Raw genomic sequence first — 127,889 nt, 5'->3', positions numbered from 1 at the left:
GGCTGACCTCATTCACAGAAAGGCCTCTAACTTCTGGACCTGACTTACTTGCAGACGTGGGTGTTCCTTGAAAAAGTATCTGCTTTTCAATATATTTTTAAATATTTTTAAACATGTTTGATAACATATAGTCCAGAATACTGGGAAGGATTCTAAATTGCTTGGAAAGGGGTTGGCACGTAGCTGAAAACAAAATCTTCCTTTTTTGTTTGAGACAAGGGGTGGTAGTGAGGGGCAGCATGTTTCAAGAGCTCAGCAGGTACAGCTAGGAAACCTGGACGCTCTTGGAAACTCACAGATCTTTCCTCAAAGAACTTCATACAAAATTCATACCGCTTGTTCTTTAGTGAGGATAACTAAATTGTTGTGAGGTAAATACTCCCAAGGATGGTACTTCACAACAAAATAGAATAGATGACAGTATATTTTGGGTAGTTTGATATAGATGGGATATAAATAATACAAAAGAGAAGATGGCTCACCTTCAGGATGCCAAGGCTCGCAGGGGACTCCACGTAGAAGGGATCTCCGAGAAGAGAACCTTCCCTGGTGGTGGTCAGCCCTTCAATGGGGTTTGGGAGGGGTGCAGCCAGGCTCCACCCCTTCCACTCACACAGGTATATCACCTCCACCTGTGGCCCCATGGCTGACTCGGTGCTCACCTCAGGTGACCAATCAGTGGTTCAGGCCGTGATTCAGCAGTTCCCATACAGAGGTCAGGAGTAAGATGCTGCTATTCTGTAGGAACTGTAAAAATATCCTGACTCTTCCTTCTAAGAAAATAGGAGTGTACTGAAGTGTGCAGAGCTTCTTGCTGGGCTGGTATTGCCATTTACAGAGCACCTGCAAATCATGATTGCTGTGGGAGGGGGAACCAAAAGGACTCAGAATTTCCATCTCAGGCCATGTCTGATTGTGCTCTGTGTTATTCCATATCAGTGCAAAGCTTACACAAGAGGCAACACACTGTGCCCTTATTTTTACTGCTGCAGAAGAGGCAGAAATCTTCCTGCTCCGTGTGACTCCTCCTGGTCACTTCTCCTGTGTGATGCTGCAAGGACCTTTGTAAGCATCGCCCAGGAAAAATCAAAGTGACAAATCAGGAGAGAGCTCACAGCCATGGAATGGCAGAATGGCTCTTGCTGGGAAACGCAGTGTGTGTTTGTTATGGGAGCTGGTTGTTCATGGAAGGCTGGTCCCTTACTGATGTGTGCTTACACGCCCTGTCTGTCATCACAGCAGCAGCTCCTCACTCCTGTGCAGCATCCCTCGTGGCCCTGTGGCCCAGCACGGCTCCAACTGGTTTCTGTCTCCTCGTTCCTTCCCCAGGCACGCTGTGGGGCAGCATGTGGAGGCATTGGGGTCAAGGAAGCAACAGGGGCTCCGATCTCTCCAAGTTCACTCTGCTGACCTCCAGGCCGTACCCGTTACCGTGCATCAAATCTCCTGCACTAAGCCGTGTTCAGAGCTAATCCTGAGCTGACACCGAGCAGCAGAGAGCACCCACAGCACCCAGGGCTGATCTATCATGGCCAGATCTGGGCCACAGCACCCAGCAGGGGACTGACTGCCCAGAGGCTCTGCCACTGCTGGAGCTGGAAGCAGAGCCGGCCTTGCTGCGACCACCCCAAGAGCAGAGCCAGCAGCAGCCGAGGCCTGGTGGTGCCTGAGGTCCCTCCGAGCCGTGCTGACTGATCAGCGAGCACGAATAAAACTTGTTACCCTAATTGAAAGAAATACTTCAATAAAAATCAAGGCTTCGGCCATCAATGGATGTGCAGTGAGAGGGGGAGCAGCACATGGGTAACTCGGCTTCCTGTCCTTTTCGGCTTGGATAGCAATAACCTCACGACGATGACAGCTAAATTAGAGAAGATGGCTTTCCATAATTTCTCCAAACAATCACTTAATGGGAGCGGTATAATTCCATGAAATAGGTGAATGGAGTACTGATCCATTTTATGGAACCATCAATAAAGTAAACCTTGCCTGCTTTTAAGATTAAACCGGAAAAAAAAAATCCTACAGGCAGAGAAGGGAGAAAGAAAGAGTATTTATCTTTACACATAAAATTTGTGTGCTAGTAAAGTGCAGGCAGTGACAGGAATTTCAATTATTTAATCAAAAAGAAAATGAAAGTGGCTTTAAGTGTTGTGATTTGAGCCAGTGAAATCTAATGTGGGCTCACATTGAATATGAGGAAAATGGGAAGAAAATTAAAGCTGCTCCTACTTAAATCATGTGGTTACAAATGGTAAATTAGTTTCTCGATGTTTTCATTTAAGTGTTTAAGTGGAAGGTTTTATTCTTAATGTAGTGTTGTGACACAGAATAAAAACCTTATCCGTTTCTATAGCTTTTTTTCTTCCCCTCTCCGTGCTGCTGCCTTAGAAGGCAAAAGGGGAAAAAGCTGTAGCAATATTAGACTGCTTTTGTTAAAATTGGGAGGCAATATGCTTTCACCACAAGCTCATTAAGGTAATAGATGAATAATGTCTATTAAAAATGCACTAGGCTAAATGAATTTAATGTGTGTTGGGAGGGAAATTGCATTTGCCAGAGGATACAAACTGGAAAATTCTCCTTTTTGTACTTATTTTGAAACTCAAGTACTGATCTCAGTTGGACAGAAACACACAGAGGTGCTCACACGGGAGCACACACATCCCTTATTTGGGACCCTGTTAGAAGGACCCATGAGCTTATAACCTTCTGAAATGCCCCTTAGCTCTGAGGACGTTTTGTGTGATATGTTGTTTCCCATAATTGTACTGCTGTTTTCCTCCATTCAAGCTTATGGCTCTTGACCTGTCGGACTTTAAGGTTTAATTTTCCATGTGTAGTAACACATGGTGAACTAACCTGTGGGGATGGCTGTAGGAAGATGAAGGCCAGGCCTCGATTCCCCCTAAAGTCAACAGAAAACAAAAGCAGATTTGGGCAGAGAAGGAATACTTTCTTTGCATCTGTGATTGCACTGTGCTGAGAATTTCTATTGTTAGCTTCGATGAGTAGATGGTGCATTTATGATAGGAGACCCCATAGCTCATTATTAAAAATACCAAATGGGTGAAAGTTACATTGACAACAGCAAACCAAACTCATACATCCCAAATGTAAGCAGCCATAGCACGTTTTTAGGTTCCTGCAGTTTTCCATCACTTTCCTCCTAAAAAAAGGTACCGTGCAGCTATTAACTTACTGATGTACTATGAGACACCCATCTGCATCGTGTCTTGTTTCAGGCAGTCAAAAGTGATTTAGTATTTCCAGTTGAAAACAACACTGACAAACATGGAAAGCATTCTCAACATCAGGGAATGTGATATTCCATCTACCTCCATTTGAATACCTCATCCTTGGAAACGCAGAAAATGCCATTTCAAATGTAATTTTCAGTTTTAAAGCATTATTTGAAGATGCATTTGCTGGACGCTGGCTGGATTCTTTTTTTCCCCCCAGACCTGTCATCCACTTCTGGAGTGCTTAAAATAAAGTGCACAGATACAGAGTAAGCTGAAACAGTCAAGAAGCAATATAATACAGAAATGTTTTGAGTAAAGTGTGTTACTCAGATCTTTCTAAAGTACATTTCTCCCTTTATTCTGAAGGCCACAGCACGGACAGCTCTGACTAATGCAAGTAATGGAACCAATCTCTTCCTTTGAACATCAAAAAGGTTATCTTTTTTTGTAAACTAGGTCCAACTAGTTTTGCAGTCTGGTTGGAGCAAACATGAAAGAGAAAGGTTTAATTATCTTGCAATGCCAAACGATTTCTTGTCCTTTAGTGAAATGATCAGCTGAGGCAGCGTCAGTTTGTGGCTGTCAAATGTTGAGCTTTGTCCTGCGTGGTCCGTGAGATGTGCTATAGAAGAGCTTGATCTTGTAACTGAAGGCTGAATCACATCTACAAAAGCTTAGTGCTGTGTGTAAATAGAAGCATGTCTTCAATGGAGCTAGGCAAGGTGTAGACACAGAGGAGTGGAGGTGCTTGCTGGAGATGTAGAGAAGAAAGAAAAGTGCTCGTTCACTCTGCATGCAAGTATTTGCCACCTGCAGATCAGGATGGATCAGACACAGTTTTAAGAGTCTGTTTGTCCCACCCGTGGTGGTGCCGTGCGCTCCATGAGTTTGCTGCAGGCGTTCCTGGGTGAGTCAGGTGTGTGTGATTCAGGAGCTCCCTCTGACCTCGAAGTGCACTGTTTCTGTGCTTCTTCTTTGCAAGACTTCAGAATGAGACACTCTACAGTTGGTAATGAAAGAGTGGAATTGAGAAGGATCCAAGTATTTGCATCATTTCGCTTTCTGTGCTGTTCCTTACAGTTATTCCTGACTTACACCAGCCTGAGATCAGGCTCAGATTACATCTTCCAACAATTCCTTTGAGCAGAAAAAGCATCTGAGGTTTTTGTGTGGACCTCGGAGCTACAGAAACAGCACGACAAATAACCATAGGGGAAAACCACAAAGAACAGTAGGAATACAAAGGGAGTAAAACAAAGGTTGAATGGATAGGAAAGAGGAAAGGATTGGGGTACAAGCAAGGACCTGCAAGGTTCATACGCTGTGAAATGAGAGAAACAATGGAGGACCTGGATCGTTAGTGCAAAAAAGTGAATCAAAACGTTGAGTCGTGCCCATGATTGTTACACAGCTGGAATGAAAGCAAATGAATGAGCATTAATGTGCTAAAGGCAACAGCAAAGCAGTGGCAACAGCGTCGAGAATGGATTTTTTTGAGAGCGAAGGATTAGCTGAGATCCCAAAGTACAGATGGTCCTGGATGAAATAATCACCTCGGCCTCGAGGGAGCGAGCAATGCCCATAGGTCGGCCACACGATGAGGGGGAACTGCAGTGTATCCAAATGAAGAGAGCACTAATTGAAAGCAGGTCCCAGGGAAACTTGCAAGCCTCCCTCCCAATTTCTGATCCATTAAAGGAAAAGAGAAAGGGAAAAAAACCACTAGAAAACAAAAGGAAGAAAGAAAAGCATGTTCTTGCTGTGTTTTGGAGTAGTACAGATACACAGCTGAAGTTGCATACGATATTGGGATAATTAAACAGATCACACAGATTCTAGCACTTATTAAGAGTCATTATTGTGGGCAAAGCGTGCAGACCTCATCTCATATTAACACTTTCCTTCTTCTTGTGATAAGTGCTCTGTCTTCGGGACCATCAGGTGAGGCAGATTTTCAGCACAGAGACAACACTGGATCCCTGAGAGCGTGCATAAATATTTGGGTTTGGGAGCTGCGTGTGTGTGAGGTAAATACTCCCAAGGATGGTACTTCACAACAAAATAGAATAGATGATAGTATATTTTGGATAGCTCTATATAGATGGGATACAAATAATACAAAAGAGAAGATGGCTCACCTTCAGGATGTCAAGGCTCACAGGGAACTCCACATAGGAGGGATCTCTGAGAAGAGAACCTTCCCTGGTGGTGGTCAGCCCTTAAATGGGGTTTGGGAGAGGTGCAGCCAGGCTCCACCCCTTCCACTCACACAGGTATATCACCTCCACCTGTGCCCCCATGGCTGACTCGGTGCTCACCTCAGGTGACCAGTCAGTGGTTCAGGCCGTGATTCAGCAGTTCCCATACAGTGTGGAAGTCACAGCCTTCACTTTTGCTGTCTAAAACAATTTCTGCCCACGAGTGGTGTCATTTCCTTTCTCCTCCCTGCAGTTCTCATAGTTAGGAGTGATGGAAACCTCTGCTGCTTCTCACCACAGCCACCTTGCACCAGCAGCCCCGTGCTGCTTTCCTAGAGCTGCAGCCCTGAAATTACCGTGATGCTGGTTTGGAGAGGGGAGCAGGCTGGGAGGAAGGCAGGCCCTGCATGGCTGCAGCCACCTTGCCCCGGGGCCTGGGCAGAGGGTGGGGAGGCTCTGCCTGCAGCACGGCTCGCAGAACATTCTCCATTAAGCCACGCTTTGTGTTCAAAGCCCTCTGCACGTTGTGTGCGTGGCCGCTCCAACCGAGCTCTTCAGACCTCTTTCCTGCATCCAGGCTCCTGTTCTGAGCATATCAAGGCTGTCTGTTTTTAATTTAACCTTTTCTTTTTGAGTGGATTTGTCTTGAAAGGCATGAAAAGGCCGGGCTCCCAAGCTACCCTGCCTCTTCAAGAGCTACAGGCAGGTAAGTGTGTGTATTTTTAAGCTGCACCGAATTTATCCTTAATGCAACGCACCAAAATAAAGCTCACATCAGCTCTGCTAAGCCAACCTTTCAAATGACACCCTAGGTCAAACAAACCTATGCTTCCTGTGCAAAATTTCCCCACAACACCTTCAAATGGTCTTAAGAGTTCAAATAATGGCAACTGACATTTGTGTAGGCACAGCACTCAAGTATAACATATTAAATCACGTGTGTTTGTATACATATGTGAGGGGGTGGGGGGTATGTGCATCACTACTAGCAATGCATAAAACTCCTTAACCCTACAGAAATGATTTTATCTTACGTCAGAAACAACAAACCAACCCCACAGCAGCATGGCTGCCTGCTTTCATGGAGTTGTGCCTCTGGGGGAGAGGTGAATTATTTCGGGATGCAGGCTGGGATGTGAGGACATAACTGGTCCCCCACCCCCATGAAGAGAGAAGCAGGCAGTGAGTAAAGCAGGACTAACTGGGATTCTGGGGCTGGGGGTGTTGGTCTGGGAAAGCCTTGCTGTGGGGACCTGTAAAATTGGATTAAAAGGGGGAAAAACAGGAGCAAAGAGCCCACCCTGCCACCAGCACCCGCTGAGGGTGGGAGGTGCCCGGCACATGTATATGGCACAGAAAGTCACAGGAGAGTTAATGTGAAAATCCCGGGTGGTGGGGGACGTGGTGCAGAGAGGTTTCCCTTCGTGGGGTCACCCTCTCTGGGGGAGGTTTCTCACAGACAGAGCATTACTGCCTCTGCTTTTGGTTTTGCAGTAAGCCCCGGGGAGGGGAGTTGGGCTAAAGCTGCGATCCAATCTGGCCCGAGTAACACACCTTTAATCTTCCAAATCTTCTTTAACCACAATAACAACTCCACATGTGCATCACTGACGAGCGAAGCCCCAGCCCTTGCGGAGCAGCAATCCCAGCTGATGAAATGGGCAGGCAAGCGGCTTACCCACGCCGGCTGTGCTCCCCGCACTATAACAACTCGGGCACGTGGCCCTTTTCATCCCGCTAATCATTTCTTTCCTTACTCATTTGCCTCTCGGAGAAAGTTGTCCACCGGTCGTATTTTCAACCGTGCCGCTGAAATCCGGGCCCGACGCGGGGATGGGGATTTCTGGAAGGGATGCTGCAGCTCCGTGGTGGGAGGAGCGCAGCTTCCAGCTCAGCCCCCTCCCAGCACCGCTGCGGGCACCTGTAGATGTGGATATATACGTATGTGCGTGCTTAGAGCTCTCACAAGTGTGCGATGAGAGCACAGTGCCTTCCCGCACGTGGGCAGCACACGCGTGGCACGAGGTGCCTGTCTGCACAGATGGGAAACCAGAAATCCCACCTCTAGATGCCTGCAGACCCTCCGGCAGCCCCATTTATGAGCTGCGGCCAAGCTCGACCAACCGATGCCGCGCGTAGAAAGGGACCCATCTCAATTTTAACAGCTTTCACGCCGTCCTAAGTGCCGTTTTCATAAGAAAACCAAAGGGCCCGGGGGCTGCCCGCACCCCCGCACCAAAGCGGTTCCGTCCCTGTGCTCAGCCCCGCACCCGCGTACTTCCACCCGACGGCCGCGGAGCGGAGACGGCAGCGCTGGGAAAGTCGGGCGCTCGGAGTTGCAGCCTCGTTGACACCCCACGATCTGTCGTTTCTATTCTTTTAAAGCCCTTTCCCCAACCCCCCCCCCCACCCCCTTCTCATCTATTTACCATTTACCAGCTCATCCATATGGAAGACGTGGCTCACACTTCCTGGAGAACTGTACTTTTAGGACTAATTGATTCTGGTAATTAATTTGTTCTACCTGCTGGATCAGATGGAAACGCCGTCCGTGTGCCCAAGGATTAGCACTTGCCTTTCTAACATCTTTCTTAATTATCTAATAGCATGGGTTGTGCGAATTCTGGCTCTATTAGAACACTTTTACTATTAACGGTAGTGATTGGAATTGTGATGACAACTCGATTTCAACAAATTAGAGCTTAAAATCAGGAGATGAAGGAGAAGTGCCTTCTTTTAATTTCCCCGAGTTTAACATCAATAATTAGAGCAATTTTCTGAGATGCGAAGAGAAATTATCTCGGCTATGATGTGGTATATCACCCTCATTTTAGCAAATTGACTCCGGGGAAATGAATGTTACAGATTAGGGAGGGGGGGAAAAACACAAACAGAGGAAAGGGTTGGGGGGGGGGGGTGGATGTTGGCAGAACACGGAGTGAGGAATGGATGGGGACAAAACCCGCTGGGGTAACAAGGGGAACGGCACACGGGGTGTGCGCGGGGATCGGTTAGGAGCGGAGCAGGGCACGAGGGTCGGGAAAGCGCAACTCCTTTCTTTCTTTCTTCCCCCCCAACCCCACCCCCCACTCTAAGTTTTGGCGTTTAAAGAAATACGGAAAACAAAATAACGAAACCTTTCGGAAGCCGCTCCCAGCCCGGCGCTGGGGAAGGGGCTGTGGGTGGGGGAAGCGGAGCGGCTCCGGAGCGGCTCCGTGTCCCCTCCCTCCCCCCCCCTCCCGTCCGCTATTGGCTCTCGGAGCGTCCCCGGCCCCGCTCCTCAAAGCCGCGCATCGCCCCGAGCATCCCGCAGCCCCGCGTCCCCCGGCTCTCCCCGTTATCCTTCTGCCCGGGGAGGGAGGGGGGGAAGGGATCGTTTTTTTTTTTTTTTAATGACCCTTCTTATTGTTATTATTGCATAGATATATATATTAATTATTGTTATTTATTTATCGTTCCTCTTATTCTCCCTGCCATCTCTCGCCCGGGACGCGCAGCCGGACGCTCTCTCTCCTCCGGTCCCCAGCCCCGTTCTCTCCGTTCCCCACAACCCGACCCGGGACCCTCCGAGATGAACCTCAACTTCACCTCTCCGGTGCACCCGGTGCCCGCTCCCCGGCCCACGTCCTTCTTCATCGAGGACATCCTGCTGCACAAACCCAAGCCCCTGCGGGAGGTGCCCCCCGAGCACTTCGCCGGCTCCTTGGCCTCACGCGTCCCCCTCTTGGACTATGGGTACCCCCTGATGCCCGCCCCGACGCTGCTGGCTCCCCACCCGCACCCGGCCCTGCACAAACCGGAGCACCACCACCACCACCATCCCTATTTCCTCACCACCTCGGGTAAGTGCGGGGCAGCCCGCGGTTGGGGATGTGGGGTGGGGAAAAGGTCCTCAGCCCCACGCAGGGAGTGGGTTTGTGTTTTGGGGCTGCGGGGTCCGAGCCTCGCCGAGCTCTCGGCTCCGTCAGCGGCGAACGGCAACCTCAATCAGCCCGAGATCTTGAGCCCAGCGATCCCAGTGTTTCTCTCTCCCCCCTCCGCCCGTTTATTTCGTTTTGAACTCTTTATATTCGGACCGAGAGCATCGCCCTTTTCCACGTTTTGACCCCCTGGACTGGAACCGGGCTTCGCTTTTCCACGTCCAACAGCAGCGCCGGGGCCGTGCCGGACCCCCCCGAGGTTTGGGGAGACACTCCGTGCCCGCCCGTCCCCTCGGCCCCTTCCCAGGGCCGCTTCCTCCAAAGTTTCTCCTCGGGAGACCGAAGTTTCTCCCCCCGTGACCGCCTCCTCCTGCCCGCCCTTCCCTCGGCTTTTCTCCCGTCTCCCCCGTTTTTCCTGGGTTCACATTTCGTTGAGTTTTTAATGGCTCGGAGGGTGACCACACGCATCCTTTCCGACCGCGACTGAGCCGCACCTCAATAAACGAATTCGTTAATTTAAAAGAAAACAGAAATGCAGCGAAATAAAAATAATTTAAAAAGTAATAAAAAATAGGGGACGGTGATAAAAGGAAGTGAAATGGCTTCAAAAACGAAATAAACGAGGGGGAAAAAAAATAAAACACCAAAAACCAACCAACCCGTATATATCCAGGGGGGCAAAGGCACGGGGAAAGTCCACGCGGAGCCGCTGCTGCCCGGCTCCGGCTCGGCCGCAGCCCGGGTCCCCGCGTGTGTCCCCGCAGGAGTGCCGGTGCCGGCGTTGTTCCCGCACCACGCTCACGCAGAGCTGCCCGGGAAGCACTGCCGCCGCCGCAAAGCCCGCACCGTCTTCTCCGACTCTCAGCTCTCCGGCCTGGAGAAGCGTTTCGAGATCCAGCGCTATCTCTCCACGCCCGAGCGGGTGGAGCTGGCCACGGCGCTCAGCCTCTCCGAGACCCAGGTACGGTGCTGCAGACCTCGGTCAGGGCTCTGTGCAGCCTCTCCCCCCTTTTGCTAAATATATATATTTTCCTATTATTATTATTATTATTTTTGCCTGATGTTTCTTTCTTTGTCACATGTCATTTCTTTTTCTCCTCGTGCTCTCCCCCAGGTGAAAACCTGGTTTCAGAACCGGCGGATGAAACACAAAAAACAGTTGCGGAAAAGCCAGGACGACCCCAAACACGAAGAGAACCGCGAGCAGAGCTCCCCCGAGCCCGAGCTCACCGAGCCGGCCGCCGCCGAGCCCCGAAAGGGCCCCTTCCTGCTGCAGGACCCCGAGGACGAGGTGGACATCCTGGAGGAGGGGGACATCCTCGCCGCCCCCCACCGCCTTTAGGAGCGCGGGGGTTCCGCTCCCGCTTGGGGCACTGCCCCCTCGTGCTGCCGGGCCGCGGAGGGGACCGAGGTTCGGCGTCGGTCCGGGAGGAAATAAAACCCCAGGGCTCCCTTCGCCCCTTTGGCATCATCCCAGCGTCACCCCAAGCCCGAACTTTGCTTGGAAATCCAGTGGGGGAGAGCCAAAAAATAAAACCACACCAACCAACGACGTTTCCTGTAAGCTTCCCCCTTCCCTTCGAAATATCGGACTGTTCTCCGTTCCCCGACGTCCCTTCGGTTTGAAATAAAGGTGTGTCCGTGGCTGCGTGGTGTGGTTTCTGAGCGGTGTTGCGCTGTCGGGGAACGCGTGTGCTCAGATCGGGGAGGGGGGGAGGGGGGCACCGCTAATTCCCGTCCGGGGAAGGGAAAAAAGGAGAGCAGCGGGAGGAACCCCATCCCCGTAGGGCTGCCCGGAGTGAACCACCCCGGCTGTGAGATGCTGTTTGCAGCCGTGATCCCGTTTTCTCTCCTCCTGCATCAGCCGCTGAGCTCCGCGCTGCAGCCGCCATCCTCTCTCGCTTTGCCCTTCCCTTTCTGCCGGGGAAATGGGTTTAATTTCCAGGTAAACGACGATTTATTCTTTTATTTTCCTCGGGGTGAAGCGCGCTGGGGGCACCGCGCGGGCTCTGCGTGTGCCGGGCAGGGCTGGGGCTGCCCTCGGCACAGCCGTGGGGCAGAGGCTGCCTCCTTCTTCTTGCTTTCTAACTTTTTACTTCTTAGCGAGGTGTGGATGCTGTTTCCTGGTGCCGCTGGCACTTGGCACGCTATTTTGGACCACACGACGCGCGGGTTTGCGTAGGGAAACCGTGTCCCTGTTTAATTCCTAAAATACAGACGCCGCGGATTTCCCTCGATGTGAAATGATAAAGGAGGGGGGAAAAATACAGCACTCAGACAGCAGTACAGAAAATAGCTGGGTGTCTCACGCGTTGCGTTTAGAAATGCTTTCAGGACGGCCGTTTTCATTGAAATATATACATCTAAATGCACTGCGGAGCCGCGCGTCTGCGAACCGCAGCCCTCGGAGCTCCGGCTTTGTCCGGGTACGTTCGCCCACTGAGTGCCTGGAGACGTGCAAAGCAAATCCCCCCCGTTTACAGGGGAAGAATATTGGGAAAAAGGAAGCGCTTCAAAACTTGCACCTGAATGGGAAAGGAGAGAGGAAGAATTCCGTTTCCGTGCGGTTCCCGGTGCGAGGGAGTGTCCGTTTGCTGCTGGAGGCGCTCATAGCCGTGTTAAAGGCAGATAAAAGTATTCGGATGGGGCAAGAACGCAAAGAAAAAAGGCAGAGGGAGTGAAGGCAGCAGGAACTCGGGGGCAAAAGGCGGCTTTGTCCTTTGCGTATTCGCCGCGTGTCATGCGGTGCGGGCTGGGAGGACTGGTGTCAGCCCCAGTACGGTCCGGGTGTGTGATCGGACCAAAAACGAGCACCCCAAAATCGGTGCTCATCTCCTTTGCAGGGGCAAAGCAGCTCCAGGATCTCGCTTCTCAACGTGCTGACGTTGGTCAAAAGAAAAGGTACTAATCTCCAGCACTCTTGTCTTCCCCACTTGTGACTAACGTTATAATCACGCGTCGTAATCAAAGCACCGAAGTGGGTGCTTTGCTAATAATCTCAGTGACAAATCCACGTACAACAACGGACCGTCCGAGCCCGCGGACGCTGCACGGTGCACTCCGAGCCCTGCACGCAACGGGATGCGTGGGAACGGGCTGCTCAGCACCGAGGTTTGGGTACCAGCGAGGGCTGAGACTGAGGCAGAAGGATGGGGAGCCGTGCGGGGCAGCTCCCTGCAGGCAGAGCCGCGATGGGGAAGAGGTCACGGAGTGCTCAGAGGGGGGAGACGGTGCCGGGAGGGGGGCAGCGCTGAGAGCCGCTGCGTTTTCCTATTTCTGAGCTTCGCTCCTAGAATCGGTGTAACGACTCTGCTCCTGGTCCTGTCCTGTTCAGTGAGAGCTGCGGTTGTTGCCTGCCATGCCTCTGTGCCCTCCCTGAGCTGTAGGACTGAGGCTGTTCGGAGCTGGCTTTTTTTTTTATTATTTCTTTCCTTTAAATATGACATCCTTGCTCGGGAAATGCTCGGTGGAAAGGCTCACAAGAAATAATCGATCCTGGCAGATCTCACGTTTTTCAAGACTTGCACTTCAGTCCTGATTTTAATACAGGATTCTTCTGTGTGGTTTTGTTTTTAAATGAAATTGTTTCCCAGTGATCTAATTTACACTGAAGTGCTTAATGCTTGTGGTTGTTTTCATTAAATACAGTGCAGATTGATCTATAAAATCTTCCCATTAACATTTGCTTTATGTCGAGCGTTTCTCTGCTGCTCAAAACTTCTAAGGGAAGCATTCCCAGCCCAGGTTTTTCCTCCCGTGGCCACAACAATGCAAAGTAATCAGGTGTGTGGGTTGGACGGAGAATTACTTGCAAAATCTTGCTATGAAACACAGGTAGTGTCAGCTCTGAAAGTGCTATGAGCACTCACTTGGTGTAAAAAACCTCCAGTTTTGAAGCAGCAGTGCCAAGTAAGAGATCCAGGCACAGTGGGAGCAGTGTAAGTTTCTCTTTACAACTTCTCCTTGCTTCTCTCTGCTGGGAAATGGACGGTGTGATCTCCTTCCATTGGCAGCCTGAAGTTTCTGCAGGTGGTCCAGAGGAGGGCTGGGGGAGATGAGCAGGACTGACCACAGCACTGCATTTGTGCATTGTGACCTCCTGATGACTTCGTTCTTCCTCTCTCGTCGCAGCAGCAAACAGCATCACTCTAATTAACTGCAAACTCCTGCTTGGATGGTCTTACTCAGCTTAAAGGTGGCTTATTTCAGTCTTGGATTTGTCTTGTTTCTATACCATAATAAGCTTAGATGAAACACCTGCAGCTCCATTGCTGGAACTGCTATGGGATGACCACAGCTACTGATGAGGTCTGTGCTGCTGCAGCAGTAGCAATGTGTTGCACCTGGTGGTAAAGGCAGGCAGATACAGAGAGTATGGTTAAGAGAAGGAAGGGTGATCTCAGCGAGAACTACAGTGCTCTTCCAGCCTGTGCAGACTTTCAAGGCAGAAGTTGGTTTTAACTCTATGATAATGGTTTCTGAAATGCCAGGAGCAAAAGCAAGCTGTCTCAATTCTGTGCTTCCCTTCATTCAGCTTTGGTGAGACCTTGCTCTCCTGAAGACTTCATATTCCCCACCATTGTGCAGCACAGTGGCTTTGCTGCCACTGCTCCAACAAACTTTTAATTGCTTGTAGTGACACAGAACAGCAGCTCTGCAGTGCTACCTGCAGCTGCCCACTCACCACTATGCAAAGCTCTTGCTGAGCTGCTGGATGCTTCAGCATGTGCTCTATGCAGGTTTTTGGCCCAGCACCACTCCTGTTCAAAGCAGGCTCTGTGTAAGGGGGCTGCTTTGCCTCACCCTTGCCAGCCGTCAGCAGCAGAGATTCCCTGCATTCACCCATCACTGTGGCTTTGTGCCTCTAGAGCTGCTGAACACTGTAGAGGCAGCCACCAAAATCAGTCCTTTTTTTTCTCATACAAGAGAGCTTGTAGATTTGGACAACATAGAAAATAACACAAGGCCTAACTTGTGCTGTTACCATTTTCTATAGCATCAGTCCCTAAATGCAGATGATCAGTGATCAGCTTGTGACCAGTTGGGACATCAGAGCTGCTCATGCCTATTTGACACACAGTGACTGCAGAAGTTGGATGTGCTCTCTCCTTGTTTGACAATCCCCACCTGTAATAGTTGGTCTTTAGTGCCATAATGACAGGACGTGTCTTTTAAGCTTCATGTTTTCAGGTGATAAAACAGTATTATTTTTGGTCACAGCAGCCCATGAGCAGCTGTTCATACTCACTGAGGGGAAGGTGGTAGGAAGCTGACACTGATTATCTCTGATAACTGATTATCACTGATTAAATGCAATGGTGATGTTATTGCAGCACAATTGCTCTGAAGTGGAACTGTCCCCAGCTCTTTGACTCCTGAAGGTACCATAGGATCACTTCTACACAATGCCCGTCCTTGTAAAGCTTGGAGCCCCTCTGAGCTCTTTCAGAGCCTCCCATACTTTAGGGAAGATGGGGAATGAGGGAATTCAGAATCACCTTTTATTGCAACCTCCATCTCAGAGTGATATGCTTCAGAGAAAAGACCCCAAACCTCAAAAAGATCAGAGACTTTTGCTTTCAGAAGCTGCCAGGTGACAGTACCCAGGGGTCTCCTGGTAGGTATAGGTATCATGAAAACTCTGAATGCTTCCACCTGTCAGCAAAGACGAAGTACCCAGTGTGCCTTCCGGACTTGAAAACAATCATTTGACTCTACTTCTGCACTTCTCTAGTCTAAAACATTAAGGTGGCAAGTAGAAGAGGCTTGCCAAGAAAATGCTGAGAATTTCCATTGTATGGTGAACACAAACACTCCTCTGCCCCTATGAAGGCAGCCAGTGCTCGTGGTGAATAACACTGCTTTGCAAGTAGCTGTGCTACAGCCACGGGACTACAGCAGACAGGTTCTACTCCAACTAAATCTCTCTCTGAATACTTAATGCAAAATTCAAAGCCTATTTCTTATTTAAATTCCTCGCCTTCCTAATTTGAAAGACATTAAGTTTTGGCCTTTGCTTTTAAGCAGATGGATGCTCATCATTTACTTGTATGGTCCCTTTTTGTGCCACCATATCTGTTAGGTGCAGGAAGAATTTGCATTAGTATTGAGGTAGATCAAAAGATTTTCTTTGCACATATGCTGCAAATAATGTCTTTTTCTGGGGGAAAAAAAATACAGTGCTTTCCAAATGGTTTGTGAGATGATCATGATTGGACTTAAATATGTATATAAATATACACACATACTTATATATCCCCCCCAAAAAAAGCAGCATCATATAAATATGCACACTTAGTATTTAAATGTTTCTTCAAAGTTTGTTGTTTTGCTTAAGGAAACAAAACCAAAACCTACACCACCCCCCCACAAAGGTCATCCCAATTTCTGGGAGCTCTACAAGGTAGGGGGATGACAGATAGGGAGGAAGGTGATCAATTAAGACATTAAGCATTTTGCACCACATGGACGCATCTGCATGTCAGCCAAATAATAAGGCCATCAGCTCATTTTCAGGGAGCTGTTGCCTACTTCAACTCAATCCTCAGATCAAAGAGAAAATGTCTGCTTGCATTTTCTAATCAGAAAAGGGATGCTAATTTAGGTTCCTTAATGTGTGGTGGTAAGAGACTTCTTCAATTAACTGAATTCTATAGCTCAGAAAATAAAAAAAAGGGGGATACAAAGGGAGTCAGGCTGGAAAGGCAGAAGTTCTCATTAAACCAAAGGTCCAATATTCATTACCTCCAGCATCTGGGGCTAAACACTAAACATGGAGATCATCAAAGGGGGTTTAATGGGTTAAATTGAGAATATAATCTAATTAAAATATTAGATACGAGTAAATAGCTCTTTGATATTCATCTGAAGGTTTCATTAAAATAGGTACTTGAGGTTTGTATTAAGGGGGGATTATCACTTTTAAGCAGAAACAACAAATTGAGGTTCTCTAATCAGAAATGCTTCAAAGTGTTACTATTTAGCTTAAAAATAAAAGTAGAAAAGTAGCAACTGGCATAACATGGAAACAGCCAGCCTGGCTGGGGGGGGAGCATGCCCCTTCCACCAAGAGGGGCCAAGTGCTTAAGATCCCAGAGGAGAGAAGAAAGTAGGCCAGAGCAGAGGACAGCCCCACATTCAAGATACTTCTTCTGCCAAGTTTCCCTGAAAGATGATTGTTTGGCGACTGCTAGGTCACAGCCTGAACTACTGATTGAGCTCCTGGAGAAAAGACCCGCTCAGCCCTGAGCATGCAGGTGAAGGCAATTCACCTGTGTGACCAGAAGGGATGGAGCCAGGCTGCACCCCTCTTAGACCTCACTGAAGGGCTGACTGCCACTGAGTCATAATTTACTAACTTAAAGAAACAGAACTATAGTAATGAACCCATCTGTTTGTTGTTATTTTCATAGATCTAATCTGTTAAAAGCTGTTTCCTCTCAAACATATAGCTCTCAATTTTTTTTAGTTACTCAATAGTTTTCTGTCTGCTTTTTGCTACTAACAGATCATCTGCATCAACTTTTTGTGTCTCAAATAATCCTCCAGAATGTTGGTCTTGCTGTGACAGCAATTCACTAACAGGTAACACAGTGAGAGTTGAAAAATTACTATTGTATTGTTACCAACTGATCTATTTGGTGCATGTTTTGGTTCTCTTTCTTTCCAGTGATGGATTATTTTTGGCTTTATTTCTCAATAGTCTGCCAAAGTTTCCCCTCCACTTAAAAAAAAGAAATATTTCTGGCATCTCCAGATGAAACAGATGATATTTTTAACGATTTATAGATGTGGCTTTATGTTTGATGTGTATACAAATGACCTCTAACAAGCTGACAGCTGATTAGGCTGAAATATGCAACTGTTAGGTCAGTTAATATCAAGGAAGAAATTAGAAGAGCATGCTTAAAATGCTATATTACTATTTATTTTTTATAATATTTTACAATATTTAGTAGAACAGACTCTAAAACTTAAAACTGATTAAACTTAAGGTGCTTGATAACTGAATGGAATGGTAAATCGATATCTGAATGTTATGGCTCATAATTAAACAGTTCAGATATTCTTGCCTTGAAGATATCCTGATCATTTCAAGACACTTAAAAGATAGGAAGGGTTTTGAAAGCTTCTACAACTTGCTTCTCCTTCTCGTGTCTGCTTTGTAAAGCTTCCAAGAGTGTAATTGGAGGTAAAAAATTTCTTTTGAAAGCTGGTAGCAGAACTCCTCCGTTTTTCACCTCTTCATTTGAATGTCTTGCTGTGAAAACCTTCGGTTTAGGAATCTTCTTTGCATATTCCAGTGCCTAAGAACACGAAGATTGGGGGAAGTACAATTAAGAGTAAACCTGACCGACACTTCAAGAAAATGTGGTTGCTCCTTTGTTGAGTCAAATTCGTAGTTTTCCTAATTCCTGATCTTTTATTTCTGACAGTGTTCTGTATTAGATGCTTTAGTAGCAACAGCGAGAAGCCTCTGCTACAGGCAAAATAATCCAGCTCAAGGAGATCTGCTTCCTGATGCTTACCACTGGAGGTTATCTTACACTACTGATTTTCCTTTAAAAAACATAAAGCAACACTAGTCCAGTCACTAGACATCACTTCTTTCAACCTCATTAAGCTCTTGTTCTCAGTCATATATTGCTGGGTGTTCCACAGGGTAAGGTGACAAGGATGGAAATGGAGCACTCTAACAACAAATTCTAAGAAACTGACGTACTGAAAGGCTTCAAATGATGAAAGAAGTCTTGGAATAAAGTCTTCTGAAGGAATCCAAAGCTCTTTTAACATGTAGAGAACACAGTTTCATCTCTCTGTGGTTTACGTGCTGTCTGAAAATGAATGCATGCCACTGAGGAATTCAACTGATAGTAAAATGCAAAACTTTTTTCTCTGTGGCATGCAGTTCTCATTCATCACCTCAGAGAAATACCTGGTGTGCTCTCAGCATCACACCGGTGAGCTGCCACAGAACTATCTGGTTGAATATACACTATTTTCAGAGCTTTATTACTTCCTGCAAGAGGGAAAAGGGACTCCCTTTGTCTGTGTATGCTGTTGTCACGCAGTCAGTTGTTGCTCATTTAGGTTATTTCTGAAGGACAGTGAAAGCTAAAGTAATGTTGTATGGGCTTGAAAAATAAGGCCAATTACTGTAGCTATGCAACTGAAGTGCAAAGAGTTGTGACTGAGACTGACAGGCAGGTGGTAATAGACTAATAAGAGGATATCTGTGGTCCATCAGAGGAGTGCACTCTGCAGTAGCATGGCCTCTACCACTGATGTGAAGTAGAGAGTGTGCTGCACTGACAGCATTCCTGTAGGGGTCCTGCTCTCCCTAATTTCTCATTCCTGCTTTTCTTTTTCTGTGTGTAAAGTCCAGAATCATTCCCTGCAAACATTTGACAGGAAGTCTATCCTTACCTTCTGCCTTGACACTGAAGACGCAGGCTGGGGTTTTGTAGGTAACCTCTGAATCAAAGTAATGTTTTTCATGTTGTGCTCCTTAACTTGCTGCGAATATTCCTTTTGTTGCTTTAACCTCTCCTTCTAACAAATGGAAAAAAGTGCACAATTAAACGTGGATCTGTCAATGAAATACCTTTTTCCTTCCATTTGTACCTCTGTTGCTATTGATTGTTCCTCAGCAGAGCAAAACAGGAAACTCTGATGAATTGTATAGTTTTTAGTTATTGTTCATGTTTAAGAGCTTCTTCTGGGACCATACTGAGGAGACAGCTCAACTGAAATGCAACGTCTTTATTCTGAATGTTTGAATACATCGGTTCCATTCTAAAATGGCTGTGCTAATATCTGTCAGCTTTTGCAGTGACTTTTAAAATCTCCTTGCTGGCTTTTAAGGTCCTGAATGACATGCTTAGTTTACCTAACTGATACTGTCTCTTCATGTTCCCAGCAATTCATTATGCTCAAATTCAGCAGTGTGCTCCACCTTGCCCAGCTATCAGCCAATGCCAATGATTTTCTTTCAGTGCAATAATACCACATCAGCATGCCAGGCTCCACAAAAAGACACACCATGTCCCAGGCCCAATCCATTCTGATTCGAGATCTCTAATCTCTCTCATTTATGGAAATGCTGAGGAAATCATGGGAGATGACCCCACAAGGATGATTACTTTATCATACTTGCTACCTGCTGTCCTACAAGTTTTCTCTAGAGAAATAATAAATAAATACAGAAATATTTCTAGAGAAATAATAAACAAATAAAGCAATTGTGCTCAGATTAGTAGTCTCTGAGCATGGAAGGCAGAGCTTGGAGTACTCTAGAAGTATAGCTGCTACCAGCATAAAACCACGGTCTAATGATACCAACTGATACTTGCACCAAACCCTGTTTCCATTTCAACAGGGTAATAATATCTGGCACTAGCTTAACAGTAAGTAAAGCTCACCGAACTGTTTTCTTCTCATGTTTACACTACTTATATCTTCTTTTACTTCCACTTTAAAGGTTAGGAAACACTATCTTCTGCACTGTGAATGGCAATGCAACTCAGCCATGTGAGTATATGATGTCCAACTACCCCTGCTGAACTAATGTCTGTTTTTAGAGGGCTGAAACTATCCACGTTATAGCTGTCCTGCCTTCTACTTGAAATCTCTCCTTATGACCTCAAGCTAGACCTACAGTCAAGCACACAAGGACAAACGTGAGCTGCTTCTCAGTGATAACTTCTTTGCCATTCTCCCCTGCCAAAGTTCACTTTGCACAGCTGAGAAGCAGAGTGTAAGATGTGGATCACTTACTTTTTGCTTGATTGCTTCATAGTCAGGTCCCAGGCCTCCAAGCTTCACATCAATATTGATACAGATTTTTGAGCTACAAGGCTGAAAAACAAACCTCAGTGACAGATCTTCCTTTATATACACAATTTCATGGATATAAAGCATAATTAAAATCAGTCTTATAGTGGACACCAAACTTAAGAGTAGGATTCAACTTGCAATCTCAGTCTTATCTCTGCCATGCCTCATTTCAAGAATTCTACATGACCAAAATGATTGAGGTAATTGTGGAAATCAAATTATTCTCTATTTCCTTTGAATGTAGATGGGTAATTACCAATCATCCAAATGACAAAGCAACGATTTCTCAGTCAAAAATGACATTTTTTGAGCTTTAAACAGGTGGAAGTGACCCATTTGACAGATATCAGAATGAAAAGAAACGGATGTTACAGAAGTAGGTACAAATGCCTGACTTTGGTGGCAGAAAAAATTAGGCATGTGATATTTGTTATGGTAACCTTTCTTTGTTCTCAATCTGCAATGTAAAGCTGTCACCTGGCTGTTGAAAAATATGTCTTGCAGCACAGAAAGTTTTACAAATGCCCAGGGAAGACAAGTGATGCCATCTGAACCCTTTAAGACTCTACTACATTGAATTTTTTTGGCTCTCTTTTATGAAGACTGGGTTATTTTTTTTTTTAAATTGAATATATTTTAAGAAATTGCCACGGAGAACTCATTATGGTCAGTTCTGTGGCAATTCCAGTCACAAATCAATGCAGAAACATCAAGAAATTTCAGTATGTTAAAACAAACAAACAAAAAAAGTGTACACGTTCAAGTTAAATTCAACTGCAAAGAAACCAAACCCATGCAGTTACAGTTCTATTTGATATTTGCACCAGTTATTCCTTCTCTTCTGTGATATGCCTAACCTTTCACTTCAGGTGCTGGGAAGAGTGAGATATATGCAGTACTCGCTCACTTCTGCTATTTGCAAAGGCAAAATGTGCATGCAGTGAGCATGACTGCATTTCTTTATTACAACAAGCTCGAGCCCTCTGTGAGATGCTCTTTTCATGAGAAAGCTGCTGAAAATACAGGACAAAAATAATTTGCTGAACTTGGGAACAGAAAGGGAAGAAAATCTGCCCTTCAGTTATGAATGTAATCCAGCTAATTCTTCTTAGAGGCACTGAAGCAGCAGTACACAAACTGCCTCCTAGATGAAGCACATGAGTAATTACTCCAGCTTAGTCTGTCTGCCCTGAAATGTGGAGCTAAGTTCTTAACCATTTAATCTGTCATAGATGCACAGGGATACCTCTATGCTGTTCCACTGCATCTGTGTAACTGGTTACAGTATCAGAGCTGAACACTCAGAAAAAAGCAAAAGGAAGTGGGCTTTAATAAGGACCACAGTGGGATTGTCAGCAGACCTGCAATAATGTTTATGTTGTTAGCCTTACAAATCCTCTAAGTTTGGTCTTGTTCAGTTTTATTCCCTTGGAAACCGAGAAATTTGAGTTGGATAGCAAATAAGCATGACCAGGATAATGGTTTGTTCAGATCTGAAGCCTGGCTACCTGCTGCTTTACACAAACAGCTTTATTCTAAATCATTTTATCACTGGATACCCTAAAGGACAAACACTGTTCTGTGTGTTCTTAGAGATAATCAAGTCTCAAAGTGATGGGGGAGAGGTGGCGAACTACATCGCTCTCTAGATTAGAATGATCTGGTCAGAAAAAACACAAGCAAATGTCTTCATCTTCAGTGTCTGTTTCCACATTTGCTCCTTCATTTTTTAATGCTCTGGGCAAGTCATCGTGTGTTCACGTGCTTTCTCTCTATAAGAATGATAACAGTTCTCATTCAGCCTTACTTTTCTTATTTCTAGTGAAGATCTTTGGATTATCAAGAAAAAAAAAACAACCATTAACCAGAGGAGAAAATAGAGATGTACAGTTTTCTAACCTACATCTATTTGCTTACCTTCTTGTAGACTTTATGCTTTTTTTGCTTTTCCATTTGCATGACATAGCCTTCAGAATTGCTTTGATTTATTTTCACATAATTTCTTTCACCTTTCTTTGGATCTACCACTGAGTCACTTTCTACCTGTGGCATCAGAGGTAGAAGTGGGCTGACCAACTGCTGATTGTCACCAGCTTCTCTCAAACAAGACATTTCTTGGTGCTGTTGCTCCATGGTTAGTGTTTGCTGGGAGGCTATACAACAGTCTGCTGATGAGCTGTCAACAGAAGATTGGGAAAGCCTCAGAAAAGAAAGATCTTTATTCATATGCAGCAGATAGTTTAACAAGTGATCTGTACAAAGAATGATCCTTGCTCACCCAATCTAATGGGAACAAGAAAGTGGATGTGTGGGAATCTCACAGTGGCTGACTTTGCTTCCACCCAAGTTTATAGAAACTGAGTAATGTGAATGGAAAAAAAATAGATGGGGAAATGTTCAGCCTTATGTAAAGTTAGTTAAAGTCAACAGAAAAAGGGATCAGGCCTGCTGAGTATTGAAATAATGAATGCTTTGTCTATCTGAAATTCTACATAGCTGATTGTAGGTTTTCATAACCCTTTACCATGTCAACAGTGTCCAGTCTTTTTTTCCAGTACTTGTGCAGTAAAACAATTTACTCCCACAGCAACCAGCAAATTCCTACCAAATCAGCAAAAATGTGCCTGTCTATCCATTATGGCAAATAGGGACAACTTTGAAAACTCGTGTGGTATTCCAGAACTGGTGCTAGACTGACTCTGGATATTCACCCTGCAAAGCAAGCTTTGATACAACTCTGTGCAGATAGCACTAGGCTTAAGTTTACGCACAGTACTCTTTGCCATCTGTTTTTTAAGCTTCTACCTCTAGACTTTAGGGAAAACATTCAGTTGTGGAAGTGGTGTGTGCAAGAGAGCATGAAGTCTAGAACTGTCCTTTTCCAGTAACATATAAAATCAACAGTTACTGTGAATCTTAAGTTAGTAGTAAACTATAGAGGTAAGTTTGAACCAAAGAATTCTATCCTTTGGGCTTAAAAAACAAACAAACAAAAAAACATCACCATCTTGTTCTGAGAAATCTGAGTATCATAGTGTTATCACAATATAGTTACAGAACACATACTTACCATAAACTATTGCTAGCACAAATGTGCCTTTCGCAGGCCTGAAGTGACATTGGATCCTTTACTGTTTTGTGACAGTTAGCATTAAAAGTAGAGGAAATATTGCTTTGATTTGGATGTGCTTGACCACTGGTACTGTCATTTCTTGGAAAAAATGGCACAGTAGCATGGTTGTCTAAGTGCTGCTGGCCGCATTGAAGGTCATTTGGACAATCACGCTGGGAGTTCTTGCTCTTCTTTCTTGTACTTGCTCCAAGAGATTGCTCTTCCAGAATGAATTTATGTTGTGCTGAATGAAAAGGATATGCAGACACAGTAGATTTCTGACTGACATGATGCCTTGAATTTGGGAAATTATTTAAGCAAGTATCTGAATTTGCTGCTGTATCAGTATCAGGGCCAAGTGGGCACAGCCACTCCTGCAGTGCACTGCTGTTGTCTTGCTTCTCTGTGTGCATGGGAGCAGTCTGACATTCTGACATCTGGCAGTGCCTGTAGTGACAAGACTTTGGTTTTGCTGGTCTTCCTTCTGGCTGACGGTTATCACTCCTTGGAAAAGCTCTCCCTTTGGGATTCTGGTCAGATTTTACTGTCTTTCTTTGGGCTGATTTCCACTGGCAATTCTAAAACAAGTTATCAAAAGTAGAGTTGATTTCAGTGGTTGCTCTTTTATACGTTCATTAAGACCAACAATACACAAGCATGTAGGTAATTTCCCTGTTACAGTCCCCACAGACTCAACCTTAAAAGCAGTTATAGCAATGTTTTATGGGGATGAATGACTACATGGGTGAAAATTAACGTTAAAAGTGAACTTTAACATAGGCTGACAAGTTTAAGGGAAAGCATGTGTTTCCTAAAGTCCAGAATGGTAGGACAACAGTTTTACTTTGTGGTATTTGTAAAGTTTTGGATTAAGAAAACATATTCTGATGGAAGGGCCCTTAAAGAGACCTAGGCACTGTTATCTAACCCTGACTCAATCATTATGCTTGTGGCTGTAACAGGTGATGGCCTGGTTAGACTTAATCCAAAATTTTGGAAAAGTATGCACCTCTATTCGTGAACAGCACGACAAATGTCATTCAGGTGCTGAGGGATAATGCATAATGCCACTTCAAAGCACTGCTTAGTGTCCTGAGACAAATTCAGAAGGAAAGCACTAAAAAAAAATGGGTCCTTACAGATGCAGAGCACATCTGATTGACAATGCTCTGGTAAACACTGAGTGAGGGAGATTTATCTGAAGGAGGTGCAAAACCAGGTGCCCCTAAATAGACAGATTACTATTTTGAGCCTTGTAGACAAGAGGTAGCTCACTGTCAGCCTGGGGAAAATGTTTCAGAAGTCAAAGTTCTCGTCTTTTACAGTAAATTGTACCAAATTTTGTGAAAAGATGGCTATGTACACTCTATTAGATTGGCCCACAACAGGAACAAACTTATGTCAATTAATTAAATGATTTCACTTCTAAACCACGCACTCCTCCCTGTCCTTTCTTTTGAAAAACATTATCTAAATGATAAGAAAAAAATGAAGAATTTAAGCACACCGGGACTACTGTATTCAGCTAAACCAACATGCTCTAAAACGGGTTTATTCAGTGCTTTCCAATTATAGCATCCTGTGTTGCCCATTTGGAGGAAAGGCATGGCTTTCCTTCTAGGTAATACACAAATCCATTCTCAGTCCATTTAATCTCTGTCAGCACTACAATCCTCCATTTCATCCTCCTGTCTCTCTAGGGTTCTTTTGTTAGCAACACTTGCAACTACTGCATGGCATATGCACTCAGAATAACTACTTAATGGTAGGTATTAAATCCACATAGAGAGAAGCATGTTTTGGCGAAAGCTTTAGCGCTGGGGAATCCTGACTCCTGGTGCCAAGATGATGATTTGTTAACTCGACCTCTGCTGTAATGATTAGTGCTCTGGCATAGTCTGCCAACAGTGGAAAGCATGAGCTACTGCCAAAATGAGAACAGGCCAATGTTTTCTCACTCACATGGAATGAGGAGCCCTGTGAAATACCTCCTTTATTCTGAAAATTCAGATTTAAAGCACACCTCTTAATACAAACAGCAGCACAAAATCTTGTTTGCTCTTTTTATAAAAGTTCAGCTTCTACTCTTAAGTGAACAGTGAGGAATTTAAACAGTCTGCTGAATTACTTCAAATTTAATACAAGGACATTTACTAGGTTTGCTTAATAATAATTCCAGTTAGCTTGAACTTCTGGTTTTGAAATCCTTGTGTTTTTTTCACCAGCGATGACAACCTGGTCTCTTTGCTGTTCCAAAGCCTGTCCTATTGTGTTGGTTTGAAAGGCCAGCACGAAATAGATGTATACACTTAGGTGTATGCAGGAGGTTACTGCAACTACTTCTACTTGCATCACTTTCTTTTTATGGCCAACCCTTGATGTTTGCCGGGGGTTTATGGAACAAATAATGCAACAGCAGTTGAATTCTAGCTCTGAACCCTCACAACCGAGGAAATACAACAATGTGCTAGTTTGCATTTTAACATTATCAACCGAATGCTGTCCTGAACAGTTGTGATTCTTTGAGCTCTGAATTTATCAGGACTTGGAGACCTATTCTCATTTAAAATCATCTAGTATACAAACCAGAATAAGTTAAACTCTTGTCATGATGTGCAGATTTACACCTAAGAATTTAATATAATTAACTGGTACTCTCAAAGTAATGAGCTTACAGCTTGAAACAGCTTCAAACTAGCATTCAAATACATTTCAATTACTGTGTTCTATAAAAAAGGAACCTTGAGCTGCTGTGAATTCAGGTACCATCTGACTTCGGGATCCATCTTCGTGTTTGGGTCTGGCAAGGCACTCTGAACTGGTTCCCCTTCAACTGTTTTAGTACCTGCAACCTAAAAAATACCAGAATGTTTTTGGACACACACTAATGAAGCCAAGGAAAAAAGTTTTGGGGATAGATGAGAAATAATTGGACTCTTTGTAATGCTAAAATGGTAAAGTTTGTTACTGTATAATAGACAAGAAGAAAATGAAAGGCTGAAAGAACAAATGAAAAGCAAGGGAAAAAACCTGAACCAACAGTAGTAGGGTAGCAGGGAGTGTTGCATTTACTTGAGAGGAGAGAGGAAAATAAAATTGCACATTTTGGGAGGTGAGAGGTTGGGAGAACTAGAAAAAGGTAGGTAGGGCCTATTGCTGAGCTTTCAGGTGAACTTAATGCCCCAAATGATGATGCAGATTCTATTCGTTGTCATTAGAAAAGTTAACAAGTTGAAAGTTACCACCTAGGTTTCTTGAACTGGGGGCAGATGCAGCTTGGCAGTCAGCTGGATGTTTTTGGTGGAACCGACTGCCTCACTGTATTCATAGTTTACTGGGCAGGTAAAGCATACTTCTACATTATCTCTTTGAAAGAGGAACAGGACACAACCTCTGCCAGCATTTTTTGTGAACTATTCTATTAATACCAATCAAATTGAGAAAATGATCAAATGAAATTGCATTTTGAGCATCATAAGCTGTGTAATGCCTATTCTGTTAAATTGAGGCCCATAATTGCTTCTCTACTGAAAAGATACAACAAAGACAGCAATCATGGCATGTCATTATCCCAGACTAGAAAACCGGCCTTTGCAGTGAGGACTTCAAAGGCTTGTGGTTCTCGAATTGCATTTGGCTGCTATTGTTGTAGCGCAGGCAATCTTGATTAGGTGTTTACACTGAGGTAAGGCGCAGTGCACAGAGAGTCTGAGTGCCTTGGTCTAGAGCCATTAAAAAATTGTACATTATGTTCCTTGCTTTGAAGTAAGGGGCTTGTAGGTAGGAAAGCAACTCATATTGAGTACAGCTGAGCTAGATTTGGCTGCTACTTCTGTCTCTCTCTCTCTCCCTGAAATTCATCATCAGGTTCTTAAAGAAATCAGCAACACTGCAAAGAACTTGATGCTCTATAAAATGCTATATAAATTAGGAAATATACAGAGCAACAGCCATTTATGGCATGTTTCATTATATACAGCTTGCTGTCTGCATGCACAGAGGTAACATCTGTAAATCCTGCAAGAACAAGGCTGCAAATATTCTACCTGCTACTGTGTCAATTGAATAAACTTGTATGCAATGTACTTATTTCAGGTGTCCACAACCATTTCATTTTCACAGTGCCTCACACCTAACAGCAGTTACACCAATACAAACAACTTCCAAGTCTTTCAAAGCTGAAAATGATCCAGCACAGGAGAAAACTGCATTCAGAATGTTTCGTGTTTCCAGAAGGATGCACATGGTTTATCTGCTTCTCCTTGCAGAGAACAAAAATGCTGTTTTTGCACTTTTAACAGTTTTCCAGGTGAGGTGACAGGCCTCACTGAGAAGACTTAACTGCTGAGTTGAGAATCATGAGCCTTGAGATAACAGGCCAGCTTTGGTCAACAAGATGCTCCTACCTGGCCTTCATGCCAGGAATGGATGTCTTGATTAAGACCAAGAGAGGTAAGCACTCCTTCCTGTGCTCATTCCCAGCAAGCACAAGGCTAGCTGGCCAAAAACGGTGCTGCTGTTGCTGTTATATCAACTGGTTGAGAGTAGAAAAGCACCTTTCCATATGCTTGCAGCTTGCTTGGCTCCTGCCACATCTCTGCTTTCCTGATGGCTACCTCAGCAAGGTAATCTTGGCATACAGTTCTGATTGTAGCAGAGTTGGGGTTGTTATTTTTCCTACTACATGTCTTTCAAAAAACATCTACACCTCCAAGTCATGATCCCTGGCTCTGATACATAACATATGAACCATTTTAAGAATTCCCCATATAGTAAACATAATCATATCAACACCACTTTAATCAGCAGCCATCTACGCTAATTGTTTTTACCACCAACTAAATTATAACTGAAAAAAACAAGTGCTTTTTACAGCTCTGAGAGAGAAGAGCATGTCCACTGTTGCTTTCATTGTAATACAGTCAGCAGATGCCCTCTAGTGTTTTGCCAACCACTCGTTAGCCACAAAAGCATGTCACAAGTTTCCAGTTTTGCAAGTGAATAATTTTCTGCACTATAACTCATGGAGTGATTCAGTGACTTCCACATCGTCATTATGCACAATGTGCAGCAAGTAAAAGCAACAAACTCTTGTATAACTGTTCATTAGAAACTGTTATTACATTTCCACTTAATCCTTAATACAGTGTTTGACATTTCACTGTCGATCATAAGAAGGCCAAGCCCTCACAACCCAATTACAATATAGTACCAGTATTTGCTGATTGATTCCAAATACCAGGTTTGGTTTGGGTGAGAAAGCAAGCAGAGTAATGGATTGTCAGACCTCTCAAATTCAACATATCTTTCCTGGATACTCCTAAATGTGTGACACTAAATGACAGTGATAAGCCCTATAAAGCGGTGTATTACCAAATTCATGTCAGCTAAGCAGAGGAAAGTCTGATGCTCCAAAAAATAAGGCACAATGTAGAATCTATAGGAAAGAGGACAGTGTTTCTTTTGCATGAAGTTTAGGAACTACTGAGAGGTCACCTCCGTGATGATGCAAACATGCTTTGTGGCCAGGATTATATGTAGCACTAATAGGTGAACCAGATTCTCATAGGAAATCATGATTTATCAGTTGCATGCAAACCTGTAATATAACACAGATATTCTATTTCAACAGCAGACTTTGGTTTATAGCAGTTATAACTTGCCCAAGTTACCTACCCGCTCTTGACAAACTTCTTCCTTTTTGTCATGTAATTCAAGGTAGGAAATGTCCTTGTCTGTACGCAATCCTAAAGTCCGTCTGTTTTTTTCCACAAAGTTTATTTTTGCTCTTTGGGGTTGATCTTCTCGAATCTGAAGAGAAAAAGCACTGCTGCATGTACTTGGACTATCTTTGAAATAATAGCCATCTTGGGATTCATTCCCTCTGGTATGTAACCTAAAAGGTTTGCTGCAGACGAAGGCATTTGGCTCATGAAAGCTCAGTAATTTTGTGCCAAACTCAGAGAATGTCTCCTGAAATTTTACCTCCTGTTGATCTTTTTCTTCTGAAAAGACAACAGAATGGAGGTGAAATGAATCCTGTGAAAGGCTCACGCTGCCTTCTTCAGCAGCGTGGTGTGTTTTTCCTACTTCAGTAAATTGCAATGCCTCTTTTGTGTTCCTCCAGTTAGGATTGTACTTTAGGCTGAAATATTTGTCTACAGGCTGCTGTTCCCTATTGAAAACAAAAATAGAAAATTATTCATGTGTAAATTGCATATGTTTTATGTTTCTCAGTATACAATTTGAGTCTATAGGTGTTCTGCAAACACAACCAACTAAATTAGTTTGGTTCATACTGCGTGGCCACTAGTGGGATCAGAACAACTCTATAAAACATGTTAGAGTATAAGATTTAGGCCTGGCCTCCTTTTCATATTTAATTTTCATTATCAGTGAATGATAAATTGGCCTAACATTCAGATCACAGTGGTATACAACCTTAATCCTGAACTTAGCATAGATATTACAAGCACAAGTAGAATCAGCTAGAAGACAAAACAACTGTATCATACGGTTTCCATCCTGATGATGTCACAATGCACAGCCATACTGCTGTGTAAAATAAAAGTGATGCACTGCTAAGATTCCACTCTCAAATTTCAGTAGAATTAATGATGACTGTCTAAGCTGAATTCTCTAAACTGCAGCATAGTTACTCATTTCCATAAATCACTTATTCCTCCTTTATCAACTGGTTAAGTATATTCTAATCTTTCAAGATGCTCCTAAGTAAAATATATATATATATGTGTTTTTTTTAGCAATGCTTTTCATTTCAGGTAAGCATTGGTACCATGGTATCCTGTATACTAGAGATGATTTACACCAGTGAAAACATTATTCCTAGTTGTCCTATATTGCAGGTAAACAAAAATAGGTGACCTTATTTTGAAATGAGTATAGAAATATTTGATATAATTGTAATGATTCAAATAGCAGAGTATAATGCAGAGAGTTGTATTGTACTGAAATGTGTGCATAGCAGCTCAACAGGATTATGCAGGCCAGGTCACTGCACGGGAACAAAATGAGTGTGAAGAGCTCCTTCATCTCTAATCATCTGCACACAAGAAGTGCACCTTTTATTCCTCCCCCCAACTTGATATAAAGGTTAGATGGACTCTGTACTCATCAACAAAAGTGTTGTACGTAGACAACAGATGCAGCGTTTCCTCTTCAAATTCCGAGGTTAGTAATGGATGTAGAGAGGGGGGTTCATATGCATATGCTGTGATATTTGCTCTGGTTAATGGACTGTATTTGAGTACTTACTAGGCTAAGTTCAAACAAAATAAAATCAAATTTCCATTTAATGAAGAGCCTCACATTCAGCATAGTATTCAGTCAAAAAAATTACTAAAAATTAGAGCATGTTTCTAGGACAATTAACATCATTTGCACTCACAATAAAATGTTCAGTAACTGGCCATTTTGCCTGTTGAGGAGGTGAATAAAAGCATGCTATTAATCATTTAGTCTTCATTTGTTTGCCACTTTATTTTAAGTAGACAATTAAATTGAAACTGCACATTATTATTACTTCAGGTTTAATTTAATCCCTTTAAATTTGAGAATTATTCCCAATTTATAGTGTTAAACCCTTCATGCATAAGACAGCAAATTTGATTTTATTTATGTAGCAAGTTAATGCTTTTTAAAGAATGTTTAATGATGGTAACACTTAATTCTTAATTTTACATTTATGCAGTTTTAAGGACAAATCTGCATTTTTTCAACCTATCAGCTTTTTGCCTAAAGCTTTTTGCCTTACAGTGGCCTGGTTTGCTCAGCATAGGCCTTTCTGCAGAAAATGAGAGGAGGATGTGTTTTCTCTGTGTTTTCTTTCCTTTCTCCCCACTTCTAGCTCCAGAAATCTCCTTGCTCATCTTCTCAGAAATGCTACACTATTTGCCACTTCCTACCTTCCTGCTAGCCTGTTTTGGATGGAAACCAAAGGGCTTGTAGCATGAGCATCTGTATGCAGAGTCTAGAACCTGTAAAGTCAGTGAGGTATGTTTCCTGTCCATCTGAACCTCCTGCACTCATGTTTTAGCCAACATGACACCTACTTGGGGCTGCGCTGCAGAAAGAGGTATAATGATTATGAATGTGGATAAGACCCAACAGTAGCTTTGCACATAATTTGATCCTGGGGTGTTCTTAATAGCACTCTGGCAACCTAAATTGGTCTTGAAGAGGTAATGTGTATCTTGAGAAATATAAGGCTTTAAAATGTCAGAACAACTATGCTCATTTACTGAAAGCCTATGCCTTACCTGCTGTTACTCTCCTTTTGCACTATATATTGCACTGTGCCATGCTTAGCTTCTTCTTGCTCCTCTGAACTCCACTTCTCCAAGCTATCTTCCTCCTCTAAGCTGTCATTCTCCATCTCCTCAGCCTTCAGTCCCACCAGCTCCTCATCGACACAAGTCCATTCCTGGAGTTGTGAGTGCTTTTCCAGCACAAGGCTTTCAGTATCTGAATCCTGAGAGTCGTGCAGCTCTGAGTATACGATCCCTTTGCTTCCAGGCAGCCTTTTCCAGCTGGCAGAGTAAATGCGTGGCTGCGTGAGCTCTCCCTGAGGAATGCATTTGTTGCTCATGTGAAAAGTGTATGGAGAAGAAACTGCAGTATATTCCATATCTGAGACACTTATCCTTGAGCTGGACATCGCCAAGCCTGCGTTTGGAGAACAGGAAAGAGAACCAAACTGGTGATATGAAAATGTCTCTCAGTGAAATGTGCTCTCAGTGAAAACGTCTGTGTGCGTTAGGAGCCGTGGCAGTGCCCGTGGCTGAAGTTCAGGGTGTGATGTGCTACAGCCGAAACGTTTGTTCTCAGCCATGACATGGATGCTCCTGCAGGCAGTTAATAACAAGGTATGCACGGCTTCGTAACGACACCTGCCTTAACCCGATGTGTGAATGCTAACAAAGCTCGCCATGTGCAAAACAGCTCATGGAAAGGAAAAGAGAGCAAAAACAAAGCAACGAAAGGCACCTGAGTGCTGCGAAGTGCTACGCGCTCCTTTCGCCCAACTTCTGAGCCGCATGTGCTGTCAGACGAAACGGCAGCGAAAAGCACACCAACGCTTCTTGTTACTTAACAAACAGTTGTATTAAAACGCTCCTAAATCATCTCCATCCTCGGACCGGACACCCGAGGAAGGGGTGAGCCGGGAACCTCGCCGCAGTAGGCCGGGCCGCGCTGTTGCCATGGTTAGTCAACAGGTCGCGGCTCGTACCAAGAGCCGGGCGGAGGGGGGGGGGTGGTTATGTGGGACGTGGTTACGGGGTGCGGACCCCAGGAAGGAGCGAGAGGTTCCCTGCGATGTAATAAAAAACACGTGAATGCTGCGCTCATTTCAAGCTGGTTTATTAAAACCGGGTGCGGAGAAACGGGTAACGCGAGCGCGAGATTCGGTCGCCGCGGCGCGGACTGTGGGTGATAACGCCGTTGCCTCAGCGCCGTTCGGGCGCGCAGAGCGGCTGTGGACGCTGTGACGTCGCTGCTGGCCCCTAGGCTGAGCTGGGCCGCGCTCTGCCCTGTGAGCTGCCAAGTGTGTCCCTGTGGGCAGAGTGCTTACCCTCCCCAGGTCGAAAATGAAGTAATGTTTTCATTTTTCCGCATACAAGTGAAATATTTCTAGCGCTCATGTCAAGGGTGTTTGTTTAATTTGGTGCCCAACACCGGTTCTCAGCAGTAAGTCCTGTGAGGAATAATCGAGAAGAATAAATGCAGCTTTCTCCTGCAGAACGTTCCCTTTGTTTCAGGAGTCTGGTTGTGCCTTACAGAGCCACAGCACAAGGATCCTACAAAAGAAGAGAGAGATCCCCACTGACGGCAGCGTGGGACTCTGCAGAGGGAATGTCCTGCTGCTCACCTCAGGCAACTGCATTCACCCCTGGGCTGCAAAATGCCACCGTGTGGTTCCTCTTTGCCAACTCCGAGCGGACAGCCGTGTTGTTTTTAAACACTTTTGAGATCGGGATGTTTGGTTAAGTACTGCTGGGTGCCCAGGTTTGGTTGCCAGAATGAGATATTAGAAGTCCCGATTGGTTTCTGCCTCCTGAAGTTTCCCGGTCAGTCCTGTGCTTGCAGGGGAAGTGGTAGAAGTGATCATGAGTATCTGCATATCCTGTGGTCATTGGGACTAATTGCCAGGACCCTATAGCAATTAGGGTGGATTGAGGACCTTTACTTCTGGCAATGATTGATTATCATGGAATCAAAAAGATTGGAGAAGATCATTGAAATCATCCAGTCCAACCATGAGTTAAATCCTTTGAGGACTGCAGCCTTCATTTGTAGGAGCACTGTCCCCATCTACCAATCCTCAGAGGAAAGCGATCCAAATTGTCTTTGGGATTTCAGGCAACCCTTTCTACATCTGCTCTCTGAAATCATACTGATTTATGAATGCTGAAACATAAATATCAGAAAACAGTGGTGTTTCTGTACGTGTTGCAGGCTTGCCAGGAGGACCCCTTCACTATACGTCTGTTTCTTTTCCACATGCTAACTGTTCCTCAGGTATTACAGTCTTTTTCTCACTTGGATCCTTCTGTATTGATTCCATATATCCTTCTGTTACATACTGCGTGTTGGACTTCTGATTGACAACTGAAAGATAAATAGATATTTATTATTGATTTAATAAAGACAGAAGCTCCTACATGAAACATATATTAATTATAGTGCTATAGAATGATGAAACACCCAGGGTATTCAGGATTGTTTAACAACAGTTGATTTCACCACATGTACCACTTATGATGTTTTTAATAGCATTTCATCACATTAAATACAGAAACTTTTTAGATAGAACCATTGGGATTATCTAATTGAAAGTATTCAATAAAAAAACAATCATTTTAACTTTGTACAGCTCTGTTTCACCTTGCTGAAGCTGTGGTCTCTGTGGTAGACCTCAGGGTAGGAAAGGCTTAGTTTTGCAGTATTCCAGTTTACAATGTGCAATTTGGAAGTGTCTCTGTGCAGTAAGGTGGACAGCAATCTGTTTCTGCTGTGGTCAGTAGTGACACTTTATCTGGTAGACATTAACTGATTCTGGTTGAAGCTTTTTACCTTGTCCATTCTTCTCGTGGCCCTGGCTTTCTTCATTAGATTTGGATTTATAACTCTCCAGTGTCTGGTCTGAAGTTTCATTTTCTGTGCAAAAATCAAATATAATTATGATGATGAGATTTTTCCTTGACCCTTCCTCACTCTCTTCCTTGAATATCAAAGTCTTTTGAGAATGCAAAATAAGAGTGCCATAATTCTGGTCCTTCACAAGGGATATGCTTAGGAAAACAATGTAGTTGAGTTGTGTAGGCTGAAGCTTGATCTGAGGCCATTGGTTAGAGGGGAATCCTTGGCAGCAGTTTGCAACAAGTCACAGCTGCTGTCTGTAGAAGGATGTTTAAGCAGAGGACTGGAGAAGCTGTCTTATCTCCTCTTAACAAGTCCCTTTGCTGTTTGGCCCTTCAGGAGTAAAGCAGTTACTCAGACAGTGCTGTCACTCACCTCTCTTCCAAACTCCGCGAGCTTTTATCAGCTTCTTCGTGAAGAGCGCCACAATGATAAGCAGCAAGACAATGAGAACAGCCACCAAGAGTGGCAGCAGGAAATGCTTCTCCTTCTTACTCATGCCTTCAGATTTCACATCTTGCTCTGTTAAAGAGGCAGGTGCATGTTTGTGTTGTTAAAGAGCTTCCTGTGAGTTTCTGGTAATTAAAACAATAATGATGTATCCTGGACCAGGCTGGATGAGCATGGTGGGAAAGCAAAATACACCTTGCTGGGCTCAATTTTAAGTCATGAGCTCAACTGTTTTTCTAGTTGTATGAAAACCTAATTGAAGTCAACAGACTTAGCCCTCACACAACAGATGATAACATTTAGCTTTTTTCTAGATGGTAAAAATGGTTGCATTGCAAGTCAGCATTACCCTAGTGTACTGAAGCTAGCTTTGGAGATGTGTGCTTGATCAAGAGGGTGTTAGAAAGCTTGCTGCATATTTGCAGCAATATATTTATGAGAATATTTATTAGTTCTTACCAAAGGTGACGATGGAAATCAGAGTTACATTTTCACTTGGGAAAGAGGCTTCTGTCCTGAAAAGTTCCTCTGTGACTGTGCCATTGGGTGCTGTTTCAGTGTCTAGAGAGATGAAAAGGAGAATGGTATTTCTCAGGAGGGCTAAGGGATGCTTGAAGATTCCGTATTTTTTCAACAGGTTTGAAGTCAGAGCACCTGGTAATGTAGCAGAAAGAGAATTCTGGAGCTCTTAACTCTATGTTCACTTTCTTAGCACAGTATTTCTTTTTAATATAAATACTGCATAAGCTGTATGAACAGAAAATCCCCAGAGTATACTTCTCGTTTATAGATAAATTAAAAGGAGGGTGAGCTTTGACTTTTAATTATTTTTTTGGACTTTCCCTCAGTTTGCATTGCCTGCTTGCAAATACAAGAATGAGCAGCTATCTTTTTTCCTTAAAGCTGTTTTTTTTCTTTTTGTATTCCTATCTAAGATTAACTTTTGCTGTCTTTTAGGTTTCAGAAATGAAATCACCCAGCATGAAGGAATGGCTGTCCTGGGGACATCACCACAGCATGTCTGATGATGTAATGTACCATTAGGGATGTGGCGAGCTGACGTCCCAGATGGCTCTCCTGCTGCAGGTGATGTTGCTCCAGGCCCTGCAGAAATAGAGGTGAGTTCTGACTTCCTTACACACATAGGCAGTACACCTTGGTATAATTAACTTTGGTTGGTAGAACTGAAATGGTAACACATGCTGTGTCTGGCAAAATTTTACATTCATTTTCTTCCTTACCAGGTACATAAGCACGTTGTGCTGAAAGATTTATGCTCCCTCTTACTGTTCATAGAGTTGTTTACCAGCAGGATGTAGCCATGCTGTGAAGTTTGTAATCACTGATGTAGCACTTTTAAAGAAATATAAACAAAGAGTTCTCTCTAAAACAGTCAGTTGACTTTTCACTGCTTGCTCTGTAACACTAAGCAGATGTGTGTGCCTGCTTTGGTGGGTTTGGGTCAAGTGATTTGTGTGGTGCAGCTCTTCATTCTCCTATTGGAACCAGTTCTGTAGAATAGCTTCAATTTTCAGCCGTCTATATGCGCTGATAATCTTTGTTGCACAGTGCCACCTAGTGCAACCATGCTGAGAAATCCCAGCCTCAGCTCACACCATGCCTTTTTGACCCTCCAGGAGAGCAGCCAGTCTGGCTGCTGCCAATGTTGATGTAAGTGTGCTGCATCTGATGAGAGAGGGTTTGCCTGCTCTTATGGCTTCCCTCACAAGCAAGAAATGCTGCTTTTCTAAGTCATGTGTTTGTGTGTAAGATGACTTACAGTGCTGTTCCATGTAGTGTTTCTGCCCTGGTTTAATAAATGCCTGTCTAAACTTACAAGGAGATGTGACAGGTGGTTGGTGGTTTTACTAGACTGTCATCGATGCTGTGCTGCTAAATAATGCTAAATGGATTCTCTGGTACTGCAGAAGGGACAGTTGTTTTTTCTGATCCTGAAGGAAAACCCCTCAAACACATGATAAAAATCAGAAGTCACACTTTACCACTGAACCCAGTCCATGGAAATGAAACCTGCTGCGGTATTCTTTGTGTTCTGGGCTGCTTGAGTCCCCTATGTTGAGCTGTGGTTAGATTTATAGTCTTACCTTTCCACCTTTGGTTCCCCTGCCTTCATAGTATATTTAACACTGTAAAATGAGTAAAAAATGAAAGTGAAACTCATACCATTATGTTGTGGGTAGCTTGGAGAGAAGTCTGTATTGCTGTTCAGATCTGACTCCGCTGTGGTCACTGGGGGAAAAAACGAAGTTCTGAATGCTGTGCAAAATATTCCTCAGTGCTGACAGCAACTATTCATTTGCAGCCCAACCTCTACATAGAGACACTGTACAGTATTTCTTTGTGATAGATCTTATGGTTATCCGATCTGTGTATTAATTAACAAAAGGCCAAGCTGTTGGTGCCTACCTGTAGGCTGCACGTTCTCAGAGACATTTGTATCCACCTCTAGTGTAGTTTGTGCAGGAGTTGTGTTTGCCACTGAAAAACAGCAACAGTAGGTATTTAGGAACTCCAAAAAAAGCACATAAAATCTTAGTTTGGAGTTCCTCTTTTGCCCCAGTTGGCCCTCCCTTGGAAAAGTAAATTCCACACATGGAGTGGTAGACCATGTGTTTCAGTTTTGCATGTGCAACTGCATGACTTTCTCTGCTTGAGGGCTAAAATGTGCTAGCCACTGTTGAAAGAGTGCTGCAGCACCTGTCTCGGGGATGTCCTCAAAATGGAAAGGCACGGTCAGCTTCCCTCCTTGCAGTGCTTTGTGGTGGACGAGGCAGCTGGCTGTTGAGTTGGGCCCATATGCCAGGACTGTCAGCGTGCTGGTTGTGGTCCATTTCTTCCCGTCGGCTTCTAACTTGTGTCTGGTGTCACCTACACAGCCGTGGGAAGAAAACATTGAGGTGCTTTGTAGTCAGTTTAGTGGAAAACCTTCCAGGCACAGTCTGCATTACTTCGCTGTGTTAAAGCAGCACGTGATTACTCCGCACAAGCAGTCATTCTGTAAATGGATTGCATGGGAGCCCAAAGACTGCAAGGTCATGTTTTCTTCCTTGGTAGCTAAGTGCAGGCCTCACTGCCCCTCCTGCTCCCAACCCAAAGCCTCTGCTCATGTCGTGACTCACATGGGAAATTCCCTTGCTGCAGGGCTCGCACAGCCTGTAGGACTGCAGTGGGATGTCCCAACTCCCACTGGCACTTGTCCTTACTGAGTGGAATGAACTGCCTTGTTGTAGCTGGGGCCCTGATGAGCAAGGACTTGCTGGTTGGAAGCATGACTGAGGCCTAAAAGGGTTCGGATTCTGCTGCTGAGGACATTGAGTTTGTGTCTTAATAGCTCTGCATGTTACCCCCAAACATACAAAGAAGTTGTTAAATTTTTGTTGATGTGCAGTGTTTGTAATAAACACTGATCCAAATCTGTTAAATCTTGTATGAATCCTCCATCATCCCTATAATGCAGCTTCAACACCCACTTTTACTTCTGGGAGAGGTGAAGCAAAGTTAAATGGCCATGCTGTAATGAATTAGATAGAGGGCTATGTGATGTGTCTGACGTAGTTCTCAGGCCTCCAGGTGTACTGACTTCTACTCATTTATATTGTGTGGGACAAGAAAGATGAATTTCATGTGCCACAAGGAGACATGTCTGAATTGCTCTGGTGGACAGGGACTTTTTTTTTTTCAGATATTTACCTTACATGCCCATAGTGGCACAATAATATTGACTGTCTGCTTCTACAGTAGAGGTTCTCTGGAAACAAACTAGTGCTTTCTCTTTATCTGTTACCATGGTAACTTCTTTATTTCTTAAATGAAAGAAATTCCTTCTTTCCAAATTAGCTGGATAATTTGTTGTATCACATTGACTGGTATTTTTCAGCCCTCTTTTCTGTCCCCTATGGGGTCATGCAAGAACTCAGAAGGATTTCAAAGTGTTTTTGCTAGAAAGGAAATAATCTTTGATTGTCAGCAACAGCTCAGTAATTACAGCTGATTTGCCCCTGCTGAGCCCTGGTGGAACTGAGGTGCTGTCAGTAATTAAAATGTATTAGCTATTTTCTGATTAGTATAAATATTTGCAGCAAGTGTTTCAAGCTGAGAATGGGGCAGAGGTGGGTATGGGGAGAAGAGAGTTTTGCTCACAGAGAGTCACCTGCAAAAAGGGAAAAGCACGTGCAGAAAGCCTGGGAGACACCAAATTAGGACAGTTATTTTTCCATTCAAACATTAATTTGCATCTGCCACAAACAGGCTGGATGGTGAATCAGCACTTCTTCATGCAAATACCCCTTCATCTGAAACCACCTCTAAGTTAAACAGACAAACACAGTATAACCCCTCTGATGCTTAATTTCCCAGCTGCCTGTGGGACGTGAGGTTGAAGGCCAGGTAGTTCTCGTTAGCATGATAGGCCCCAAAGCCTTACTGGTGTTTGTGCTGCAGGCCTCAAGATACAAGCAGGATATGAAGGTAAGTGTAGGTTTTTATGCACTAAATGGAAAGATGCTTATTTGGCTGTGTATATTGTGGAGGGTATCTAGTGTCTGTGTGGTATGCTGGGCTGTTATAAGTAGTAGGTTTCAACAGTTTTTCTTTCTCTCTTTTCTTTTTTTTTACCTCTCTAGTCTTCATTTCTAGCTTCTGTGTCCACCTAGATGTGTGCAGGCCTGTAGCCACTGCAGGGGGGTGCAGGCTGTGTTTCTTGAGCTTTGTTCTTGCAGTCACAAAATTGAAGCAGTTAAAATGGTTTTATTAACTGTCTTCACGTTTGGGCTTTGCAAATTGTGCCTCCAGAGTTTCAGTTTCATTTTGTGTCAGTGGAATTTCACTTCAGATTCTCAATGGATTTTAGTGCCAAGTGCTGTCATTCTTGCACTGAATGTGAGCACATCAGGTGTGCCTTCTCCCCTGCACAAACACTAGTATTTGGTGCTGACTTTCCTTCTAACCTGTACCACCAGGGCCTGAGTTGTACAAAATGAAGATGGCGAGTGGGAGTCTCATCTGGTGGTGTTTCTCCCTTCAGTACTTTTGAACGTGAACACGTGGATAAATAAGACTAATAAATAAGGCTGATAAGGGCAACATAATGATTTCTACTTTGCACTTACCAGGAAGCTGTGTCCCATTATCCAACAGCCAGGTAACCTGGGCTTGTGGTTTACATCCTTGGATATAGCAAGACAGCGTAACGCTTCCTTCTGTGTCTCGGGATGCTTGCAGTACAGGCTTAGAAGGAGCAGCTGCATGAAGAAGATTTAGAATCAGTTGCAGTAAGCACTTGGTTTTATGAAAGGCTGCATATGTAGTGTTATTTGGGAGGTGCTGAGCTGAGGCTGAGATTGTGCTGTGCTCAGTACTGTACAATTGTATGCAAAAATACAGTCCTGGAGTTGAGAGCTGGCATTGTTATTCTGTTTTTGTAGAACAGAGCAGAGAACGTACCTAATACCTTAACAGTTGTCATCTTTCTTTTGAATGGCATGCTGTAGTAGAAGCATTTATATACGCCTTCATCGTGCACCGTTATGTTAGAGAGTCTGATAGACAGTTCATCCTCTGAATAATGGATAAGTTTGTACCTCTGATCTCTTAAGGCTGTAAGGAAAACAAAACCCAGCATGTTACGTTTGTTGGCACATAGGAGGATGGATAATCAAAGCAGAAATGTGTAAGATCGGATTTGCCTACTGCATTTTTTTGTTTGTTTTTTCATCAGCACTTGACATAACTGAGCAGTTCTAGTGTGAAGCATTTTTAGCTGGTGCTGTACTAGCATCGAGGCAGCAGTAAGCTGGTGGAAGTGAAGGGTGTGTGTGCTGCCAATAGGGAAAACAGCATATGTACTACTTTATTTGTACTCTTAAAACTTGTTGCCACGTTTGTTTTGGCAAGTGAAAGGTGAAGCACTCTGTCCTTCAGAGCTGCCTCCTATCCTCTGCACAACCAGGGGGTCTTACTCCTGTGTTGCCAGGTGTTAAGATCATTGGGGAGCTTGAAATCTTTAGGCACACAAATATAAGCAAACACAGGGGTGTGAGGGCATGATACATAGTCAGAACAGTGATCTGACTCGTGAATAAAAAACACAGAGCAGAGATGCATGAACTTTCCCTTCCTTATTCCCTAGTTCTCAAGCCTTACTTTGGCCTTGAAAAAATCACTTCCCTTCTTTGGGTGTATATTATGGTGTGTAAATGAACACCACAGTCAGCCTATACTTCTTCATTAACAGCTTATTAATTGCCTATTTCTCTTGTCCTGGCTTTACCTAATTAGCTTGATGAGAGCCTGTCTCTGAGATGACTATGCAGTCCCATTTTTTCTGTCTGGGCTTTCTAGTCTTTGCTTTGCTCCTCTGAAAATCTTGGGGACAAGCCAGCAAGTCACACTGAGTACTAAAACTGGGGCTGTGAATCAACCGTTAGGGATTAAAAAAAATAAATCTCAAAAACTGTCTTTAACATTTTAGATGAGGTCTTCTGGAAATATAGTGATGGAAGACACATATAGCAGCAGTGCTATAATTCATGGTGGTGGTGAAATAAAATCTAAGAATTGTAGACAATAAGAGGAAGAAACTGCTTCACAAAGTGGCTTTTGGGGAAGCAGTGGGACAGAAGTTCCTGGTGGTGATTCAGAATCAAAGCTGAAAATGTCCATGCATAACTTGGTTCCTCTCTTAAGGACGATTCTCTTTTGTATTATAAGAGGGCTTTGCAAATTCTTCTGTCTTTGTGGCTGTTTATTATGCATCTTGCTGAGGGATGGTTGTGGATATTGACACTGTTGGCTGAATCATCAGGTTTAACACAGATACTGTTTTGTCTGCTTGAGTTACAGTCTGCTGCTATAGATACTCGTGGATGTGTTCCTTCCCTGACCTTGTTGAATTGCTGTGTCAGCTCAGCAGAACTTCAAGCAGAGGGAGATGAGATATAGGAAATGGAAGGGAAGGCAATAATAGTATCTCTGGCTCTGTCAACACATATTAGAAACCATTGCTTATTTTCTAAACATCTCCCCCCTTGATGCACTAAATGTGCATTATCAAAATGCACTTCTCACCCCTGATGAGAAGAAGAGAGCCCAGAGCTTTCAGGCAAGTCTGCCTCTGTCTCTCTGAGTGGGTTTTGTGCTAACCTGTTGGTGCTGATGGTGAACGCATTTCATCACTAAAAGCTCTACTGCCAGACCACTCTTGTGGGGGTTTCCATTTCATCAGCGTCTGCCCGAAAGGGGCTTGATGTTAAACCACCCCAGCAGCGACTTGGTGAGTCAGAGCAGCCCCGGATGGGAGCTGGAAAGCCCACTGCTGGCTGACCCCTCTGCTCCATGTGGAAACTTCTGTGCTGGGGTTTCACACTTACCCCGGTGATTGTTAAGGAAAATGGCAAACCCACGGGGGTTTAGCCACTGCCTGGCAGCTCTGCTGTCATCGCTGAGGGTACAGTGGAGGTTCAGGTCCTCTCCTTCCTGCAGAATTACGGTTTCACTGGCAGCTCCTGGAAAATCCCCTGCCACAGAGAGGGGGAAAAAACAACCATTACAGTGTGAGGTGAAGTTAAGTGTCGATGTTTTACATGAAGCAATATATCAGCTTTCCTTTTCTTGAGGATGTAAACTTGCCTGTAGGATTGTATTGATAGAATTAATTCACAATCATTAGATAGGCCACCACAGTCACTAAGTAGAACCTGTACCAGCACTTTGTTCCCTCTCCTTCCCGGAGCAGCCAGATATAGTCACGAGATGCTATTCCACATGAGTCAATGAATTGATAGCAGTCTCCTTAATGCACATGTTCTCTCCATATGAATCTTTTTTATTCCTATTCCTTATTCCTTTTTGGGGCTGTTGAACCTGATTTGCAGGTATGTGCAACTGAGCAGGAGCTGCAAATGATTGTCAGCTCTGGAAATGAGGCTTTGGCTGCAGCATTACCTCTCCTGTATGACACTTGGAAGGAGCTTTGAAGGCAGGATGCACAAACCTGGTCTGGCATGGGTTACTGAAATGAAATTTCACTCAGTCCTCCCAGTTCATTTTACAGAGGTGCTCTGGAATGTGTTTTTCTCAGGATATTCAGAGATACATAATACACTTAGAACGTATTTGATGACCTGCAATGAATTGCTTTCTCCAGACACAGCGTGCCCTGGAGAAATGACTGAGATCAGTGCCCTGGTCAGAGTTAAGTAAATAGGCAGTAAGATGGTTTTATTTTTCATTCCTGTTTTGATCTTATTTTTCAGATAGCTGTCTGTTGCAAGTTCCTACTGCATACATGAGCACTGTGGTGTGGGGAAATGAATCCTCCTGGGCTTCAGGAAAGCTTTCATTTTCTTAAAAACATTTTAAAATGTAACAGCTACGAAGCTATTTTAGGGCATTCTTACTGGACCTGATCTTTGATGCTAAAAGCAGTTTCTCAGGTTGTTTCACAGGGTGCATGCAACTTGTGGGAGTTTGCAAAAGGGTGATAGCCTTACAGGGGTTCAATTTGTGACAGCCTGTGTCACCAGCAGCATTGGTGAAGGAGCAGAGAGGGCCTCGTGTGTGGTTTTCCACAGTGCTTTTCTATATTTTGCACAGTGACTGCGTAGTGGCTCTTTCCTGTCACTAGCAGCAGTGTGGGGTCTTTCAAGTTGCACCTTTTGAGGTTAGAGAACAGAGAACATGGGAGATGTTACTTACTTTTTTTAAAAGCAGAAAAGAGTACCCCCCAGAAAGGAGCATGCATGTAATTTCCATTTGAGACCATGGCTTCATGCAGACCACGACTCCCATGTCAAATTTCTCTCCCGTTATGGGGCAGCTTTTCATGGCTATGGTCTTCTAGCTGCTGTGCTCACTGCAGTGCAATCACTGTGGGGCAGGAGATGCTCATGTGCCAGCTCCAAAAGCCAGGTTCTTATGCTGTGGGGATCGTAGGTGCCTTGAGTACTTGGAAAAATGTCTGCCATCAGGTGTGGCAATGCACCCATCCTCCTTAGCAAGACAGGCCAGCAGTTTCTTGCTAGAAATGGCACAGCGCATCAGAGCATGGTGGTACACGCCTCTGCTATTATTTTAGCCACCAGAAAACACACTGTTGCAGTAATGAACACGCGCTCAGTCATGTAATAGTTATCTTTAAAACCTATAGAGACATCCTGTTTAACCAGTTATTTTTGACCTGTGGCTGAAGATGTACAAATGGGAGTCTGAGCTACTTCTTGAGGTCCTGTGAGAGATGGCTGAGAGCAGCCAGTGGGGCTCAGCAGATGCAGATCTGTCACACAGTGTTCTCTGGCAGTGCTGGGGATCAGGGGCTGTGCACTCTGAAAGAGGGGAGCTGCTGATTTGCAGCAAGCTGAAAGGGCACAGCAAGAACTTTGTCAGCTGGAGTGTGGCTGACAGCTTCTTAAGGCCCAAGTTCTGTTAAATACAGTCAATGATAATAAAATATCCTGTGTGCTGTGTTTAAACAATGCTTTGTTGCTGTTCATACAGGCTGGATGTGGCCTCTGTAATCACACCTTTGTGTGTGAGATTATTACCATAAGTGTCAGCAATAGCACTGTTAGGGTTTCTGCTTTAGTGTTTAAGAAGGGAGAGACTATTAGGCCAGCACCAGAGCTGTCATTTGAAAATCCTGAGCTATAGAAAGCTGTTCTGCCTCTTTCCACACGGTCAGATGTGAACCTTGCACACTCTCTTGTGTATAAAAGAGATGAGCAAGGCAGGGATAAGATGCATCTTCTTGTCAGAGCAAGGAGGCCGAGCATTTAAAGTGCTTTTCATTTTCAGAGTACTTTGTGAGTGCTTTCTAAATTACTCTGACTTAATATATTAGTCTCTTTTTACAGAAATATGTGAGCAAGGGTATATACAAATATCCAAGCCATGGAAAGTAAGCTGTAATCTCCTACTCATGTTTAAGGGAAGACTCTTTCAATTTCCCATTTCGAGCACGCTGCCAGCTGCTGGGAGGTGAATTGCTCTCACTGATCCTGGGCTTAGGAGTCAACTGAAATTCAGCACCCTGTCTGCACCACAGCTTTGGCAGCTGGGTGACAATTCAGCACTGTCAGTATGAAAACAACAAAGCAAAGCTGTGTTGTGCATGATGTGTTATGTATGGCTCTGGAGATGGAGTTCTCCAGGCTGGATTGCTAGAAAAGAAAGAAAGGTAAAAGTATGTTGCTTACCTTGCAGCAGGAGCAGGGCTGTGACATGCAGCACCGTGGTGAAAGTCATGTTGTGGTAGTGGTGTGGGCTGTCTGCAGACTTCCTCTCCCTGATGGGTCCCTTTTCAGCACAGTGGGAACAGATTTACCATGACTTCATCTCTGCTGGGATCTCTGCCCCGTCCTTTTTTCTGTAGTTCCATTTTCATGTTTCCTATGTGCTCGTGAATGCTGAGAAACCAGTGACCTCACGGGTCCTTAAGTGAAACTGGTGGGTGACAGGAGTGGGGGCACCTCACCCTGCAGCCCTCCAGCTCCATCTCAACCCGCACTCACGCAAGAGAGGGGAGGAGTTGTACTTAGGGGCTAAGATTGAAAGAAACACTGGCCTGGGACACTGTGCAGGGTTTAACTCCACCAGGTGGGCAAGCCTTGGCAAGGCAGAGCATCTTTGGTGGGTGCTGCTGAAGTGCAATCATGCAGGGTTGCTTGAAAACTCAGTTTAAATCTCTGGAAAAATAGTCTTGCTCTGCTCTCAGGAATGCTGGCAAACAAGCAATGCAAGGGAGGTAATTTACTGTGTGATCTGTGGCTCCATGGGGAGCGAAAAGCATCGGTGAGGTGCCAGCAGGACACACAGATCTCTGCTGAGCAGAGGCGTGAGGCAGGGCTGAATGCATCGAGGGCACTGGGTTTCTTAAGTCCCCTGGTTCCCTCTTTGTCAGGCTGGGGCATAGCAGAGCTGTCTGTGTCTCCTGAGTGTGTGATGTGCAGTAAGAGCACTCTCACCCAAGCCTGCTGTGGGCAGAGCCCCTTTCCATGAAGCACCTGTGTGTGCTGCTGCCTTCCAGCAAAGCTTCAGCACATCTTCCTCTGGCAGCTTTCTGCAGCTGCCCAACACTTCGCAAATGAAACGCTGTCAAAGTGAGCTGGCTTTAGTAAGATATGAAATGTGGTTTAAAATGCAGGATGTGGGTTTGAGTGAGCTGGACAAAATGGTTAATTTGAAATACCTTATGCATTTAATTTTTAATTCATTAGAACCTATTTCCATTAAATTCTCATCTGTGTGGAACAGTTGCTCTGTTAGCATATGCTTGACAAAAGCTGTGCCTTTAACCAAGATACAAGATCAGTTTCACCAGAAAACAGAGCCATAAAACTTGATGCAATTAGTTGGTTTGAAAGAACAGTCTGACTAGCTGATAACACTGCTGGAGTAAGAGCTCCCAATAAAGGAACAAAAAGCATATTGTAAAGGTAGACATTGCTTTTCTGTAAAAGCTGTGTCTCCAGTGCCATGTCAAACAGGGCAATGAGGTAACTCTGGGGGGAAGAGCCACGGAGCAGTAGAGATGACACTGAGCCATCTGCCTCCAACCTGGAGGGAAGGCCCAGACTTTGTGCAGCAGGAGAAGACTTGAGAGGGTTTTGTGCCATCTGCTGTCAAATAAACAAACTTCATCGGTAGCAAAGGGAGGAAAAGAACTCAAGTTCCCCTTTCTCCTCCATGTTTCAGCAGAGCAATCTTTAAATAGGAAGGGCAATGTGTGTGACCACGACATCTTTATTAAATCATCTACGAGCTGTTTTTGTCCGACTTCAGAGAAATCCATTTAATGTAATAAGCAAATTAAAACGCAATGGTTGTTTTAACAGTTGTTAGCACTTGAAGTTGAGATTAAAAACAACCAACCCTCCCCTCCCAAAATAAAAAAAATACAGATGTCACAGGTAATTACAGCTATTTTTGGCAATACAAGTATTGTTTTTTTTAAACAGCAAACATTTTTCTCAAATAAATACGATCTGCTCACACTAGAAAACATAATAAACAGAATGATACAATAGGTTTAAAATGGGGAAAAAAAAAGTCTCCACTGATAACATCAAGTTTTAAGAACTGTCCACAGAAACTTCAGGAATACATTTTAACGGAGTAAGGAACAGAAAGGAGGCAGCTGTGTTTGGTGTTAGGTCGCGTGTGTGGTTCACCATTATTCCCCAGGGAATGTGTATGTGGGGAAGTGGTGAGAACTCAGTGGCAATTTGGGCCGCACGCAGCACTGCCGATCACTAGCACTGTTATGTTCGTTCACTGTTCTAAGTGTGCTCACTAACACTGTCATTTCACATCAGTTTTAAGTTCAAATAATTTCCCCTCTATGTAAGCGCTGGGCAGCAGCCTTCTAGCAGCTCTTCTCACCTCTCTGTTTTCAGAATTACTGCTCTCAGGAAGAATAATTCCCACAGATCATTAAAAACAACCGCTTGTCTGGTGATGTTAATTATCACTTTCCTACTAAGGACAATACCAGGAGCTACCAACAGAGGGGAGGAGGAGGCTCCTTCCATCAGCTGTTCTTTCTGAAGCTGAGCGAGTGAAAAGGGAAGGATACTTCTGTCTGAAGGTATCGTCTGTGTCCTCAGTTTGCATGAGCAGGTGAAGCTCTGTCGACGGGAGCACGTGGTATCAATTTGTGCTTGCTGAGAACCTGTGCTCTGTGCAGAGGATTTAAGCTTTTGGCTGCAGCTACCACTGCGCTAAATGTAGGGAAAATTTGTGAACTGTAGACCTGGCACCTGCATTAAACAAGGCAGAGCTCAGGCCAGTGGTAGGGAAACGCTGCAGTGCACTCCCAGCCTCCTCAGCACAGGGAGATATCTAGTCCAGGGATACAGGCCCTGTGCAAAGCCTTGGTCAAATCCTAACTTGGTAAAAAAAAATACCACTTTTGCCTCCTGGTGCCATCCCATCAGCAACTGCCATGCTAAAGCTTGATTCTGCGCTTTGATTCTTGTATTTTGCTAGCACAAGCCTTAGGTTATGCTTTGTGGAAACACTGGAAGAACAGTATTCTTGGCAGGTTTCCAGTTCTTTCCTTAATTGGGAAGAGAGGGAGAAATCTAGAAACTGCTGTGTGCCTTCTGTACCCTAATTAAACTCCTGGGATCTGATGCAGCTCCCAGTGACAGCAAGGAGAAGACTTGCACCCGCTTTCAGTACATCAAGTCTAATGTTCTTCTGTGACAGAGCACTGAAGCGACATTAAATATACATTAATGAGCAGCAATGGAGTGAAAGTGAAGCAGCAACTGTTTTGTATTCTTAACGTCTTAATTAAAAATGGAAAAGGAACATCTTTTACTTTTTTTTTTTCTCCCAATAAGCCTCATCAACATGACATTATTTAACACAAAACCCCTACAAGAAATCAAAACTCTGGAAGAAAGTAAGATTTTTCTTTCTGACATTCTTGACACCTGAAAAAACCTAATGTGAGATAAGACTACAGTTGTCAAAATATCTTTCCCAAGCGTCCAAAAATATAGTTTTTTAAGAAGAGAGTATTTTAACATATTTTACCTTCTCAAACAGAACACTTTTCTTCTGCATTACTTATCGTATGCAAAGATCAGCTAGTACAATATTTAAATTGTGCATTCAGGTTTTGTTCCCTCTCTGTTTCACACTTCTGTCTGAATAAACTCTGTAATGTTGTTTAACTGCAGAAGGACCTAAGCAGCCTCCACTGCTTTGCATCACGTCTTGCTGACCCACAGCATGAAACCAAATGCCATCCGGAGATCACGCGCATCAGTAACCAAATCAGATGTCGTGTGATTGTCGCCTCTTCAGTTCTAAATAAACTCTTTGCAAATTTGCAGTGAGTAAGCATGGAGGAAAACAAGCCAGAAATGCTCTTCAAAACGTCTGTACACAGCCAAGAGGAGTTTAAATTATAGTTAAAAACCAAAGTGACAGCAGTGTAACTGCAGAGAAGCAGTTTCTTTCTGTCATCTAGTAAGTTATTTCCCTGACTTTTCAGTATACATCCCTGGAATCATAATGCACTTATGAATGGCCAACCATGTATTACAGTCATAAACGTATAAATAATAGACTACCGATATGCATCGTGACAATGTACATATTGCACAGGATGAGCTCTCTGCTGAGTCAACATCTGTACAGCATCTGCTGTATTTGCCCTTGCAAGCTCAGGATCAGCTCATTAAAACAGAGACAAAGCTGATCTCAGCCTCTTAAGATCCGTTACATCACAGCTGCTGAGCATTTTACCTGCTTTAGAAGCTAGGGGTTGTTGCAGTTTACCATTCCTTATTTGTTCTGACTGCTGAAAGTGCAGCTATATCTTACTCAGTGGAAGAAGGTAGGACCAGTCCTGCCCCAGAGAAACCTGCCTCAAATCAAGCTCTGATCTTGCTATGAATGGTAAGCCTTTGTTAAAGCTGTCCTCTATAAACTACTGTGCAAATACTTTAAATAAAGATACTAGTGCTTTCTGCAGAGGGAAACCCGGGCAGAAGAGAGATACTCTGGGGTGCCAGAATCTCTTTTCTGGTTAATCTGATATTTATGGGCATACTCTGAATGATGGTCCAAACAAACTGTATGGGAATTGCTAAGTCATGGCCTGAACCAATGATGGAGCACCTGGGGAAAGGAAGCAGCCAGCCCTGGGAGCACAAGTGAAAGCCTGGTCCACCCATCCCTAAGCCTCATGTAAGGGTTGGCTTCTACAAGGGATTCTAGCTGGGGATCCCTCCTTTTAGAGCATTTGGCAAACTGTGATAGGGTAAGTAAATCTTGCTTTAACTGGGTTGTGCTCATCATCCTTTTCTGTTAATTTAGACCTGGTGTCGCTGTTCTCTACACCCAGGAAGAAGTATGCCCAAATCCTCTTTTATCCCATGTAAGTGTGTTTTTAAGTACCTTCTCAAAGTAAGCCGTGCACATGTCTGCAGGAGCTTTCTGAAGACATAGCTGATTGGCTTCAGTGCAGGTTTCTTTAAGTCATTTAGCATTATAAACTACCATCTCTGGGTTATTTTAGCATTCTCTTCTGAAGCAGCTGGTGTTGGCATCTTGCAGGACCAGGCTGCTGTACTATGAGGACTGCAGCTTTGTCTGCTGCAGCACTTCCTGGGATTTCAAAGGCTGGAGGTCCAGATGGAAGCCCTTTTCTTTCCCTTTTCCCAAAAGCTAACTCTTCCCTGGCTGGAATATAGGACAAAGCACACTGCTCCTGAATTTCAGTGCCCTGATTTTTTCAGCTCTGCTTTGTCTTTCTGACAGATGGCACTTGGGAATTAAAGTGAAGGAAGGAAAGCATGCAGCCAAGGCTGAATTTCAGTGTCATTTTGCCTTTGTTACCCTCTGAAGAAAGCTGCTTAGTGCAGAACCTCACCAGGGCTGGCAGAAAGCCACCGCTGTGTAACGAGCAGGACAAAAATCTCAGTAAAGGCAAAACCCCTTTTTCAGGGTCTTCTGACAGGGCTATAAATGACAAAGACACAGATGCTTCACACTAGGTCTGTGCAAGGGTGGATTTCATCCTCTAAATAAAGAGGGAAAAAAAAAACCTCTTTATCAATCTTCCATTTTCTATTGGAAAAGGGTTATTCCATCTCCTCTTAAAACAGTGCCCGGTCTCTGTTCACCACAGCGCCCTCTTCTGATGTGCAATCTTCATTAGTAAGTGCTGTGAAATTTAGCCTTTTCTGATGCAGATCAACATCCCACACAGCCTTTGCATCAGCAGTGTGCCCAGCACAGCACCTAACAGAGGGCTGGACCAGAGGAGAGGAGCATCTGGTGCTGCCTGCGAGCAGTGCTGACCTCTTGTTTCCTGCTGGTGGTGACGCACTCTCTGTAAGGTGCTGAGAACCTGGGGGCTGTGAGTGAGGAGCGAGCACGTGGTCCTGAGCAAGTCTGCTATTGCTCTGCAGAAAATAGCAACAAAAAAACCCCTCCTGAATGCTGGACTTTTGCACAGTGCTAGCTGTTACTAGTGTGCTGTGGGAGGTGAGCTCAATTTGCAGTGGGGAAATCTACCTGAGCTACTGACTAAACAGCCTCCCTGCAGTGAAGGAATTTCAACCTATATTTTAATATTTTTCCCCTCAATCCATCCCTTTTGTGTTTGCCTAGTTGTTCATGAGAATTTTGGCATGAGTCTGGCCGTGTAAGAAATGCTAGAACAGCTGTTGGCGTGATCCACGTAACATATTATGACTATTTTTCCACTGTCAATAAACACAAGAAAGAAGAGACATTCTCCAATGCTTAGGAAGGCCGTGGGTTTTCCTTGCTCGTGTAGCTTTGCTTATTCTTGTAGTAAGGTTTCTCTCCAGTTAAAGCCTCCAGTTGGTCCATGTGTGAGAGGGAGGATGGGGGGGTCTGTAAGCTGCCAGACACCTGTATCTCCTAGTTCTTCACAAGAACAGAAACCCAAGTATGGAATCTGCATGAAAAGAGAAGGAAATGAAGGCAGTAAGTATGGACTGAGCCGAGCAGGCTTAGTGCAGCAGCACCCTGTGTCCAGCTGTAGGTGAGCATCTGATCCCCTGCTCTGTTACAGAAGTGTCACATCAGATAAAGCCTCTTTAACCAATCTGCTTTACCCTCCTGACTTCTGAAGCGGATGAAACTCAGCAATGGGCTGAATGATCAGGAGAGAGGAACAACGTGTCCTCAGCCTGGCTAAGCAGGTTGCAGATCTCTTTTCCCTCTTTACAGCCAGCGAGCTTTACCCCTTGCTGCTCGTTACCTTTCGGACCATCTGTACAAAGTCCTTGGAGTTCTGCGGTGAGAGCCCTTGGAGCTGGCAGGTACAAGCCTCCAGGGAGGACGCGTGTGCCACTATCAAGATGTTGTTTCCTGAAACAGAGTGAGAAATGTAGGCTCAGGTGTGAGACAGAGCCAGCTCCAGGGATGGGGCCCAAGATGGAGCTGACCATTAGAAATGTTCAGAATGGGTTCTGTTCATTGTATGACAGCACATGAGTGTACACAGGGAAAGGCATGGTTTATCAACATAGAGCACCTGTCAAGTTTTGGGATCACTTAGCTCAGTGCTACTTGTTTTTGAGATGTCTGCTGAGATTCCAGCTATCTTGCACGTACTTTTCTTCTATCTAAAACGTAATTCTGATTGAAGCACTTTAATAGATTTCCACCTCAGTTACTTTAGGCTTCCGCTTTCAAGACCCTTGACACCCAGTATCACACAGTGCTGCCAAGGCTTGTGGGCAAACAGGAAAATAAAAGGTCTAGAGTGAAGCACTTACCTTTGCCTTTACATTCACTGATGATTTCTTTCGTTACTTGGTAGCTTCTACTTATGTATGTATCATAAGATTCAGAAACCACTAACTTGCTGACAGGAATATGAGGTCTGTGAGCAGAACAACAAGTATGGTGAATTAGACAAAGCATTACAAGTGCTGCTTGTGATTCATCTGAAAGTGTATGTTCTTAACTCTTCTAATCCCCCAGAGCTCAGTGTGAGGATTGCTATGATGGAATTTCATGCTGTGATACAAGGAAGAGAGCTAACTGTTCCCTCCATCCAGTGATCTGCTGTCTGCAGGAATTACTGCACTGATGGGAAGTGGGATCAGGGGAAATCTCCCAGTCCTGCACAAGAACAGGCTCTTCTCACATGCTGAGAGCATTTGTCACTGCCTTCCTGGAAAGCAGGTGTGTTCTGAAGCTGAGATTCCTGTGGTCCAGCTGTTCTGCTATGTGGAAGCCATGTGATACCCACCCAGGGATAAATACAGTGTGAAGTCCTCTATTTAGATAGCCACAGGTGTTGGAATTCTAGCTGCAGACCAAAAGGATGCAACTCTGGTGACTTTATGGTATAATTAGGGATGAAAAATACCAGGGTGTTTCTGTTTTATTTTTTGTTCTTGGTTTTTTGTCGTTGCTTTTTGCAGTTTCAGCTGCTTATTTTACTTGAACATCTTTAAACAGTTGGGTGCACTGGGACTCCGGGAAACACTGGTGGTTCTGGTGATGTCATAACCACAAAGACCCAGAGGCAATGTGTTTGTCACCAAACCCATTTAGGTGGAACTCCTGTGTGTATGCTGTGTGTGTGGCTAGGAAGGTTTTGTTTCGATCTGAGGTTGCTGAGCCTGTGATCAGACTCCTGCTATAAAATAGCAAGGGTCGGTGTGAGTGCAGAGCCCCAGCAATGCAGGGAGTGAGGTGCAGTGGAGGGCTGGAGCCCTGTGGCCTCTAGGGAGTTTCCATCTCTGTGAGTCTGGCTTGTATAAAGGCATCTGAAATCTGAGAGTAGGAAGCCCAAATGGATCTTCCTTGTCTATTCTTTGCTGCATTACAATTTTTTTGCTGTGTTTTATTTAGCCTTTTTCTGTTCAGTCTACAGTAAAAAGCATTTGTGTGTTGGGCTGGAGGGCACTGCGGCAGAGCAGCTACGTAGGCAGGAGCTGGGGATGTGGCACCAGGACTGAGCGGCATGAGCATCGAGGAAAGATCACTGGTGTTTATCTATTTGCCATTCAAATGTGTTTTGCAAGCAGATGGTTATTTTGTTTGCTTTCACCAACTGCTTTTGGGTTGAAAACTGTGAAGACCCAAGTCGGGAACCTGCAGAATTTTGCACTAAAAATATTTCAGATATAACTGCTGAGAGGTGATGACTGTTAAGTTTTTCATCTCTTTGGTAGCAAACCTCTGAATGCTGATGATGCACAGGAGACCCTCAATTCCTGACAGAACACATGTTCCCCAGGATGATGCAAAATTTACCGTTAAGATTCATCACCATGCTAATCAGGATAGACAAACAGGCAAGCTCCTTCGCCTGGGGAAGGGCAGGCACTGCTGAACCCATGATGTGTTTCAGTCCATCAGTGAACTGAGCCAACAAAACCACTTCTGTTGTTTCCTCCAGACTCCAGAGGTAGGGTTGCATGGCTTTACCTGAGCCCTAGCTCCTACATTTTAGGAAGAGGGCCAAAACGAGCATACTTTGAGGGTTTTCTGGTCGCTGCCAGCTTATGCTTAAGTTTGGAAATTCAGCAGAATGTCCCTCTTTGAAAACAAACCCAAAAAGTGATCCGTGCTCCCACCCCCCTTTCTGCTACCTGTAGGTTGTATCAACGCTTAGAGTAGCTGCAGCTAAATCCACGGGGGGGATCCAAGCAGGAAGTGTGTTCCCCGAGACCCACTTGGTCCATTCAAACAAGCCCGGCTCTATCCGAATTTTCAGGTTGTTCTCTTGTTGCATACCTGGCAAAGGCAGAAAAGGAGCTCGGTATCAGTGCAAGTGGCCGTGGAGGAAGGCAGTGCCCCATCATGGTTTCCTTTCCTAGTTTTTGCAACACATTACTCTTCCCGTGGCAACATGTTTTTTTGGTGGTAGCAATTGAGTTGTGTTGTTGCTGTGGGAGCACTAGGGTAGCAAGGAGCTGAGCTGGATGTGCCCTAGACACACTTCTGGCTTCTGTATGGGAACAGAACCCACCCCAGACCTGTGCTGGCCATGGGGCTGGCACACTGCCTCCTATACACTCATCCCACCATGCAGTAAGAAGAGGGCTCCTTCCAGGCAGTGCTGCTCTGCTGTGAAATACACTCCCACAGAAATAATCCTCACCCTGAGTTACCATTTGCTTGGCTTTCCCATACCACGTCACCTTTTATCTGGTTAGCAGTGGTTTTCCCAGAAAGCAACAAGAATGCAGCATTTCCTGCTCAATGGGTTCTTACCTCTCAGGATATTGTGTGCTGTCTGCACACACCGAAGGGATGGGGAGCTGTAGATGTGGTCTACAACGGTGTTGGTTTCTAGCAAAGCTTCTCCTGCAAGCAAGATTTAAAACCAGTGAATAAGAGCTGACAAATGGCACAGTAACAGCAGCGTTGCAGGTATCTGCCACCCAGCAAGGAGCTTTCCACTGCACTGCTTAAGTCTCAGGAAATGAATGTACCCATCATATTTTATTATTACTGCGTGCACAGCTGTGGAACTGGGACATTTTTATGTCTGTTGTGCCATGTGCTTCTACGTACTTAACTGGTATGCAAAGAGAGCACAGCAGCTTTTTGCTCTGTTTCTCTTGCACTTAGCCAAAAAGCAAATCGTGCACTGAGAAAAATTGTGGAGAGCTTGAATTCCATTTAATTCCATTTATGTCATAAATCAGAATGATTCAACTGAATTAAAATCTGATTTAATTCAATTGGCTGGATTCTTTGCTAGTATAAATTACCATTTCATTACACAGGTGGAAGATCACTGAAAATGAGATAAGAATCAACTCCACTCTTAGGGTTATTAATATTCTTGCAAAGCCTAAGGGAACCAAATGAGAACAGGGCTCTGAGCATCACACAAACCCGTGCTACCAGTCGTGTTTTTGTTCCATTTGAAGAGTCAGGGCACAAAGGTGGGTGTGAGAAGGGGTTATTAACCTCGACTTCATGTGTTTAACGATGGCTGTAACCATGTCAAAGCAATCTCTAAATCTCTTGGGAGAAGTGGGCTATTTTAGAAAGAGCTGTGTGTGTAGCAGCCTTCTGCCATGGGGCTGCTGCTCATCTGCTCAGTTGTGGGAGGAATTAGGGCTCCAGCAAGCACCAAGGTCAGGCTGGTGCTGCAGCAGTGTGGGCAGCTGGATGGTGCCTGGTCACGTACATGCACTTGTGTGCCCAGACCATTTAATGACAGTGGCCAATTGTGCTGTGATTGCTCCCAGATTTGCCTTCTGTTATGTGCATATTGCAAACCCTGATGCCATGTGGCCTGGAGAGCGTGCATCCTGCTGCCGTACAGTGATTTATTTTTGTTTAAAAAGCAAGTGCAATTTTAGCTGCCCTACTTTGAATGTGACCAACGTGAAGTGCTCTGAAGGATCTGAATTTGAGAAAATGCAAAGTGCTGCTCTCTGAAGCTCGTGTCCTTTGGGGAGCCAGGCTCCCTTCATCACCAGGTTTAATATTTGCTCCTTGGTTACTGAATAATCATCTTTCTGTACACAAAGCAGCAGGATCACGAGGATGGGTGGGCACTGGGAGTAATTTGGACTGTGTTTTTGCCATGCAAACATAAGCCCAGTCAGGCCACTGAAAGTACACTGTCACATTTTAAGACTGTTAAAATTGAGGAAAGTCCACACTGTGCAGTCACTGCTGCATTTCTCAGTGAAATTGGTAATAACAGCATCTTCCAGTGCAGCACATTTACAGGGCAGTACTGAATGCTCTGCACTCGCACTGCTTGAGGCTGTGATGTTATACCACAGCCCGGGGTTTGTGCTTCACTTTTCCTTCAGCTGCAGCACCTGAATGAGACAAGAAGGGACTTGCCAGTGAAGAGACTTCACAAAGGTTCCTGAAACACCTAAATCCTGTTAGTTCAGGGGCCCCCAATTCATTTTTTCCGCCTTGTGCTTTCTTTTTCTGTGCTGGGTGCATGGGAGGCAGACAGCAAAGCTTCCTGGGCAAACTCGTGTCTGCCAGGGGCAACTCACCAACGAGCCTCGCCTGCGTACAGCCAAGCACAGTGATGGGGGCATCTTTTTCGTAGTCCCTGAACCCGCCGCTCCTTTGAGGTAAGCTGTGAGGCATATTCAGGTTACTACGCACGTACCTTCCTGTGAGAGAGAGGTCAGGAGCAGTTGCTGGAGTTATTAGGTCAGAGAGAGGCAGAAAGCATTGCTGTTTCCTCCTTCCTGCACTGCAGTGTCTGCAACTTGCAGGCACTGCCTAGGCCTGGCTGCCAAGCAGCGTTTCCTATGTCAAACTACCAAGAACCTGACCAATTGAAGTTGTGTTTGTTCAAAATCTGCAAGGAACGTTCCTAATATTTTTTCAGGTTCTCTTTAGGACTGTTTTAATTGCCAAAAGGAAAATAATTTCCATCCTGTGATGAATGAAACTCCCAATTGTATACTTCTATGGGGGGGAGGGGCAAAAATATCAGAGCTCTTCAAATGTAATTTGGAAAGAAGGTAGCTGTAAAATCATCCCTTTTTATGAGAATTTTGTCTACAAGAAATGGGTGTTTTTCAAATAGAAACACACCCGTTTACATTTAGGACTGAGAACAAGATATACACAGTTTTAACAGCTGCTTGCATTGGCCATTGACTGTCAACGTCATTTCCAAATAATGCTCTTCAGATGATGCTACTTTAATAGAATCTTCTTTCAGTAGTTTTCTAAACACTAGCAAATGCAGTATTTATGCTTTGGCTTTTGTTGCTGCCTCTAGTGCAGCCCTATTGTCAAAGGACCCCTTTGAAAACCAGAGTTTCCACCTAAGCTTTGCTCTGGGCACCTTCCTTCACCTAAACCCAGAGACGGGGGGACCCGCAGGAGCCCACTCACCTTTGGCATCAAAACACTGTGACAACCAGTACTTCCCAAAAACGACATCCATTCTCTCCCCGTGCCTGCAGACGAAGAGGCAGCGCTTCTGAGGCCCCGGCTGGCTGCTTATTCTGAGCGGCTGGAAGAAAAATGACAGCATGTTTGGCCTTCATGAAAGTGAAAGATTGGCACCCGGGACTGGCCAGCTCTTGCTTTAGCCTCGTGTGAGTGCAGGTACAGGAAGCTCTCTGAAGTTGGTTGCACTGGTGTAAAACTACCAGACTGAGTGGAGGATGGGGCCCTGCCGTGTGCTGCAAAGAGCAGGGCTGGGAATAGCGATGCTTTCTCTGCGTGTGGTTTGTTGTGTCCTTCTAAAGCTCGTAGAGAATTGCAAGAGGAAACTTCCAGCACAGGCAGTGAAAGGGGACTACAGGGTAAGTGTTGTGGAAATAAACAGTTGCTGGAAACTTGTTGTTAAAAGTGTGTGATCTCTGTGTGCATACGGGTCCCTACCTGCACGTTTTGGCAGATGATAGTGAGTGGTCCTGTGTCCCCAGGCCCTTGGTCTTCCTGCTGTCTTCTTTCCAGAGCTCCATCGGTGAAAGCTTGAAGGGAGGGGGAAGATGTGGTGTTCAGGATTGAGTAGGACCTGCCAGAAACAGAAAGGTGTTGGCTTTGGGAGTGCCTCAGTCCTCATGTCCTTGGGCTGTCATCTGTAGGAACAGATGATACTGTTGTTCATATTATTATTTGAATTTTAGTTCTGCCTAGAGAGCACCTGGCAAGGTAATATACACACATGAAGAGACTGACCGTGTCTTCATGGGCTATTTCCTTAGGAACAGTTTCTCAGAACAGCAGTGTGCAAGTGTTGGTCTGTGGGGCTGTCAGACCTCTTAGTGTTCTTGTGGAAAATGCCAGGACGTTCCTCACAGCCACAGGACCAGCAGCAGCCCTATCTGGGGACCTGCTGCATGTTACCATGGCTTCATGGACCAGTTTGGAAACTAATTGCTGCAGAGAGCTTCTCTTGCCTTAGTGGTGTGAGCTGCTGCTAGTTACATTTGTATAGTGCTTGGTATTTGGGCTGGTCACTGGCTGTGCTACAAGTGGGAAATACATATACTCATTTGCCAATGTAGCAGACTGCTCTCATGGACTATTACCAATATTAAATACAACTGGGTGTCCCTTTTGATGCTGGCAGAAGCAGGCTGTGGAGTAGAGAGAGTCAGCACACAGAGTTGCTGGTTGTGGCTGACCTGCACCTCTCCTTTTGGCTGGGAGGATCAAGGAGAGCATCAGTGCTTTGCTGGTTGGAGGTACAGTGGAAAGCTGGAGCACAGCTCTGCCTGTCATCCCGGGCACTTCTCAGGGTTCCTGAGCACAAAACAGCTTCTATTGCCTTGTAGGGACGTGGTATGTTCAGTTTGGATGGTTGCATCCACATTTTTCAGTGCTGTCTATTCCACTTCCCATCTACAGTGGGAATTTATTCTCACCAGTGCTTCTTCAGAGGGTTATAATAGATCCCATTCTCCCTCAAGATGCTCATCTACTGACGCTGTACTCTGAGTACAGCTCTCACACCAAGATGTTCAAGGACTGCGACCGAGACCCAGGGGAGTGAACCCTGACAGGCAATTAGAGAACCTGCAGTGACCCTCTGCTCATCTGCTCACTGTACGGGCTACATGTGCTTAGTCATACAAACAGGTTGTCACCTAATGTATGCAGTCATTTGCTTTGACAGAAATGGTTGCCTTCGCTCGCACTTTCCCAGCGCCTTAAAAACATCACAAGTTGCTTCCTGATGAGCACCTCGATAGGATGAAACCTTGGAGGAGCTTCTCATCGCTGTTAAAATAACACCCATGCCTCTGTCTCTACTGCTGGAACAGAAATAGGTCATCTGCATTTTAGTAAAGAACCAATCTGCAAAATCGTGTCTTGTGCCAGATTGAAGACGTAAAAAGTGCCACACCATTGGTCCTGATGTTGGCCCCTTATCTGGTGGGATTGGGGTGCAGGGATGAATTAAGGTATCGGGCAGATCTTGAAAAGCAGTTAAATGTAGGCGGAAGATCTTGGTGGATAAACTGAGCAAAATTTGACCAGGTGCTGGGGTGAGAAATCCTGTGTAACCCTCCTGAGCAGAGTATATCCATATGATATATTGCAGGGAGGTGCTCAGGCTGTGCTTCCAGCTGGCAGGATAAGGGCAGCTCCAATCCAGCAGCTCTGCAGTGCAGCAGTGTGTGCCAAACCCCGAGCAGGGAGCACGGGCAGGCATTCATCACTGTGCTCAGCAGTCAGCCCCGAGCATGGGCACAACCAGCTGCACACAGGTACATCCTCACTGGCCCAGAAACGTGAATGTCTCAGGATGAGAAGAAGCTGAAGTTTTTAGCTAGGCCCATCACTGTTGGTGTTCAGGGTGGGTCTTGAGTCTGAGTTCCTGGTCTTAAGTTCAGTGTTGCAGCTTCCAGCCTCCATCCTGTCTCAGCCTCTTAACTGCTTTGCTCACATCACTGTCTTTCAGGGGCACTGGCCAGGAGAATACTGAAGGTTTGTTTCACTCTTCTGATGAACTGCTGCACCATTCCTGAGACTTTCTTTCTCCTTAGCCCTTGCTGAAAGGCCATGGATGCTGTACTCCCTATAGATGCTCCAATTCACTGCAAATGGTGATGAGGCAAAGGTGTCCTATCTCACTGTGCCTGGAGGAGAGCCACCCCCTGACTTCAGCTGCTGGAAAACAGAAACCACTGATGCTGTTTCAGCTTAGTCATCTTCTAAGCATAGGTCATTTGTTTGGAAGCCTTTCCCAAAGGCTTGTGGTTCTTCCACTTGGCACACAGAGACTAAAGCAGACAATAGCATCTACTGTCTTCTCGATGGTATGGGGGAGATGCTTTGCCTTTCCTTGCTCTTGGTGACATTGCTGTGTTCTGGAGGCGAAGTCCTCCCGGCCAGGAATCCTTTACAGAATGGAGGTGATGGAGGGAAGGTCTCTGTCACGGCACAACCATTAGTCCTCATGGTAGAAAAGGATTCCTCTGCCTTGTCACTCACCGCTATCAGGATGAGAGGGATCTCCAGGGAATGTAACCAGACATTGTCACAGAATGAGAAGAAAACACAGTGGAAAAAAAACTACTGAGGGACAAATATAGCTTGAAAAATTAGGGCTCTTTTTCCTCCCCCTGCTACTTGTGCCAAGCCCGATTTCTCAGGCTTATTAGAGGGGTAAGGAATAGCTTTGGCCTCTCTCAGGGAGCCAAAATAGCCTGCTGTGTAATATCTATAGTGCTGCTATCCATTTGGGGGTGGAGGAGGTGACTATTTCTGGCTTTACTGGTAATGGAAAAACAGTGCAGGGAATCATCACAAGTTTTAGCTTTTGGATGGTGCTGGGTCCACAGATGCAAAGATGGCACATTTTTTGTTCTGCTGTATGCCATTAAATGTATATGCAAGAGACCCATGGCATTGTGTGCTTGGTTTTTGTGGCATCTGCAGGGCAAGCTCATTTTTGTACCTTTGCTGGGCTTCCCACTTCCTCTGGGCTCTGTGTGCTGAGGGTGGAGTATCTCTCCTTTTCAGTTGGCAGCCTCCTAATTAACAGGCACACAAGGCAGTGTAGGAAATACCCTGCTGGGGAGGTCTTAAGGTAGAGATGCTTATATATAGACTATGCAGATGGGATCTGTAGTTCAGATTCATTCAAGCAGCTTCAGCTCACCAGTAGGTTGTGCTGCTACCAGGAGGATTTTTTTTACTTTGGTACTGCACAAGGGGTAAAAATCATTTTGTTTCTAACGTAGCTATGGCTAAGTGCCTTCCCAGGCTCTGTCAGAACAGATCTCCTGACACTGCTACAAATGCAGCCAGTTTCACCCCAAAGGAGTGTTGAGCTCCATTCAGGAAGGTTATTTTTCACTTGTAGGATGCAGAACTAGCAGCAGAGCAGTCATGAAGTGTCCTTGACTTTCAGATCACAGGATTTAGAGCAAACAAGAACAAACATCAGGCTTCCCAAATGTGCATCTTTGGCTCATGCATTTTGCTTTTTGAAGCTTTCCTCTTACAACTCTGGGAAAAAATAAAAATCAGCTGTTCTTTTTGCATAACCACATAGCTAGTGCTGGGCTGGAAACTACTGCTGCGTAACAGGAAATTCTCTTTAACACCATCTCCCTTCCTGCAGGAATGGCAAAGAAGGGGTTTCATGGGTTTAGGATCTGGATAGGGCTGTATGGGATGCTGAAACAATTTGTCTGCAATTATTTTCCAGCTTATAGCACCAAATGAGCAAATGATTCCCCTAGCAGGTCCAATCATGCCACAGTGTGCTGCAGCCAGTAGAGAAATGTAGTTCAGATGCATGTCAAATCATTGGCGTCTGCAGAATAGAAGTGCTGCCATTCCTGTTTTAGGAGACAGGGAAAGGATTCAGACCTGGAGTCTCTCAAGTCACAACCTGGTTTCATGGACATTTTGCTCCAGAAAGCAGAGCCTGTCCTGCCCTATGAAATGGCTCATCAGTCTTGTCTTTTAGTGATGGCAGCCTGTTGGCCTGCAGCTGAAGCACAGACCTTCCCGTAGTGCAGGGATGCCTTTTTGTTTTGTGTTTGTCAAGCACCATGGAAGTCAGTGTGCTGGACAGAGCTCTAGAGGCACAATTTGGATATTAGGCCCAAAACTGTGTCCTGCAGAGACCAGAATTCAGCTTCTGCATCACTTGAATAGTGCAACAGGGAATTTTTTTTCAGGAGAAATGTGCAAAAGCCAGTTAATCTCCAGACAGAAGCAACCTTATTTTGCTGTATTAAAGATTTGCTCAAATATCTCAGAATTGCATTTTGCCTGCCATCCTGCGTGGTACTGCTACGCTGCTACAGCCCGGGGTGAGCTGTATTTTAGTGATGGTCTCAATAATGCATGATTTTCACTTGAAGAACGCAATCTCTTGTGACTAGGAGGGAAAGCTCAATGGCTATTTTTTCTTTCTTATCTGCAGGGATGAAGCAGGACGTGGCTGTGTACACAGAGGCAGCACAGAGCACTGCTCACCACCAGCAGCCCCACTCCCAGCACTGTGCGCTGCTCCTACCTCCTCCACATGGCAGCTCTGCAGTCATGGTGAGTAGTGCCATGCTTTCTTTCGCGTCTATGATATGAAGTTATTGGTGCTCCATTCTCATACCAAGAGGATCTGATGGTGAAGATCTTGGCCTGGATGGCAGCTGGGCTTCGGTTGCGTTTGGCTTGCTATATTGTTTTGACCAAATGACATTCTGTAACCTAATATTCCCTGTGGGAAGCTGTGTAAAATGAGACTGTTTCCGGGTATATAATAATGTTTTTGATAAATGCTTCATATTGCATGCTCTGGTTCACGATTTATCATCTTTAGCAGTAATCAGGGAAGGGGCATTTCCTTTCTTTGCTTGCCTGGAGACAAAGCAGTACTGGAGTTACAAACTGTTTGGCTTTCCTTTTAGTTGCAATAGTAATTGTTCCCCACGCTAGTTTCTAGGCCTCAAAATCCTTCCAGGCTCTGTAAGAAAAAAAGCAGAACCCAGAGCAGAGTGCTGTAGTATCTGTGGATGTAAGACCAGTTTGGATGGGAAATTTTGGGGGAAGAAAAGACAATTTTTGCTGGATTGCAAATGGGAGGGTCTGGATTAAGTCCTGTCTTCAATCAAACTCACTGATTGACTTTGCCCATGTGCCTTGATGGTAATTTTGCTAAGCCCTGGTTATTGGATGGCTTTTCTTTCCTTGTAGTGGAAGATGAGTTGAAGTTTGATGGTGACAGATGTGGGATAGATAGGACTGTTCTGTTTGGCTCACACGAGTGGAAGCTCTTTATAAGTGCTGACCACTTTTCACAGGGCAGGCAAAAAAAAAGAATAGATGGTTGTGACAGGAGGGATGAATGAGTGATCTCTGGCTATGCTTCTCCCTGCCTGAAGGTCTTCTGGGTTGGGCAGGACACAGGGTGAAGCCAGGACTGGTTTAAAGAAGGACAGTGGTCATTGCTACCACATCTGGAAGTGAGCCTGGAAGCCACAGTTGCCCCGTGCCTGCTCTCCATCTGTCGCTCACCACGACGTGTGTGTTAAGCCTGAAAAGTCACGAACAAAAAAAACCCCACAACTGTTCTTTCGGCTCTTTTGTTTCCTGCATTTTGCTTGACTTGAAGAGATGTTGGATTGGTTTCTACTGAATGCTGAGTGAGGTCAGTGCTTGTCCTGTGCTGACATGAGTGTCGTGTGCTCTTTCTTCTCTGACACTCCCCACAGACCATGTTTGCCCACTGAAATGAGAAATACGAACTGTCTGCATCTGGTTCCATATCTCCATCCTCTCCCTCTGTAATTTGCTGTGCGACCCTCTGCACCTGTGTGGGGTTATCAGACAGGAAGGAATGTGTCTTCCTGCTCTCCTTGTCATGTGTGCTCTTACAGAGCAGCTACTCCCTATGCTCCTGTTGTGCCAAAGATGTTTGGGTGCTTAGGGAAGCAGACAGCCCTGTGGGATTTGCCCAGACCCACCTATCCAGCAGTAGGCTTTTACTAGGTTTATCTAATTCCTATCAAAATCAAGAGGCATGAAGCATAACCTTACTCAAAAGTCAAGGTGTTGATTCCCACTGAAGCCAGGCAGGTGACTGACTGCTCTGAATGTCTTGCAAAGTGTCAATGGAAGAAACCTTGCTGATCTCGAGTCCTTTTTTTCCATGGAATCATACACAACAGATCTTACTCCCCATCCATCAATGCTCAAATTCAAAGTTTTGTGACCTGAGTCCCACCACAGAGATGCCTACACAGCAGTGGCCATCTGCTCCAGCTCTGTCAACCAGCAGCAGCCATCGTATGAGTAACATCCTAGCCAAATAAAGCACACCATTCTCTAATCCCATGCATGGGGCTAGCACCTGCTCTTCCTTTGCTTACCAGATTGGGTTTGGTGTGCCAGAGTGTTTCCCCTAAAGCCACCTTCTCAGCAGCCCAGGGAGTCTCATCACTTACTCAGGTGAAATCACAGCTGCTGAGCCCCTGTTTTGCAGTGACAAGAACTGGACTGAGCAGCTTTACATACCCATGAAACACCCAGGTCCCACATTCATCCGCCTTCGTGATGTAATTTTCAGGCAGTAACCCAGAACAGCCAGTTGCAAGGGAAATGCCATAAATCCAGCCCTCACTTGTACTGGTTTGTTCCACTGGGGACATGAAAATAAAGTCCCCAGGAACCAGCTCGAGTTCATCATCGTTCTGGGGAGTGTAAGGATAGATCACTTGCAGAGTCTGAGGAAGAAACAGAGGCACAAATGAATAAAGGGTTGTTAATGGAAGGGAACTTCTAGAAGAGTGGGGCAGGGGCATTCCCATGCCAGACCTTTAACCTTTTCAGCGTGTGAGCAGCTGTCCTTGTCATGCATGTCTTTGTGCTTTATCCAGGAAAGTGTTACTGTGAGGGAATTTCTACTGCTTCCCACTGCTAGCTGTTGGAAAGCTTTTCTTCCCTCTGATATTCCATGTCCCTGGCAGGTCTAACTCCTTCAATGGTACCACGCAAATTAAAACCAGGACCAGCTCCGATGGCGTCAGCCCATTTGCTCGTTAATCCTCTTAGATATTTGTGGTATCTTCAAAGGGAGGTGGAAACTAGTAGCTGTCACCTGATAGCACAAGGCCTAAGCTCTCACACACGGCTGCCTTAGGTTAGATATGCACAGACGCGAGCTGGTTTTCAGCAGCAGCTCCCTTTGTGATTGGTGATAACATGGACTGCTTGCAGCTTCTAAAGGACAAGTTGGCTCTTCAGATAGGAAAGGAGGACGGTGCTCTTTCTGCAGGTGCCTGTTTTGCTGCACTGACTGCAAAGAGCTTCAGGTGACTGGCACAGACTTAGACACCTGCCTTGAGGATATGTCCAGGAGATGAGAACAGTCTCCTGTCTGATTTCTCTGTGCCCAAGGTCCCAATTTGCAGAATGGAAATATATATCTTTTTCTGTATATTGTGTCGGACAACAACGGTGTCGAGAAAACTACAGTAAGAGGCTTAAACACTGCAACTGTAAAACCTGTGAGTAACTGAAGTACAGAGGCCATGAAGGTAAACATTTCTTTTTGGACTGGAGCAAACTAAAGCACGTACCTCGTGGTTAACGAAGCGAATGTCTCGGGAGAATATGGCGGCCACCCAGTCGCAGCCCAGCTTGACGTCGATGTTCTGCGCTAGCTTCTCCAGCGTGGGCAGGTGGCTGGTCTGGAAGTGATAGGCCAGCGTCACGTGGAGCTGCTTCTTGTGGGGCTCCACGTGCACATCTGCAGCAAGAAGATGTCAGTTAGCAACAACGGCTTTCCTAAGGTGTGAGAGCGGCTGCGGCCCGTGAGCAGGAGTTGGTAGCACAGCTTTTTAAGATAGCCTAAGCAGAAGATTCTGGAGGTGAGTTGCTGAAAGGGCTTTGGGTAAGTCAGACGTGGGCGCCCTGTGTGTGCTGCACCTCAGATTGAGCCTTCGGATTTGTGGACTGATTCAGTTCTTAGTCACAGCAGGGTGGTAGACCAAGCATCCTTGCCAAACTGCCAGAAGTCATTTGAATTCAGAAAAAGGGCTTTTGTGGATGGTGTGATAGTAACTGTTGTAACACTGACCACGTGGGCCTTGTGCTAAGAGACTTGCCAAGTAAGGAGCAGCCTTGCTGTCACCAGGAGTTGTGGTTCTCCTCCAAATAAGCAAGTGAAATGGCATTACTTTTACTGTCCCATCTCTGTTCTCTCTCTTATGGTAGAGATTACAAATCCATGTAATTTACACATTCATGCAAGTTGACTACACCTTTTCCTTGAACATGAGCTGGATTACTGGTGCACTCACTGAGGGGAAGGCGTTCCAAACTTGTGAAAGCAGAAATAGGTAAAATAATGATTCAAAAACAAGGAACAGAAAGGTAGAAGTACATGAAACACTGGGACTCTCCCAGTGGATGTGGAAATCATAGGATGCATTGTTTGCATGCAGTTCACTCCTGCTTATTCAACCAAAACTCGCAGTGAAGTTTGATTATTCGGTCAGAATTGCAGCTATTCACAGACCTGGCTGTAAATGCCAGTCAGGGGTAGCTTTGCAAGCTCATCTGTCCTTTTTTTTTTTTGGATCAGTGAGAGACAATATGCTTTGGGACTCCAAAAAAACCCCCACAGATTTTAGTGTGATAACTCATCCAAGCTGCACACTGCAGTGCAGCAACTGGCTTCCCCTAAGAAAGAACTGAGCAGTGTGTGCTGGGCTGGGGGTTGGCTGGCACTGAGCAGAGCTGGTGGAAAGGCTCCTCTGTGGTGGTCAGGACACTCTGGGTCTTCTCTCAGAGCCCCATGTGCATCTCAGAAGTGCAGCCAAGAGCCATACACAGCTTTTCTGAGGCTGAGGAAGGTTTTGTGGCAGCGAATGGAACAGGAAATGCTCAGCCCTGCAGGCTGCAGTCTGTCTGAAAGGTTAAAGAACCGCCAAATGTCAACTTCCCTTTCAGGAGCAGCACTTAACACTAAGTGTGAGGTGATCTTTAAAGTGAAAACCTGCTGACAAACAAGGCACCCGGAGGGGTGCTGCTCTCAGACCATGCTTTCTCCAGCTCACAGGTATCACTGCTTCCCTGTGGGCAGCCCTGACATTTAAATTCCTGTGCATACTTTATATTAATTGGGCACTATCCCTTTGCCCGCTCTGGGAAGACTGTGATGTTTGTGCAGAAGATGACCTTTGAAATGGCCACTATGGGAGAAGCGTGGGTGATGCAGTGTCACTCACCTGCTTTGGAGGCAGCCTCTGCAGCAAAGTCTGCAGCAAACTTCTTGAGCACCTCAGCACTTTCCTCCTTGACAAAAAGCCCAATGAAATTGGAGGACGTGTAGAGCTCCAAGGGCAGAGGTGCAGGGAATTTGCATTTCCAGCGTATCACAGTGGCCTGCAGGGCTTCAGTGAGAGCATCGACCTTGCTGTCCTCACACTGCCAAAGGAAACAGGACAAGCACTGCTCAGCTGGAGAATCACTCCTCACTCCTGTTACGGTTTTATGATTTATGATTATGTACTCAGCTCTGCCATGCACTTGTTAGAGAAAGGGAAGGCTCAAGTGGGTGAGCATGAACGGTGCTGTATGAATGGTCTGCCTCCGCTGGCACACAGGGAGGGAGAAGCACAGGGTCACAGAAACAGGCATCTTCAGCAGTCCTCTATCCCTCCCTTGTCCTCACAGCAGGATCAGCTATCCCCAGGTAACCTCCTGAGCTTCATCCCCCTGCACACACTCTTCTCATGTTAACAATCACTTGAGATTACAAGAATTTGGTCTGCTGCTCCTCCCTGAAAACAGCTCGCTTAAAACCCAATTACCTCCTCTCCAAGCCCAGGCACCAGGCACTTCTTGTCATAACCCCCTCAGTTCCTGAGCTCAAACCCTTCTGCAGCAACTGAATGAAGCATGCAGCATCTCCAGCCTGAGCCTGGCAAGGGCTGCTCATGAATGCATGCAGAGACGACAGAAAGAGGAGCTCCGGTTTACCATAAAGAACTGGCAAAGGGTGATATGTGGGAAAATGTTGTGAGCTTTGTTCTTCCCGCAGATCTGCTTTGACTGCTGCCAGAACTCAGAGAGCTTCTGAGCCAGGGGGCCGGTGGGGCGCAGGTAGAGGACGTACTCCCGAGGCAGGGTGTCATCCAGGAACGGATCACCCACATGGGAGAACAGCCTGAGAGGGAGAAAGGAGGGTTAGACTGGCACATGAAGGCGTTTCCTTCAGCAAAATCAGCTTCCCCTGTCCTCACTCTGTTTCCTTCTCCCTGTATAGAAGAAAAATCAACTCCTGGGGGTCAGGCAGAGAGGTGCAGCGTCTCTCTTGCAGCCCATTACCACCACTAAGTAATACCAAAAATTGGATTTTAGTTTCAGGCTGTGAGTCTGAAGATGTAACCTCATTCACTGCCTCTGCCTTTCTGACACTGTGTATAACACAGCAGGCAAAGCGCTGCACATTGCTCAGCATCTCTGAGAAGGCAGCTCTCAGTTTTCTGTTTGGCACTGTGGTGGAGGGAGGACCAGTTTCTTTCTCTCCTCCTTTTATGCTATTACTGCAGATCACCAACTCTCAGACAAGGCTTTTTTCTCCATTGTTTATTTACAGCCCTCAAACACTGCAACTGTTTTTCACTGCAACTGAAACTGTGTTTCAGGCCACGTTCCCATCCAAACATCCACAGTAACATTCTACTTTCTGAAGGCTGATATCCTCGCCCTTAAAGCCACTGATGATTTCTTTACTCTTTTTAACACGTATTACTTCATACCAACCAGTCGCATGCTGCTTGGACACTTCTTCCACCTGTCGATGCCAGTGCTTTTTGTCTGAAGAGAAAGCAAAACAAAGAGCATTTCAGTGCTGGTGCATTATAAGGATATAGTCACATCCCATTTCTGGTGTGACAGTGAGCCAAGCAAGACAAACAGCATTAGCCTCACACTAACCACGACCTAGCTTCTGCCTTAATCCCCTCCAAGCAGCGTTACACGTTATGAATACATACAGAAAAACTATGAGTCAAGTCTGGGGATGAAGCTGAGGATAATTAATGTAATTGCAGCCACACATCCAAACCATGGGCGTCCTGTGTTGCAGTCTAGTTGTGCGATTTTTTATCTCAGTCCTAGGGCTGGTTTCTGCTGATGTGACCGTGGGTGAGGCTCAGCCCTGATGTGCAGGCACTGCAGCAGCACTGAGGACAGCAGAGATGCAGTCGCCACCAGGGGGCACAAACCTGAGATCTTCCCGGTTAGAATAACCTGCCAAAATTTACTACTCCTTTCATCCCTTGCTACGTGAATGTGCTCTTCTTTTCTTTATTTCCCTTCAGGGTGCCTGTATATCCCTTTTCACTCCAGCTAACAAGGCCAGACTCTTCTGGTAAGCGAGTTTTTTGGTTGCAGAACAAACCCGTGTGCTGCTGCCTTTTTATCCCAGTGGTGTTTCCAAGCGCTCAGCGCTGAAATGCAGCTGTGGATCAGCTCAGCTTTGTAATGCTTTGGCTGCCAAAATGAGGAATCCACCCAGAATCCAGAAGGCATAAGTATTTAGGAAAAATTATGAGTGAGGAGGCAGAAAAGGACAGAAATGTCAGAGTTTGGGGGCAGGAATCAGACCTCAGCTGGGTGTCAGAAGACCAATGCACCTTGAAATTATTTCAAAGCTTCCTGCTTGAGGCAAGAAGGCAGCGTAGCTCTCAAGAGCTACAGATGTGGTAGGAAGGAGGTCAGACTGAAGGGGATGTTGGTTTAATCTAATTCACAACAGATAATCCCTCGGCACACACTTGTGCAAAATGGCGTGGGAGGAGGAAGGGCTGAGGAGTGCGCAGTGTTGGCAGTGGGGTCCCAGGCAGCCCTCCTCCAAGGGCAGGGGAATGGAAGGGGTCCCAAAGATGGCAGTGCCAGAAACAGATGGAGTGTCTCAGAGCTATTAATGACAAAATCTGACTGAGGACAGAAAAACTTCTAGCTTACAGCGGCTGGCCTCAAGCAGTATCCTACTAAAAATGGTAGGTTATGATTTAATGATCATTCAGAAAGCTTGCTGACATCTTGAAGCCAGAGGGAATGTGTCTCACTGTGGGGTAAATAACTCCCAAGGACGGTACTCCACAAAGAAATAGTATAGATGATAGTATATTTTGGGTAGTTCTATATAGATGGGATACAAATAATACAAAAGAGAAGATGGCTCACCTTCAGGATGTCAAGGCTCACAGGGAACTCCACATAGGAGGGATCTCCGAGAAGAGAACCTTCTCTGGTGGTGGTCAGCCCTTAAATGGGGTTTGGGAGAGGTGCAGCCAGGCTCCACCCCTTCCACTCACACAGGTATATCACCTCCACCTGTGGCCCCATGGCTGACTCGGTGCTCACCTCAGGTGACCAATCAGTGGTTCAGGCCGTGATTTAGCAGTTCCCGTACACTAACTAAAGGGACAGGATCAGTGCACTGAATGTTCTGGTTATCTGCTGCAGGAAGGTGTTGGGTTGGCTGCAAGAAATGGTCCAAATGAGGGAAGAGGGTCATGGTCCGTGGCTGTAGGATTAGGGCAGCAGGGATCCTCCAGCAGAGCTTGTTTCTGCCCATAGGGCCATGTGGGACATTTATGTGCTTCCACATTGTCCCTTCTGTCTGTGGTGATGACTTCTGAGGGCGCTCTGATAACCATGCAGTAATGTGAAATGTCACCCACTTGGTCACAGACGCGTGCTGTTGACTCGGCTGTGCTTCAGCTCTGCCACCGGTTTCCCCACCCCTTGAATATACATATTTTTGTTCATTTGGAGAGTTAGAGGAAGGCAGAAAGATAATGCTGCAAAAAAGGGCTGTGTTGCAAATGTGTGATTATGAAAATACTTCCTCCTGAAGCACTCTGCTGCCCTTATCTGCCAGCGCTCATCTGAGATCCGCCAGCCCCAGCACCTGCCTCTGCAAGGTCGGAGCAGCATCACGGTTGGCTCTGTTCTGCCTGGCTGACCTTTGCCTAGGCTGGCACAGATGCGTTCTGCACAACGGCCGCTGCTTTGCTTGCTGCAGTTCTGCAGAAAGCTGTCCCTCGTCACAGTTGTGGAGCTGTGAGGGAGGCTGCTCCTTGGACAGCACGATGGCCAGCTGCCTCTGCTGACCACCCGTGGGTTTTCCTTGCTGTGGTTTCATCCAACATTTCCGTTGTGTTGCTTTACTCGTTTGACCTCCCCCTCTTGCCCAGGCTCTCTCCAACATACTAAATTCAGCTCCCTAACCATTCTTAGGAAGCGTGTGTTATCTGCGTTGTGTCCGAGACAGTGAATTCAGAAGGCACTCCCAGAAAAGCTCTGGCTTTGAGATGAGCAGTTTCTCCTGCTGTAAAGTGCAGGCAGATAAGCTGCTCTCCCTATTTACTCTCTCCAGCCCCCAGAGCAGATCTCTGAAGGAATCTAGCAGGGCAGACGGCTCTGCCACCCACCCCTGTTAACTTGTTGGCTTCATGAATTGATGTTTCCTTGGAACAAGCTGCACAATGGAGCTCTGTTGGATTTGACTGTGGCTCCTTCCTCACTGCCTTTGTACTCTCAGGACACCAAAGGGTGTCAGAAAGCACTGGGCTGGGCCCCACACACTTAGGTTTGTGAGCGATTTCAGAAGGTGCCGATCTCATCCGCAGGGATGTTAAACTCCCTTTTCAATTTAATTTTCCACACAAGGAGAAAATACTGCATAAAGCAAACAAAAGGCAAGGTATATTTTTATCATGGGACCTGAAGCTGAGAGATTTTAATTTAGAGCTAGGAATGCTGCTGATGATTGATAGCTTCCCATTAGGGCAGGCACTGAATCCCTCCCAAATAGCACTCTCTGTAGTCAGGACCTGGAGAGGACCCTTCCTCTGAGGTCCTGGCAGGATCAGCTTTTGAGAAGCTGTGTGCTCAAAACCAGTCCCAGCTATGCGTGGCCACTTTGAGAAGTGGCCTGATTTTCCCAGCTGCTGAGTGCAGTGGGAGCTGGAAGACAAAACTCAGATCCCAAGGAAAAACCAGGTCACTTAATTAGGTGACTGGCTACGCCTTAGGTGCTCAGATGTGCCCATGCTGGGTAGCAAGTGCTGGCTGCAGCCCTGCAGCTAGGGGTAAGAAGTGGTGGTGTGACACGAGAAAAGATAGCAGCCAGAAAATAACTTGTTTTTCAGAGTCCATCCAACTGCCATCACACAGCGACCATTTCTGGTCATGCCAACATTGCAGCTGCATTCAGAAAGGCTGAGAAGCCTCGTGCAGCATTGGGAGCCCCTCAAGCTGTGCAGTCCTCCATCTCTCAGCTGCTGCTGCTGCCTCTGGAGACGAAGTGCAGGATGCTCAGTCAGCAATGCACAGCAGCACCAGACAGCAAGTAGAAGAGATAGGGAGGGAGATGCTACATCCAACTGCAGGTGTGCAGAGGGGGAGAAAGATGCTAATAGCAGCAGCTTCCAAGAGCACTGCTGGGATTTTAGCCACCATGAAGTCAGATATTTTTGATTGTTCAACCTCACTCTTCAGTGTCGAGTCACAAGGAAAGTCTCCCTCTGGTTAAACAGCACTGAGATACTGCTAGGAAGTGTCCCAGCTAAACAACTGAGCCCTTAGCTTGAGACATATATAGTGTGTATTCTGGAATACATATGAACATGTAAATGGTTCCCACTTTAATCCCAGCCCACTTAATGGGAGGGTGCAGAGCTCTGCACACTACAGAATTTAACTCATTATTGTAGAAGGATTTTTGGTTTCCTGCAATTTCAGGGTAGGACTTAAAAAAAAAAGCAACAGAGTAATGTCAATTCAGCTAGGAAATATATATCAATAAAGTATAATGGCAAAATCCCATTTACTTCAGAGGAAATGGCTGTAATGGGGAATGATGCATTGACCATAAAGAGAGCCTTCGGTCGCAGTAGCACCGCACAGAAATCCTTTGTAATTGCTCAGCTTTCTTATTGCAGTCCAATTTAAAAAAGGAGGGTGTGCGTTGCTGCCAGCAGTGCCTAGCACACAGGGTAACAACCTACCAAGCAGCACAGTTAATGCAAATTGCACGAGAGAGGGACAGGGGTGAACTATTAAGATGCACGTGTTCCTTTTTCTCCCTATGTTGGGGCATGGAGGGCAGACACACGGCTGTGCTGGGGTGTGGTGCTGGGGGCAGGCAGCGAGCGGGGCTCTCCATGCAGGGATTGAGTCACACAGTGGGGCTGAGCCCTTGGGTGCAGAGCACCCACTTGTTCTCCAGCAGTGATGTCTAATTCATAAGGAGCTGACCTCTCTGGCTGCTGCCTGGGGCTGAATTTCCCCATTCCTGTTGGCTTTCCTTTTGCTACGGTAAGCAGAGATTCTCACCCCGCCGCAGGCACCGCTGACCCTTTGGTTTGTAGGAAGGATCCGGCCCTGCTGCACGCTGCTGCTCACAAACGAGCAGCAGCCTCTACCTCAGATCCACCTACGAGCTGTCTGCCTACAGAGGCACCAGGGATTTGTGAATGAGCAATGGAGGGATGGAGGCAGCATGTAAAAGAAAGGGAATGACTAAATCTTCCCTTTCGTTATGTGCCTCAAACCTGGACAAACTTCTTATCTGCAAACAAAACCTCTTGGAGGGATGAATTCATCAATTCAAGTAGCCCCAAATCTTTGGCCCATAAAATATTTAGCTGTGTAAATAAAGATATGCTGGAAGCTGCATTAAACGTGATGGAAGAATTTGGCTCTCCTCATCACTGGGTTCAGTCTGAAGCTGCCTGACATGATAAGATAGGAAATATGGATTGGGATTTATGCCATATGAGTCTGAAAGGGTAATGCTGTCCCACAGAACTGCTTAGTGAACTCCCATCAGCCTACCTGAATCGTGTCCTGCATTACAGCACTGCTTAAAGGGAAACAATTCTAAATTCTTTGCAGACAATGACATTCCCAGCGTTTCTGTTGTTGTTTCCAAACCGCCCCTTAAGTGACGTTTGCAGATCCCTTTATTCTTTCAGTTTTCATCAGCTGTTTATACTATTAATGGTGCAGTAGTAGAAATGTGTCTTTTTGGGCTTCCAATAAACAACTGCCCATTGAAGACCGATTTTGCAAGCAAAACTTCTGTCCGCTTAATTACTTGATTATTTGTTGTAGGGGAAAACAGCCAAGCTCCAAATAATTGACTGCTTGTCTGAAGAATTGCTTTGCTGTCCTGCAAACAGGTCCGTCCGCGCTGAGGTGCTCTTTCCAAACACTTTGTGTCATGGGTTATTCAAATGCGTTCCTCTGGGTCCTCAATATTTCGTTCAGTTGGTCACCCAAAGTCATATGATACCGTTTCTGTTCTCATTCGGGTGACCTTACAGCTATAAATAGGGATGGGACAGGAAGATATCACTAGGGATCATGTTCCTGGTTATGGGGAGGGGGTGGGTAAGTTCCCTTTCTGCAGTTTGTAGGGAAAAAAGAAAAACCCAAGTGCTTCTGGAAGGAAGAAATCGCTCAAACATAATCAGTGCGTGGCAAGAGCGTTAGTTTTCTTCCCTTCACTGCGTGTCAGCTCAGCCCTTCAGGCACTACCTCAGCTTTTACTTCTGCTGCCTTCTGACACCACAGAGGACACGAAGCCCTCGCAGTGCTGAGCTGAGTGCCTCTCCTTGCAGCCACGTCCTCCCCGAGCTGCGCTCTCGTTGCTGCACACTGCGATGCTGTAGGAACACACGGTTCAGCACGACGTCCCCACGAGAGCCCAGCAGTGCTATAAGCAGATTGCAGCCAGGCAGAGACCCAGGTCCTGCCTGAACGATGGGAGCTCTGACAGGAGCTGCAGGGCTGCACGGGGACTGCAAGACGTCAAACTGTGCTGTATCCTGTAGGTCACATAAATATTTACAGAAGGTACCTGACAGCATGACAGGGCTCAGTGCTTCTCTCCCTATTCCTTCCGGAGCAGTGGCTGCTTGCTCCCAGCTGGTGAACGCCGGGCTTGGTTATAGGAAAGAGAGAGCAATGGGAAACAGCACCAGAAATAAGGTTGGGAAAAGCACTGCTGTGTAGTTCGAGTTTCCATCACTTCAGTGTTCTTTTTTCCAGCTGGCAAACTGCATCCTGGCTGCACCACGATGACCATTACTTATAAGTGCAAAGAATGAGTGCCTGTGTGTGTGTGTGTGTGTGCGCGTGCTTTGGGTGTTTTGTTTTTGTTTTTTAAGTTATGTAAGATTTTGAAGGCGCTTTTTTCCCCTCCTGTAGCACATGTGCGCTAAGTCATTCCCTTAATCCTCAGCTTAGCCAGCTTGTTAAAGCAGAAGGAGAGGGAAGTACAGACTCATAAAAAGTGTTCAGGATAAAGAAAGGAATGTAGCAGCCATTTAACATTTTTAAAGAGGTATACAGTTTAAAAAGGAAACAGGATATTATTTTCTCTTAAACAATCACAGCGCAGCTTTTCCGTGGGGCATGAGCTCAGATGTTGGGAGCCCTGTGCTCGCTGCCACAGCCTCCCCATTGGGACCCCATGTGATGGAGGGGTGGGGTGTGGGTACAAGCAATGCTAGGGATGTACTGCTGCTGAAACAGAGCCCGGCAGGCTCTGAAAATAACACGAGTCCTGCAGCTGGATATTTAAGAAAACGCCATCTCTGTGTTCTGTAACAAAGTCATGAGAGCTGGCAGCAGCTCAGCTGATGATTCACAAAGGTGCAGCGTTTTGCTGCAGAGAAAGGTGATAGGGATAATGACTGCGGCTGGTAAAGGGCTGCAGAATTCTGAAGATGAGCAAAACAATCAAATGTGGATCATACAAATCAGTTCACATGAAGGTGCTGATAACTGAAGGCTTTCCAGCAGAGGCCCATCCCCTTCAAACACCTCATTTAAATACCAGCCAGAGTGCTGCAGGATGACCGAAATGTCCTTATTCAATACCCTGTGCAGCACAGGAGGGCAGGAGCTTTCATCCCAGTGCCATTCACACATTTCTAGCTAAGCAGGAAGACAGTGTCTGTGTGGAGCCAGGTTGGAGGTTTAAGTATGGTCAGATGTACCATCTGGTGACAGCCAGAAAGGGAAGCAGTTGTCATGCTGATTGGAAAGAAAGAAGTTCCCTTGTGGAGTTCAAGACAGACACGATGCTTTCTTCCTTCTCACTCCTGTTCTTCCTACACAGAACCGTGCTGCAGTGAAACAGAGATCTGCCACCTCTTTGTTCCCTGTCTCTTGGTTGTGACGTTGCTGGGGCCTCCTCTTCCCATCCAAGTGGGTTTCTCAGGGGAGGACGGGCAGGTGCTGGAGGTGGGATGCCATGTCCCTGCTGCTCCACCAGCACCTGCCCCACCATCTGCCACGTCACCTCCTGCTTGGGCCCACTGCTTGGTGGCAGCCCAGCAATGAACAGAGGGCGATCAGAAACCAATGGTGGCACGCAGCCTTCCTGCCCCCATCCCTTCACACGGCCCTGCTCTGCTCCTGTCTGCGCAGTCTGCCAGTGCTGTGTAGATCTTTAGGAAGAAGAAGAAAAAAATAAAATGCCGCAACTAGCACTTTAAAGTGCCGGTGTTAACATTTTCCAGCTTCTTGGGGTTTCAAAACAGGAAGTTTGGGGGTGGTGCAGTTGCACAATTTGCCAGAAAGCTGCTGTTCTGTGAAGTCGGTGACACCGGGCCTACCAGGAACCGCCCTGCCAGCCGCCCAGCGCTGCGCTTCGGGGACGGATCCTTGGTGCAGTGCTGGGAGGTCTGGATGTGCTGCTCCCAGGAGGTGGCTGTAGCCCCTGCTTAGGGCAGCGTTGCTGTGGTGTGCAGAGAGCACAGCCCGGAGCTAAGGGAGAGTTCCCCCAGCCCCACGGAGGGGAAGCTGTGGAGGTGACGTAGGCCATCATCAATATGGCACGGCTAAAGGCTGAAAGCAAGGCTTTCAGCTACTCAGTTTGGATCTTGTGGTGAAGCTCATGGTGGAAGCTACATCACGCTCATCCTCGGAGACTGAATACTTTTCTGAGTTTGCTCTGACTTGACAGCAATGGGATTGTCACTATACTGACAAACATCAAGCACGGGGCCTTGCGTGGCCAAATCCAGTCCGTGTCAAACCCTCTCCATTGTGGCAGATGGACAAAATCCCTCAATGTGCTCCACAGTGAGGTTTTGTGGGCCTGTCTGGAAAATAACATTGGTTGCTGTGTGGGATGGAGTGATTCTCTACCAAAAGAAAAGGCAACAGTTAATAGCAAAGCAGTGATATTTTGTGGTCAGTTTGCATATCTGTCTGCCTGAGAATGACGAGTTCACACACTCATGTTTGACAGTTTGCTGGACTCAGCAAGTCTGGTTGTGTACACAGGCTTTGCATTTGGGAGAGCTCACTCCACCACCCACCTGCCTACATCAGAAGCATTCTGCTCTTCTTTCTAGGCAATGTCTGTTTATCTGTGAGGAACCTTAGACGTTGTATGCACTCATGGACTCACAACTTTGCTGAAAAGGCAAAGCCAAGAGACAGAAAATGAGAAGTAGATGCCCAGAGAGAAGCTAACCATAATCTCACACCTAAAATAGACTCACAGAAAGCAGCAAGAAGGAAGTCTAAGAAATTAAGGAAGGTGGAAGGAAGAAGGGTGGGGTGCTGAGATAGTTGGGTTAGAGGCAAAAAGAGGCTCTCAAAATAGCCTCTTGCTCTAGACAGCTCTGTTCAGGAATTATTTTAAGCCCTCTTGTTTTCAACAATACACCTGTTTCACAATGTTTTATATAAGTTTTCCTTGCATACTATTTCTTGCCATCTAGGTAGGTCCAAGTTATCCACCATTGCTATGGGGAAGGTGGACAAGATGCCGTAGGACATGCGGGCAGGACAGTGAGTGGAGCAGGCAGTGAGGCAGACCTGATACTGACTCAGGGCTGAAAGAGCCCTAGCTAGTGCTGGGGGCTGGGTGCACCATGCTACTGGTCTTTGGGTGAGACATCACGTATAGGTCTTGGTCTCATGCCACAGAGATACATGAAGTGTGTGGTTAAACAAGTGACTAAAGCTCATGTCAAAGTTTCCATCAGAAAACAAAGCCGGCTTGCAAGCCCCAGTCTGAATTTCAGTGTGGGTCTCAGTATTTGGTCTCACATTGTTCTTTAGCCCTCAGCTACTGTGAGTCCTCGTTGGTTTTTTGAACTCTCTAATATAACCTTGCAGACTGTGACGTTAGGAAAAGTGCAGTCAAGTGATGCTGTAACAAACACTTTGATGGAGATTTCTGAATAATTTCACCTTCAGGTTGCCTATTCTACTTCTTGTTGCAAGAGGAGTAAATGTAGGCAAATACAGCTACTTCTGGGGGTCCTGCACATTAAATAAAGTTGGACATCCGAATTGGAAAGAAGCATTTCTGTGTTAAAGTCTGCCTTATCCCACTCGACCAACTTCGGGTAGCATAAAAAAGCCTGATATATTATTTTAGTGTTATGAAATGAGTTGTGAGAAGTCCCAAACTCCTGACAGGACTTTAATACCAGGTTATGTTTTTAAACTGTCCCTGTTATGTGCAGTTAAATTATCAGGCATTTGTACATAAGGTCTGGCCAGGAGCCTCTGAAAGGCTTGGATATTAGCTGTGGAAGGGTTAAAAAAAAGCCACATTAAAAGAAATATATATATATATTTGAACTCTAAAAGGGAACAGGAAATGAAGAATTGTGATAAACTGAGAAATGCTGAGATAAAGAAGGATCTGAGAACGTAATGAGAAAACTTTATCACACAGAGGGAATATTTCCATGCATACTTTTCTGATTTCATACGGCTGTCAGTTCTAACTTTGTTCCTGGATCTGATGATATTCTGGCTGAATAAATAAGTGGATTACAAAGAAAGAAAATAGGAAGACCTTAATAATACCTGGATTTAGTAATCATTCGTACACCAAAGAGTGATTATGCATATATTATCTTCAAGCAGGTACTTAAGCACTTCAGTGAGATGTAAGCAGATGCCAACTGCTCTTCTGCACAGCATTTGCTGAAAGGTTACTGCAAATCAAACCTCTGGGACCCTTTTTGCTTTGGGCAGAATTTCTAAGGATTGTAAGTAGAATTGATTGCCAAAACAAAAGTAACTCTTTTCAGCACACTGAGACCTGAGGATGTGATGCCAACAAGCAACAAAGGGATGCACGTTTGCTGGAGTGGTACTGTACTTAACATGCCCCAACCCATGCCCCCAAAAAGCAAAATTCAACTCCTGCCCAGAGCTCTCCCAGCACCACACAGCCCCATGGCTTCCTCTCAATGCAGGGTTCTCCTTGATCCAAATGCTTGCCTTCAGTGGAGGGCTCCTGAATCCAACAGGCATTGGGATGCACCAGTCGCTTTAGTGCATAGCTCTCCTGTTTGTTGGGGAATAACTTCACTGCTTTGTGCTCTGGGCTGGCTGTTTGTCATTGCAAAGTGCTCTGTGCAGCAGCAGCTTGTGTTATGTTCCTGTACACATGGGTACACCCAGCCTGTCCTCTGCTTCCTCTGTTTCTGCCATCAGGCAACAGGACAACTGACTTTTTGGGGTTGCTCAGGTGCCTAAATGCTGGGAGATTAGGTGCTTTCCTTTAGCAGACTTTTGACCATAAAGGTTTTCAGACAAGATGTGCTGTCTGAGGACAATGTGGTTTTCCTCACCGTTTTTCCTTTGCCATTCCTTCACTGGAGCTGGCTAGCACCTCACCTCAGCACCTCACCAGAAGCATCTCCCATGTGCAGGCACACCTCGTCCAGTGCCAGGGTTGTGTGGCAGGCCAGTTCCTGGAGGCTTGTTTCAAAGACCTTGCCATCCAGACTGATCTTTTCAGGCAGGTATTGTTGAGCAGACAGACACATACACACTGGCATCATCTCATTTCCATAGTGTACATCTCCCCCGCACTGGAGTACCAGAACTGATGTGGGGGTGTTTTTCTAAAATTATTCGTGATGCAAACCTTCTACAACTGAGCTCCATCTTATCTATTTTGTGTGTGTCTGATATCTTGAAAGCATAATAAGAAGTGTGGGGTTTTTGGCAATAATGTTTCAGTCTTTCCATCAGGCCCACAAGGCAACCTGTTCTGTGCTGTATGTCACTGATCTGCTTCTGCTCTTGCTATCCAGACAACTGTGACTACAAGCACGCCACATCAGAGGCAGTACCCCAGATGAGCATCTCACAGTGCTGGCACTGCAAAATAAAAGCTGTGCTTATGAGGCCCCTCTCTCTGCCTTATCAGAGTGGGCTCTTGGGAGATAAAATAAGGAAGAGCTATAAAAGAGGTGCTCAGAGTGGAGAACGACTGGTTGTAAAGTCCCCTTGGTTTTCAGTGACTAACTTGCTGTGCAGGCTTCTGTGGTTATGGACCTAGACTGACACATCTGTGTGTGCATCTGTGAGCTCCCTGCTGTACCTCCTGAACTGACTTGTTTATTTCAACCCGATGTGACAGAGAGGAAGAGGTATCGAGTAGATTTAGTGCAGCTTCTGTAAAACCAGGTTCCTTGGTGGCCATAAAAAACCTTGGGAATGCATCAGCTGGAAGAGATTGTGAGGTGAGCTTCTGTGGCATTAGACATCAGAGGATCCTCACAGAAGCAATCCCTGGGAAACGCTGCAGTCACAAGAAAGGCATCGGCCATCAGACAGATGTGCACAAAATGCAGCCTTGTGAGTCCCAGCACTGCTGGAGCTGGATGCACTTCTGTGTCCATCAGGGCAGGACTTTGGCCTGAAAACTGTCCTACATCAGCTGAGATCTGAAAGTGGATAAACTATACCAACAGAAGCTCTTCTATATGGCTACAATTGTAGACACACTGGGGAAGTTTAGCAGAAATGATTATCCCGGGAAAGCCGAAAGAGCAGAATGTGTTTTGACAAGACATATGTGTCTGGGGGATCTCATGACTAGAGGAACTGAGGCGTAGAGAAAATCACCAGCTATTTCAGGGCTGCGGGTCTGCAGCATCCTGTGCTCTCCGTGCTGGCAGCTGCTGCTCTGTGTGTGCGGGCAGGTGAGGGGACACCCACCTGGCCTCAGCCCTTCCCTGTTCCTGGAGCTGTCCTGCTCCTGCTAACCACTCCTGCTATCCACCCCTGCCTCCCTCTCCACAAAGCCGTTTGCATGTGGTGAGGCTGAAGTGAGTATCCAGGCAAATTCTTATGTAGCAGACAGCCCTCGGTACCTTTCCTTGCTCCTCAAATCTTCTTTCCTACATTACGGTTCTGGGATATCTGGGGATGCTGAGCCCAGTTCTGCATGGATTTCTGTGTGGACGGAGGTGCATGGAGGTTACTCCATCCTGTGTGGCATGCTAAACTGCAACAGGAGCACAAGGCATTCAGAAGAGCTCAGCATTAGCCTAATTTTGCTCCCAGTGGTATCGAATGAGGCAGAACTAGGCTAGAGCTGAGCTTCTGAAAGCTGTATCCTATCTTCCTCGTGCTGTACTTGTCTAAAAATAAGGAGTCCAATTAAATCAACAGCAGTACAAAGTATGAGGGAATGTATAATTAATTAAAAAAAAATCAAAGGCCTCCTTAAAGCATCAGCATTTAGCAACTCTGCTACTAGCTCTCTTTTCATTCTTCTTTTTATCAGTGATTCTTGTTGTATCTCTTCCCATTACAATCACATATTCTGAACAGTACTGCAATGTAAGTGCATTTGTTTCCTCGCAGCTCTCCCTATCGCTGCTGTTCTGTGCTTAACACTTGCAAATAGTTTCCTTTTGTCCAATCTGCCCTGAGAGCAGAAGATGGCCACCTGTGAGTGCAGGGCTCTTCCTCACCAAGTGCTCCAAGCTTTTGCTCTTGCAGCACAGTGCAAAGGGAGCTGCAGAGGATGTGCTGCTCTCAGTTATCCTGGCAGCAGTCCCCAGAAGCTGTGCTGGATTCACAGCAAATCTGGAGCAGGAGCAGAACCTGGCTGATGGTTGGAGTGCCAGCAGTTAGTGGGAAACAGTAACACGACGTGGAAGGAGAATCACTGTCATTTGTTTCTGGGTGGTTCTCCATCACTTTGTGCCTAGATTTCTCCATCTTCCCTTCTCCTGGCTGGATTTCCCATTGACTCTGTTTCTTTGTGGCAGTAAATGCAGACAGTTGAGAAGGCAGCTGAGATAGAAGTGTAAGGATGAACTTAAGCTTCAAGGAAAAGCTGAGGGGCTCTGCCTTGGAAAACCAACAGCATTGGCACCAATTGCTCATTTTGCAGAAAGTGTCAGTGAAGCGAACGAATCTTGTTAAGGTGGCATCATTTCCTTTGACATATTCACTGTGTGGGTAGCTGAGTACCCACTCAATAAAAACTGCAATTAAAACGGGTCAAATGGCTCATGCTGTTTCAGGCAGTCCCTGTATTGAGGTTGGCAGTGTCCCCTCATACTCGGTCCCCTATGAAGCGCAGCACTGCCAACCCGGATGCATGGCATGCAGGACTCGGTTTTCCATTTTGCACAGCACGTTTCTGAAGGGTCACTCCCTCAGAGAAGTCCTTCACACAGACTCAGGATTCAGGGATTCAGCCCTGCTGCTGCCAAATTTAAAAGTAAAAATCTCCACTGGGTTTTCTCATGCAGGATCTCTGCTGCCTTGGCTGACGGGGCACTCCTTCCCAGCTGCAGGCTGCTCTCTGAACTATGCATTTGAAGTTTGTTTTGAAATGCACGATTACCCTCCAGTTGCATTTCTCCCTTTTTTTGATGCATAATTTAGATTTTGGCCCCTTATACATTCTATGTCTAAAGAGCTGCCGATGCTTCTGGGAAAAAGCACAATAACAGTGTATGAAGTGTTCTTGTGGAGGCTATTCTGGATATAAACACATTTATACTTTGTGAGTTTTCCTTCTTTTTGTCTCGGGGATGTTTACATGAAGACAAAACCTCCGTCGACAACTGGTGCAGATGAATTCCTGCACATCACCCACTTCACAGAGTCACCGTCAGTTAGTCTAAGGATTTTATCATTTTTAGTAGGAAAGGCAACAAAATGGCCTCGACTTCCAAATGTGTTGTTAAAATCTATGGCTGTGAGCACAATTTTTGTCAAACCAAGTTGCTTTTGTTTTGCTTTCTATGGGTGTTGCTGCTTAACCTAATGAACCTAAGCCTGAATGCCTCTGGCTTTAATATTTCTAATTAAATGGGTAGGCATTTTTTATAAAATATCAGACTATTGGTATAAACTTGGCTTAAAGTTAGTAATTCCAATTCTAAAGTTAATTGAAATGATAGGAAAACAAGCCATATGTTGAAAAACAACGGGAAGGACTGAGGAGTTAATGCAGCTCTGCATTGTACGTGGTACCTAATGGTAACTGAGCTCATCTGTGCTGCTCCTCATTAAGAAATATTAAGAAATCCTCTTTGCCTTATAGTATCTGGAGAGGTAATATAGGGATATAGTGGGGGGATGGAAAATAAAACCTAAAGTGGGATGTTTTTCTTAATGTCAGAGGCAACATCAGCAGGTTTTTAAGTACGTAATTTGTAGGGGAAGTGACTCAAACAAAATGATGCACTTTAAAAAATCAGCAAAGTGTTGAGTGCATAATAACCTCTGAAAAAGTGTAAAAGCCATTTCATATTCATAATACTGGAGTTCCTCACTCCTGTAATTTCATTTTGCGTTTCTTTTTTCTTTAATGGCACAGCCCTTAATATCAAGTGATTAATTCAGAATCAATGAGTTTCATTAGAAGATAGAGTGCCAATACATATGCTTCCTATCTGGGGAGAAAAGCTTAGGAAAGCGTATCCTAAAATACTACAGACCACGAAGGAAAAATCATTTTTAAAGTTTGAATGTTACGCTTTTTAAATCCCACCATCTTTAAGCCAACCTCCTGATCTTCTGTCCTTACTCATAAACCTTCATTTCCGCAGTGCTCTGCTGGAAGAGTTTTGAGATGGAAAACAAAACGGGTCAGAAATTCTGATTCTTCCAGCCCTCCATCTGTGGCAGCTCCTCTCAGGAATGAGAGATGTGTGGTAGGTGATGGTGGGGATGTGGCTCATTTTCTGTATCCCTCCATCCTGTACATTCGTTAACAAGGAGACTGCAAGAGCGTTTTTGGATAATCCTCCATCATTTAAAGGCCTTTAAAATCTGCAGCATTTTCCTCCCCTCTTATCCCAAATCATTGTGGCTTGAATGAATTCAGACCTGGACACTTTGTCCATTTCCGTGAAGATTAAGCATCCTACACAGCCTGAAAATCAACTTTTCCTTCTTTCCTCCTTTCTCTTACTTTCTCTTTCCTTCTTTCATCTAAGAACTACACGTTTGCAAACAAAACGTGTCGTTGCTGAAAAGTGCTGAAAATATTCTGTTTTCAAACCAGGATTTATTTTTAAGGGTGGGTTTTCTGATGAAAATAGAAAAAGCTGAGCTACTCTTCCACTGAGTAACTCCCTCACGACCTTTTTGTTATCTCTGATAGCAATCATGGTCTGTTGGGGGTTTCTGAAGGGTCATCTGGATGCAGGTTAATGATGTTATCCCCCACACTGTCAAAGGTAACCCACTGAACAACCCCCTGTGCCTCTCCCCCACAGCATGCAAACACTTCACAAGGGGATGGAATTTGCTTCAAAAGAAGTCAAACAATAACGTTTCAATGGATTCCATCACTTCCGCAACAAACAAAACACGACTGGCTTTCAAGCTTATCTCTGTGCCAAGTTCAGTGGTTGCAATACAATAGCTGTATTGTTCATGCATGATGCAGGCGAAAATGTATTTTGGTAACTGCTGCTCTTTGTAACACAATTGTCTGAGTTTTTCTAGCAAACTATTAACTCCTTCAGCATGAGAGCACCTCTTCCAAGTAGAGCATACAGCCTCGGGAGCCCCGTTCTCCCTCTGAGAAAGCAGCATCAGCTCGGGCTTTCAGTGTTAGATAACATGTAAATTATGGTGACTCATAGTGGAAAATCATACATAAAAATTACACAAAGACTTATTTAGCCACCATCTCTTGATTTTTTCCTAGTACACAAGTGTGTGAGATATGCTCACACACATTTTGGAATAATGCTACTATCTGTCCTGCTACCCCCAGCCCCCTGCAGCTGTCTTGGAAGATATGAGCTCCAGAGTAAAAATGGATGTGCATATTCATATTCACATCACATTCCCTATTTAGAAATGAATGAACCCTGAAACAGTTATAATCACTGGTTCATTTCTGGCAAATATGCTCATTCCCCCAGCTCTGCTCCCATGAAAAGGCGTGCTGCTTTCCAGAGTGGCTGGGTGACTAATGGGATCTTCCCCTTCAATAGACTGCAAAGCAGGTATAGAGGTCAAAAAAAAGAGAGAGACCTTTCTGGAGCCCACCCAGGATCAGAGCCACATTGTTCCCCCCTCTAACAAGAATCCGCTGGGCAATCATCAGCAGTGAAAGTCTGGAGATAGAGTCAAGGTGTTGGCTTCCCTCATGGAACTCAACTGCAAGAGCCACACATGTGAGCCTACACGGCCTGGCTGGAAGAAAGGACAGAGCAGGCAGAGTATCTGGCTCTCCACGGCAGGAAATGTTGAGAGCAGTAGTGGGTTTTTTTTCATTGTGTGCATGTGGTATTTTTGTAATGCAAGATGAAGTCACAGCCAAGCTGAAAACAAATCAAAGAGAAGAGCCAAATGTGTTAACAAGAATCAGAGAACAATTCCAGCAGTGACTGGGAGTTTAGGAACAGGAGATATTTCATTCTGCACTGATAAAGCTCGTGCTAACATCCTGATCTGTGCTGAGGAGACATGCCAGTGAGGAGAGAGAAAATGGCTTTGCAAAAACAACAAAAACAAGGTTTTCATTTCTCGTGAACACAGGTTCATAAATGAAATGCTAGAAACTGTGCCTGGATTTCTCAAGAAAGACTGAAGAAGTGCATTATCTTGTTGAAAAGGAGTTTCCATATTACTCATCCTGCCCAGGCAGCACAGAACTGTTCCCAGCACTCCAGTTCCCTTTGCTTTCTTCAGCTCAGTGTTCAGAGGCCCAAGGAACGAGGCCAGCTGACCTTACAATTAGAAATGCTCTTCCCAATATTCTGCTGTAATTTGTCTTCGGTCATTTTCATGCATTATGAACTGTGCGAGGCAACCTTAATTGCATTCCCTTCTGACTGCTTAGGGAAGGACATTTTTCGCATGGAGGGAAGCCAGGGACCTCAGAGGTGGAGCACAGAGCTTTGGCAGCCACAGCATTGGAGCACATCCACTGCCGGGTACAGTATGGGGCTGCCAGTCCTACACACCAACTCTTCTGCCAGGTGTGACACTCTGGCAAGACCACATCACTCAACCAGCCAAGGTTTGATTCCTTCCCTTCATTTGTGGCAGCTTTTTCCTCTATTTCCATGCTTTATGAGTACCTGTACGTCCTTCAGCAGAACAAAGGCCTTGATGAGTTTTTCTTTGCTGCATACTGCAGGACGCAAGCTGGGATTTTTATAGGAACCCCAATGTGCGAGCTTAAATTCTGGTGTACACTATGGTGTATGAAGACCTGTGAGGATAAATCAAGCAGCTTCATCGGTATGTGCTAGGTCTAAGGCAGACCTCCCTGGAAAGACTGGCATTTTCAGAAGGAGATTTCTTACAAAATGGAGCAATTGCTCTTAGAACTGTGAACGTTTTTATGTCCAGTCAACAAAACCTCAGCAGTGAGGAGGCATGGATGCTGCAAGGTACACAGGTGGGCCTGAGAAAACCCTCCAGTGGCAAGAAACTCGCAACCCCCAAAGTTTGATCCAAGTCTGTATCATATGCAGGAGTTAAAAAGGAAAAGAAAGTACTTGTGTAAAACCAGGGAGAAATGTAAAGGCTAAAGGCTGCTCTAACCACCAAGTATCAACGTCAACTCCCACCCACCTCCCACACACAACCAGAAATAACTTTAAATAATTTATTTGTGCCTGTATTGCAGTTACATATTTAATGACTTAAAGGGAGAGTGCTCCACTTAGGAAGACATTGGGTTTTTCCATGATTTGAAGGTAAATGTTGCTCTTCTCTGAGAACTTCAGGTTAAGCTCTACACTGCCATCTCAGGCAGTCCCTACCCTCGATAACAGAGAGAAAGCCACGGCCTGAATGGGGTTAGTAGCTAAACTTAGAACACATCAGATTCAGTGGGAGAACAAGGAACAAGGCAATCCTCCCATCCTTCTCACTGAATGTTAGAAGCAAATGATCTTTCTCATCTCCCATCCGCTCCTTTTGTTTTCTACATTTTGTTTCAAGCCATCTTTAAAATTACACTGTGCCGGAATTGGCTTTTCATTGCTAATAATATCTCCAGGGACTCAAGGGGCAGAAAGGTAAGCAGGAACGTGGCAGTGGCAGGATGAAGGAAGGAAAGAAAAGTGAAGCATCTGCAGTAACATTTCATGTTGGAATTATCAGAGCTCATTAGAGATGAAAACATTATCTAAGCTCATTAGAGATGAAAACATCCAACTGAGTCATGTTCTCAATTTTAAAAATAATGGTAAATAGTTCATGTCACCGGCACTGCCTGTCCCTTCTGTACTGAGCATCACCTTGAGAGCCATCCCCTTGGTCCAGATGCTTGCAGGAAATTCAGATTTCACGCGCCAGGCATATCAGCAAAGCAGTACATTTGTGGAGATTAATTTGTGTATTATCACAGTGAGAAAACTGCTGAATGATTGTATGGGTTCTCAGTCTTTTTCATCTTGCAGAGGCCTCTCACTGTACAGGAGAGCTGCAGGACCAGGTCCTGACCTGCCTGCTTAAGCTCTACACTTAGACTGAGACTGTTCTGGAAGAATAGGTGCTGCTCTTGTTGGTAGACAGAGAAAATACTCTGTATATTGTGGCTATCCCCACGTGAACTTAATTCCCCCCTGGCTCTTGGGTCTGGGCACCATGGGATGCTTCAGGAGCCCTGCACTGCTGAGCTGGCCTGGAAATACCGGAGAACCACTTCCTGTGCTATTGATGGGGCGAGATGGATGGTTCTGCTAGCTCTGCATTCATCTCAACCCTGGAAGACTCAGCAAAGAGCAAGCAGCATGTGGCACGAGCATTTTGTTAACAGCTCATGATCTTTAAAGCACAGTTTTCCCCTGCTTAAATACACGGTACAGAAAAGCTAATTATAACCCCAAGGCTGACAATTACAGCTGATAAACACAAACCCCCAAACAAACCCAACAGCTACTCCTTTTCAAGGAGCTACAGAAATGCTCTTTTAATGGCACAATACCTGGACTTCTTGTTGGGTTTCTTTTCTGCAGATGCTTTCCTACAGCAAATCACTGCTTAGCGGGAAAGCAGAAAGCAAGAAGGCTGCCAAACCCTGGCAGCCGTCTGCACCTCAGGCATCTCGCTTTAATTTCCCTTCCTTGGTGGCAGATGGTAGCTTGGCAGAGGTGTTAAATCTGCTCATAACTAATAGGGTGCTGTTTCTTCAAACTCTCCATCTATTTCCACAGGAACAAACCATCAATTCTCACTCTAACGTGACACAGCCCAACAGCCAAGAAACTACGGTTTGACTGAAAATAATAATGAAAAGACCAAACCACCTACATCTCAAAGAAACCCCTGTTGAACAAACGATAACAGCCCTGCTTTGTTTACTTTACTTTCTCCCTTCTCAGGTATGGTTAGTTGAGGAGCTGAACCCGGAGTGCCGTCCCGCAGAGCTCCTCAGGCATGCTAGGATATGCAGGCTGAGATGCTGTGATTTCCTTCAGGCCTGGAGCTGTTTGTTCAAAGGATGAGATGCAAGCCCTGCCCTGACATGTGCAGCTTAAACAGAGAAGACAGAGAGAGGAGAACACACGGTCTCTGCAACGTCCTGGCATCAAAGGAGAGGTTGGGTGGCTTGCAGAGTCTGACTGTGGTTGAGGAGGCAGTAGTTACAAGCTGTCCAATCCTGGGTGCTCACAGGACTTCGAGCTTACCTCCAAAACAGAAGGGTGACCTGTTTTTGCTGAGGAGAATCACCAAAGATCACAGCAAAGCAGCTTTCAAATGCTGCTGAGCTTTGACCTGGCCCATGTTTAGATCATCCTCTGCCTTCCCAGGGCCAAGGGGAAATGTTTCAGCTTTAACTGCAGCATCTGGTACGCATTCGGTCGCGGAATAGAGGTTCATTCATACTGTGCAGGCAGGTTTCAGGCTTCACTGTCCAAGTGCTTCTGCCCAAACTCATCTGGGAAGTCCCTGTCCTGGTGGCCCTCAGCCTTTCAGCCTCTCCTACACGTTCTGCCCAGGCTCATGTTTTCCATGCAGACAAAACTCAGGGAAAGCCCTCTTGCAGTTCAAGTGAGGTTCTGAAGATGGGGGCTTTCCTTGAGCATGGCTTTTACAGCAAGCCCTGGTATGGGGCACCTGGGCTGAATGAATGGACCAGAGCCATAAGGAGAAATAAAAAGTTTCCCACTCACACAGCAGATACGGTAACTCACTTTTACAATGGAGAGGTGGTGGCCTTTGCACACAGGTCGAAGGAAATCTAATGGCAATGATCCTGGCAATTTCACAATTTGGCTTGTGTTCAAAATCCAGATTATGTTAACTTTGGGGCAGATTCTGAGGTCCTTCCAGTTTCTTGTTTGACCACACATAAGCTCATACGTGGGTACATTTTTTCCTGGATAATCTGCACAAAGAATAATGGGGCAGTCTTTGCTTCCAGCTATTCCTGCGTGCTATTCCCCCAAGCTCAATCATCCCTCTAACAATAAACTCAGCTGTGAATCAAAGGAATTAGGCACCAGGATCTGCTTGTAGCACACCCTTACAGGATTTTGTGAACTGGTTTATAATTCTGTTCATCCCAGAGCTGCTCAGAGAAGAAACACGTGCCTGCCTGGCCTGCTAACAGCTCACTCCTGGTTTTGCTCACAGATTTCTGGGTTTTAACTGACTGCTTTCATGGGATGCTTTTTTGCTTCCCAGTACGAGAAAACACAGCTTTAATAGCCACCAACATCCATTTGTGTGGACTCTTGTGGTAACTGACATCCTCAGAGTCTCTCAATTTCCTTCAAAAATCAATAAGATCAGACTTGTTCATGCTGTATTAGCTATGATTGGATTACAAGTCATAACTGTGCTCCCATTGATTTTTATGTGGCTTCGTGGCACTGTCTTTGAAACCTCTCCAAACGTGCTAGTGGCCTTGCTGTAGGGCTTGATGGGGTTATGGCAAGCAAGTCAACTACGTCTGTTGAAGTCTATGATCAAAACGTATCTGAAGTCTTTTCCAACCTTAATGACTCTATGACTCTAAGACCGTTTGTACTTGAAAAAATAAGCAAGTGAGCTGAGGTACTTTCAGGATAATGCATTGTAGAGTGGTGTAGGCCAAAGTGTAAACGGTTTAAGAAGATGAAATATGAATTAGGATTGCCTTAGTGATTGCCTTCAAGCATCTGGGGCCAAATGCAATGTTTGGCTCATTGAATCTCCGAGTCGCTGATGGGCATAGACTAGGAAAAGAAGTCATTAATGGCATATTAAGCCAGATGGACATTTCGTGTAATGGGCTGTGCAAGCTTGATACTTCTATTTATGTGCATGCATTAAAGGAAGGCCAAGCCGTTACTCCTTGCAGCATGGGAGAATGACTTCTCATATCACAGCAGGCCAGGGCTGGTCGCTGAGTGCAGGGTGATAACGGTGACAGAGCCCTGCTGGCTGCAGGGCCTGGGACTGCTCCTTTATCACTGCACAAATGCCATCAGAATTAAGCCCATTCATTTCCTGAAACCACTGGCTCACATCCTGTACGTGCTCAGCCATGCAGTGGTGTGCATCTTTTAGGTGAAACCACAGAAGCAGGCCTTGCAGGGCAGCGCGTACGCACTGCTGTCCCCAAAGCTGCATCTCCATGAGGGACTGAGGGTGGTGTGCTCAGAGCCCTCTGTAAGCTGTCCTGCCGACAACAGCCTGCTCTTAATCCAGGCCACGATTTACAAAGCACAAATGTAAGAGGCTGTGCAAACGCAAGATGTTGTTCAGCAGGCATCACCTTGCTGTGGATGTGGCCACACTTAGTCAGAGAAGCACGTCATGGGACAGGTTTGCACGTGCAGAGGTTGGACTCGCCCGTTACCCTGCAGCAGTCACAGCTCAGCTGCTGTAAGGCCCAGGCCACCCCCCCAGGTTCCTCTCTGAACCGACAAGCTCTCCTGGCTACTGCTGCTAATTCTTATGATTTGGTTTGTATTAGAGGGGAAAGGGAAAAAAAAAGAGAGAGAAAGAAAACCACACACTGACCACACACTGCTGCCTAATGTCAAGTGCACGTATCCTGTGTAGTTCATTGTATTTGTTGTAGGAGTGTGTGCTTGTGTATGTGTATGTAAATGTGTGCATATGTATGTATACATGTATAGTAGGTGTACGTGTAAGTAGGCATATTTCTTGCTATATATTTTTACTGCTTCTAGCCCTAAAAATCTAGGGGGTCTTCAGCATTATAGATTAATTGCACTTCAATTGATCTGCGGTTGGCTTAAGATGCTCTGAGTGAAGCAGAGAGCTTCGGAAGGGTTACAGAAATGGAAGAAGCCCTTCCCTTTCTTTTCCAGATTCAGAAATACCTCTGGTACAGGAAACAAAACAGTGAGCCGGGGTGGGGGGTGGGGGTTGAAGAGCAGTACCAGCACTAACATTTGCGTGGAGCAAGGGGCCTCTGTTTTCTAGATGCTTTGTGCTCCTGGTGTATCTTGTGAAGGTTATGGAAGTGATAAAAGGAGGAGTGCTCCAGGGTCTGCCTTGGTCTTTGAATGCATCATACATAGCAGGGGAGAGAAGGACATTAAAATTCTGACATTTCTTTTCACCTAAGGAAGGACAGTGAGTTCACTTGTCACCAGTGCACACTTCAGGAAGCAGGACTAACCCCAGAAACGGCCACTGACAGCAGATCCTCAGCTCCAGGTCTCTGACCTCTGCTTCCCATCTGCACTGTGCTCCCAGCACCCGGGGGGGCTGCACGGGGAGCAGCCACACTGTGAGCTGTCATGGCGTGGGAACTCGAGCTTCTGCAAAAGCAAAGATGCTCAGAAGGAAAACATACACACAACAGCCCCAGGAAAAGCTGCTGGTGAGGCATGCCTAGCACGCTCGGGAGGAAAGTCTTGCTGCAAGTTTGCACTAATTAATGCTAAGTGACCTTTGCAGGGTGAGAGGTCGCAATGGCCACATCTGTCTGCTCCCAGAGACAAACCTCTGCAGAAATGCCAGCTGGCACGGGAAGCTCAGGGGGCAAAAATGGCAGAGGTGAGTACTCAGTGTGACTCAGAACCCTTCTCAGGCAAAGCTGGGGTTGCTGGGGTGCTGTCTGAAGAGTATAACCAGAATTGGTACAGCTCGTTGCTTTCTGAAATGCAGAGGGTTGGATTTCCCACTGTCATTTGCTTTATGCAGCCATTTTAAGCAGATGCAAAGTAGGGGAAAATGCTGCTCTGACAGTCTGACCGCTCTGCTCAGCCTGCAGGGAGAGCAAAGCATTCCTGTACCTCTGTCCATCCCATCCACTGGGACCAACGGGATGTAAACATCTGCTTAGGGCTTTCTTGAATGGGAACCCAAGTGTCGTTCTCTGCATGTCTTAATAGAGCCCATTCAGCCTTCAGCACAGCAGAGTGACTGTCAGCCACCACTGCCAACACTGGCACGGCTCAGCCTGGAGTTCTGACCCGGTGCACTGTGCCAGGCTGATCACATTTCCTGGCTGAAGCTAGCTTATAGATTACTTGGCTATCACTAGCACATGAGTGAGGGAGGAAAATCGATGCTTACAATCCATTCAAAGTCTACTGAATCCAAGGGAATGATTCCTCTTCAAGTCAATACGCCCTGAATGAGGCAGGACAAAGGAGAGCTTTGACAGCAATTGATTTTTGAGGGAAAGGAGCTGTGCCTTTCGTGAGGTTGGAAAATGACTTGTTGCAAAGTAAAGGCAGAATCCACGCTGAGTCGGGGAAGCGACGGAGGCCGTGCAAAGGTTGCAGTGATGAGAGGCAGACCAGCTTCAGTCTCTAATGAAGGGAATTGAGAGGGGCTGTGCGTCATACACAGAAGTACTCTTCTGTGAGAAGTGAAACGGTGAGAGCTGATAATGAGAACGAAGAACTTCCTTTGATTATTGCTTCTCATGTCCTACAATGCAATCTACATCTTTAAAGAAAGCTCTTCGTTCAGGTGCAAGATCCCCTTGCCTCTGCATGGTTAGAAAATCATGAGCGCTGGTACTGAAAAAGAAAGGTTAAGCTGAATAGGTACAACGTGAGCCTCCTTCTTCCTAAGCTGTGTATGAATGCAGTGGAACACTGTGGGTACGGGGAGCTGATCTGAGCGGGCAGCAGGCAGGTGCTGAGATGGTGCCAGGAGAACTGCTGAGCCCCAGCAGGCACAGATGGGTGAGCCCTTCTGGAGCAGGAGCCCAATGGTGGCACCGCACATCCCGGAACAAACGGGATGCACACACAGCATTAAAATACCAAGAGGAAATGAAATTGGGGAGACGCCAGTCCGGATAGCCAAACTGAGCAGTTCTAAGGAGGGAATGGCAGTTAGCTATGGTAACAACAGCAAAGGAAGAGCAGCACAAATCCACCCTGTGCCACAGCATCCAAAACCAGAATTGCTGCACCACCCCTGAGCCAGCCATGCACTTGAGTACCTGGGTAATATCAGTTAAAACATCATAACACTCCTCCAGCAGTGGAAACAAATGTGCCCAGGGCTGCCTGGGTGCTGACAGGATGCTCCTGGAATTCACCACTTCTCATCCAGACCACCACTAACAACAGCAAATGAGCAAAAAAGAAGTAGTTTTGGGGAATTTTCATTCCAGCTGAAAACTTGTCTCTACTTTGACGCGTACCTTGAAGCAAAGGGACAATTATCTAGTCACAACACTCAGTGCCATTTGCATAATGTCAGTTAAATTGCTCAAATGCTTCAAATGCTTTTGTCACTAGAAAGATATTCCACAAATAAACCGACTGCATATCCCCAACACTCGAAACGAATGGGTTACAAGCAAAAGATAAAGCAGCATGCTACAGGAATTCCTCCCTTACCGTTACTTACACTCAACCTACAGAATCACAGCATTTCGTCTACTACTGAAATGAAATGTTGAGGGTCCTGCAAGACTTGGGGATATCTGCAGCAACACTGATAGAACATTCTGTAGGTTGAGAGCAGAGCAGTGATGCCTGGAATGGTATCCGACTGCCCCACAAGAGTATGTTTTTGTGTGATTTATGGCCTGATGGTGAATGCAGCTCACTGAAATCTGAACCCAGCACTGCAGAACTCTCCCTGTGTCCTCAGGCAGTACCTGATAATGCTTTCACATCTGGGGGTGTTCAGTTGGAGGACACACAGAGCACTAGTCAGCCATGGCTCTCCAAAGTGGACGCTGACTTCAGTGAATCCATTTTGGACCTCTGAGAAGGACTTGGCTTCCAGAGAGAGCAAAGCACTCAGGTTTCAAAGTTTTGGAAAATGTTTCTGTGAATCAGCTCTCATTTGCAAAAGGGAAAAAAAAAAAAACCCTGGAACCCAGCAATACAACTTTCTCCCAAGTGCTGCTGAGTAATGTTTTGTGGGCTTTTTTTTAATAGATGATCCGTGGGGAATCACGCCCTCCTAACAGTCCACATACAAACCCTGTGCTCTATCATGTTCCAACTCTCACCTTTATATTTCCAAACCTTAGTGTTTCTATCCCCAGGACCCTGTGAGACAGGGACTTACTGAACCAAAAGGATCCCAGAACACTCTTCCAAACGGTGTTCCACCAATCTGTGCCTTGGGCTCCTGCATTGGTGTAAAAGACGACTCATTTTTACTGCCCCTCTTCTCACTTCTGTATTCTGAGGCTGCCTTCTGTAAAAGATGCTCAAGATGAGCATCAGCAGCTCTGGGGCAGGAAGTGGTAGGAGTCAGAAAGACACACCGACCACAAAGAGGGTCTCCATGGGAAGTGAGTTCCTCTATCAGAAGGGGCATCTGATGTGGGACACTGGATGGTGAGATAGAGAATTAGTATAAATGCAGACATTTCCCTTGTCAAGTAGAAGATTTTACTTCAGGGAGAAGAAGGAAAATAGTACATGTGTGCATGCATGTGTTTGAGTTTCCCTTTCTGTACTGGCACTGTCTGTATCAAACCAGAGTGAGACCTAGAACAGCACGAGCTCTGCTGTGCCACCTCAGCTCAGTCTGTGTGATGGGGCTTTATGGGCACAGCCCAACTCATCCCCCGTAGCCCCACTACAGAAGTGAGATGCTCATAGGGGACAAACACCCACGATTTCTTTTTCTCCCAGCGGTCTCGATAGTGATTCTTCTTTACACGTGGGTCCCATGTGTTATCTGAAGGGTGTAAAGGCAGCATTTCCCTAAAGGAAGCTTTTGTAGGAATGGAAGTCAGGTTATGTCTGGGCGAGACCTGCAGTTGGTGTGTGTTAGCATCACTCCAACGAAGTCAATGGTGCTGGGCTGACTGATGCTACTGGAAGGCTTTGCCCTTTGGAATGTGAATGCATTTATGATGCAGCTCCTCTGTGGGAGCTTGAAGAGGCTGTGAAGGGAATATAAACGTATCTCATAAGGTGCAGCTGTAATTCACATTTATCTCAAGGCTTGCTTGTGTTGCCTGTGGACCGGAGTAAATACGAACATGATCCAATTCTTGTTTAGTTTGAGATTTCTTCGAACTGCACCTGGGAGAACTGACTGCAACTTATCCGTGGGTAATGCATTGTGATTTGACACTTGCTAAGAGTTGGCAGCCGCTCTCAGAAAGAAATATCGATTGCAAAGCATGAATTCAATACTGTGGTGGAACAAGGGAGCAGGACATCATTGACACCATTTAGTCTGCAGTTCTGGAGCACCCTTTGTCTTGAGTGGATGGCAAGCGTTCATTAAGGTGCCTTCTCTGGCATCAGGCAACTTGATGTATGGTCTCGTTTTCAATTTTGCTGTCTGTAGAATAGGAACAATGCTTGTTTCAGAGCAGCTCATAGCACTGGCATTCTTACACAGCTGTGAATGTCACCTGTCAGTCTAACTCGCTGTAACCAGGGACAGCAACCAGGAGTAACAGAGTTGGGGGCCATGCTGAGACCGGTGCCTGTCAGCAGGAGGTGAGGATGATGCTCTCCTCTTCCTCTCCCTGTGCTCCTCCCTGGCAACACGTGCTCTCTCCGACTCTCCCATCACTCACAGCTCCAGTGTGTAATTGCTTTCTTTCTGTTTGAATCAGAAAATGCTCAGGTCCTGAAGACACCTGTCCGGATATTGCCACATCTCCACACATAGCTCTGCTGGCTGTGCTCATCTTTGTTCCTTTGGGAATTCTTAGGGAGAAGGGAGGGCTGAGCTTCCTGGGGAGTGGAGGAGCAGTGGCTGTGGGTGAGCATCACTTGGATGCTTCCCATGAGTCGTGGGGAGGGACCTTAAAAAGCAGTTTTTGCAGCTGGGACATGTCAAGGCTTCAGGGAAATACCAGAGGAATGCATGGACGGGGCAGCACCTGTGTCTCATGAGCAATGAGAAGTAGTGCAAAACGTCTGAATAACTGTTTCTGGAGTTTGTCAGCAGTTCCGTTGCTCTGCCTTCAGCAGTTCCCTCAACCCATCCTATTATTTCTTGCAGTTCCTTTTTTTCCCTTCCAGTTTACACCTCTCTCTAAATTCAGCCCTTGTGCAGGCCCGGGCAGTGCAGGACATGGCAGGGACAGAATAATGCCCAGGGAAGCAGGGGCCTATTCTTTTCAGGTCTGTTTATACAGTGGTGAGTAAGACACAAGCACCATGGTGCACCCATTGTAATGCACAAAGCCTGCAGAGAGTCTTGGTGATGGAATCCAAAACGCTGTCAGCTGCTGAACTACAGCTCTTTTGATGACTCTGCTTGTTGAGGATAATTAGGCTGGTGCATTACAGACACACACACGGATGTCTCTATTCTTTCTGCTGTTGCAGAGCACACGCTGTGCATCCACTATGAGCACCAGCTAAACCTAGGGCAACATTTGCGAGTGCATGCAGGACTTGGGAGGCTGAGATTCACCATCAGTGGTGCCTTGAAAACCCAAAGCTCGGAGGAGCCAGCAGGGTTAGCAGCATTCAGAAGCATTCGATTTTGGTTTTGAAACTTTTGCTCAAAACCTCTCAGAGGATGAAATTTCCCCAATGTCTGTCAGTGTGTCCACGCAGCAGCTCCCTGGGGCTGCAAGCACCAGGAGGAAGGGTAAACTTCCAGAGGGCTTTACAAGGAAGCACCACAGAGTCCTGCAGGAACAGCCCGACCTGCTGCTGTCACCGGGACTCCCAAGGGAGGAATAATCAGCATTTGATGCAAACAGGGCTCCACTCAAATCTGCCCTCCCCCCCCCCGCCCCCCAATATCTCTGGGTCACCACAAAGGGAATTGCATCCTAAGGATGGAGTTATTAACATGATGGGTTTTGATCCTGTGAGGTGAAGGTGATTCTGGGCACTGTCCATGACCTGGGGACCTGGGCTGCACGTGCTGCAGCTCCTGTCCTCCCTTGGGCAGAGCTGGGTCGGGGGTGCAGTGCCATCACAGAGCCATGACAGCATGCAAAGTGTTTTGCTGTCACCAGGTCATTTTAATACCAAAACAAACAATGTACTGGAGGCCCAGGAAGGGGCAACTCTGTCTGAAGTTAGACAGCCCTGGGAAGCACAGCTCAGAAACTCAAGGAGAGCTGTCCTGTGGCTGAATTGCCACAGAACCAGCAACTCACTGCATACGGTGATGCTACTTAGATGTGAAGTCCCAGCAAAGCATGGTGGCTGACGGCACCTTAGAGTTCTTGTTGTAGAGTACATAACAGCCTGAATATTCTCATTCCTACAGCAGAGAGCTGCAACAAAGCCGATGAAAAAAATCCATATGCAGAGCAGGCACGGGACCTGGTCCCAAATGATATGTGTACTTGAGCCCTTCTCCTGCGCACCTTCCTGGCAGCTGCTAACTCCATTGCTCTGCCGTGTGCTGCAGACCTGTTGGATCCCTTCCAGCACAGATGTACAACTGTTCAGAGACCTCAGAGCTGACCTTAGGAGCTGCCAGACACGAATGAGAGCCCTTAATTGCTCAAACTGTTGCTTAAGTTACAGTGCAGAATCTCATCTGATAAACCCTGGCCTGGGGTTCCCAGCGACTCAGGATGGTTTCAGCAAGCACAAAGAGCAGGAGGGTGGCACCAGGGAAAGGAGGTCTCCTCTGAGCTGTCTTCCACTGTACGTGGTGTAAACAGGCCACAAATACTGCTTGTGAAGCATTTCCACTGCTCCCACGGCTGACCTGCAGCACTGCAAGGAGAAGCGCTGTGATTCAGCGCTGTGTGGCCCAGTGGCTCTTTCTGAATCCACTGCCCTGAAAGATGAGCACAGAGGGCATTGGAGAACATCTGCCTCAGCCCCTGGAGCAACAACGCCCGGATCTTCTGTCTGGAAGCTGAAGATTTCCTCCAGTGCTGTTAACAAACTTGGAAATGCACTTTCAGTGCAGCCTTTAAAGCAGTGTTTTTTCATGTATCAATCCACTTCATGTGCGATGGAGTTCCCCTCCATCCCTCGGGCTGACACAGGTCACTGTGGATCATGAAAATGCCAAGCCTGGGCTTAGCCAGGCCCCGTGTGATGCCTGCATTTTGGACTGACCCTTTGGGGTAAGACGAATTTCAGACAAGAGTGTTTGCAGAATAACACCCTGAAGGATCAGAAGGAACAGAAGCCACTTCAACATCCCAAGATTATCTGCAGCACTTGTTTGTGTGTGCAGTATTTTCCCAAATCCAGCACAAGTCCTGGAGGAGCGAGGGATTTCACAGCCGTTCTGCGCTGAAACACTGCTACGTTGCTAAGCCTGTTACTAGGCAAAACATGTTTTAGCAGCCTAGAAAACATTTTCAAAACACAGGCGAAGACATTACTGTTTGTAAACTGGACTTGAACTTCTTTTAGTTGAGAATAATGGAAAATAAATCAGACTGGCTCCAATCAGGTCCTGGGAAGATGACATCTCCATGCCTGTGGGTGCGGAGCTACACCCAGGTGATGTTCTGTGGGAGGGAGGAGGAAGGAAACGTGTAACACAGGGACGTGGTGAAGTTGTCTCCCTGGAAGCTGTGTCACATTCCTGGCTATGCCAGCTTTGTGAGGGGGAAGTGTTTGCAGTTATGCCCAGTGCCTTGGGTCCATCAGGAGCATGGCACCACGCTCTGAGCCGCAGTTATGGGCAGCCTGTCCATAGGAATGGCTGCAGTCCTTCGGGCTGAGATGATGGGAAGGAGCATCAGCTGGGCTCTGCAAAGCTGTGTCACTTGTGTCACAAACAGCACTTATCTCTTACGCTTATCACACAGAGCCTGGCAACCAGAACAGCATGAGGGCTGTAATTTCAGCATTCTGCTTGTGGATGGCGATTTACCTAGCTTGAGTAATGTCAGTGGCCGACACTTATCTTCATTTCCCCAGGTCTGGCTCTCTTCTGAAACAGCGTGTGGGGCTGTGGCTTGAATTCAGAACCACAAGCAACATTCTAAATGTTATGTGTTATATTCAAGCACATAGGTGCACACTAAGACACAGATTTCTACTCATACTAAATCTCTGACTTTCTGTTCCTGAGGATGGCTTGGAGGAGCTTCGACTGTGACATGAAACTCATACAACTAGTGCTGAGCTCCCAGCTTCTGGCAGCACTGACCTCTGCACCGTGCGGGACGGAGGATTTCAGCCTGCAGAAACAGCCCTCCATCTCTTACATTTTCCCATGTTCAGCATATACAGAGATAAGAAACATGCAATAGATTTTAATTATGTGTACAGGTGTGATAGTTTTAGTTGCTCCCCTGTGGTTTCAATAGGCTGTAAACTACATTGTGCCTCCCTTGTGCTTGCTCTCAGGACGGCTGTCAGCATGTATAAGGGGACTGTTGTGCAGCAATGGGACAAGCAGGCAGCCAGACCAGGTCTGTGGGTGCCACCATGGGCAGCAGACTCATAAAAAGGAGTGCAACACTGTGGGACTGTTGGGAAATGACAGCAGTGTGAAATCTCTTTCTAGAGGAAGATGATGTTGAGCTGGGGGTCTTGAGACACTGGGGATCTGGTGTGACCTTGGGTAGAATGTTTGTCTGAGTGCCCAAATTGCAAAATGGCAATGCTGACATCACCTCTGCCCTCCTTCCTGGTTTAAATCAGAAACTATTTGGGATCAGGACAGTCTCCTTTGTGACTAGACAGTACGTAATGTAATGGGCTAATTGCAAAATAAAAAAATAATGAACCTGTGCTGAGAGAAAAAGCCCAACAAACAGCTCTCACAGCGACAGCCAAAATGCTGACATAGTGCCATGGTTTCAGCAGCTGCCATCCAGAGGTGATGTCCCCGGTTTGCACAGCACCACAGCTCACAGCAGCTCAGCTGAACTGCAGCTGTTGCTGGGAAAGAGGAAAAGAGACGGACGGAGCAGGGAAACCTTGGGGTCTGTTTCTGACCTGTGGTAGGAAATACCTGAAATTGCTGGAATCGGAAGCTGAAGGTCAGGCAGTGTGGGTGCTGGGCCATGTGTCAGCACGCTCTCATTGCCAGGTGCCACCTGAGAGCAGCACTGATGCCATCTCCAGGTGGCTTGGACATCCCCTGGCCCAGCTCTGCCAAGCGGCCCAGGGAGGTGCCGGGAGCCCCAGTGCTGCTGGCAGTGATGGCCCTCAGTGTCACGCCTGGCAGACAAGTGTGACAGCTCGGAGCTCTGCTGACACAAGGCTTTGGAACAGATGGTTGCCCCTTCGCAGTGTCAGCCTGGCTTCTGACTGGCACCGAGCTGCAGCCCTGCTCCACCCAGCTCCCCATCACCCACTGCTACCCCGGCTTTGGGATGCAGAACAGGCAGGAGAACTTTGGGCCAAGTCTCACCAGGGCTCTCTGCTAAGGCTGCTTTGTCACAGCATCTCTGGGGGAGATGGTGTTTTTGCCTCCTTAGCAACTCGGCCACCTCCTGCGTTCACATGGCACAGTGATGTGGCAGGAGCTGGGAGGGCAGGTCCTGCTGCTGCACAGCCCATCTCACGCTTCTGAGCGCACCCTCTGTGGCAGAGCCAGGTTGTCTGCTGCTATTTCTGCTTTGCTACTTATGTGAGCTTCAGAGATGAATTACTCGCAGGATTTCCAGCAGGCTGGAACAGGGCACTGCGAGCTCCTTCAGATGGGGAAAGCAGACCTGTCCCAGCAGACAGGCACGTTGTCCAGCAGGACTTCTCCTGGGTTTAGTATCTGCACATTTTACCCCACTGCCTGGTGGCATTTACAACGAGTACTCCTTGCAGCTGGGGATGCTTTGCCCCCTCTCTGCTTTGCATTCTGATTTTAACCTTTCCTATCCCATACACGCGAAGCTTTGGTTTCATTTGTGTCAAACGTTGGAGTTTGCTCAGGCAGAAATATAAAGCATCCACACAGCTCCTCGGTACACGGCTCGGTGCAACCAGGGCTGCCAGCCAGCCGTGATGGCACTGTTGCACAGGTAACAGCCACTTTCATTCACACTCAGCCTGCTTCTCTCTCCAGCTACTGCACATCTGTTTTTCCCAACAAGCGCAGAGCATGAAGTCACCAGTTTCTTACTATCTTCATCTGCAGGCACTGCCAGCAAGTGCTGTATGTTGGTTTATGTACACGACTACAGATCGTGGACAGGAATAAGGACTGGAAGTAGGACAATGGAAAGCACACACGGGACTTCGTGGCTGTGCCAGTGGGTCCACAGCAGCCTGACATTTGTCCTTAGGTCTGCATGTGTGCACCTCTATGGAAAAACAACTGCAGAGGGATGTCTGAAAAAAACAGTGAGTTCTGACTGCCATCAGCAACAACAGGGAAACTTAAGCAGATCAAGGAAACGTCCAAATCCCCCCCCGGTCTCATTTCCATCCTAACGCACAGTTCCACTTTAGGAGTCACTATATTAAAGCCGAGAGACTCATTAAGCTATCATTAGGTCGCTGCCTCATTCATTTAAAGCACAAGCAGAATAATTAAGAGCGGGTGCATCGCTAAATCAGACGAGAACACGCCACCACTTCGCACTACTGACATCTCCAGCTCCTCTCCTTTCTTGTGCGCGTAACGCGCAGCACTCAGGCAGCGCTCGGAGCGAAGGAACGCGCCCCGCTTTCAGCCGGGGTGGGGACCGAAGCATCGCTCCGTGGCGACCCCGAGCGTGCAGCGGAGCCGCCCCCAGCGGAGCCCACCTGCGCCCGGGACCCTCCGCGGCCCCGCGGCTCCGCTCGGCCGCAGCATCCCCGCCCGGGCGGGCCCGGAGCGCTCCGGATGGGCGCAGCCCCCAGCCCGGCTCCGCAGCGCGGCGGGGAAGGACGAAACCCGGGGGTGACGGAGGGGGGGGAAGGGGCCGCGCGGAGACTTACGCCCTTGCTTTGGGGAAGCCCATTGACAGCAGGATCTCCAGCGACGAGCCGTGTTTGATGGTCCCCGCGCGGTGCTGCCGGTTCCGCCGGGGGATGACTTTGCTGTACAGCTCCTCTTTGGCAGCCATGGCGTGCGGTGCGGGCTGCCCGCGCTGGGCCATCACGCAGCCATCGCCGGCCGCGCAGGGCCATGCACACCGCAGCGCCCCGCCGGGGGCCGCGACCGGGGCAGGGCCGAGGGGCCGAGCCCTCCTCCGCGCCTCCGCTCCGCGCGGCCCCGGGGCCACACGTGCGCGCCCGGAGCTCCGGGAGTGCCCGCGCCGCGGCCCCGCGCAGCCCGCCCCCGCTCTTAAAGCCGCCGCCCGGCGCCGCGGGCTCCGCTCGGGGATGGGGGGTGGGGGGAAGGGGGAAGGGGGGGGAGGTACGCTGAGCGGCTGCGGGAGGAGCGCAGGCTGCCTGGCCGAAAGGGGGGAAGGTGCGCGCCACTGTTGCCTTATTTATTTCCGAGCTGTGCGCGATGCTGCCCCGAGGCAGCGCAGGGGGAGGTTGGGTGCTCTGCACAAGGACACGCGGAGCTCGGAGCTGTGGTGATGTGTGGCTGCGGGGCTCGGTGCCGCCGGATGAGCTGAGCTGCGGGAGCGCGGTGCTCCGAGATCTTGTTAGAGGCTACGGAGTTGCGCTCTGAATTTTCCACCTCCATCCCGGGTTTCTGCATCCTTCGCAGCTCTCTCCGGGCTGTCACACGCAGGAGGTGGCCTCGGAGTTGGGGGGCTTCATGCCTCCAGTGAAGAGTCATCCTCCTCCTCTTCCTCGTCTCACCTCTCCTTTGCCTTTCTCCCACATCCCCTCCTGCCCTGGCTCCTTATCTGAAGGCAGCCGTGTCCCTGCTGAGCACCCCGGGCAGGGGGAACAGCATATGAGCACAGCCCTGCACGTAAATAAAAACAGTGAAGAGGTCCTTCTTGAAAGTACAACAGTTTATGCTGAGGAAGGAAACAGTGCTGGCAATGACAAACCTATCCCTACCATTGCTGATCTGTTGCCATCAATTCAGCACCCTCTTTCCTGCTGTTATGCAGAGGTGGGGAACTGACCCAACCTTCACACCTCCCCAAAACCTTCCAGAATCCAATCAGTATCTGGGAATTCACACCAACAGAACCCTCACGGAGGAGAGGATTGCTGTGTTTTGCCTTAATTTGATGTGCCTCACTTGTGCATGCTTTTTTGCTCTGTCTGTATTACTCAGTCAGGAAGTAACACTAAAAATGCAATTTGTTATGGATTTGGCTTCCAGGGACTTTGCCCAGATGAGAATCCCTTTCCTCTGACTGTTCCAGATTCATCCATTCAATTAAGAAATCCGCATAACGCAGTGTTGAAATCCATAAGGTGTCAGTTCAGTGGCTGCAGACCTGCTTGGGAAGGGCTTTCAGGCCTGCTGCAACAGCCTCAGGTCTTTGCAACTTCCATGAGAGCCTCTGTGCTGGATCTAGGTGAGGCTTTTTGCATGAGAATGCATCCCTTGAAATGATGCTTCCTCTCTCTTTTTTTTTTTATGATGAAAGCTGTCTCAACAGGCAATTAGGAAAGAGGAAAGAAAAACAAGATGGAAAGCAAACAGAAAAAGCCGAACACCTGGAAAATTGTGTTTCAGTCCCCACATGAATGACAATCCCAGAGAAAAAATGGGTATAGGTGAAGATATTGTGGGTTTGTGACACTGGGGACACGCTCTTTGTATTAAGATGCTGTCAGACTTTCACACGAGGCCTTCCTGGTGTCTTTCACCTGGACGAACCCAGCACTTGGTGTGTGTGTGGAACTCGGTGCTGACCATCGTCCTGGTTTCAGTGCAGTACCTTGTGGGCACTGCTGCCTGGGCTCTGCTTGTAGGACTTCCTCTGTGAAACTCACACGTGGGCCCTTCACCTGCAGGAAGATGCGTTCTTGGCGGATGATTTACATCTCTTACTTCAGTGCTGGAAAAATAGGCAGCATTGTTTGGAAGGAGCATAGGAATACCATGCTGGACACTGAGTGGGAGTGCTGCTATGTGCTTCCGTAGGAAGAGATCAGGTCCTAAGGGATCTGAGCCTGATTTTGCTGTCCTTCCAGCATGATGCTACCTTCTCGTGAGCACATGGCGAAGGGTCCATTCCCCAGCAGTGGGAATACCCTGAAATAAACAGCACAACAGCAGGAAGCGGAGCAGAGGCTGTGCTTTCCTTCTCAGCTTCCCTCCGAGGAGCTCAGTGCCATCAGAGAGCCTTGGCCCAGGGCCGAGCTGCCAACCTCAGGAGGGAGAAACAGCAAGGGATGGCTGTGCCTTCCCCGTGCATGTTCCTGGAAGAGAAATACCCAGTGTAAGATGCACAGTGAAGGGCACAGCAAGATCACCGTGGCCCAGACTTCAGCCTGCTCTTGCAGTTATTTGCATGCTGAAGTCGTGTTACCCATGTGGGTCATCCCCATCTGCAGCTGCAGGAGGGTGACAGCCTCCCCCCTTATCTCTCTTTGACAATCCCCCCCCTCTGTGCTATCTGCCTGCACGTAGGAGTGGTGTCAGCCTTCAGGGCCGAGCATCTGAAAGCATTAAATAATTAAAAACTGAGTCTGCCCCAAGCACTTCTTCCCCTCTCATTTTGTCTCCGGAGTTCCCAAACGTCGAGAAACGGTGATTTATCACTGAGAAAAGTGAACAGCTGCCTTACCCTTGATTCAAAACAGCATGAAAACCGAGGCAAAGCTATTAGTCAGATTTCTGACCGAGCTGAGACGCTGCAGCAAACTTCAGCCCATTTCCTCTGCAGTTCGCAGTTGCTCTGCATCACTGCTGGTGACTGCTGGGCTTTGTGTCCCAGAGCGTGTGGGGAGCAACTGAGCTGTGCTGAGTTGCTGCTGGAAGCAGAAGGGCCACATTCCTGAGAGCAGCTCAGACTTAAAACCCAAAACACCTTTCCCCAGGTGTTCTGCCTGCTGGGGCTTTGCTAATGGAGCTGCGCATAGCTGCGGCTCTGTCCTGCGGGGATGGTTCCCTTGCTTTGCTAAGCATCTGTCTGCCTAGGGACTTGGGTGGGGGTGGAGGTGTGGGGATGTGTTGGGGGCCCAGAGGGGGTCCCAGCTCTTCTGGCTTCAGCAGAGAGCAGCTGGGCCTTCGGCCTGCAGGAGCCAAGCTGCCCACAGGGATTGCGGGATTGGCTTTTCCAGCTTGGATTTTCATCAAGTTTGGAGTGTATTTTCCTCATTACAATTAAATTTCCTCATTACAATTACATTTCCTCATTACAAATAAAATCCACTTTGATTTCACCACAATCCCTTCATTTGTGCATGGAGTTGTGGAGTAAAGCTGGACGGTGCAGTGAAAGTCAAGAGGCAAAGTGTCCTTGGGATGCTCACTTAGAGCAGAGGGCAGGGGTGACATGGAGCTCAGCTCGCCTCCCATCCCAGCCCTGTTCTCACTCAGAAGGTAAAATATCATGTATTTTAAAACACTCAGAGCTGGTTTTGGTTAGATCACAATGTGAACGTGAGGAAGGGCTCCCAGTCTGGGTGTGTTCCCCCTCAGCCCTGTGGTCCTGGGCAATGACAGTGCTGGGGGTGACAGCATCTTCCTTTGGCAGAAGGGAATTGCATGGGTTGCACAGGAGGGGCAGTGAGTGGCAAATTCGGAGTTTACCCATTGAGTTCTTCCATAGATAGCAAATGGTTGCGTGCAAATCACCCTTTTAATTCCTCCCTGAAGACTTGCAGCTGGGGAAGTGATGTATGGGGCTCCGTGCAAGGAGCCTGCAAGAGCTCTCCATTAGCACGGGTGGGATTTCAGAGGGACCTAAAGCCACTGGTGCACTGCTGTGGGGGTACACAGCACCCTGGGACAGCATGGTGAGCTCGTGGTCTGCCCTGTGCAGTCCTGCCCTCTGTTAATGGAAGAAACATTGAGCAAACAAAGGATTAATGTGCTCTGAGCATCTCACTCACCCGTGTGCAAGAAACATCTTGAACTATCTTATCAGTTGGATTTCATGTCTGTTTCTGCTACACTTGTATGAATGTAGTTTATTGCGGTGATTATTTACTTGCTTGGGTATAAGCCAGGAAATAAGGAGATACAATAGAAAGCTGCTGGGATTTCCCCAACTCCCACACACAGTAAAGTATGCTGATGTGCTGGAGGTTGTACAGAATCTGCAGCGTTTCTGAAAAGGCCTTTCTGTTTGACTCTTCTTTTGGTGTAATTATTAATTTGGTCGTGGTTTGCCTAACTGCATTCCTGTGTAATTAAAGGGGATTTTGTCAGATTACTTGGAGAAAAAAAAAAGTGTTTGTTTGATTTGGTATTGGCGAGGAAGGGGAGGGAGTGCTCATGATCACTTGAAATCTTCCTAATTCTAATTATCTGAAGAGAAATGAAGTTGGTGGGGGATGGCTGTGGTTCCTTTTCTCATTTTTCTTGTTATTTTTGGTTTTGAGCTTTCCCCTCTTCGGGCACTGCAGCAGCCTTTGAGCAGAGGGTGGGAGTGCATACAAACAAACATGGAAATGTCCCATCAGGTTCCACAAGGGTCACAGAAAGGGGAAAAAGAGAGTGATAAAGCAGGGATGGTGGGAATAAGGAGAATGTGAAGCAGGCATTTGTCATGCAGCCTTCAGAAACACTTAGGAACGTAAGAGAGCTGTTCTTAACGTCTCTGATAAGAATTTTATCTGGCAAACCACCCCTTAGTAGTGCACGTGTTCGTGTGACAGGATTGTTAGACATGTTCATGTTTGTCCACTACAGACACATTTCTGTGGTTTGAGAGGATCTTGAAGGTGTCATTTCAGTGCAAGCAAGCGGAATCCAACATCTTGCTTTGGCTGCAAGGGTTTGCAATCGGTTTCATACTTAAGTCTTCATTATGGGAATGGTTAAAAGGTAGTGGCTATTCTCTGTACATCAGATTCCACCCTTCGTGGCTCTGTGTGCAACTCCTTGCAGTCAGGAGCCTGATGCCTTCCTCCTCACATCACACCACAAGAAACATGCTGCCCTGTCAGCGCACTGCAGGTTTGTTTCTCCAGCTCTGCTAGTGGGAAGTAGCAGTGTTATCCTCCTTGTGTTTCTTGTTAGGATTCTGGGGGATAAACAAAACAATGCAGGCAAACTAGGGAAGAAAAGAGTTCCTGTTTGCAAATAGTTTCCCATCTGTTTCTCATTCTGTTTGACTCCAGGGAACATTTCTACACTGTATACATCTCATTTTAGTGAACATAAAGTCTGGACGAAGGCTTTGAGCTCCTTACCTCCAGACAGGATCCCTGGCTGCGAGTGGCTCCCAGCCCCAGGCACTGAGGATGGGTGCTGGTGCTGAAATCCTCTTTACAGTCAAAAAAATGACCCCCAAATTAACAAACTTTTGTTTTGATATTCCATCACGACGATGGAGAAGTGTTGTTGCAGTGTTCAAAGCACACTCTCAGAGCTCCTTGTCTCCATTAAACCTGGTGGGATCCTTAGCCACTGAATGCTGATTCCTATTCTTTTGCCTCTTTATGGGCATTGTGACAGGAGATATTAAACACTTGCATTTAGGCAAGGAAATGTATGGATAGCTGTGACTGTACTTCTGAAAAAACCACCTGTCCCAGTTGCAGTTAACTGAGGGCTTCATGGGAGTGTTTGCTTAAGTTGTTGGAGTCCGTGGCTGCCCAGATGCCTCGAGTCACTGGAAGGGCTGCCCTGAAGCTGCAGAAAGTCAGTGAGACCTTTCAGAGGTGCGGGCACCTGTGCAAGGGGAGGGGGAAAAGGCAGAGCCATGGGAAGACCCTCTCCTTTACAGCCAGGTGTGAGCACAGGCCTTTGGGCTGAGCATTGCTCATAGCAGGCTGCATTTTGGTGCTGCACTTCCCTCTGGTGTTCATTTTTTTCCTCGAGGCAGGAGCCCTGTTTCCATACTGGGAGTACAGCAGTAGGATGCTGGCCGGCTTGCATACCATATGGCAGAGGCCACAGGAAGAGAAGTTGCCCTGAGACAGCAACATTTTGTCTTCTGAAGCCAAAGCCCACGTGAGGACTGATTCCTCCCAGGAGGGCTGAGTTCCCCCCATCCTTTTGCACCGTGGAGCTGAACAGCCCATAGGCAGTAGTGCAGGGCCAGGGTTTGGTCCTGGAGCTTTAAGGCTGAAGCGTGCTTGCGTACTCCTGGCTTGTTGTAGGCAGGAGATGAAAGTGATGAGGGTTTCTATCAGCAGTTGTGTTCCAGCAGGTTTTTATAATTTTTTTTTTTTTACTTTAAAGAGCCATCATGTGGTAGCAAAAGCCCTGAAACCACAGAGTGCAGCAAACTGTTTCTCACCAGGATGAATAAGAGGGTCAGAGCTGCTCTGTCAGTGGGACTAATGCTCTTTGCTCAGAGGTTCACCTCAGCCCCACCAATATCCCTGTAGATGCCTTTCAAAAGGAGGAGCTACGGTGGCACACATGCTTTATTTCTGCTTTATTTCTGCTTTATTTCTGAATGATTTCACCGCACTCTGCACAATATTTGAGTGCTCCTTTGGCAGATCTGAGAAACCCAACAACTGAAACACACAGTTGCAGCAGATGGGGCGCACAAGATGAGGCATCCTCATAACACACACAGGCAGATGCCTGCCTTCCTCCTCAGCTCTGGATCCGACACCATAGGGAAGCAGAGAGGAAGTTTCCAGCAGGTCAGGAAGAGAGAGGTGATAGCCTCCAATGGTTTCTTTCCATCCGTCCATCCATCCATCCATCCATCCATCCATCCATCCATCCATCCATCCATCCATCCATCCATCCATCCATCCATCCATCCATCCTCCTTGAATGCCTGGTAGTTACTCATTACAAAACAATCAAAATCGCTCTGGAAACCACTCTGGTGGGGTTTGGTGCTCATCCTGTGAGAGGTGAATTCCAGACATAGCCGTGATTCCGAAGTGGAAGAAATGTGGCTCCTAGAGCAGTTATAAAGCAGTTTTGTCATGTCCTGTCTGCCCTGGGGTAGCACCCAAGCACTTGCCCTGCCCTTCTCCATGGTCACAGGGACCAGTGAAGCCCAGCAGTGAAAGCAGAGCCTGGACAGATCCGTTTTATGGAGGCAGAGCGTAGCTTTTTGCCCCATCTAGTGGGTACACGTTGTATTGAGTCTGGAGTCTGTGCTAATAGTTTAATTCCAACGTCCTGCTTACCTAATGCGTTCCCAGTCCCTGGTTTTAAGTTTGCCTCCTGGCTGTTTATGAGCAGTATTCGCATTAAAGCACATTAAACCCGGCTCTCTCAGTGATGGTGGAAGGGATTGTAACGTCTGCAGTATCACATCTGATCTCCAAATCCTTTTGTTGTGTTTTGTTTTTCCCACCACCATTACAGAACTGACATCCAAGTCTCGAAGGCTGTTTCCCATCTTTCACTGTCGCTGACTGCTGCCAAACTTCTCTGTGAGGCTCACAGTGGTCCTGAGCTCCAGAAAACCTCAGGCAGAGCCAGGCTGTGGCAGTGCCAGCATGTGCCATCTGCCAGGGGGGAGAATCCTTCTCAGACCTCTTTAGGGAGAAGAATATTTCTTGCAGGAAATGCTGTTATGCATTTAGCCACTGGGCCATAGCTCAGTTTGTGCTACCAACCTTCTGACTTGAGGACGAGAGGCTGAGGGTGCTGACTGCCAACAGGGGCTGGGGCTATAGGTAAGGACCCCAGAGGTAACATGAAGTGCAAGGCCAGGAGACCTCGCTGGGAGCAGAACTGGAGCTCCTGGTTCAGCTAACACTGGCTGCACTTTGTGAATGGGGCACGTTTCCTACCCAGCAGTGCTGCAGGCAGTTTGTCCTTCGCCCTTTGTCTCCTGATCACACCACGTGGGAATATTCCTACATTACAGAGACTGAGTCCTAATGTAATGCCTGTAAAACCTTGTTATAATTCTTGGATACAAAGGTAAGGAGGGAATTATTATTTGATTTACTCTAACGTGCTAAAACAGATCGTTTTCTTTCAGGCATGCTTTAAATCTGGGTAAGTGTTGAACATGATTCACCAGGAGGGTAGTGCAAGAAGGAGGGAGCTAGAGGGATGAGGACTTAGCATTATTAAGTGCAGTAACTCAGAATTTGTTCTGGTTATGTTAATCTTCCCTTGCTTCTTAAGTCATTGCCTCCTCACGATTAGAAAGCAGTAATTTGCTGACAATGACCCACGCTAAGGATGGCATTTTCAATCATTACCTAAAGGAACAGGGAACTGAAATAACAGCATTAGGTCTTTAGAGGATGAGAGGAATTTACACACAGGCCCTGGCCACGTCCTGCTTTTCCCTTCTCTGATCCTCTTCTCAATTTCCAGCTCCCCAAAAGCTGCCTTCTTGGGCATAAAACACTGAGTGTGTGACCAGAGTGCAGCCCATTCATTGCAGCAGTGCCATAAACCTTGTGCTGCAGACATCTTTCAGGTCCATATAGCAGACAGCAAGAGCAGGATGAAAGAGATGAGCAGGACAGAGTAAGAAGAGCCATGCTTTACAAGGACCCTTGCGAAGCAGCCTTGCAAAACTGCTCTCATGGACTGTGCAGTCCCCAGTGTGGAGAGGGGACACGTCTCCACTGCACTGCTGCACTCAGTGGGGCTGTTCCCATTTGTGAGTGTGGTTGGCTGCTCAGTGAGGGGGGACTCTGTCAGGTTTCCTATGTACCTTTGTGTACCACGTGGGGTTTGTGCATCTCTAGACATGTCATAGGAACTAAAACCCAGCTACCTTCCTGCACCGGAATTTTGGTTCTGTATGAGGATTGCTTAGCAGCAGCTGCTGGCTCTCTGCGTTTTTAGGATGTGTTTATAAACTGTTCACACGTGGGTGGAATTGCAAACCATCATCTACCGGAGAAGATTATAAACATCTAGGGTTGGCTGGAATTCAGGAATGACAGGTTGCTTAAAAAAGCTGGAGTTTTATCACTTTCTTCCTTCCAGGTGTGAGGCTGAGCCATGATTTTTAGCAGACCTTCCTAGGGAAACTGGACTTTCGGGCAGAGCAGCTGCTGACCCGACAGGGAAGGCTCTCATCTGCCATCTGGATGGTTCCAGTCTGAATCAGAAAAGAGATTCGAATCCAAGCGTGACGTTTTCCAAATAGGGGACTCAATCCCAAAGGCATTTGAATGGATAGGGCTCAGTGTCTTGCTGGGACTGTGATCCATGCTGACCCAACAGCCTTCACCATTTCTTTTTCCTTCTCACAAACTAGTGTATCTCAATGAAAGTTGAAATAAAAAATTCAGGCCAGCTGCAATAGCTACTGCCAACCACTAATTGCTTGCTAGTTTTGCTAGGGACACAGCTGCTAACAGCAAAATCCAGCAAGGGAACAGAGGCTTGACAGTTGATTTGCATCAAGCTGGAGCCAGGAAAAGTCATTTTGGATTTGTACCAATTCTCATATGTTGGTGGACAATGGGATTTAGGTCACTACAGATATCTGTGGGGATTCGCCAAGAATTTGGTGCATCTTTGTGTCCTGAGACATCCTTGTGAATCTGAGCCATCGCTTCCAGCAGTTGCAGGGAGCATGAAACCAGATAGCAAAGCAGCTCACAATAGTAATAACAAAGCCCTCTCAGTTTCATGGTCTGATAAAACATACAAGACTCGCGGGACCCCTCTGGTCAAAGTTCAGTTCCTCACATTTACAGTCAACTCAAGGACAGAGGTGCAGTCAGAGGGCTCCACGGAACATCTGGATCATTCCCCATCAGTTGCAGAATATCCAGTAACAAGCTGCAGAGCTGCAGTGGAGACATGGAAAGCCACAGTCATAAAATGCTGCGCAAAACAAAACCACCAGAGGAAAGCAGTGCTGTTGCAGGTGTCCTGAAGCCGTCTGTTATGGAATCAGAGAATGCTTTGGGTAGGAAGGGACCCTTAAAGGCTGTCTGGTCCCACTCCCTGCAGTGCACAGCTCACACACCCACAGCTCCATCAGTGCTCAGAGCCCTGTCCAAGCTGACCTCGGCTGTCTCCAAGGATTGATGATGTACACCCTAAATAAACTTCCCAGACTATCAGAGGAACTGGAGCATGCTCTGAGACAGAGGGTGAAGCAAACCTGGCCGAATATCCCTGACCTGTGAAGAAAACTCTTTCCTGGGCTGGAGAGCAGGGTGTCCTCGGGAGGCCTATGCCTTGTCTTTAGCTCTCCTTGAGTGCAAGTGCTTTGGAAATCCCATGTTGCTCAGCAGCCAGATTAGATGGTATACACGAGCAGAAATGATCTCCTGGCCTCTGCCTGGGAACACAAGCCAGATATCCCACATTTTGGATGCATATAACACAAGCAAACTGTCCACCTCTTGTCTGCGCAAGGACCTCTGCTGAAAGCCTGCAGACTTGAAGGAAACAGCAGAAACAGTGGAAAGGAAATGAATTCTCTGCCGCAGAGCACAGCAGATGGGTCACCTCTGCTGTGGGTCATTTCTCATATTTGTGGCCAGCGTGAAGCAGACTTACAACTGTCAGTGTGGAGTAACTGCAAAACTGTTGCACACAGCCTGAAATTTTTCTGTCACAAATGTTAGAGACTTTCATTCCCTCTGTCATCTGAGATGGGAGATCCACTGTAACAGGTTTTCTTGCAGTACATAAAAGCAATATGGTGTGTTCTCCGGGAGGTGGATGCAGATAGCTGGGGGAGCAGCGGGCACAGCAGCAGTGAGAGCTTCGGTTCTGGGCAGAGGGTGAGGGCTGCTTCTGGAAAGATCCAGCTGTAGGCACCTGGACAGGGCAGACCTCTGGGATTTATTCAAGGTCATGCAAGGAATGTAAGGCAGAGCCAGGGCCGGCATCCAGATCCACGACGCTCAGCGTGATGCCTTAAGAAGAAAGGCTATCTTTCATCTAAATTAAACCCCCACAATATTATAAAAGCTTCAGGGCCTCTGTCTAATCTATTCACACCGCATTCATCACCATGGCATCTAGGTGCCACTCTCATCGTCTCTTAACCTTGCCAGTGTCTATCATGAATATTCTGAGCATCTATGCGGGTTTCCAAATGAGACGAAGGCACTCTTCCACTTTCTGCATCGAGTTTGGCTGAGCTCAGCTGGGCTGTGCATCTGATACACAGCCCCATACCACGAGGATGCCCAATTAGCAAGTATCGCACTTAGCCATATTTTGGAGCTTCTCTTCTCCCTTTCCCATTCGAACTTATGCACTCTAACAACACAGGCCTGTGAGTCTGTCACCACGCACCCGCCAGCTGCATAAAATCAAGGCATCAGGCTTTTTAATTGAATGCATAATGAGTTGACTGGCAGGTTTAATTAACAAAACTCATCCTGTGTATGCACCTGGAGGTGAAAATAAGTTTAATCAGGAGGAGTTGGCAAGTGCCAACAGCTCTGTCATGGTTTCTTTTTCTTTTTTTTTTAATTATTTTTATTTTCTTGCTTTGGTTCGTTCCATCTAGGCTTTGTGTTTGCAAAAATGGCTCTGGGTGTTGATTAATTATCTTTTGCCTGAGACTGATGAATTATTGCAGCCTGCCTTGTGAGGAGAACTGACGTTCCTGTGAAAGCTGCACTGAAAGCTTTAATAATCAGTGCTTTGGAGAAACCACTGATGGCAAACCTCCAGCGTGTCCCCACCACAGTAATATTTGGGGACCTCATCTGTGTGAGGAAAATGCATTCTTAAACTGTGTTGGATGACGTTATTGACAAGATAAAGTGGATTTCTGGCAAAGCTTTCTCAGAGGGTGTGGAAATAAGATAGAAGCCATGGCAAATTTGATTGCTTAGGTTGAATTCCTTCTGTTTTGAAACACCAACTGTAGCATCTTTGGTGGGACTTCTGTGTTGGGTAACAGATGCTAGCTGGGAGGTGAGAGAAGACGAGGCTGGAGGAGATGTCCCCAAACACAAGGTCAGCCTGTGCCACCATTCCCTCTATCCACGTGCTAGGACACTCAGGCTGTGTCAGACCTCCACTTTGGTCCTTCTGCATCCAAACTCAAAGTGTCCAGCTGGGAGCACTGAGCTGGACTGATGCTCCCCAGAGGTGCCAAAGGGCCTTGCATGTCCCCTGCCTCTCAGGAGCAGTCCCTGGGGCCACTGGAGCTGCCGAGTCCCCCTGTGCTCACCCAGCACACCCAAGGTGTCTACCAAGCCAAGTTCTTGCAAAGGTTGTGGGCGTTCTACAGGGAGGTTAATGCATTCAAGCTGTCAAAATATTCTTCCTGCTATTCACCCAGTTAACATGCCCTCTCTTTCTTTTGCCTGAAAAGGCATTTGCTATGGTATTTTAATACGTGGTCTGTGTTCAAGATGTTAGTGACAGCTGTTGTATGACTTCAGGAAGGAAATTATGACTCCCTAATGATAACATGTCACGGCACGTCTCTTTGCTTTTCTTTTCCTTTAGATGTACATTTCTTCTGCCAATGTCTCCGTCATTGCACACATGCAGTTAATTGTGTATCGATGACATGTGTACCACGCGTCGGGATGAGGGCTTTAAGAAAAAATCTGAGTGCTTCTACCTTGCCTTTAAGTCATGTGGAGGTGGCAGAGCAGATGGAAATGTGATCCTTGGGTTGCTTCATATCCAGATATTGGTATTGCCATTGCTTTCTTTGAGGGCGATGGAGCTTCAGTGAGCTCAGTTAAGGATCCGACCTTGAGGTATTCTGTCGGCTTCATGTCTTACATGACTTGTATGGCTTCACCCTGATACGTTCTGGAAGGGCTGACAGCTGGTGGGGAACCAGCCCATGAAACTCATGGAGGAGGAAGGCCCACCATCACCACTGTGCTTCAGCTGCGAGCTCACACCTCCGGCCTTTGCAGGGCATCTTGTCACCAAGCTCTAACGAGAAGTGACCAAAAAAAGTCTCTTGCATCTGCTTTAAGGAACTTTCTGGAGTGACAAGTATGTTTAACCTAGTTTTGAATTCCCTCGGTATGGGAAAGTTTCTGTGCCCAGGCAGAAGGCCCGGAAGGGTTATGCATCATTTAAAAGCTCGTGTTCAAAATAAGGGGCAGGCTGGGGGCGGGGGGGAGTGGAAATGTAGGTTTGTAACTCTCAGCTCAGCAGGAGCCACTGTTCTGTGCAGGGGCAAAAAACTGACTGATTAACAGCTTCTGGCAAGGACAGCAGCCTTTGGTTCCTCTCGCTTCCTACTGGCACAGCAGAGGAAGTGGCCTTTTACTATGGCAAGCTACCACTGTCACCTGAGAGTAACTCTGCTCAGCTCCTGTGCAGGTCTGCAGCACCACATCAGGGTTTGGGGTCACCTGGGGCAATCAAACAGGCTTGACCTTGCTCTGTGAAGCACATCCCTGCTGATTTCCCATTGGCATCTCGGGCACAGCTGTTTGTCTTTATAGGTGGTGAGTTGCTGCAATTCAGCAGTAAGACTTCTAACACCAGGCTTTTTTTTTTCTTTTTTAAGAGAATCCTCAAATATTTGAAACAGAATAGGAACAGCAGTAACAAAAGGGTTTTTTTTTTTGGTGATATCTGGAGACTGGAGGTTCTGAGGACAGTCACACTGTGCTTCTTGGGATGCATGTGGCTCCCAGGGGGCACCGAGAGGTGGCCAAGGCTGGTGTCACACGATGGTTTTTGAGTAGGACTTCAGTTCTGGGAGTCTCTACCATGGTGATCTTTTAAAAGCACTCAGATTTGCTGCCTGATTGCTTCTGGGAGCTCTGAGCTTCACAACTGGTCAGTGTGATTTCTTGGATGGAAGTCCGTGGACAATCAGCATTTGCCCCCCCAGAAAGGATTTTCAGATTGCTTGTGGTGAAGGAGCACAAGTTTGTAGGAAGGAAAAACAGAATGGAAGCTGTTTCCACTCTTGCTAGCTGTGGCAGCCATAAAAAGCCAAATGCTGTCTTCCCATTCCGCTGCTTAGAGGAGTGGTACTGGTGGGAATGGTTGGACATCCCTGCTTCCTTAGCTCCTGTGACACAGGCAAGATGCCATTTGTGTTTCAGTTTTCCCACTCAAGTATGTGTGGATTTCAACCATTTGTAAACGAGTGCTGAACTATGCAAAGCTTGTTTTGCAGAAAGCCATGGCATCTCTGGAGGACCAGCTTTATCTCCTGAGGGTAGGTTTTGCCATGGGACTGATGCCAGGAGCTGGGCGCAGAAAAGCTTTCCTCCATCCTCTCACGAACAGAATACAAAGCAAAAGCAGAAGGCTGTGCACAGAGCCGGGCTTTGCCCAGAAAACCCCACTAGTCACTTGGTGAGGGGTGAAGATGCTCCTGCTCCGGTCCGGGTCGCGCCTGAGGAGCAGCAGCCGCACGAGGTCAGTGTTGCACTGTGCAAGTGTCTGCAAGGAGGCGGCACGGCCTTGGAGGAAAACTTGACCCGGAGAGCAGGCTTAATTCGTCGTGGGCACTTCTGCATGTCTTGCTGCCCGCTTTGCCTCTGCATGAAGAATACGTTCCTGGAAGGAGGTTTTTAACCAGCGGAGGAGAAAAGCTGCAGCATGGCAGTGGTGCAGAGCTGGGCGCTTGTGGGATGGCTGGGTTAGAGCTGCCCTGGGAGCTGCAGGCTTTCCCCATGCTGCCAGCTGTTGGATGGGGGTACCAACTGGGCAGGGGGTGCCAGCAGCAGCTGCTCATCGCAGCTCCACTCTGCTTAGTGGGGCTGAGAAGCCCTCTGTGCCTGCTCGCAGCTCCTCAGCCTGCAGAGTATCCTTCCAGGGTGGTCCGGGCAGGTTGGTGCAGGAGGGATGCCTGCACGGGGTCGTGTCTGGCTGCTGCTGGGGATTTGCATTCCAGCAGCTCCGGTCGCTGCCTCCCCAGGGGCTCCGGGCTCACAGCCGCGCTCCAGGGCCCGTTCCTGGGGAGCTCTGGCTGCTATTGATGTGGTCTCACTGCCTTATAGAGAATGGCTGGGACAGTGACAGAAGTGAAACTCATTCTCCAGTAGGCTCTGCGGTTCCTTTATTAAAAACAGACAGATAAACAAACAAATTACAGCCCGTTTTGAGCATGTCCTACAGTTCCTCTTCTAAAAGCCTGAAATAAGGACGCAGCCTCCTGAGTCCTGGCTGCAAACTATTGGATTTAGGCTTTCCCTGTGCCTCTGGGTCCGCTGCCTTTGCTGTCTTCTGAGTGTCTGATGGGAGCTTTTCATTCGTTTGGCTTTTCCTGGTGAGAGGCTTCAAAACGAGATTCCTTGTGTGCAGTCTTTGATGTTACACCACAAAGAATCTCCCCTTTTTCCTAATGCTCCACTGAACCCCATTAAACAACAACAACAACAAAAAAAAAGCAGCAGTTTTTATGTAACTGTGCTGAGAGGAAGTGGGGTGACCCATGCAAATAGTTTTTGTGTCACTTACAAAGGCCCAGATGCTATGGTGATGGGTTCAGCCAAAAGATCTGAACCCATTTAGACAGAGCTGAGCTGGGCTGCCTTAGCTGACAGGCAGAGGATGTGCAGCCGGGACTGTGCAGGCATCCCTGCCCTGCTGGGTACTGCAGTGCAACCTTTCAGAGGTGCTGTGCAGCCCTGACCAGCTTGCTGTCTTCTCTGCACACTCATGGGTATGATTCCTGAGTCTATGAATGCGAAGTACCTCCGGTGTGGAGGTGAAAAACGAGGTGAAGTGCACTGCGGAAATTCAGCCAGAACTCCTCTTCCTTCAGAGGTAGATGAATGGCTGTTTTGCTTCATGGGACACGTAGTGGCTTCAGCTTTCTTGCTTTGTTGACGTCAGGCTCCTGAATACTGGGGCTCTGTCCTCCTTCTCCCTGTCTAATATCTTCCAATACCTTTGCACTGGGCATCTCTCATTCTTCCTATGCATGGTATTCTTAAGGCTGAGGGAGAGGGAGAAGGATCTCCTTCTTCATATACTAGAAGAAAGCTCTTGGTTTTTCGGGTCAGTGTCTCTGCCCTGGCAGTCTGGGTTGGTGGCTGAGCGAGGCACAGAGCTTGGGGAGTGTTTGCTTTGGGCTCCTGCCTGCAGCAGAACAACAAAACAGGTGCTGCCAGCATGCCCTGAGAATCCGCAGCCTCGACAAAAGGCTTTGTTGGAAGTGTGGTTTTTGGAGAAGAGAAACCTATGCACTGACCCTTTTCAGCATCGTCTGATGGTGCACCGTGATTAGAAAGAGTAGAGGAAGTTAAAAATAACCTGTGGAGGAGGCATTCTAATGAGCAATTATCATTCCTTTCCATTGACTTCTTGCAGCAAGGCTCTCCATGTGTTTAGTCTTCAGGAAAGAACACGCCAGATGTTAGAGTGACTTGTTAAGTCCCTGAATACTGTTCTCACTGGCGTACTGAACCATTGTCAGGGCTGGTTTTTTTTTGTTAATAACTATTAAAATAATTGGGCCCTGAACATTCTGACCTGATAACGCGAAGGAATCTTGGCTGGCTTTCCTAGGGGTCACGTTTGTGAATAGAAAACGCGAGGAGTGTTTGCCAGAACAAAGAAATGTTTCTGCATGCAAAGATCTTCAATAACTTAATCTGAGGTGGAATCATCTGGCTTCAGAAATCGTGCCTCCTGGCAAAAGCTGACTTTTGCATTTCAACATCCTGAACTTTAGTCTTCAAGGAAGCTTTTGTGCTTGTGGGGCTGTGCTGCTCTCCCAAAAGAGCTCCTCACAAATGATTGACAACGAGGCCAATTCCACCTTCGCACAATTTTAATGTGGGGAAAGCGGCGAGGAAAGCAGGCGTCCCTTCACAAAGCATCTGAAGCACTGTGCTGTCCCTGCTCGCACATAGGAATCTTAATTGGATTAAAATACAAACGTGTACATTGTGATTTTGCATGCTATGGATCCCACCCTCTTGTTTTTAGCTGCATTGGCCAAACTCAGTGAAGTGCACGGTCAATGTTTTAGCTTTGCCTTTGGTGTCCCTCAGTTGGAGCTCATTAAGCATTCGGGGAATAATAATTCTGGGACTTGAACTTTGATCTGAGGAATCTGGGAAAGAAAGGGCCGGAAATTGCAGCAGTCTGATTAGCTACCCCAAGTTGATCAACTTCTCTGCCAGATGCAGGCAGAGCTCCCAGAGGCCGGGAGACAATAGCGGCGGTGCGGGCGAGCTCCTCGCGTGTGGTGGCTGTGCTCCCATCACATCCCATTACCATCTCTGACACAGATGGCAGCTCGAGCTGCTCTGTGCACACCCAGCTCCAACCAGGATCCTCGCCCAAAATATCCACTTGGCAGCTTATTATTATTATTATTATTTCTAACCCTATGTATTTGTTTGCTAATTTTCACACATTTGGAAGTTGTGTGGTTTCAGCTGAGAGTGGAAACATCAAAATATCTTGAGAGGAGCTCAGCCAGAGCTCTGCAGGGAGGGCTATCTCGTGTCTGCTCCGAACCTGTGGGGATTTCAGAGGTGTGAGTTGGAACTGCAGACCACGTGTGTCTGAGTGTTGTGCTCTGAGCGGTGCTCCATTCCTCAGGAAGACATTTAGGTCGGGGTATAAAACCTGAAGTGCTTGAAGTGCTTACAATCAGAGCAAGGCAGTTTGTCACATATTTTCATGGGGTTTTTTTGGTTTTTTTTTTTCTTTTTTTTTTGAGTTTCAACTCAAATTCAACTGTGTGTTTTGACAACCTCAATTTGATGATGAACCACCTCCAGCACTGCTGCCTCTGCCTGGGGATGCTCTGACAACGGCGGCTGAAGACTCCCAGCTCTAATTGAGCAACAGGTTTGCTTCTCACGCAGCAGCGTTCTGATCCCTTTCTCTTTGTGAAGTGGAAATACCCATCACCATTACAATACCTTGGAAAGATGGAAATGCTGAACCCTTTGGAAAGCTTTCCTCACTGTCTTCACTTTTTCTCACAACTTTTTTCACCTTTGCTTTCTGTCTGAGACACAGCAGACATCGGGTTCAGTGTCAGAGAGCAGTAGCCACCACAGTGCCATGCTTCTGCTGCCAAAGGGGAAGGGATGTGGAGCTTTTCCAGAAGAGCTGCTGATAAGGACGTTTATTTTGTTCCTGTTTGAAATAAAACACAAAATACTGCAGCTGAAAACCTAAATGATGTATGTCCCAGAAAGAAGACACCGTGGTGTCTTATGGGCTGCAATTCCAACGCTGCTTCTTCCCTCTTTCTGTGGGAGACATTTGCCCCCTGTCCCACCGTGCAGCACTGGGCTGTCACACTGGGATGCTCTCCAGGGGGAAAAGGAATCAATCATTGAAAATAATGTTAGAAGGGGACTTTAATTTTCAAATAAAAAATGCAGTTTTTGTGAAGCCCCACCTGCCTGCCCTTCTGCCTACTCCGTGTTGTGGCTCTGTGCAGCGTTACAAGCAATTTTTAATAGCACGTTGGTTATTCTGTGTTAAGAAATGTTGGGGACTGCACGTCAGGTGGCCAGCTCTCAGCTTTTTGGTGGAGGACTGCTTCCCCATCCAAGAGCCAAACGTTCTGTCAGATTTCAAGTGTTCAGTCCCTGCGTGAAGCTGAGTTTTATTTTGAGACCGAAAGACTGAGGAACCATTCCACCATCCCGGCACATTGCTCACATCCTGAAGTCTTCTCATTTCCCCTGGCTGCTGTTGCAAAAGCACCATTTCACTGAATAAATTAATCAGAACCTAAGATTTGTTGCATATGAGGAAACAAAAAGGGTTACACTTTGGTGAAGCTGCTGGAGCTGGTGGTTAGTCCTTATTTTTCCCTCTATGGGTGAAACGGTTACATGAACCCCTGCTATTGTTGCAAGAAAAAGTGGCTTCCTGTGATATAAAGTAATTTTTTTAAATAGGAAACATATGGCTGGGCCCTAACAACAAAGTGATATTCAGGTGCTGATGGCATATGCCTCCAGTCGTATTGCAGGAAGCTATCTTGGAAATCTGGTGGCAGAGGCTCGCACACTAATGTTCAGGAAGCGGGGTGGGGGAGGGAATCTGAAACCAACATCAGAAATACATTTACATTTTTAATTCCACTGAAAGTTCTTTGCTATTCCTATTTTTGAAGGCTCTGAGATTCATTCCCCGTTGGCTGCAATGAACTGATGCTGTGCTAGGACTGCTCCACTCCATTTAATGCTCATCTGAGGGAAAAATAAAACAAAACCCACATGTTTTTGGGAAGGAGAGCTGCTCTCTGCACTGCCCTGACTTCACCTCCATACCTGTGTTGGCACGTTGCCTCCCTCCAGCAAAGCGGGGTACCCTCCCGTGGAGCAGGACCATGGAAGTATTCCCTGATTTCAAGGGATTCTGCCTGCCAATGGCCATCTGTGGCCTTAAAACAGAAAGTCGGGGTGTTGCTGTTGCATCAGCTCTGTCTCTTGCATTTCCCTGCCTCTTTGAAGGCTTGCTGGAAGCTCAGAGGCGGTCACTGCTGTGTGCAGGATGACATTGCTCTCGTGCTGGTTCTTGCATTACTGGAGCCAGGAATGAGGAAAAGGACTCAGACTGAACCATAGCTGGGAACTTCACTTTCATCTTTCCTGCTGGCATTTCCGCCTATCTGCAGATTAATCATCATTATTATATGTTAATATTATCATTACTATATATTAATTTTATTTTAAATCTTTGATAACGTTTACCTGTGTTTCCTTAGCACTGTGAAAACTGAGCCAAACATCAGACTGCATTTTTTTTCTGGCCTTTGGCTGAAAACCTCAGATGTGCTGTTCCATCACAGCCCCAACATTCAGGTCTGCTCTTAGCTGCAGGCTTGGGCTGGGTGTGCTTCCCCTTGGGACCTGATGGAGCCAGAGATTTGCTGTCTGCACAGCTCCCCTTGGCTCCATGAGAGCTGCCTGCACTGGGAGTAGGATGGCATCAAGCCACAAAACTTGGTCATGGGTCTCCAGTCACAGAACCCTGCACTTGCAATTGTTTAGTCTGCTGCAAAGCCTCTTTCCACCATCCCCTGCTCCATTATTGTCCCCTTACCCAATCAGTGCTCTCACACCTGCAGTGTCCTCATCTACAAATGTGCCATTGCTTTAACCCTTTGGTGGGCCGCAGCTGGGGGAATGCGAAGATGTGAGAAATTCCAAATGGTTCTGGGTTTGGGGTGACTTCTGTGTAAAGAAGAGACATTTGAGTTTGTTTTATCCATATATCTTCACTGGAACAGGATGCCCAGTGTGGCAATGGTATGCCCCCTCCCTGGAAGCATTTGTGGCCAGGCTGGATGGGGCTGTGAGCAACCTGGGCTAGAGGGAGGTGTCCCTGCCTATAGCAGAGGGTTTGGAACTGGATGATCTTCAAGGTCCCTTCCAACCCAAACCATCCTGTGGTTCTATGATTTTGGGAGTCGTTAGCAGAACAAAGCTGGGAATGCTTTTTGTTTGTCAGTGAGCTCTAATCAGGGCCAAGTGGCACCGTGGAATGCCTTACCTTTCAGCAGGAGAGAATATGCAAGAGTCTCAAGGTTCTCCAGTAAGGACCTTGAACTGCGTAGGAATTTTCATCAAAGGTGCAGCAAGCTGCAGAGAGCCCAACCAGCTCAGCAGGATTGATTGTGGGTGTACAGTGTGCAACCAAGGAGGTGCCATAGGAGATGAGAAATGAGGACAAGTAGCATGTCTGCTAAAAACGGAGCATTTCTGAATGGGAAAAATGCACTCTGCAATTTATTGTCAATGAAGACCCATCAGCAGGAGAGAGAGAAGCCCATTCATCCCGATTAATTAGGTGTGGGACTTAAGCCTTGGTCTTCCACAGCTCTAGCCATGGAGCCAGGCAGCATCTCCGAGGACTCTGAGTACAAAATCTTAGAAAGAATTTTAATTGATTGGTTCCGACGTCTGCTTGAACAATAACAAATAAAGCCTTCTGAACACGGGGATGCCACCGGTTTCCAGCGAGCATTTTCCTGGGCACCAGTTTCCTGGGCATCTTCCTGCCTGCCCAGATCTGTGCTAGTGCCGGTCTGAGGGAGGCACAAGAGCTGCTGAAAACACAAAAGCTGTTTCCACGAGGCCGGGTGAGGCTGCTGCGTGCTGGTGGGATCCCGCCGTGCCGCCACCCGCTGGGAAAGGCAGCGTTTTGTGTGATGTAATCCCAGCACGGGCTGTGCTCCACCGGAGCTCCGGGCCAAGCAGCACGGTCAGCTTAAGGCTGGGGTGGGGGGGGGATGACAGGGCTGGGGGAGCACGGAGGAGAGCATCCCAGAGTGGGAATGCTTTTACAAAGAGAAGAGCCACAACAAGACAGCTCTTCCTCCCATGGCAGTGTGTCGGCGCGAGCCGGTCGCTTGTCCTACAGAAATGATTTGTTAGATGAGTACAGCAGAGCTGAGAGCTGGAGGGGGGGGAGGGGGGGGAAGGAGTCGGGGCGGAGGGGGAACCTTGGATCGGAGTCAGGAATGAGTGATGGGCCAGGCTGCAAATGTTACCCGAGTGATACCTAATGGAGGGGGGGCTGCGAGGGAAGGGGGAGAGGGGAGGAGAGGCCAATGGAGAATGTGCTGTCTGCTCCAGCAGCACGGTGTTTTATTTTTCACTGCTAAATGCAAAATTGATTTTTTTTTTTAGATGCATAAAAGAAAAAAAAAAAGAAAAAGAGCCTCTGCCTCTTTCTTGTAGCTCCCAGACAAAGAAAGCTGGAGCACACACCCCAGACAATGGATGGGCCTTTCTCTGCTCAGCATTTGCCTTTCTCAGCAGTTGAGGTTAAAAAAAAAAATAAAAATCCACCACCCAAGAACCAGAAAAACCTCATTGAAGGAATGAATTAAAAAAGATGACCCCGGAAAATGCAGCAGCCTTTTTATTTGATGAGGAATCAAGTTCATACAGCGTGTCAGCAGAGGTGCTGCGCTTTGGTCTTTTATTTGTTTCCTGGCAATAAGAACATTCCTTTTTAGTCTGATATCATCCTCTCATCTTCTCCCTCCCTCTGCCTACCCCTCTCTTCCTCTTCTCGCATCCTTTTTCCTTCCTCCCCTTTCTCCCTCGCATTCTCACATACATTACCCCTTCCTTTCATCTCAGGGCTGACCTGAAATGACCTTTTGCCTGGCACTAGACGTGACTTAACTGATAATAGCAGATACTCGGGGGCCTCAAGCGGTGGCTTGTCTGAGCACGTAGAGGGAGGGCAGAAAGGGGGAGGGCAGAAAGAAAGATCCCCTTTTTTTTTCCCTTTCCCTCATAGGCAACGCATGGGTTTCTCTTTGTAGCAGCATTTCCTGCAAGGTAGCAATTAATGACACTTTGTGCTCATTGCCCGTTAGATAAAATCCTTCCAAAGCTTTCCCCGCGGTGTCTGCCCCAACACACGAGGGAGGGGCAGGGAGGGGAGATCTGTCTGCAAGTGCTGAGCATCCCCACTCCGTCGCTCGGGTGCCACGGGCTCCTCGCGCTCTGCATTGCGTCTGCTGCCTTTGTGCTCCGGCTTCAGCCAAACCCGTGTCGGAGCAGCACAGACGTCCTCTGTCCTTAAATAATCAACACCTCCAGGCGGCCGATCCGGCCGCGAGGTTATTGCTTTGCTCCTTAACGTCCCCCGAAGCCACCGCCGTAAAGATAAGATTGCGGGCGGACCCGCTGGGTGGCTGATTTTATTTTTTAATGTTAACTATTTATTTGGATACTCGGCGAGGTTGGGTGAGTTGCCACAGCAACGACTCTGCATCTTGAACATGAAAGGGCTCTTATTGTGCCATGTGGTGCCTCAGAGATACAGAGAAAGGAGGAGGCGGGGAGGAGAATTCCTCTTTAAAGAAACAATAGCCAAACATTATGTGAACTCGGGGGCTTTATAATAAAGTTGGGAGGAAAGAAAGAAAAGAGAAGGGGCTGCAGCAGTCTGCGGTGAAAAAATGTGCTGACTTACAGAACTTTGGAAGAAGAGGTGTGCGTGTTTATAGAAATATTAATTAATTAGCTGTTAAATAAAAGCTTAATATATATATCTCCCATGTATTTTGTTTTTCTCTCTGGCAGGTCATTCACCAGTCAGACTGCCCAGGCAGATCAGAGCTGAGGGTCAGAACCCCAGATATGGCTTTTATTTTATTTTATTTTATAAACTTTGTTCTGCCCTTTCTTTCAAGAGAAAGGAAAAGGGGTGGGTGTTAAAATGCCAAGACAGGTACCGTAGTGCAGTCTGTTTCCCATTGTCCAAAATAATGGGGTGACTGAAACCCCAGACAATGAGGAAACCTGGATAATAGGGTTGCTAAAGGATGCAGAGCAGAAGTACATGAATGGCTGCATGCAGAGCTGAGCGAGATCCAGGGGAGCTTGTTAGCTCAGATTTTCATCGTCTCGCTCGGACCAGGGCTGGGATGCACATGGTGCAACCACGTGTCCCCATGCTAGGACCCATGGGGGTCTGCGTGCAGAGCCCATCCCTGTGCTGAGCCCCCCAGACCCACACTGCTCCATATGGCATCAGCTCGAGGTTCCCCGCTCTGCCCCGCACTCAGGTGGATGAACAAATGTACCACTAATATTTGGGTGTGAAGTTCACAGGCTGAGTTGCTCCCCTCACAGTCCCAGTTCTGTTAGGCTCCGTGCAGGTGTGCACAGAAATGGCTGCTGCCTGCAGTGACCACACCTTCTGTTGTTAGGATAAAGACAGCCTGCCCAGGTGTACTGCATGTGGGGAATGGAGCCCTTCAAAGCTCAGCAGGCCTGTCTTGTGAGGGTCCTTGGAGCAATAGGCCCAGGGAGCAGGTGGCAGCCCTTCCCATGTTATATTCCCCACCTTTCAGAGCGCATCGCACAACTCGTGAGTGCTTTGTCTCCTGCTGTACCTCACAGGTAATGCATTTCCTTTTCCAAGATCCTTTTGTGAGCTGGTTCAGATTGTTCCAAGTGTTCACCCCAGCTCTGTGCCTTGTCTGTATGTGGGTGAGGGCAGAGGGAGAGAATTTGCAGTGGAGGAGCAGGGATGGGCCAGCTCAGGAGGACATTAAGGGGCCACTGAAACAGTCAGAGGGCTGGAGCACCTCACCCGTGAGGAAAGGTTGAGAGAAATGGGCTTATTTGGCTTGGAGAAGAGAAGGCTTTGCTTCGAGATATGCACGCGTTACATTTGAATACGTGTTGCATTTTGAATAATATTGTATAACTACTTAGGCTTGCTTTCACCCTCCAGAACAAGTTCGAGCTATATTCTTAATTACCTGGGTTTCCAGCTCTTCTTTTTAGAGCAGTCTCTAAATTGAGTGGGTTAAATGACTGCTGTGGGTGAAGGACGAGGCGAAGCATGGTTTACTGCCTGAGAAGCGTGGCTACGTGAAGCGATGATTGTATTTTCCTGAGCACGTTGAAGTGTCAGCTGTCTAAATGTCTCTGGTGGTGGCATCATAAAAGATTTCTGGTTTCTTTTGTAGGCAGTGGGCTGAGATCTGTCAAGGTAATATTGGCATTAAACCTGCCTCTAATTTTTGAAGTATATATGAATGTGAGAGTAAGAAAAGGAGTTGGGTTAAATCACCAATCTCTTTATCAATGAGAAAATGATGCAGTGGAAGAAGTGAAGTGTATTTGTCTTTAATGTCTGCTCGAGTTTAGTTAATGGCGTATTATGGGTTAGCAGCCAATGGAGTTATGCTTGTAACTCATGTCTCAGTGGCCTCTGCTGAGTGTTTCAGGTTCAAAGGCTTCTAATAATGGTGCACAGAGCAGTCACAACCTGAGGCCACCATCCACCACGGAAGAAGCATGGTGTCCCAGTGAGGTGACAGCAACAGCCCAACTCACCGTGCCCAGTGATGCTCCTCTGCCCGTCCACGGCCTCTGTGCAGCCCATGAAAACCCACTGCTCCCCTCTTGCTGGTATGCTCAGGGCCTCTCCTGGGAGTCACAGGCTCGTGGTGGATCAGCCACCCAGCAGGCAGTTGTTTCCTCTGTCTTCGGTGGCTTAACTCCTGCATGTTAACAATGCCAACAGAAAAAGTGATTGAGATAAGCTTAGCTTATTAGAAACTGTCGAGTACATCAAGCATGTGGGAATGGCTGCTAAGAGCATTTGTACTGCTTAGTAATTTGAAAGTGGAGAAACATAAAAAGGAAATGATGTCCGCAGTGAGTTGGATGGTGTTTCTGCATCTCGGGAGACACGAGCTGGAAACTGGAGCGTTACTTAAGAGTTTTGACCCCTGAAACTTGTTTCTCCTTCCAACTGGCAAGTGAACAGTGCTAAGTGTGTAGTGGTGCTGGGAATGTCTCACCAAGCCCTGCAGCAGAGCTCTGCTTTTGGGAGGGAAAGAGGAGAGGAAGCTGCAAACCCTCTGCCTCTTTCTGACCCACATGTCCCATCATGCCTGTGTGTGCTGCTGCACCAAGGGGTCTGTGGGCATGACTGGTGATGGAAACTGGGGAACGATCTATGCTCTCATCTCTGCCATTAATTCATCACGTAACCTTGGGCACATACTCACAATCTCTTATCTGTGAGCGGGAGTGGCATTGCTCAGTATGCCTTGAAGGGAAGGCTCCCAGCTGCACGGGCATTGCTCTGCCCCAGCCCCTGGCACGTGAGCTCACTGCTGAACCACTCCAGGAGCAGCAAGATGCTGGAAGGCACTGCTGGGCGACATGGGACTGCTGTGCTG

The 127,889-nt window shown here is 46.6% G+C and overlaps 4 protein-coding genes across 4 annotated transcripts; 1 reads left to right on the top strand and 3 right to left on the bottom strand.

Moving 5' to 3' along the window:
- The first annotated feature begins 9,014 nt into the window (after window positions 1-9,014).
- BSX (brain specific homeobox) lies at window positions 9,015-10,705 on the top strand. Its single transcript, XM_065738330.1, has 3 exons — window positions 9,015-9,285; window positions 10,128-10,324; window positions 10,478-10,705. Exons 1-3 carry the CDS (start codon window positions 9,015-9,017, stop codon window positions 10,703-10,705), a joined length of 696 nt encoding a protein of 231 aa, XP_065594402.1.
- Window positions 10,706-17,465: 6,760 nt separating this feature from the next.
- On the bottom strand, window positions 17,466-31,988 carry JHY (junctional cadherin complex regulator). The gene is made up of 9 exons (XM_065738303.1): window positions 31,591-31,988; window positions 28,988-29,486; window positions 26,053-26,163; window positions 23,610-23,889; window positions 23,270-23,513; window positions 22,117-22,399; window positions 20,140-20,220; window positions 18,790-18,915; window positions 17,466-17,669 (listed from the first exon to the last, which is right to left on the bottom strand). The coding sequence occupies exons 1-9, from the start codon at window positions 31,986-31,988 to the stop codon at window positions 17,466-17,468; spliced, it is 2,226 nt and encodes a 741-aa protein (XP_065594375.1).
- A 1,462-nt stretch (window positions 31,989-33,450) lies between these two features.
- CRTAM (cytotoxic and regulatory T cell molecule) lies at window positions 33,451-45,380 on the bottom strand. The gene is made up of 12 exons (XM_065738504.1): window positions 45,133-45,380; window positions 42,310-42,456; window positions 40,385-40,537; window positions 40,051-40,182; window positions 37,640-37,810; window positions 37,349-37,420; window positions 37,106-37,171; window positions 35,960-36,025; window positions 35,381-35,482; window positions 34,847-34,993; window positions 34,406-34,489; window positions 33,451-33,940 (listed from the first exon to the last, which is right to left on the bottom strand). Exons 1-12 carry the CDS (start codon window positions 45,179-45,181, stop codon window positions 33,810-33,812), a joined length of 1,320 nt encoding a protein of 439 aa, XP_065594576.1. The 5' UTR covers window positions 45,182-45,380; the 3' UTR covers window positions 33,451-33,809.
- A 2,581-nt stretch (window positions 45,381-47,961) lies between these two features.
- On the bottom strand, window positions 47,962-102,494 carry UBASH3B (ubiquitin associated and SH3 domain containing B). Its single transcript, XM_065738501.1, has 14 exons — window positions 102,334-102,494; window positions 68,636-68,689; window positions 67,850-68,036; window positions 67,096-67,294; window positions 65,443-65,612; window positions 64,379-64,587; window positions 57,779-57,914; window positions 57,284-57,404; window positions 56,425-56,547; window positions 54,662-54,754; window positions 54,037-54,181; window positions 52,207-52,313; window positions 51,687-51,796; window positions 47,962-51,380 (listed from the first exon to the last, which is right to left on the bottom strand). The coding sequence occupies exons 1-14, from the start codon at window positions 102,492-102,494 to the stop codon at window positions 51,243-51,245; spliced, it is 1,953 nt and encodes a 650-aa protein (XP_065594573.1). The 3' UTR covers window positions 47,962-51,242.
- Window positions 102,495-127,889: the final 25,395 nt, after the last annotated feature.

This window comes from Cyrtonyx montezumae, unplaced genomic scaffold (assembly GCF_038088225.1).
Source record: "Cyrtonyx montezumae isolate F1298 unplaced genomic scaffold, pur_monq_1.0 scaffold_22, whole genome shotgun sequence".
NCBI lineage: Eukaryota > Metazoa > Chordata > Aves > Galliformes > Odontophoridae > Cyrtonyx > Cyrtonyx montezumae.
Note: the sequence above shows the minus strand (reverse complement) of the source record. Positions and strands in the feature narration are given on the sequence as shown.

What these genes read in the sequence shown, in the direction of transcription:
- BSX (XM_065738330.1), top strand. Translation starts at nt 9,015, where the DNA reads ATGAACCTCAACTTCACCTCTCCGGTGCACCCGGTGCCCGCTCCCCGG. An exon ending in CTATTTCCTCACCACCTCGG is followed by an intron (nt 9,286 to 10,127) that starts GTAAGTGCGGGG and finishes GTGTCCCCGCAG; the next exon opens with GAGTGCCGGTGCCGGCGTTG. An exon ending in TCAGCCTCTCCGAGACCCAG is followed by an intron (nt 10,325 to 10,477) that starts GTACGGTGCTGC and finishes GCTCTCCCCCAG; the next exon opens with GTGAAAACCTGGTTTCAGAA.
- JHY (XM_065738303.1), bottom strand. Translation starts at nt 31,988, where the DNA reads ATGTCCAGCTCAAGGATAAGTGTCTCAGATATGGAATATACTGCAGTT. An exon ending in AAGAAGTTTGTCAAGAGCGG is followed by an intron (nt 26,164 to 28,987) that starts GTAGGTAACTTG and finishes GGTATTTTTTAG; the next exon opens with GTTGCAGGTACTAAAACAGT. An exon ending in ATGAAGCAATCAAGCAAAAA is followed by an intron (nt 18,916 to 20,139) that starts GTAAGTGATCCA and finishes TCCATTTGTTAG; the next exon opens with AAGGAGAGGTTAAAGCAACA.
- CRTAM (XM_065738504.1), bottom strand. Translation starts at nt 45,181, where the DNA reads ATGACTTTCACCACGGTGCTGCATGTCACAGCCCTGCTCCTGCTGCAA. An exon ending in AGCCCTGCTCCTGCTGCAAG is followed by an intron (nt 42,457 to 45,132) that starts GTAAGCAACATA and finishes TCTCTGTGGCAG; the next exon opens with GGGATTTTCCAGGAGCTGCC. An exon ending in AAGCTACCCACAACATAATG is followed by an intron (nt 36,026 to 37,105) that starts GTATGAGTTTCA and finishes CTATTTCTGCAG; the next exon opens with GGCCTGGAGCAACATCACCT.
- UBASH3B (XM_065738501.1), bottom strand. Translation starts at nt 102,494, where the DNA reads ATGGCCCAGCGCGGGCAGCCCGCACCGCACGCCATGGCTGCCAAAGAG. An exon ending in AGAGGCTGCCTCCAAAGCAG is followed by an intron (nt 65,613 to 67,095) that starts GTGAGTGACACT and finishes TTCTTGCTGCAG; the next exon opens with ATGTGCACGTGGAGCCCCAC. An exon ending in TTGTACAGATGGTCCGAAAG is followed by an intron (nt 51,381 to 51,686) that starts GTAACGAGCAGC and finishes CTTTTCATGCAG; the next exon opens with ATTCCATACTTGGGTTTCTG.